General features: G+C 44.1%; 1 protein-coding gene across 8 annotated transcripts; it reads left to right on the top strand.

The window, feature by feature from the left end:
• The first annotated feature begins 22853 nt into the window (after window positions 1-22853).
• meis2a (Meis homeobox 2a) lies at window positions 22854-99692 on the top strand. Of its 8 annotated transcripts, none has more exons than XM_034525554.1 (13): window positions 22854-23641; window positions 24156-24382; window positions 25947-26088; window positions 26395-26445; window positions 26826-26876; window positions 27390-27539; window positions 35825-35939; window positions 56156-56301; window positions 76753-76829; window positions 93825-93883; window positions 95560-95649; window positions 96133-96231; window positions 99310-99692. In XM_034525554.1, exons 1-12 carry the CDS (start codon window positions 23630-23632, stop codon window positions 96189-96191), a joined length of 1179 nt encoding a protein of 392 aa, XP_034381445.1. In that variant the 5' UTR covers window positions 22854-23629; the 3' UTR covers window positions 96192-96231; window positions 99310-99692. The 8 variants fall into 8 exon arrangements, with proteins under 8 accessions (XP_034381445.1, XP_034381443.1, XP_034381438.1 ...); XM_034525552.1 differs by having other exon boundaries at window positions 23020-23641; window positions 95539-95649; XM_034525553.1 differs by lacking the exon at window positions 22854-23641 and adding an exon at window positions 23863-23934 and having other exon boundaries at window positions 95539-95649.
• Window positions 99693-115499: the final 15807 nt, after the last annotated feature.

Below are 115499 nucleotides of genomic sequence, written 5' to 3' on the forward strand. Positions count from 1 at the left end.
GTTAACGCATTTTGGACCAGAAAGGAAGCACTCAGGGGTTATCTGCCAGACCTAAACTGTTTAAATAAAGGCAGCAAAAGAAGAGGTGGAGAGAGGGATTACGGTGGCAAGTGAGAGAATGAAAAAGAGATGGAGGGAGGGGATGCGGGGGCAAGCGGCAGCTAGAGGAGTGATCTGAAGAAGAATGCCGTTGAAGAGAAGTAGGGAGAAAGAAAGGCTCAGCTCTCAGTTGACAGAATGGATGTTGCGCGGCCGTGGTGGAACAGGAATGGAGAACGAGAGAGGGAAGGGAGGCACGTGACTAAATGTATTCTGATAACTGAACAGCAGATGTCTCGCATGGAGCTCCTTTGTTGCCTGAACAGCAGGACCCTGCACTTCAGTGGGCTCACTTCACACCGCATTCATTTGCCTGCCAGCTGCCAATTTAGGGTAGGGAGAGTGAAAAAGAAGGAGAAAGAGAGGGAGAGAGAGAGAGACAGAGAAGGGAGGGAGACTCACACCGGTCCGTCCCTCCCCTCCCTCGGCATGTCTTACAGAGAGGCTGCCATTCCGTTCCCTCTTTACCCCGGTGGCCTGTACAATTAGTGATCTGCATAACCACCCACACCTCCACGCACTGCTCTCACAGAGCAGAGGGGGAGCTGCCTTTGTCTTTTGGCTGCTGTACAATGAGACGCTTTAGACTTGGCTGGAAGCCAGGAGCTGTGGCACAAAACTGCATGTTCTTGATGGATGACGAATGCTCCCGGAGTCTTGTTTCCTCATGTAGCTGATTTGGCAGGTCAGAGATGAACTGCAGCGGAGGCCATCAACGGCCCCTTTTTGTTCAAACGCCTCCTAAACTGTGGAAAGGGAGACGTTTTTGAATCGTGAACTCCTATTATCCTCCCAGGTACCTTTTTGCTCAATAGAAGCACACTCTCATTAAGCCCACAAAGCCCACAGTTCATTAACGCCTGGGCGAAAAAAACAAATTCACACCCCTCTGCTAAGTGATGCGGTCCGAGGCGTGATGGCATCGAGGCTGGCTGTGTGAGGCTAAACTCGGGTGTCATAACCACAACTCCACAGCTCACCCGATGCTTGTGACTTCACTGAGAAACCAATCACATCTCACATCATGCTACACTTCCTTCCACCTTGTGAGCAAGAGGTAGGAGAAGAGTGTAAAGTTCCTTTATAATTCATATAATTGGTAATGCACACATTTCTTACATAATATTGGAAGTATAAAGGCTTTATTTTTCTCTAAACTTTTTCACTGCGTTCTCCCTCATTGCGCAGCAGCACTATGAACTTCCGCTCTGTTTTACTTACACCATGTTATTATCGTAATTGTGAAGGCCAGTCAGTTATGTGGGCGCTATGGAGGTTTGTAGAGATTGCAAACGTATTATTAAGGCGTGTGTGGTGCAGCATATTGGAGATAATGCACATATTGATTCACGGCCACCAGCTCATCTAATATTGTGCTCACTTGTTAGAGTACAAAAGACGGCGAGAAAAAGATCCCTCTCATCACCCTCCCCAATGTCAATTCACAGGACGAGCAATGGAACGAGCATCATCCCCACTTCCTGAGTTGGAGAGGGGGGGAGATGATAAAAAACTTTTTGATTAAGGGAAGGGAATGTTCTATTTCATTCTGATTCGGGAAGCAGGAGAAAGAGCGGAGGATTAATCTTAAGGCCGTCGTTTTACTGCCTATCCCCACTCCTGTCTCAGAGCTGAAGAAGCGCGAGTGAATAATGGGGTGTCCATCAGCCGTGGGCTCAAGCCCAGATTGGGATTTTCTCTGGGGATAATACAAAGCAGGGCGACAATTGATGATTCATAATGTACAGTTTTAGCCTGCCGATAGCGCCAGCTATTGTGGCCGGGTTGGCATTAGTATTACAGTATCTCCCAATGAGGTGTTCCCGGCTGACAGCAATCTTTCGAAGTGTTCTTTTGCCGAGGAATGGGAGAATCACGGGTTTAAAAATATGGACACAGAACATCATGTTTTCTCTAATTCAGATATGTGACAAATTGCACTTTCAAGTCGTCTGAAGGGACATTCTCATTCAGTCATACATGCACAATATTTAAGTATCCTCTGAAAGGAAGGGAGGATCCAGCCATGGCAGGAACCAGCGAGGAATAATGGCGCCTTGTTGCGTTCACTTACTCGACTCCCTCATTTTGTACACCGCAGCTTTACATTGAACTGAGAACAATCCTGCTAACAAAGTTGTCTGGCTCTCCAGTCATGTGAGCAGCACCTGTCGTGTCAGGGAGTGGAGGCTGGGGAACCATGGTGGGGACGCTATCCATCAGTGGTTCCATTTGATATTTAATTTAGACTTTTATGAGCCTTAGAGGATGGGCCATGTCATTTCTCTCTCAGGCTCTCTCTCAATAAGGATTGAGGATAAATTCCTTCCATCCGTGCAGCAGCCTAACCAAGGATGCCTTAGATTTATAACTGTATGTGATAGTGGTGATGCTGGTGGTGGATGTGGACTGGGCCACATACAAGACACACGGGTCTCTGTCCGGGTCATACCTGCTCTTCACTTGCTCCAACTTGGATACAAGTAAAATGATTCAAAAGCTGATTCATTAGAGATTTGATTGGTGGCCTTAAAAGGTGACTCTGGACATTGCTACATTGGCATTATATTAGTGAGGAAGAACTGTTATGATGATGTCATATCTGGCGACGCATTTAAAAGCAGCAGAACAAAATCAATTAATTGGACATTAATCAACAGAGTGTGATATTATGCATACATGTTTTTTATTTGCATGAGTTATGGACAGAGTAAAATACGCAATATTCTGAGAGGGTAATTTTAAGGAGCAGCAACGACTTTTATAAACTAATCCTCTCCTAATGGTCTGTTTTAATGTAATTTATAGCTTTATTCATTACCCTTTTTGTATCAGTAATTATTTCTAAAATACCAAAGAGCCATCTTTTCTTTCCTGGTTCTTCTCAGGCTCTGATTTATCGCCCCGACTCTGGCCTGATGCTGTCTTCCCAAGGTGTGACATTTCAAAATATTTATAGCTCTGGCACATTAAAGGCCTTCCTTTGAAGGTGACCGACCGCTCTTCCACACCAGTGTAATTAATGGAATCTCAGCTTGTTCGTCTTGTGTTATTTATCCACTGCATTCTGCCGAAAGACTATGGAAAACAGCAAGGTGTTGTTGGCTTAGCTACCGCAGCTCATAAACAGCCATTTTATACCCTCCAGTAACAGGATGCTCTGCACCGGGGGTAACAGGGAGACCATTCCACGGCAAAGCCCCAAAAGTTTAATATTTTATTGATTAGATCTAAACCTTCTGTCCAAAGTGGCAATTAAAATTCAATTAAACTGACTGAAAGCATCATATTAAACTTCATTTCTTTATGAGCTTCAAGATAATGCTGGAGGACAAGACTTGAATGTAATCACACCCTTTTTAGATTATATTATCCTGTTCCTTCACTATAAAAGTGACACTTTTAGGTATACTTTCAATATTTCTTATCTACCACATCCTAATGAACACATTTTATAGCCGTTAAATCAACTATTATTGGGCATTGTAATAAAGAGAGATGGTAACTTTTTTTCTCTTCACTCCACATTAAAAAATAATTAGTTGCACCAAATTTTCTCACGCAGGTAAATGAAATGTCAACGAACCAGTAAAATATAAACAGATTGATTTAGCATACTTAATAAAACCTCCATAATCCTAACTAACAGTATGCACAATGGTGATAAAATATGTGCATAATGAGCCAGCCTCAAACTTTTTTTATTGAAAATGCATACATTAGTGTTATGAACAATGTGCTTTGTCTGTTCAACAAGAAACAAGGCTCCGAGTCTTGAGCCAGCTGTAGTTAGACCGAGTAGTGCATGCTAACATGTGCCCACAAAGACATGTTTGCATGTTGATGTTTAGCAGGTATACGGCTTACCATGCTCATCATAATTCAGCGTGTTAGCAAGCTAATATTAGCTCGTTGGCGTACACATATTGTGGGCTACGGGTGGAGTCTGATAGAAATGGCGTTAGTTTCGCAGAGCAAAGTATAATGTTGACCTCATGGTGGCACAAGACAAAGAGGGACATGAACATTATTTAAATTCATTGTGAGGGGCTCATTAATATTTGTAATTTAATGGTAAACCATCTAATAGTTCACTACCAACCAAAAATGTCAACCTCATGGTGGCGCTAGAGAGAAAGTCTAGGCGATCAACAAAGTAATTTGGCCTCATCCTCTGAGAACCATGAATGTCTGGAGATAATTGTGTGCCAATCTATCTGGTAGATGTTGACTTATTTCACAGAATAAGTGAACATTTTGTGGTGCTTCTTGATATCCATGACAATCCATGTATTAGTTGTTGAACTATTTCATTAAAATACATGTCAACCTTATAGCGGTGTTAAAGTAAAAGGATCACCAACGTTGGTCGATTTGATCTTCTGAGGAACATATATATATCCATTCAATAATTACTGTTATATTTCGGTCTGGACCAAAGTGGTGGACAGACAGCCCGTTATTGCAGGTAGCAATCAGGGCTTTAGGGATGGCAATGTGCCCACTTGTCTCAATTGTAACAGACTTTTACACGTACTGTATGTTCCATTTACTGATCCAAAATAGTGTCAGGACTTCACCGTGTCCTATCATTTCTTTGCCTTCTAGCTCATCAAAGGTCGAAGGTCAGCGCTAAGCCACAGCAAGGCCATTGATCCCTCCGAATCCAGCGCAGTAAGCAGGCTATTTAGATGTACACAGAGAGCAGTGTGGGAGACTGAGAGAGAGGTTGTTATTACTGAGAGCCTCTCTGTTTCCCCAAGACTGTTTGCTCTGTGTGATTATTCTCTCCAGCTCCCTGAGCATCCAGGCTCCTGCCCCTGTGATAAAGATATTCATTTACCTGATATGAAAATCTTGTTCATGCCGATCCCAAATGACTCTAAATAGAAGAGGGAGAGCGCGGGGAGGTGAGGGAGGCGACGGAGGAGAGGGGAGGTGATATTATCGAGAGTGACTGGAAAGAATGACATGAAATATTAATACGATCTGAGCAACTGTGACACCTTAAGTTTGCATGATAACAAAATAAGGTTTTTGTATCAAATGGAGGGGGGAGGGGTCAAGGATTGTTTTTTATCGATTTGCAAAGAAACGATTACCAAGACATACAAGTCAGTTGAAGTGGAGAGTGTACACTTCCCATAGGTTTGAATGTGTTTGGCTGATAGTGTTTCTGGGAAATGAATAACTGGATGGGGGCTGTGCATGACGGACTTTGTGTGTGTGCACAAGATTACATTGTAGATGTGAACGTTTGCATGCTTTTTTGTGCATTTGTCAAGGAGTATTCAACAGTACACATCCTTCTCTTTGCTAATGATGAGATTCATATAATTTTAACTGCCTCTGAATGAGGAGGCTTTATTTGTGTGAAATGCTGGCATCCATCCACTAACTCTATGAAGTAGAGAGATGGATATAATGGAAGGGGGGGGGGGGGGGCTAAATATGCCCTCTCAAATGCATCCTCATGGTTAAAAGGATAACATGAGATGCAGGGGTACGATAGTCACTCCCCCTCATCACACAGCCAGCCCATCTTCTCTTCCTTTATTTAGTTTGAGTATATGGCTCACTCATCTCAGGTTTTATTGTCTCTATCTCAGGGAGCGCTGCTTTTCCCTATAACACGGTCACCATGCGCAGCACATCAGGCAAGTTCTTGATTCTGTACCCAGTAATTTAAAGCCTTTATGGAATTGCAATTTCAGGGCTCAGTGCTTGTTTTTCTAAAATGTACTCAAGGAATTAGCTACTCCAGCCACAAATCAGTTGAATTTATGCACAGTTGTAATACACTTTATGGGCTCATGGTACATTGCTTCAAAAACAGCAGATGTGAAATTATGATAAATATAATGAGGGTTTTTTTTCCCTCCGCGCTCGCCTCTTTCTGTCCCTCACCCTCCTTCCCTCACTTGACTGTGAGAGAGAAGGATGTGAAGCGTGTTTACTTACCCCATACAATGCATTTAATGTCTTAGTAAGGGTCGCCAACAAAACCTGATTAATGTCCTCATCTCTTTTATTAAAGATAAGAGTGGCACTGCAGTCAGGAGATAGAGAGAGTGCCATAAATCTCAGGCAAAATGAGCAGTCAAATAATCACTCATCAGAAATGAAATCTACATACATTAACACTCGCAGACATTCTGCTGTGAATATAAACACAGGGCTATGGGCGATGAAGCCAGCTCCATTTATCCACATATTCACTGTTAAGGGGAGGTAAAGGTGTCTGGAGAGGGTAAGCTCTCATCTGGTGATGATGTTTAAGGGGGTCCTGTCCCGCTAAGCTACTGTCCACCAGACTAACTATGTGTCCGGGGAAGCAGACGCACGATCATTACGGCAATGGATGAGTTGGATGGCGGAGGCAATTAAGCATCACCCTGAATAGGACATAATGTTGATCCATCCCTACGATTAATCAAGGCATGCATTTGACAGTGATGAGCGACCCTGTGCCTTTGTGACAAAATGATTCTTCATCCCGTGTTTGGGGATTGGGCTCCTGAGGTCCCTAATGCGCCTTAGAGGCGCCCCAATGAAACCCTGTAATTTATTCTGTTTCTGTCCCTGACAGCTATCAACCTGTCTTCTGCCAGCCAAGGAACATTATCTGAACTCCCAAGGCGGTTAGCGACAGGGACTTATGAGTGGTGGTAGCAGACAGGCAGATATGTAAAGCAAAGATAATGCTACCTTGCTTTTGTATTATCGGGATAAGTAACCCAGGTACATGTACACTCAGTTTATTAGCTACACCCAGCTAAAAGTAATGCGGTCGATTACAACAGTCCTGCAATATAACCTCCCTTTAGTTTTTGTTGAAGCTGTTCATGAGGGGTGTTCAGTCAACTGTGGGGTTATTTTGGAGGATTTAGTTTGTACTGAGTAATGATGTTGCATTATACAGAAAGGTTTTCAGCTATTGTGGACAAAATAATGTCTGTCAGTTTAACACAGTACAATTCATCAGAACCACAATCTGCAGCCTCCAAAGTGACCATGCAGTTGAATCAACACCTCTCAACAACAGTTACAACTAATCATTAAAACCTTCATGAAGGCTTTATTAAAGCATTATTGCATAACTTTTTGTTAGATGTACCTAATAAAGGTATGCATGCATATATGTTCCAATATGTACCTTAAACTCAACAAAATAAAATGTATGCATACAAGCATCTATGTACAGTATACATGTGCACACAGTCATATATGCACGCATGCATGAAGCCATATATAAACATACTATTATGCATACACCACAAATAGAGCCACATGTGCTTTTTCCATCTCACTCACATCACAGGCTTGCCTGTGAAAGATGTCATATGTTGTGATTAAAACTTGACTGCTCTTTGTTTTGGTGTCAATCATATCTTGATAATCAAAATTATATTTTTCTTCTGTCGCTTATTCGCGACTGCCGTGGCATCTGGAAGGGTACAGGCTGACAAAGTGTCTTTACAGCGGAAATTACAAGAAATGGATTTTCCACGCTTGATCGGAGTGCCAAATGACTTCATATAGAGTTGTGCAAAGTGCTGCAGCTCCACTCAAAATATTGACAGGGATGCGCCGCATCTTGTGATAACCGCTACCAGCCGATACTGTGCATGTGCCTAATAAAGATTAATGCTAAAACACATGGATGGGAGCTGAAGGAGCTCTAGTTAACATTCTGAACATTAATATAGCAGCAAACAACAATTTGCTTTGTAAAGACACAGTGGCGTAATGTCTACCTGAGCAGAGAATAATGCCGCTCTCCCTCTGTGTGTCTTGTTATCCGAGCTGCTCCTTGCTAGCCGGGCGGACCACGCATGCTTTCAGTACATGTGAGCAGTGGCCCGCTGCCCGCTGCCCGGCACTGCTCTGGTATGGCGGTTACAGCTCCAGCGGGACTGCCATCCTCCGGTTCCCCCCTCAGGTAAACACTGTGGGCTTTGTCAGCTCTTTTTGACGCACTATTAGCAAAGTTAGCCACGAGGCTCCGGCTAGCCGCCGACATATTGAAAGCCGTTGAGAGGCAATCGAAATGCTCTCGGATCTCGCACCTTTTTAATGTTTCAGAATTAGTCGCTGATGATCTTAAATACCATGTCTTGTTTTGAAAAATAAATTATTTTACTCTATGGTTGTCTGTGCATTCACCCTGTGACCTTTTTTAAAAATGTGAAAGAGGTAGAGAATATGCGATACAAATCCGTCATCAACTACTGTGATTTAGGATTATATTGCCCCCATTATTTCTAATCACAATGTCATTTTACACATTATTTAAAAGTATAGATGTCCAGTTGTTCTGCTCCACAGTTTTCTGCCTATCTGTCGTCTCCCTCTGTCCATATGGTTGCCTATTCACCTGTATTGCTGGATCATGAGGATGTCATTACCTCCATCATTGAGCCCGGGCATCAAAGAGCCTGTTAACTTGGAACAGACGTGGCGGTGCAGCCCTGTGCTGATGGTACAATATGCTCCTTGTTATTCTAGGATCATTGACGATAAAACCCTGGCAATCAAGTCAGTTTTGTCGAAGCTCATTGGCTCAGTGGTGTCTCATCTCATCTGCAAGCTTGGAATGAGGAAAAGAACGTTCGGGTTAGTTGGGTCGTTAGGTAGAAATTCTTTGATAATGGTGCACGTTACATTAGAGCCTGACAAACCAAGGATAAGGGTTTCAGAGTCCGTATAATGTAATTTACAGAACGGTTATGGTAGATAAGAAATTCTCTTGAGATGTGAAGTATGGAGATGAATAGTTCCTTATTAATCTAGACCCATCACATGCTATACAGCCACACTATAGTTACAACATGAATAGATTCATACAAATCCAAGACCCTCCTACTGCAGATGATGTATCGCGAAATGTGTTTTTCAAAGTGCCGACCAATTGCAGTTGGTAGAGGAGTTTTGATTGTCCAAACGGCAGCTAATTTCATGTAGCATTAACAAGACATTTATAAACGCCCTGTAGTTGTGACTAATCTCTCAGCATCAACAGAAGCCTGATGAAATGTACACCCATGATGAAATGGAAACGCAAGAACAGCTGCAGCCGGAGGTGTGACCCGCAGCCACCAGGCTTCCCTCACATAAAACAATGTGTGGTGGGACACTTTTTCATTGGTCCCCTGTGAGATCAAAATCCCACAAGAAACTCTACTCATGCAGCTTGGTTTGCACCGACACAGTTGGCGTTCAAAAACACAACACCAGAGCTGATGAATTCGATCAAAAGTAAGAATTTTTTTTTTATACAGATGAACCACAAGTTTTCTAGCAAAACTGCTGTGGAAGTATGCCAACAATCACCTATATTGTCTATGGAAATAATGTTTTTTTTTAATTTAATTAATTAAATGTGTAAAGTATGAACTTTATCAAAAGATTATTAGATATAAATATATATATATATACATATATTTATATATATATACATATATTATTTTCTTTCATTTTTTTTCATTTTCCTATTTTTGTTAACTGTAACTTTGTCTTTAGTTAGGAATGCAAAATTGGCCACACTTTATGAAACCTCCATAATCAGGCTACAGGTACAGCTGCTAACTTTTACGCTTTATTGATGCAGCCATATCACACATTTAATGAATGTAAAATAAGGCTAACATGTTCCCACTATGGTCCTGTTCAGTGTTGAGTTGTGTTGAAGTCCTCAGCAGCATCTCCACTTTATCCCTGTCCCTGTGGGATGTCAGCCTCCCAGAGGAAGAGGGGGCCATCTTTGAGGAGGTGGCGTCACACAGCTGCCATAGCCCAGCAAAGCTCCTCGAGGAAAGACGTGTTGTCAGTGCGCATTAATCATCGGGCCCGCCATCGGAAACAGATTCCCCTCATAAGCAATTTCACTCATTAGAGTTGCGGTGCTGATTTGCTGATTGGAGTTTCGCTGAGGCTACTACACTGTGAGGAAAAGAGAGGAGAGCAGAAGTGAGAGGAGGGGGGAGAGAGGGTGTGACACATTTGCAGTGATGTGAAAGCTGAGATGTTGATTAATGGGCATTGTTCCTGTCACATAAACTGAATAAATAAATATCAAACAAAAGCAGAGGGAGAGACTCATTTGCAAACCAGGAAATGAAAGTTCCATTTAGTTTGTGAGTAAGACGGACTGGGATGACACGACTGTCGACATAAATCCCCACAGTGTAAGTCAAGGCCGTGTGGCCGTATGCACAAAGAACATAGTGTGGCGGCTTCAACTGCATTCCTTAAATTGACTCGGTTCAATTCTTGTGTCATAGACAAAACATTAAGAGGAGAACCCCACTGCCCTGCCAGCTCGTCTGAAGTCCGCCACTGTGATAAGTGGCCTTCCTGGTTAGCATGCCATCGTGCAATCAGCAATTGAAAGCCCTCGGGCTGTGATTGGTTTCCAAACAATCTTGCAACTCACAATTCAAGCCGTGCATAAAATAAATTATTTTATATTTTATACAGAATTTAAAAGCCATATTTTGCATGTGATGCATGGTGATAAACAGAATATCCCACACCTCTTTAGGTCATATTTAGGATGGGCTGTTTGTATTGATTTTCAAATCCCATTCACAAACACCCTTGTTTACATAAATAAACAATATTCTGTTTGCTGCCATGGAAACAGAGTTTACACAGGCCGCAAAAATCACCATTTAATGGAGTAAGATGTTTACATGCTCGTGAATGTTTGCTAATAATGGCATATCTCAGCTGTCACACTCTGGTTTCTCATAACTGGGGTGTGTGTTTATTCAGGCTATTGGGAAATGGAAGATGGTGTTTACGAGCTACAACTCTTAAATGTAACACTGGTGAAGTAATAATTTCATAATATTAATGTGAACGGTGCTTCTGTGATAATCCTCTAACAGTAATAGATATGGATTTAAAAAAAAAAAAAAAGTTCTTGGCATTATTTCATATTATATTTCCATTTATTTGAACACGTTCTGGCATGAAATCTAAGCAGTTATGTTCATGCAGTAGCAGAAGTTTCTGAACACACTGAAGCCATTGTGTAACAGTGCCAACTTTGCGGCGTGTTTAGGTTTGATCCTATCCATTACATCCTCTCAGTCGGGTCCCTGCGTGACCCCCCTACCAGTCATTAGATCATTACTCCGCTTTAGGGAGCAGCAAACATCCAAGGCCATCTGAACTTTCCCTATGGAGTGGAGCCAACAACCGCATGACTTAATAAATGGTGACAAACATAAGCCAGCACTCGCATCAGCAGCATTACATACGAACAGAGACGTGCAGCAAGTTCAACCAAATAAATGGTCACTACAGGTTTTGTGTGTTTATGTATACATATATGTGTGTGTGTGTGTGTGTGTGTGTGTAGACTCTCCGGCTGTCATGCCACCATCATTTCTGTACTTTGATCATTTTCAAATGATCCTTGGCATGTGATTCTTCACTGGCTATGTACAGAGACACCGCCTGCGCTAATTAGGCAGGGTTTTTTGTCAGGTGAACGATGGCTACCGATACACCCCTCTCTGTCACTTTCTTCAAGAGAAAACGCACTGGTGCGGGAATTCCTCTGTCTGCTTCCCTCAGCTCCTTTTTCCTCCCTGCTTTTGCAGATTCCTCCGTCTGCCCGGGAGAAGTCGTTTTACAGTTCAATCAGGAATTCTAATAAACTGACCTGTGCTTTAATGACTAATTCATTGTCTCCTTTACTACCTTCATGGGTATAAAGCGGATTAATGACTTGAGCAAGGTTAAAAACAGTACCACTGTGCTTTTCCTTCAACTATTATCAATCATCCTTTAGATTCTTAGGAGAGCAACGGAAATTGAAGGAAAATTAGTAATCCTTTTGATGGATGATACTAGCATAGGTAGGAGTGTATGTGTAAGCTATAAGTGTGGCTATAGCATTAAATGTAAATTGCCTGATAAGTAGTATCGTATGAGGAGCTTGCATTTTAAGACGTGCCACATATATGGAACAAACTGTAATGCTGTATGACAGGAGTATTATTATTCTGTGACAACAGAGCCACCGCTATACAACCCGAGTGAGGAAAAGAAGTCATCTTTTTGATTATCCCCTCAACAGTGGACTCGTAAATACCTCTTATCAAAATGGCCCAGAGACATAATCTCATATATTGCCCAGCACACTTATTTACTGTGTGTTTACAGCAAAGCTTTTAGGAAAAACTCTGCCGCAGTTTAGAGAATAGAGGTTAAGAATGTCTCGATAGTTGTTCAACTTCTTTGGCAGTTTCTTTACTTTTCCTCACACCGTACTTCTTTCTTGTTGTTCAGAAATCCCATGGAAGAGGAGAGGAATAAAAATAAAAAAAACCCAGAGGGGAGGCAAAGGGGAACAGCGAGGAAGAGGTAAGAGCGGGTATAAGGCTTTTTTGTTTACCATTCTATATTCCCAATCAGACGTACGTATGTACGCCGCTGCTGCATCTCTGGGCTCTTCCCGTTCTTGGCCTAGTCATTTCTGACAATGTTAATGATTTAGTGGAGAGCCCTCCACAGCGGATGATTTGTGACATGTAGGAAGGCTGGAAACGGGGGAGGACTAGGCAGGTTTCTGTGGGGAGTGTTTGGGATCCAGGGATGCCTTGAAGATAGTGATTCATTATATTTAAGACAAGTGTGACATCCTACTTCAAGGAAGCAGCACACATATGTATGGAGGGGGAGATTTTTCGGGTGGCCAAAGTGGGGAGGGGTAGGTAAGTACAAAGGAATGCTGCAGTGTTTTTTGAGATGACATAGGAATAGGAGGCAGGCATATGGAGACGGCAGACTGGAAAATAATGGGTAATGGAGGAATTTAGCCTCGGGCTATATGCCTGCTTTGCCTACTTCTGTATAACTAGTATATTTATAATTCAAATACATACCTTTAATAATTAACAACCAGTGAATATTAAAGGAGAATGCAGGATATCTTTCCAACAGATGGAGTCAGGTGAAAAATTGTATTGCATTTCAAATCTGACAACAACACAGAACAAAGGACCGCAGAGCAAAAACAAAAAGTTGGCTGCCATTTTGGGCCATATTAAAAAATATATTATCTTGGGCTCATGCAATAAACACAAAGTCTTGTATGAGTGTGACTGTAAAAAAGGAGAAAAAAAAAAGTTTAATGTCACTGGATTTTTAAAAGCATGTGAAATATATGTGTACTTATGTTTAAATGAAGAGACATCCAATAGCTGGCTGCTCTCACAGTAAGCTTCTTGTTTGTTGGTTTCCGTTACTCAATCATTCTCAAAGTCAGACGAGGGCAACTCCCCAGAAACTTAAGTGTGCAGTTACACAAGCAAACGTCTCACAGATTTTCCTGGAGTGTCTCATTCAGTATGCGACTGTTGTCTGGAGTCATAGAGAGCGAGTGTTGACACTCTTTTGTCTGGCCAAATTGTAAAGCTGCGGTGTGACATGCACATCACATGGAGTATGACATTCATGTGACTGAGTGATAATGATCCACACTTATTAAACACACCCCATTCTACACCGAATTATGTAACTTCAGACACATTTAGGCTGCAGCGATCTGGAAATAAGAACTGTGGAACCGGATGCATTGAATTCCATGTGTGTTTATGCAGAGCGTGCCTTTTAAAGTAAAATATCCCAAAGGACAGTGTGTTTTGTAGTCTGTACACAAGTGGCACAGAAAAGCTCTCATAGACTGTGTCAACCGATGTTATGCAAACACAAGAGTTCAACAAAAACCAACACATTTGCATTTTCTGGATCTGAAATGTGTTCCGCTTTTGTGCAGGCCTCATTTCTATCTCTACACTTTGATGTACCTCATACATATTGACGACTCGCCGAAGAAACCAACCATGTTAACTAAAGCATGAGCTCAATTTGTGCATCCCCTGTAAAAAAAGAAAATGGTGCATTAGTTTGTCCCATTTATATTTCCAGGGTTAATTAGCAAGTGAGAGATTGGACAATTAGTTCATCCGTGCTAATTGATTATAATATTACAACTGGGTGATGATAGGATGAACGTAGACTCCTCGTTCCATATTCCTCTAAGGGATTCGGTAATATATACAATGCTTCTGTGTAATGAGGGTTTTAAAAGACCAAATCAGCTAGGGAAATTGTTAATTCAATTCCACTCGGATGATACTGAGTTTTTCAGGCCGCAAATGAATTGGATTGAATTGCAGGGATCTGACGGAATGGCGGTGTCCTCTTCGATTCTGACTCATGTCAACACAGATGATGTAGATCACTGGTTGGTTTCTGTCACTGGCACAATAGGATGTGAACCCTCAAAGACCTGATCGTATCTGGGTCATTTTCTCTTCCGCGTATAATTGAAAAGCCCGTTCCGTTTCATATCGGCGGTATTCAGAGACGCATGCAGCTTTGTGAGCAGAGATACGGGGAAAGACTGAAGGAAATGAACACGTATGTGTTTTCCTCCCAGGCGAACGTGGTGTCTTTAAACACAAATCCTCTCCAGCGCAACACTGTCAGTGTCCATATTAAATTACACTTTATCTCACAATTGGCTGGACCCCCCCCATATCTAACTTTACAGTCACGCATAGGACCACCTCTCTCCTCAGTTGTCAGATGTGTGGAATGTGAAGCTCAGGTATGGACCTCCAACCACCTCTCGCTGGTGGCCCCCACTCGAGCTCCATCACACTGTGACAGTCTGTAGTGAGGCGCAGCTGCAGGAATGAGTGCTGATGTAGTTCACCTGGAAAGTTACACAGGAAGTGCTCAAACTCCCACTTAAAGTGTGACGAATCAAAGGAAATGTAAAAAGTTCTTGCAGTTACACCTCTATTGTTTTACTTTAAAAGACAAACATATTTATTGCTCTGCTGTGATCAGTTGAACTTACTTCAGATATTAATTATGTATACGCTCACTCGTTGCCCATGTTCCATTTGAGAATTATTACTCTTTATGGTATTCATTCTCTTGCCCTTCCTCGTCTTTTCTGCGAGAACCAAATGTCTCAAAACGTTCATCCTAAGGTGTAGCAAATAAAAAAAAAAGATTCATGTGTTAAATGCCGAAAGTATTACACTTCTTTACTGTGCTTAATAATTAATAGCCCATCCCCATCACCCTATGAATATTTACACGCAAAGTGTCCCTGGGAGCCTTCCATATGCCAGAGGGAGGGAAGTGTGTGTGTTTATAGCATTAAACACTCAAACATTGTCACCGACCCTATTTCGCCTCCAACCATGAAAAACAGTCACGAAAGCATTGTGAGCATTTTATTTGTTGTTTCACAATGTAACCTATTCAACTTCCATTTAGACGTGGCAAGTCAAATTACAGGTACTCTCTCTGTGCTCAACGGAAATCCCAGGACGCCGCTTGTCTAGTTCCGACGTGAAGGGAGCAGAAATGAGGTTTCGTAGGGGTTGTTTCCAGAGCGATGACATTGCTCATTGAGATCACCTTCCACTTACTGTGTCAACGTGTCAAAGGTCTTGTTGTCAGCAGAAGACATCACGTAGTACATTAGATTAGGTTGCAAGAACAATGAGAAAAAACGAGGGCATGCTGATTTTAAAAAAGAAAAAAAAGAAAAGAAGTTAATTTGGAGCCTGTGCAACTTTCAGGAAGAGGGGAATACAATGCAAAACTCTGCAAGCGATGAATGTTCGCTGCAGTTATCTCAGTTAATTACGAGGAGGACTTAAGACGTTCGCAATGCCAGACATTTAACGTCCTGTACCAGTCTAGTCCCTGAGACCAGTTTCTCTGCATTCCTCCCTTTTGTATCGGATCCAAAAGTACAGAATGAATGCTGTGACATGAGAGAGAGAGAGAGAGCGAAAGACTGAGAGCGAGAGACTCAGAGAGAGAGAGAGAGAGAGAGAGAGACATACGAAGGCCCAGGAATACAGCAGAAGCCCTCTTGTGCACTGCGGCCACTGTAAAGCATACCACGAGCTAAACACGACGAGTAGGATATGTAATACAAATAAATCCGCTGTTGCTAGTGATCCTGGGCATGTTTGGCTCTGTTGCTTCCATTGGTGATATTTATCTAGCGAGGGGAGGCTGAGTGTTGTTGTTGCCTCTCTGCAGGTCCCCGAGCTCTCAGATCTCCTCTCTCTTCCTCCTGTGTGGATAAGTAGTGGCTGCAAAGGCAATGCCGCTCTTTGATATTTCACTCCTCATTTGAATCAGTGGTCGCTTTATTTGACAACGCCGGGTAATTACCTGGGTACCTTGCTTGATCATGTGAACTCCTGCAGAACCAGAGTGGAGGGGAGGGAAGTGTAGGGAGAGCCGGGCTGTGCACGGGTATCGGGAGAGGGGATGAAAATGGGAACACACAATAACAAAACAAACGCAAACTGACAAACCTTCTGCATTTGTTTACCTGCATTGTTTTCTGCAAGCGTTTGAGTAATGGGTAAGACTGTGTGGTGTTAATAAGCAAGTTGTGTGTGTTTTTTAAACGTTCAGCAGTGTTTTCTTTCTGCTGGGACTGTCCCATGCTGTGAAGGGAGGTCAGGACATGGAGGGGTTACTCCATAAATGCATTAAGAAGAGAGGAGAACACCAAGCGCAAGTTTATTATAACTCAAATGAATAGTTTTCGTCTCTTGGGTTCAGTCATTTGATTAGCTTATAGTCTCTGTGGTGTGTGTGTGTGTGTGTGTGTGTGAGAGAGAGATGATTCAGTGAAACCTACTCATGAGCTTGTGTGTGTTTCACATCTGCACACATTTTGAAAAAAAAAGAGAGAGAGAAAATAACGAGAGGAGCGAATCGAAAGACAGTTTAATTAAAAAATGTTTTAATGCCATTACATGAAAGTTACACAATGCACAATAGGTTTTCAGAGAACAAAGCATAATGTGTTACAACATGTACATGATACAACTTGTTTAAACAAACAGAAATGACTTAATAATTGTCATTTTTAAATTAAGAATTAGAAATAGCTGATACTCAATGAGGGTTAAGCTCTGTATTTCAAATGGCTGGATGTGGAACCCTGTCAATGATGTTTATTGAATAGGAGAGCAGTGTTTACTCTGTTGTGTGACTAGAATATCAAAATCCGTCACTCGGTATGAATGCAGCTGCGTTCAGGCTGACTGACTGAGCTCTCCTTGGAGGACAGCAGAAGACAATTTGGGCTCGGCCCTGAAGTTTAAATGAAATACTGGGGCAGCATTTCAGAAAGAAAATACTATATATCTCTCCTGTACTCAAATATTTTTTATTTGAGCATTAAAAGCATTCTCTATAAACCATTTTTTTTTTTAAAATGTATTTTTATTACAAAATGAAGTTAAGACTAAGCAGCTGTTTTAATGGCCTCCCTATGAAAGACATGCAATTATTTAATGCTATAAATAAAGGAGACAGAAGTCACAGAACACATGCTAAAAATACAACCAACTTTTCACCAAGATGTTTTTCTCACCTTTTAATAATTAATTATATGAATAAAGCAGCGATGTGAAGATATAGTTTTGTGTGTCTGGTATCTTCGGCGTGAGTTGGATGAGATATTGAAACCTCCTTCACAGCCTCGGTGGATGTCCTGACACGCGGGGTTACAGCGCCGCGTGCACGTTTAACAGTTTGCATGCACAGACATGAACAGCTTTATTCAACCTTCTTGCTTACACACACACACCGGACAGCCAACGCAAGAGCGGAGTTTCTATTCATTTCAAAGTGGAGAGGGGAATTAAGACAATTTAATAAAGGCTTAAACCGCTGGGTTGTCTCTGCGGCGCCTAAAGCCATATTTCCTCTGATCAGCGGAGGAGGGCGACTTTATTGGACATGTTTCTATTTCCAAATCCGCATAATAGGCAACGATGCATGTATTTCCTATAATGTAGATAAGGGAGAGAGGGTTTGATATGTAATAAAAGGTGGGTCTGTGCTGCCTGTTTAAGCCCCTTAAGCCTGATAAATGATGAGCGACAGAGGCACAGCAAGAGGGTCACCGCTATTAACTCCTCGGTTTCCCGGCCTCCACTTAAACTTCTCTCAATTACATCTGGTAATGTGGCTGGATACGGGCCTTATAGGCTTCGACCTGTTCAATCAAAGTGAAATAAAAAGGAAAGAAATCATGCGCGAATCTCCACCGGCGCCTTTTGTGGATTTGGAGGTAGAGGCTGTCCCGAAAGCCACGTGTTAAAGGGGGGGGGGGGGGGGGGGGGGGGGGGGGGGGGGGGGGGGGGGAACACAGGGATTATGGTCTGCGGCGTAACTAACATGCACACCAGGTATTCTGGGACAAACAGCCAATGCAAGCTCATTAAATCAGCATTTGGTGTATCCGCACAGGCGTTAACGACGGGCTCTAATCTCGGCGGTGACCTGCTCCAAGTGTGTCACCGCCGAGCGGGGCTGAGGCTCTGCAGACATGGCGGAGAGCTGCACGAGACGCGCGTTATTCCAACATGTTCACAAAGAAAATGCACTCTGCTTCCAATGTCGTATTGGCGATAAAAAAAAATAAAAAATGTCAAAAAATAAATAAATCCGCAATGTCATTTCACATCTGAAATCAAGAAATTTAACACGAGGAAGATTTGTTGTCTTTTTTAGGACGTTATTGTTCCGCATTAATGAGTTGTTATAATAATGTTTATTACTTCGACGCGCTGTTTTTTAAAATTACAATATTCATTATTTGTGTTCCGGCTTCGCTTGATTGATTGTGTAACTTTTAACATGCAATAACACACGTATAGTAGTAGATGATAAATGTCCGGATTATATCAATATTGAAATAATAATATAGCCAACAACATCAGTGCTTTTTGGGGGTTTAGATATAATCCATTTTCGTATCAATCCTCTATCTAACTGATTTGGATGTATATGAAGACATATATATTCGGAATAATTTTTAAAATCCCATAAATTCTGAAATTCTAAATAATTATTTCACACATTATAAAACACAAACTAGGACTATAGAGGCCGTATGTTCTACTTTGTGTGACAGTCACTGAAGGATGCACACAGTTACACCGAATATATGGTCATTGAATTATCAGCAAATAAATTAAGAGTTAGGCTACAAGGAAATAAATGCATAGGACTCTCGATTTGGACACTAAAACAAAATGTGTATTTTACAACATTCATATTTTAGATGAACGTTTCCATGTTGTTAAAAAATAATAATTTGATTGCAATCCCTTTCATTTTAATTTTAAAACACGATTCTGTTTATTTTTCGAAGATTTCCTTTAGATATAGTCATTATTTCTGTTTTGTTTTTATTTTGTGGGCCTTCACACATTTGTTGCAAAGCTTTCGACATCTCGGCCTCCGCTGCCGCCGCCAGGTGTCGCTAGAAGGCCGCATAATGTCTTTTCAGTCTAAGGGGAAAGCCACAGTTACATTTGGTGTTGGCCTGCTCCCCCCCCCCCCACTCCCCCCCCCCCCCCCCCCCCCCCCCCCCCTCCCTTTACTAACCCTTTGACACCAGACTCTGAGAATCGGTGGAGGGGAAAATGAGGCTTTGGAGCTGAAGAATTTACAGTTAGTCGCGAAACTTTTACAAGTATTTGAGTTGCTCACTCTACTTTCTGAAACCCTATAGTCACATTTCACTGCGGGGGTCAAAAAGAGTTCATAGTCAGATGACCGAGGTAAGGCTTTCCGCAGGAGGAAAACATTGAGGTTATTATAAACAAATCAAAGATAAAATCATCGCCAAACATGTCCACAAGAGGAACATCAAATAGTTTGTGAGATGATTATTGGAACAACGCAAATCTGCAATCCTTTTTATTTAGTGCAGAAAGTGATTATTTAAATTAGTTATGCATCAGCAGCTGCATTTCTTCTCATCTTCCAACTTGTGCAAAAAGAAGAAATAGACAAGCTGCAAGGCTCTCGCCTCCCGAGCCTCTCTAGTCAGTCTATGATCCAGTCTTATCTCAGCGCCTCTATACATTAGCTCTGCTCATTTACATAATCTCAAATACTGAAGAGGGCCAAAAGAAGAACAAAGTTACAAACAAGATTAGGGCGATTTTATTTGTTCCTCCGGTTGAACGCCAATTGTTTCTCCAGGAGTGTTTAAGGTCACTAAGAGGATTTGAAGCTCGTTTCATATCAGTGATCTTTTTGAGGGAATTAAATCAACAATGCTTTTCTCTCCATATTTAGCAACAGGCTTGTGTGTGCGTGTTTGTGTGTGTGTGCGTGTTTGCGTGTGTGTGTGCGTGTGCGTGTGTGTGAACAACGAGCCCTGCAGGGCAGCAGATTTGGGGGGGGGGGGGGGGGGGGGGGGGGGGGAGAGGGATTGTAAATCCTGCAAAGAGTAAACAGAGGAGTGGAAGTTCAGTGCCGATGCTCGGTCGCATGCAGGCGGACCTGGTGCACCTTCAGGATGTGACATGCAGTGGATCTTTAGCCTGGTGATTGTCCCAGTAGTGTTTTCCTTGAAATGGATCCTCTCCCCCCTAATGAATCCAAACGCAGCTGGCCATGTCCCACACGGACACCGAGAGCTTTAACCCTAAACTGACCTCAATTTGACACCACCAGATGAAATTTTACCGCCTGTTAATGCCATCCACAGATTTTTATATTTTGTTCAATATACGTGTAAGAGTTGTGCGTGCACCTGAAAAACGATCACAACATGAAAGCCACTTGTAAGAAATGTAAAACTCCCTTAAACGGTGTAATTGTCTGTGATAGGTGTCCTCCTGGAATAATCTGGCTTGTAAACGCGGTCAGGTTATAAACCGGGGAGTTTAAATTGGCACAGGTCTTGTTTATGAGGAAAATTAATTTTAATTACCTATTGAGTGAATGATGATTAAAATAAAATTAGAAAATTAAACACCGACTTGTGTAATGTCGCATCAAAAGCTGTTATTAAGCGAAATGAACCCATTTCGCCACCTAAATGTTGTTAATGATGATGTCGTGTGTTTATGGCTTCCATTAATTACTCAAATAAATAGTTCACAAAAGAAGGAGTTCAGAATTTCCACGTCGTTAGGAGTCGTTGCTGGAAGTTTTATAGGCAAGGACGTGTTTCTGTGGAGCCGTACATTGGACACGCATAATTAGCCTCTGCTATTTTCACACGCTCTTCGGGTGTTTACATCACTCTCCTCGGGGGCAAATCACATATTTCCGCAATAAATGCGGTAAAGACCTGGAAGTATGTGTATAAAAATCTGGATTTGGGATTTTAAAATACACTATCGTTCGCGTGAACGGCATATTTAACATACATGTGAGAATATATTCAATTATTTTTTTTAATTTATTTTTCATAGTCCGATCTGAAAACTTTCCCCCTTACTGCGCCGTGAAAGGACGCGCGTTCACAACAAAGCGGCAGATACAGTGTAAGGGTTTTGCGCTACTTACCACGGTTGTCCAAAGAAGGAAGTTGAGAAAAGAAAAAAAAAAAAAATGCCAAGCGTTACTGCACAAATCAATGTGAACGATAGTATTTAGCTCATGAAAATATCAGTCTTCAATAGCAGAGTCTGCCGGGCTGGTTGTGTTTACAGAGTGGAGAGACTTGGAGACGGTGAATGCCTTGGCTCTCTGCGCACCGCTCTGCAGCTCCTTCCCGGGGTATTGCACGTTGAAATGTCCACACAGCCGTTTGTCAAACCCTGCAGTCCTACACTTCCCACCCCCCTTTATGCCAACAAACATAACCGTTGTCACGGTTTCATTTATTGAATCGTTTTCCTTTTTTTTTTTTTAAAACACCCCAGCTATTTCTAAAATCGACCTCAAGCAACTCTTGTTTGGTATTTTGTTTGTTGGGAGTTTATTGACCCTCCAACGGTAGCCACAGCCCATCTCCCTGAGCGTGTGTCTACCATAATCCTAACCTGTGAATAATTAATTTCCACCATCAAAAAATGTCACGGAGCCACAAATGGAGCCTTAATGTGAGAACCTATCAATACAGCCATGATGCCATATTAGCATTGATGGAGATACATATTAAAGGGGTTAGATGGCCTGCTTCTGTTTTGTGCGTAAAAGTGCTCAGGCTCCAAAAAGGGCTTCACTGCTATCGATGTCCGGAGCGTTGCTCCTCCTCTAAACTTCAATCTCCTCACATGATTGATGATCTCAGGGAGCTTTGATAATTGACTACTCTGAGGTAAGGCACGGATTTCTATTAAGAGAGGGGATTGGACGAAAGAAACACACAAAATTATTTTCTCCACAAAGCTTTTTTTCCCCCTTTTGGAAAAGTTCATTCCGGGCTTATAGGGGTGCTGCGTGTCGTTTAATTTGCAAAAACAAAAAAGAGCAGAGCAATAATTAGCTGTAAGATTAGGAGGTATTACGGAGATATTAGGCACACAATCTCACAACCACAAACAGATACAAAGTGAGCATTATGTCCATCTATTAAACTCTGCATTCATAAGATGTCCTGCTTCATAATATCACGTTTAAGTTATATCAATGAGGATGCATGGATGAAAGTTCAAAGGTTTACCTTTGGTTCATGTTACATTTCACCGTGCGTAAAAGTGTGCATGCATCCTGCGTAAATCTGCTTTAAACCCAACTTATTCATCATGATTCATGTGGTTAAACTCAGTCAGGGTTGTGTTTGATGTAACTCCCGAGTATCTGCAGCCGAAGTGTCCGCGCTGGTAAACCTTCCTCATTCAGCCTTCTCTCTGCTTTTTTTCTTTAGGACTCTTCACGGCGAAAATGAATTGGGTGGGAGCTGTGTTGGTTTGGCTCGTACCCCCAGTGTGCAGTTGAAGCCGTCCCCGTGCCTCGCATATACTCTGCATATCACACGATTTGGTCTCTCCTCTCTCTTTTCTGGAGCTGCTGTAGGACTGGCTATGGCCACCGCTACTTCCGGGATCCGTCATTTCATTCGCCCACCGCTCAGCGCTGCGAACTGACTCTGTTTCTATAAGCAAGCTAGCAGCCAACCTGCCAACACTCGCTGACACTCACTCATCTCAGTCTCGCCAGATAGACGAAATACCTACGGGGGGAAAGAAAGGAGAGATCTGAATCGCAATCTCTTAATTTCTACTGCTTTTTTCTTCTTCTTCTTCTTTTTTTTTTTACAGTGATAATAAAACAAGATAGCGATCTGGAGGCATTAAAGGAGACGCGGACTTGCGGGATGAAAACGGACTAAAAGATTCGTCCTTCTCTTGAACATCATCACCAACCGTCATTCATTCATTACCTTGACAACCTCTGGCTTTGATTGACAGCTGGAGTGGCAAAAAGCCATGAGACACGACAGTTTAGTTACATGCAGGTTGTTGATGGGCCGATTGTAACCTTCACTTTGGCGCATTTTTCCTTTTTTTTCCCGAGGAAAGAGGGAAAACCAGAAAAATTGCAAAACTCCCTGATGCTACGATTTCAACTGAACCACACTGGCGAATAGGAGAAGTCGCAAAGTTGGTTGAAAAAGGAATCTCGCCTCTAAATCACTTTCTAAACGGGACTGGGATATTAAATATACGACAGATTCAGGAGTTTATTGGAGCGCAGCCTGATGGCGCAAAGGGTAGGTTTTAAATCTCCTACACTTACCTGTTCAAATCCACTGTAGGGCGGCACTCGTATCGATAACCTCTTGTCGGGTGGTGGCAAACTCACAAAGTATTCATATCAAAGCTGCTATATTTGACGTTGTTCGCAGCGCCCCTGCTCTTCAAGCAAAGTGACAGCCCTCTCTCTGCCTTTACCGACGAGCCTCCGCGACACTCGTGGATCAGTTTCACAGGAGACTCCAAACTAATTCGCTCTTTTCACCCACCAAGCTCGCTTTCGGGGAGAAGCTCCGTTGTAATGTTTTTGGTAACGACAACCCGTTGATCAGATATAATATGTGCCACTTTTCCCCCTGCGCTGGCCGCGGCGCATTTTCAACGCTTATTCGATCTCCTTTGCGTGTGTTCGAGCTGAGACGTTGCATTGCTTTTTTTGTTGTTTTGTTTTCGTTTGTACTTTCTCACATTTGTTTTTATAAAAAGTAACCGGGCAGCCGCGCTGACTTTTTGCTCTGATTGTGTTCCCAGTACGATGAGCTGGCCCACTACGGGGGGATGGACGGAGTCTCGGCGTCGATGTACGGGGACCCGCATGCTCCCCGGCCGCTTCCCCAGGTCCACCACCTGAACCACGGACCGCCGCTGCACGCCAGCCAGCACTACGGAGCCCACGCTCCTCATCCAAACGTTATGCCCGCCAGCATGGGCTCTGCTGTCAACGACGTTTTAAAGAGGGATAAAGATCAAATTTATGGGTAAGGTTTGCATGAACCAAACATGCGTGCAATATATATATATATATATATATTTTTCCCCCCTAAGTTTTCAGCTTTTCTATTAGTGAGTTGTGTTGGAGTTTCTCTCGCACCACTAAATTCCAAAAGTGTTTTGTGCGGGTTCGACCGCAATTTTTGGAGCTCCATTGTTGGTCCGATGACTTTAGTCGAGGTGTAATTTTACACGCATTGTCGAAGGCATCATGAAGCCTGCAGTAAGTACGAGTAAGCCTCGAGCTTGACACACAAGCTATAAACTAATATGGAAGCTCTCGGTGTACATCCCAAGCTCTGAAGTCACAGACTACATGGAAATATAATAATAAAAAAAATTAAAAAAAACTATTTTTTAACATCAGAACAGTTGTTCCACGTTATAAAGTTTGCTTTAATATTACTGCCCAGTATTGTTTGTTGATCCTCAAAATAGCCGTGACTCATTTAAACGTTGTCATTACTGCCTGCAGAAAACTTCTTACATGTTTTCAGATATTGTCTGCAGTGACACACACACACACACACACACACGCAGCGCGCCGCGACGCACCGTGTGTGTCTTTATAATTGTACTTTCATCACATTATTCTCAAATAATGAAAGAAAACGTAATTTGACGTTGTTGCTAATGAATGCAAAACTTCCCCAACAAAAATGTTTCCAGACGTTGCTCACTAAACACACTTACCCTGAAAGTGCTATAATCCACAGTGTATCATTATAATCTGGGGTGTAGAGCAGAGTAAATCCTCTTCATCTCTTTTACTCACGGAATAGTTTACCTTCATGTTTTTTTATATACTGACACGGAATTAAATCACATTAATTGAGACACCGAAGGCAGTTTATTGAAGCTAAACGTTTGTTCTTGAAATAGCATTTTATTCTGAAATTATAATTTAGCGTTCGTTTATAATGCCTTTTGCTGACTGTTTGCCTCGCGATGTTGATGGAATAGTGGTTCACCTCTGCTTCACTTTTAAAGCCATAGTTATAACCGTAAAGCCCCCGGGTGCTCCAGTGCGTCTGTAGTATAACTCTGCAAAATTATTATTTCATTTCCCTGTATAATTTCTCTAAACTCCCACTGACTGCTGTAGAGTGTCAGTCTTGTTTTTTGTGTCCAGTTTTCTTGACTTCTCAAGCCGTTTCTATACTTTGCACTGCAAAAAATATCAATCGCAACATGTCGATTAATAACACATTGACTCTAAAATCCTTAAATATCCCAAAACGAGGAGTACAATATCCCAGATGCGTGCTTCTACCCACGCGTTGAAGTCAAAACAGATTCCGAAAACAACCTTGGATCCAGGTTTTATTGTTTTAGTTGTTGACAGTACAGTCCTGTTTTTATAACGCGGTCACGTGTTTTGAGAGAAGTGTGTAAAACACACACCGCGGTATAAAAGTAAAATGTGTTCAGTTTATACATGTATGAGGCGTTTGAGGTCAGATACGCAGGTTGATTGGGACATCTTTTGCAGTGGGCATTGTGGAGCCGGTGTGCTGCTTGTTCTCAGGCTGTGTTTCCCCCCTCTTGCAGTCACCCTTTATTCCCACTGCTCGCACTGGTTTTTGAGAAGTGCGAGTTGGCGACGTGTACTCCGAGGGAGCCCGGCGTCGCAGGCGGCGATGTCTGCTCCTCAGACTCCTTCAATGAGGACATTGCAGTCTTTGCCAAACAGGTCAATTTCGAAATATTAAAAAAAATATATATATATTTGTGGATGTTGTGGCTGCGTCACGGCCCATATAGTCTTCTGCCTGCTTCTTATTTTTTTAATTTTTTTTTATTATTAATATTATTATTTGTTGCAATATAAGATATTCCCTTGATAAGATGAGCCCAGTGAATAGTGTATGTTTTCCACCTAACACAAACTCATTAATGATAATTGTTGTATTATCAGGTTACATTTTATGATAGAAATATACACTAATTCCGCACATTTCATGCCAAACTAACTTTGACATTTGGTGTATTATTTTAGGTCCGAGCAGAAAAACCTTTATTTTCATCAAATCCAGAGTTGGACAATTTGGTAAGCGCACACTTTGACCTCTTGTCTCTCAATAATTGCCGCTTCGATGCGGTTCTACTGTGCCTCCTCATACTGATGCTGTGGGGTGTCCGCATGCAGCACACAGTCAACATGTGATTTAAACTTCCGCACAGATGTCAGATCAGTTTGGAAGTGAAGCTGTGTGACCACATTTGCCGCTGTCAGTGCCCAGTTCTGACCCAGCTGACCAGTGTGTGATGACCAGAAATATAGCTTCCTTGTAGAGTAAAAATAATATGCTGTAGTGCACTCCATAGTGTTATGACGGGCATATTATTATACTGTACAAGTGTAACAAAAAAACATGAATCCTGAATATTATGTTATATGAACTGTGTTTATGTTGCCCCCCTTTCCAGATGATACAAGCCATACAAGTATTACGATTTCACCTCTTGGAATTAGAAAAGGTAAATATTATATTGTTCTATATTTCAGACTTCTCTGATGGCAAACGCCATCTGCACACACACCCTGTGTAAATACAACTGACATTATTCAAATTGCTTCAACATAAAGCGCATGTGCTGTAGTTATTAGTAGATATAAAAAATAAAAAAACGGCATGTTTTGGGCAGAAAGTTTCAAGTTTTTTCATTTTCATAAAATATGCAAATATTTTTTTTTTTACCAACTGTCGTGTGGACATTGATACACCAGCAGTGTATTTGGTCACGTTGCACATTGCTATCGATCTGCAGATTTAGTTTCAACTACTCATTATCCCACCAGCTTACAGCAGGCTGTTTATTTGTTGCCGTTCAACTTGTTGCTCGGGTCTCAGGAGAATAATAAGCCCGGCAACAATTTCACTATTGCTTCCTCGACGCCGATAATGCCCCTTAATTGGACTTATTCTTGGACTGGCTGAAGCGTTTCCCCATCCTGACATTTTTTGTTGTTGCTTTCTTCCCTTTTTATAGGTGCACGAGCTCTGCGACAATTTTTGCCACCGGTACATCAGTTGTTTGAAAGGAAAAATGCCAATAGACCTAGTTATTGACGAACGGGATGGCAACTCAAAATCAGATCACGAAGAGCTCTCGGGATCGTCGACTAACCTTGCAGATCACGTAAGTTAACAGCATTACCTTCATAATATGTGCTGTGCGTTTTGTGTTTTGTCCGCGTCTGCATGCGTCTCCTCTGCTGATAGAAAGAAAAGAGGGAAAAAAAAACAGCGTGTATAATTTTTGTAAGACAATGCGTGTGTATAATCGGGTGTTTTTGAAATAATGTGATTTGTTTGATGTGTGTCCTAATGCCCTCTCTCGGGCTGCTTAGCCTGTGCTCAGCGTGTGACCCTGCTGTGCCATCAGTAAATAGAGCATGCTCTGTTCTGCAAGGAAAATCTGCCGATCGATGTTCTAAGGTCAAAAGCTAGATGTGATACAATAGACTGAGTTATTGTTTTAGTCTTTTGATTAGGGGCAGTCATGTGTGCATAATGCGTCCGTGCTCGTGTGCTCGAGGTTTGTGCGTGTGCGCTAGTGCATTAGGGGGTGCGTGTGCGCGTGTGCAAATCCCTGCCGTGCATTATAGAAGAGTTGGAAGAGAAAAAAAAACAAACGTGAAGCAATTATCTGTTACGCAGGTTTAATGTTAAAGCAGGGTATCAGCGGTAAGCTGTAGCTTTAGGCCAATATTTAAAAAGAAAAGGGCTTTATATTTGGGGCTGTGGGAGCTGGATATGGCCTGTGCGTAAAGCTGTGGATTTTGCTGCAGAGGTGGAGAAAGTGGTAGCCTATTGAAATAGATCTCAGAGCTAAAGGCTTACCATCAATGTCAAGTTCACAAGGCATCTGATGGTTCGTCTGGAGGCCTTCCATTGCTGTTGATGTTAATGTGTTTAATTGTTTCGTATTGATTGCCGTGCGGGTTTCGCTCTGCAGTGGCTTTCTCCTCTTCTCCCCCTTTTATTGCTGGAGGCTCCATAATGCTGAATTCAATTATATGCACCTGAAGTACAGTAGCTTTAAATTGGAAGATCGATTCCCATGGTTTGAATCGTGCATTTTCGGTGTAATAATCACAGGCTCCGCCCGCAATATGGATTGAGTTGACGCTTTGTTATTGAGTTCATATTTGTGAATGATTGCGTCTTGCGTGGCTGTGATGCAGCTAATGTTTTGGTGTCGAGAGAAAACAAAAAGGGAAAAAAAGAGCAGTGACTAGTTAATATCTGTGCAGCACAAGGCCAAGCCTATTAGGAATTAAAGCAGATTTAAGTGTTATGCAAAGTCACCGCGCTGCATCTGTTGTGTCTGGCTACGGGCCGAATAACGGTGGATTCCCTCTGAAAGCCCGTCGCGTGCACACGGCCACGCAGCGCCGCGCAGCGTCGCGCGCAAGCGGCATTAAAACGTGATTAGACCGGAGATGCCGATGTTGGTTTGAGAAGCGGTCAACACGGCAATATTGTGGTCCTCCAACACAAGTGTAGAAATGAGGCATGCTGTTGTTTATATTGTAGAGATTAGATAAACTAGCCTGTTTAGTTTCATGGCAGATGGTTGATACTCTAGCCAATTTCCAATGGTGCCTCCAGTGCTCAGACACCAGCTTTGTCATCAGTCCACTTGTGAGAAATATTTTGATAATTAGAAAATTAGATATGCCAATAAAGCAAATCAGGAACAGCAATAAACAAAGAAGGTTGCATGACAAGCCATTTATCTTGGAGCCATTGGACTGACCACCTCATTAGGTATTTAACTTTTGAGAGATTTATTTAACTTCTGGGGCACCAGTGAACTTTTTATTATACTGCTGGCCTGAAGTTGACAAAAGCAGAATCATTTTTTTCTTCTTCATCTTTTTTGCTTTTAGAGCTCTGTCTGAGCTTAGACTGATTTTAATCATGGCTGAGTACATGTTATGGAAACATATACACTCTCCAGCTAATAGTTAATGTGTTCATGAACAAGAATACAGTGCCTTATCTTGTACACATTGTGAGAGCATGCATTCAGTCATGAGGTATAGTGGAAATAGTTGCAAGAAGAACTGTTGAGGTGTAAATGTGCACAGTGCCAGTTATAATCCAAACACGTTTTAGTAAATAGTTAACTTCCTCAGCAGTAATTTCCATATCTGATTGAAAGGGGTCCAGCTTTATCATGTCTAAAATGTGTTTTGAAAATTGGAAACAATGCACACAAATGCAGTTGGCTGCAAAACTGGGCCATTGGATGGAAAGCAATGTCTATCCTTCTTGGCTTTATTTATTTATTCATTTGTATTTGGCTCTATTTTATTATTCATTTTTGTCCTCGCTTCTCATTGAGGAGAAAAAGGCGGGTTGATAGTTAGATATGCTAATTTATTTAGTGAGACTCTCTCACGTCCATTTTCTTTGCTTTGATATGCATTTTTAATATATAGCCCTGGGCTACATCTCATTTGGTGAAAGTTGGTTTTTCTGGAGATGATGAGGAGGCTCTTCACTGTGAAGGAGGCGCATGTTGAGCTTGTTTGTTCGCATGTGAGTGTAGGTGTGTGCGTGTTTACTTCCTTTTTTAAAAAAAGGTTTTTTTTATTTTTTTTTATTACTTCTTGCTGTTTCCCTCCTCTCCTCCTCATACCTGACAGCAGAGCATAATAAGCACCGCTTTATTCACACTTGAATGCAGCATTGTCTTAGAGATGATTGGATTATGGTACAGTGAGAGCGGATGAGGCCTTGCTGACACCGTTGATTTCCTCATTCGCTCGCGGTGACTATCTCACCATGTAGCCCACCCAAGGCTTCCCAAACTCATCGCCCCTCCTCAGATCACCCATCCCAATTAAAAGAAAGATAAAAAAGATATTGTATTACACATGAAGGGTGATGGGGAAGAGAAAAAAGAAGAAGCACAGAGCAGTGTAGATTTGTAAACGGTTGATACAGTGTGTGTGCGCGCTTGTCAATGGTTCGCTCTCTTGTCTTTTAATTAATGAATAACATTTCTGTCTCTTCTGTGCTACATCCAATTAGGGAGGCAAATAGAATTAACAGTGTCTGAATATTATCTGTTCTAATGAATTAGCCTTTGTGTCTTCTCGTGCTATTGTAAGTAAAGCTTACATTTTAGCAGAAGGCTTTTCATTTCCTCCATGCATATGCATTACGCTTTTGAAACTCTCTTTGATTTTCTGCAGAGTTTCGGATTTGTTCTAGAGGAACTGTGTAGGATTTGCAGGTCTCTGCGCTTTGTTTTGGAGAGCCTTCTTCGGGGAGTGATTGTAGTTCCCATAGAGGTTATGGCGAAGCTTATCTTCACCCTGCATGCCTGGAAAGGGAGAAAAAAAAGAAGCTTTCTCCGTTTACATTTGATTTTCTGGTACAGACTCTGAGCGCTGTACACCATTGGATCAGACATGGTGATGTCACAGGTTTGGTCAAGTAATAACAATAGTTCATCTTGATTACTGTGTATATCAGCGGAGATGGGTGCTCAGTAATGTCCTGTTCCTGAATGTCACTATGCATGGTGCAGCGCATACACAGCCCCTCCGCCTGTGGACAGAGAGCCCTCGGGCCGAGCCGACCTGCTGAACCGTGGAATTTCTCAGTTTTGGAGGTGTACTAATTCAACTAGCTTTGTTCTCCTCGGGGACCGACCGCGTTTGGATCTCTCCCTCCCCTTCTCATGAAAACAGTGCAGCGTTGACTTGGACCGCTCTGTCTGTTCCACACAATTGTTTTGTGATGGTGGGATGTCTAGCCTTACATTTCCTATTTGATTAGTGTTCAGGGGCCGGGCCCCGTTGGCAGGCATATCTAATCATCGCTACCGCGGCTGGAGAGAGAGGCTCGGCTCACTTGTTGAATCTCCCACACTCCCCTTCCTTCAACTGCATGCATGCTGTAAATGACTGCAATAAAAAGGTGATGCTGCGCAGTCATTTTAGAAAAATTTTAGGATAGAGATGCCTGCATGTTGTCTTGAATTGCAACATGCAGTTGATGTACACACAGCAATTCACTAGAATAGTTCTGCCATATTGTCTCTATTTAAAAGGTAATAATTAACAAAGGTAATAATATTCAGGTCAACAAATCAAACCGAGAGTTATTGGCATCATAATGCCAGATGTTATGGCAGAAGAGTTGTATTATATTGCATTAGATTCTACAGGTTGTACAGAGTGTATATTTACATGCTCACATTTTAGGGTTATTTGTTACAAGGATTAACTGAAAGTGGAACTATCCACAATGACTTGTGTGTTTTATATTTATGCCATTTCACATTTTGGAATTGCCACTTGCATGTGCCGTTCACGCCGGTGAAAAGGTTGTTTTTGCGTCAGAGAAAGTTTTGAGGCATAAATACAATCACTTAATCCCAGGTGTCTGTTAAAACATGTTGAATTATTGGCTGCTAAATGAAGGACTCTTATATCATGGATAATTGAGGGTGTTGTAAATACTCAGTGTTTCAATAGAGGTGCACCTACACTTTTCCAAAAGAGGCTGTGTATAATTATGTGCTCAGAAATGTGTGCTTTACTGTGTTTATGCTGTGTAGCAAGATGTGTCTTGAATGTCAGCTGGCTTTGAGATTTACAGCCTTGTACGTTTCTGGCGTGTCAGCGATTCTGTACATATTCAGCACAGGATCCCTGTAGCTGCCCTTTGCAAGTGGCATTGCAACACGCACACTATAACACACACGAGGCGAGGCGTTCTCAGCTCACCTCGCGCTGCTACTGCTACACCAACAGATTTCTTCCCCTTTCCGGCGGGTTCCAGGGAATTTGAGGGAAATTCAATGATTCCGCTAAAATCAATTTTATTTGAAATTCCTAGGGATGTAGGCAGAGTGCAGGCAGGGAAGTGAGATTGCGCCAGGCAGGTGTTTGTAAATGAGAAACAGGGGACAGGAGCAGAGGAGACGGCAGCATTCTCCAGCTCTCCTGTGGCCTGGCTCACTACAAGCCTTCCTCCCCATATTGTCTCCTGCTTTATATTAATTACAACTTGTATTATCAGCTGCCAGTTGCTAACCCCGGCAAATAGAAAAGGCTGTCCCTAGAGACCACGCTTCCTTTGTATCTTATTCTCTATCTAGTCTTATTGTGTGTGTGTGTGAGGGTGTGTGTGTGTGGGTTTGTGTGTGTTCCCGGCAGCACATGTATGTGCGTTTGCTTGCTGGCGTCCTCCTCCTGGTAACACTGCTCTTTAACACAATTAGTGAAGAGCATGGAGTGAACCATGTTTGACTCCTAATTATGCCCAGCTTCAGGGAATATTCACATGGGCTAGAGGCCTTCTTTTCTTTTTGCTTCTTCCTCTATTTTCTTTTTTTTTTCCAGAGGACTTCTTGTGTAGGTTGAAGGAGACTGTTTGGGTGACATGATTTTTTTCTTTTTTCTTTTCAACTTGTTTGAACTTTATCAGACCCATGAGGGTTGTGACAAAATGGTTGTGTGTGTTTGTGTTGCGCGGTGCGGTGTCTGTTGATGCACCCTCCTTAGCTCACAGAGGCCCACTAAATTATTCATGGAGAGGAAAGGCTGTTGCTTTTGTCGCCTTGTTGAGCATGGAAAGTTAACGCTTTTGTTGTGATATTTGTTGTCTTGTTTTGCAGATAGGGTTATACATGAGAGGTGACTTCCAGGTATTAAAAGAGGAGCGTGTGCTTCATTAAAGATATCTACTGCTACTAGGCGTAGTATCCACTGTATTATTATTATTAGGTCATACAAAGTGCTGAGCTCTGCTTTTTGCCCAATAAGAAAGAAACTAACAAAGCATTATCTCCATCCCTGAATACAGGCCCATTAAACCCACAGGGTAGCAAATCACAGCAAAATATCATTCCCTTTTACACCATTAGCTGACGTGTCTTTGAATTTAATTTAGTGCTAGCACCATTAAAATGACATATTACTCTGCAATGATAGCTAAATTAAGTCCTATCGATTCAGCTGTTGCATTAAAACCGTGCTGTGGCCATAGCTGGCAAGTGTTTGAGAGAGAGAGAGAGAACAAGAGAGCAAGAGTGTCTGAGAGCAGCAAGCATAGTTTTTCCAGGTCTGTTTCGTATCTCGCTGGCAGTGTGTCTCATTGTGAGGAAGTAGAACCAGTCATTTTCTTCTCTTGGAACAACAACAGCCCGCTCGGAGACCACGGAGCCCATGCTCTACCTAAATATATTATAGACTCTGGGAGTCTGGGACTTTTACCTCCTTTCTACACACACTTATACAGAGGGTTGATGGGCTTTTCCCACATTAGTGATTTTACTCAGCATATGCTGAGTTGAGACTAACAGACAACGGCCCTCGTTATATATGAAGTACACCATGTGTTGATCATGTGTCCCCGAGAGTGAACACATGACAATCATCCACCCCCCTCAGAGCGGGGACACTTTTTCTCCGCTCACTCTGGAGGTCTAAAACCCACGCATGGGCTATTGTTCACCCTTTCTTCGTGCCCCTCTTCTGAGCAATCCTCCAAGCTCTTTATCTGATTGCCATCCGGCGAACAGCTGACGCTGAGAGCGCCTTGAGTGGGGCGGAGGGGTCTGAAGGGCCTTGTGTGTTTCTGTCTGCTGTTTTCAGCTCCGAGCTGTTTGAGAAAACAGCCCTCCTTCCCCAAAAAACTTAGCAGATAAAAGGGCCTTGCTCACAGGCGTAGCAGAAGCCTCGCCTCCGCGGCAGAACAAGCAGCAGCACATCAGGACTGCACACCCAAGGGAGCTCGGCAGCCGCTTGTCTTATATCCTGTGTTTCCCTGCAAACCTCCACTAGTCTCCAGGCACTATTCTGTCTGTCCTCCACCAGTACAGCTCACTCTGACTGGGGCACCAAAGCAGGCGGGCAGGCTCCTCTCTGGCGGGAGCTGAGGGAAAAGAAGTTCATCAGGAACTGAAGTTAGACAAAATGGTAAAAAACGGTTTCTTTCTTGGAATATTCTGTGGCGTGTGCATTTTTTTTTCTTCTCCCTCTGCTTTTGTATGTATGTATATGTGTTGATGTGTGTTTGAGAGAGGAATAGAAAAAAACCCAGCGGGAACTGAGAAGTGGGTTGAGGTTTGTGGGAAGCCTTGGTGCAGGCCTGTGTTTGTTTGCCTTGGGCTCTGCTCAAGGGGCGCTTCTCTCGGGGCCCCAGACGACGTTGGGCTTACGTTCGCCAACCTTTTGTCATCATGCTTAGGTGACAGATTAAATTTGGAAAGACGAGCTTGGGTTGTGCTAGCTGCATCAACTCTGTATGAGAGACTGTTTGGAGTGTGTATTTGACTGAGCCTGTGTGCTCCAGTGTAGTAAATGACGTGATCAGTCTGTCCCTCTGTTGCCTGAATGGCAGAGGAAATTCCACCTCCAGCCGGCCTTCATGTGGCACTGATAAAGCCTTTCCTGTACAGTAGAAAATCCTGTTTCCCTGTGTGCACCGACAGGGCAGTGGGAATGACCAGGAAAGAGAGGAGGAGAAGGAGAGAAAATGAGCTGTGGATAGTGGGATGGAAAAAAGAAAGACTCCTTTTTAAAGCTATGCATTTGTTATGGACATTTCTTGAAGTTAGCCAGCAGAGATTTAAGACTATTTTTTTTTTCAGCCATGTGTTTGTATATATAAAAGTGAGTGTGTGTGCATGTGTGTTTATACTTCTCGCTCTATTATGTCATTAGCATGTGTTCGTAAGTGTATTTCTGCGAGCCTCTGTGGGCGTGCGTGTACCTCGGTGTGGGCGTGTGCACATTTTTGGCAGATTAGCAAGAGAATCACTGTCATATCTTATTTTCATTTCTGACAGTGGTAATGATTAATGGCGGCTGTGGTGTGTTTGGACTTTTTACCTCTATATTTCTCACTTGACACGGAAGTCTCAATTGGTTATGGTATAAACGAACTCCACTGGGCTCTGCCATATGTGTTTGGACAATTACTCACAAGTGCTCCACTTGCAACGTTCAAAATCAAACGCCACATTAACAGGGCTTCGTTTTTGCTCTCATGCATTAATGACACACTTTGATTACAGTGTTTTGACTTATTGCCAGCTGCTTTAGTGCATTGGTTTTTTCTATTCATCTATGATTTTAGTGGCATCATTGATTGTCTGCTAGCATGGACATAGGCAATGGGGCTCTTTGCCTTGCCAGGAGAATGTAAGCAGGCCAAGGACCTTCACAGTGCCTGTAGACTCTTACAGATGTCACTCACCTTTCCAGCATACTCATATGGCCTCTCTCTCTCTCTCTCTCCCTTTCTTTCTGTGTCGCTCCCTCTATTCCTCCTCCCCCTCTCCCCTCTTCTTGCTCTCTCTGCTCCTGGTTTGCGGTTTGGACCGGGAATGTGGATGGATGCACGGATGGATGGATGGATCCCACGCTCCCTTTCTCTCTTCTCAAACCTCAGAACCCAGCTTCCTGGAGAGACCACGATGACGCCACCTCCACACACTCAGCCGGCACACCGGGGCCCTCCAGCGGGGGACACGCTTCACAGAGCGGTGACAACAGCAGCGAACAAGGTGAGCCAGCACAGAAATGGACATGCGCATGCACACTCACACACACACTCACACACACTCACACGGATTTATACATGCATGAACTTGTGCACTAACGCATAAGCATACATAAATACGTGCACAGGTCCATGCGGTTCATATTAATCATCATGCAAGGGTTGCCAACACTTCACTTTAACCCTGTCTAGTGTGAGATCTATAGTGAATAGATGGCACATTTCTCTGTACACATATGTCCCAGTCCCTCCTTTTGCACATTGGATTATCCTGCTTTTTGACTGGCGTCCATGTAAACACATAGTCACACCTAAAAATGAACACGCTTATCCACTGTTACACTCACGCGCGCGCAAGTGCAAGCCACAGCCACTGTAATACACCAACCTAGTCAAGGGCTTTCCAAAATGTTGCTATTTAGAGGGCTGAACAAAAGCTGGTGATTAATACTATATTTCTGCCAGTTCTTGCTTGCATTTAAATCATATTAACTTTGCTCACACAACAGCCCCTAATTATGTCTCAGTGAGCCTTCTGTTATCTAGTACACGACCTGCCAAACAGTAATAATGCATTTCAAAACAAATGTATTTGAAATCATTACAGATAGCTTGTGCAAGTCACAGCAATCTGCCTTGTATTTCCGTCACGGTCTATATCAAATTTGACATGTAAATTATCAAAAAGCGCATGCTGTTAGTTGAATTTAGAGGTGAGGACGAGCATCAATACATCTTGAGGTTAAAATTGTTTATAAAATGCAACTGCTGCCTGAACTAAGAGAACAGATGATGAGCTCTTGGCCTCTTCCTTTTTTTGCCTTCTCCCTGTTTTGAATGCACCAAGGTCTCTTTTCACTGCCGGCAGAGTGTGTGTGTGTGTGCGTGTGCGTGTGTGTGTGTGTGTTTATGTATGATATTTTGGGTCTCTTTCTTTATCCGTGTGTGCCCTCTGGCAGTGTCCACGGTTTTGCATGAAATTTCATCACACCCTCGACACACACAAACATGCTCAAACACTGCGATGCACAGCTCGCTCGAACAGTGAAGCTGCTTGTCGTGTCCCGTTCGAGGCTATCGTTTTGTCGATTAACGATCAAATGTATCGATGTGATTTGTGTCTGTGGTGGGGCCGTTTAAAGCATTTTCTCCTCTTCAGACAGAAGTAGCAGTTGGACCATTACTGACCACAGACAGAGGGCTGCAACAGACCTCTGTGGCGGGCTGTGTCAGGACTGGTTGGATCACAGGCTAGTTGATGATAGCGATGCCTCGGCTAAGCAACAGGATATGCCTGTTTGACAGTATAACCATAATGAAAAAATTATACGATAGTATGACACTTAATTAATCCTGATAATGATGATTCTCGCTTTGCTTGCCCCCTTCCGTGGCGAGCAGAGCAAAATGAACATTTACAGAGAGAAGAGAGGAATTGCAGCAAATCAGGTGTTGGATTTTCTGATATGGAAGTAATAGTATTACCGAGAAACACTGCATGATTGCAAGTCAGAGGACAGAGCACAAGTGGAGTTTTTGCACTCATCTTTGCAATTGCAAGTAGCTTGGGAAATGAAGACTGCAGGAACAACAGAGAGTGGCGGGGGAGGAGGGCTGGGGGTGTGGGGGGTGTGAGAGAGAAAGAAATGCACTGCCTATTGATTATCTTACACACATAAGTACAAGTGACCTGTAATCCACAGAGCACTTATCGACTCCTCTCCCCACCGTATCCAGTAACAGCGGATCAATACGGGCCAAAGACAGTTACGGTACAGCATCGCATGCAGGGCCAAGTAGACCTGGACTAGATCAGAGCTGCAGCCTGACCCACACTAAAGAGTGCTAAATGCTAGGTTCTTTCGTAGTGAAAACAAAGTGAGCAGTGTACAACAGACACACGCAGAGATAAAAAAATAAAATAAAATGTTAAAGTTAAGATTTGAAAGAGTAGAGAAGGTGAAAAAGTATGCAGAGCGAGAAAAAGGAGAATGAGAAAAAAGTGTGAGAGAGGGAGGGAGGGCAGCTGATTTAATGGTCTAATGAGGCCGTCCTCCAGCCAGTTGTTTTGTGTGAGGCATGGTCTGACCTTTCGCTCCGCTCGGGAGCCCCGCCGCCTCATTTTTCACATTCTTGCAATTACGTTAACGCTTGAAGCGCTCGCTGACTCCCGACTCTGGCCCTTCCATTCTGACACCGCCTTCCCTACATAACCTCTCCACCTTTTCCCCTCCTCTCCCCACGCCACTCCACTCCACGCATGAACTCGCCTCCTATCTCAATACATTTCCCTATAAAATGTTGTAGTCCACACTCTCATGTCCTCAGAGAAAATGTGAAATGTGTGCTTCACTTCAGTAATGGGGTCTTTAACAGCTTGGCCCCTGTTAAAAGGGGTGAAGATGTGGATCAGTTGAGGAAGACAGAATAAGATGGGAGCCCGTGAGATAGAGGAGGAGGGGGAGAAAGAGCGTGTGAGACCCACAGTGCTTTTTTGTTTCAGCTGCCAAGAAAAACAACAACTTTCTTCCGCCATCTTCCATCTTGAAAGGTGTGTTGTATGTGTGCCTGTGGCGTGGAAAGATTTAAGCATCCGTGTGTCGAATATGTGACTCCATTCCATTTCTTCCAAAAATGGTCAAGTGTTTTGGAAAAGTTTGGAAGAGTAGAAGGTTTTAACTTCTTTCGTCCTTTCCTTCGGCTGATGTTAGGGGATGTACAGAAAACATAAAGATCAGCATCACTCACACAACTTTTTGTAGTGCAGTATATCTGTGCATACAGGGATGAGTTGCTGTAAACAAAGTTAACTTCCACAAATCTCCGTCTTGTATCTTAGCATTGAGCATTGCTCTGAACCTGTGCCAAAAAACAATTTAACAAGTGCGCAATATGTATCGCCCCTCTAGTGGAATAATTATTGTCAAGAGCCGTAAACCAAAGTGAAGCATACTCATAGATGTGAGTAAAGATTGCCAGTTAAGGTTCTGACATGTGAAAAAGGTTTCGGTGCCAGACTCAGATCTGTAACCTCTCCCCACCCCCTGCTCTTAACAGACTTTTACCGCCCTTTTTCTCAGAATTTCCCTCCAAAAAAGAAAATATGAATGATCACCCTCAGGCCAAATTCTGCACTCTCACTCACTCACTCTTAGAGAGTGACTCCCTATGTTCTAGCTAGATAAACAAATACCCGCGGTTTATAGGAGACGGTTAGGAAGGTAACACACAATAACTTCATTGGCTGTGCTTGCACATCATTTTGATTAACAGTCCTTTGGAACTCCTCCACGTTTATCTTGAAACATCAGTTGCAGGGAGTTAAACTTGATAAATGTGCGCGCCTTAATATCGCATTAGTTTCCAAGCAGGTGCCCGTAACATGTTGAAACGCCCAAAGTGTGATGCAGCAGCTGATGAAATACTCTGCATGTTTGCCCAGGCCAAACACAGTAGAGTGAAATGCACTAAGTCATGAACTTTATATCCCCAACACTGATTCAGTACGGTAGGTAATGTTTTTCCCTGTGTGTGTGTGCGTGCCTCTGCTCCAGTCCACACTTGCAATTATTAGCTATGCATGAAGACTAAAATCCACGGTGACATCTTGAGTGGTGAGCAAAGGGGCTTTCTGTACAATTCTACTGTAGATGGAAAAGGCTCACCAGCAGAGAGGAGAAAGCATTTTGTACATTTTCTCAGCAATTTAACAATCCCCACGCTCTGTGGATAGACGGACTCCCCAGAGAGGTTGAGAGAGGCAGAGATGGAGAGAAAGGGAGGAAGAGAGGGAGAGCTTGAGTGTTCGGCTCCAAGGGAGCATGCTGCGCTTGATGGTATTGTGGTACATTTGTGTGTGTGTGTGTGTGGGTGTGGATGCGTGTGTACACGTGGGGAGTGTGGTGAGCTCCCTTGGCCCTGGCCAGGGGCCCCACTCAGCAAGGTCTTTGTGGTTGAGCTCACCAGAGGGGGGTCATTCCTGGTGGGGACACGACTCCTCGTGTCTGCCCAGAGAGTCCCAGCTTGAAGAAGGCCTGTTGAATCTTGCATTTTCCAAACCTTTTTTATTTATTTTTTTACTTGGGCCCAAGAAAACCCAATCGGCAGACTCAGTGATAAACGCGAGATGGAGGCCTTGCTGTGTTTTAGTAGCTTATACTGATCAGCGAGGTGTATCAAAAATATGTATAGTTTGTGTGTGTGCATGTGCGTGTGTTAGCTACTTCCCTCTAAGTGCCTGTTAGAGTTTAATTTAGTGTAGTAATTAAAGCTGAACACTGGCCCATAAACAACAGATAAACAATAAAGCAGACCCAAGCCCTGCTGTTTCATGGCTCTCACTCCCAGCTGCTGGAGCACTGATAATTTTTACACAGTGCCCCCACCTCACCACAACACAATGCTGAAGCAACAAGGGAGTGTATGTGTTGTAAATGTGTGCTTGGGTATATTTTAAGTGTGTGATCGCAGAGGCTGAACTAAGGCCAAAGGAACACATAAACACACAGGATGTGTCCACTTCCCCTCCCTGAAAACACACAGAACCACAGTGAAGCAGAAAGTGTCGGCCTCGGTAGCCACTTAAAAATCCAGCTCAATGGCGACAGCGATCACATAAACATTACACCAAGTGCAGCCATTCAACCTAGAACTCGCAGCGTCTCGCCATTAGTGGCAGCAAGTAAACTTCACTCAAACAGAAAACAATCTAAAAGATATACCTGCCTAATGAGGGGTAACAATGCCACAGTGTTGTGCAACGTTAGCCTTGTCACTACATGTCAGCCCCATGTTAGTCAGGTGTCTGTTGTGAAAACAGTGCAGTGTGTCTGTCTGATGGTTTGTTGGGAAGGGGCAGGGCCATTGTTGAAAGCCGAGAAGAGTTGCTGCGGAGGGGGAGAAAACACGGTACGGAGGGGATACTTTCATGATACCATTAGCATAAGAGAGGCTAAATTATTCATGTGGAGTGCTTAATCTATGGGGAAAAGTATAGTTAATGCACATAGTTTTAAAATGGATCTCTCCCTGCCTCTGCCCTAACACCAGATTCTTGCTGGATTCAGCATTCAGAGGCATTTACGGGAACGGCTGTCACTTTCCCCTGCGTACACACACATAGACATAGTATGTGTGGGCATATGTGCACTCTTGCTTAAGCGCTGCTGCACTTCAAGCTGCTTCAAGGGGTTCTGCTCTCAGACTCATCCCCTCTCTCCCTCTCTCCATAAGTCCCTTCCTCATCCTCTCCCTCCCTCTCTTTCCATTTGTTCCTCCATCTCTCTCTACCTTTCTTTCTCCCCCCCCCCCCCACACCCCCTCCCTCTCTTGCCGTTTCCCCTCACACTCCTTTCCTCTCTCATCCCTCTCTGTCTCGCTCTCAGTACCGCAGACTACCTGGCCCTGATCCAAAATGTGATTAAAGAGAATGATCAGCTCCCTCAGCTCCCTCCTTCCTTCCTCCTTTCCGCTCTCTTCTATCCCTTTTTTTTATGTCTCTGTGTTTCTCCTGACCCTGTGTTGCATTCTTAGAGTCTACAGATCATGAGGAAAAAAAACAACAACACATGAAAAGAGCAAAAGCGAAGGAACTGTTAAAGGATGCGGGCTGCCACTAGAGTCAGCTCCACTTCCAGTAACATAGTCTTCAACCCACAACATCACCACCACTCCATCCTCACTGTAGCTCAAGCTTTCTCCTCTTTTCTTCTCCTTCCTTCCACTCGTCTCTTTCCCGCTCGCTCCTCTCCCTCAGCTCTGGTTCGGGTCTGGTCCCCCTGGTCCATAATCATAAACAGGCCCCCGGCGTGACCCGGCCCAACCCAGGCAGGCCGGGAACTGGGTCCTACACAGCAGGAAAGGCGCATTAACTGGGTCAGCTTAATGTGCAAACTAATGTTTGGAGAACATAGGGAAAAAATTACCCAGATTATTCTGACAGCAGCTGAGGAGAATGTCTGTCTGTTTTGCACCATTAAGGGAACGCTTGGGGGAGACTTTTCTTCTCTCTCTCTTTCTTTTCTTCTCTTTTCTCAGAGAAGCAGATGAAGACCAGCTTATCTGAGATTGAGTTGAGCATAATTAAAAAGCAGAAAGAGAAATGTGTTGCGCGGAAGCAATCATGATTGAATGCACTACAGTGAAAGGAGGGGAGTCACTTTCCTTCTCTTTTATCCAAAGGCGGAGGCATAAAACAAAGATCGACTGCCGTGCTGTTGTATCAGTTCATTATACAGTGGGTTTACACACCCATGTTCCTATGCTGATTACTCCAGTGTACGTGGTGATGATGAGGTGTGCACAGGGGTCTGATGTAATATGGCTAAAAGGGATTTGAGCGCATGCCCCAAAGGGCATTTCCATGTCCATTAATGCTGCTGCCGCTGTATTTTCACAAGGATGAAGGTGCTTCAGTTCTTTAAAGGGAGAGTGTTTTCCCAGGAAATGTTCTGTCTTGTTTCAGCAGGCTAGCCTGAAGGGGGTCAGCCAAGAAGTCACCCTTAAGAGGTGATAATCCAATTGCTCTAGTCCTCACCAGATTTGTTTTCCCCTTGTCTGGCAGTGTTTGTGTGTGTGTTTACAGAGAGTGTAAGCATGCGTGTGTGAATGTATTAGACATAGAATAGGAGGCAGAGGCAGCTAGATGCCACCAGTTTCTTCTGTGTCCAACCCCGGGCCCCATTCTAGATCAGAGAGAGGTTATGCAGGCCAAGTCTGTCAAAGGCACACCTGCAGGGAAAGTCCAAAAAACCCTGGCTGCCAGCTTACACAGGCCCGTTTAAGGTGTGCTTATTTGGAGTTTAACCCTGACTTCAAATGTCCTTTCCCTCTCTCCCCCTTTGTGTTTGACCAATGGGCCTTGTGCTCTTTTACTTTCTTGTCTTTCTTCTGCCTCCCTTGGCTCTTTAATCTCCTCCACCACCCCCACCCTCCCAGTTCTCCTCCCCCTAATATCCAAACCCCACATCACAGCAAAGGTCCCCTCCCAAAAGACAGCAAGCGGTTGAATCCAGTGGCTTAGCGAGGCCAGCTATAGCTTGTTCACTTGCTGTGTGGTTTTCTCTTGTGTGTAAACCGGGGTTTACACACTGAAGCATATTTGGAACTGAGCAGAGCCGTTATACCCTACAGGTAGTGCTTTAACCATGCTGCCACCGTCCAAGAGAGTGGGAGGATGATAAAGGAAGTGTGTTACAATCCGAGTTCTTCCTCTCCGCTGCTGATTTTCACGCGCACATCTTTCACATTTATGCAAAGCTTTTGAGGGCATTATGCAAGATAAGCTCATTTTCTAGTCTGATTCCCACTCTAGTACATGCTTTAATGACTCTTAAAGCCAAGGGCTGCTTTTTTAGGTATAATAGAAGTCCTGCGGTCTCTCAGTTTCCACGTAGCCAGAGTGCTTTTTTCACACCTGATCACTTTTGTTCACCCATTTTATGGCTATTGGGGAGCGGGTGGAGGTGAGCGATTTGACAGTAGTTAGTGGCATAAGCCCTAATGTTTATTGGAAGCAAGCATCTAATAATTTTTGATTACCCCAGAGGAGGTATTAGCCATGTTAGTCAGCAAGGATAATTTCTTATTTACATGCCCCAAGCAGTGAACACTCTGAAGGAACACTGGGGCTAAATGCGCAACAAAACGCATCAAACATGCCAAACGAGATGCTCCATCCTGGCTGGCTGCAGGGCTGAAGCTGAGAAAACCTTCATTATGCATTTACCATAATTCATTTAGAGGGTTATCAATTTGCAGAATACAGAGAAGATGTTTGGAGGGGGAAGCAAGCAAACATCATATCAAACGAAGGAAGAGAAAAAGGAACAAGGGAAAGCAAGATGAAAAGGAGTAAGATATTCAGGGAGAGCTCGGTGCCGGGATTTTTTAAATGTTGTTCCAATTACACACTTTTCCATGTTCTGAGGCAGAACTTGCATGTTAAATGCTGCAATCTCCTCTCTTTTACCAGTGTCACGCTCCGCCCCCTAAAAAAGCAGAAGCTGATTTATTTTTAATGAAAGCCATTTGGCACAGGAATTCTCTTCTTTACATTTTTTGTTGAGATTGAGGCTACGCAGAGATGTTCTAGTTCAAATATTGTCTTTCTGTTCATTTAGGGTCGCTCTTTGTTTGGCCTCTGCCCTGCTTACTCAAGGGCTTCTTGTATCTGTCTCAGTGTGGATTTCAGAACAGTTACTACATGTTTTCATTTTTTCTCTCCTGGCAACACACACTGAGAGAAGAAAAAGAGCTTTTAAAGCATCTTTCCCTTCGCCATCAGGCAAGGATGACTAAGGCCCCATTAGAACAATTGCAGGAAACTTAGGGAGACGGGGAGTGTTTGAAAGAATGAAAGCAGTCAGAAAACACCACTATCTTGTGATAACCAGTGCTTGCGTTCATTATCTAAAAAAAACTCCACCTTGGAAAAATTGCACTCATTCTATTGCTTCACTCAATTCAATAAAAACAATGAAACAGAGAGGTTGGAAAAAAAAAGCAAGACAAAAAAAAAGCCAGAAAAAAAAACATTTAACATTTTCCAAAGTGAGGGGGGAAAGCTGCATTGTTTTGTACGAATGCTTACTCCCAGGGATGCAGTCCTTAGACAACTGAGTGTCTGCAGGAGACATCTGTGAAGCCTGACCTTGTGACCCCGGAAAGAATGCTCTTAAGGTGGGGGTAAAACAGCCTTTACCATTGCATCATGGCCTACAGGACAGCCCAGCAGCAGCACAACAAACACAACCGCTACAGAAAATAACAACACAACAGTCGATGGGAAAAAAATATTAGGTGGAGAAACAAGAAAAAAAGGGAGTTAGAGGGAGACAAGCAATAGAGAGAAAGAAAGAAGAAAGATATACTGTAAATATAAAGAGTGAGAAAGAAAAGAAGAAGAAAAAAGCAACAGAGATGAAGGATGGACAAAAAGGCTGATAACATGCACAGAAAACACAGACAGACTTGATACGAATTGTGCCTCACAGGCCTGGCTGTCTCATACTCCTTCCTCCCCCCCCCGCCCCCCACCCCATGAGATCATTTTCATCCTTTATGAGTCAAAAGGAAGCCTGGTTGAAAATGAAAGGTTACACAAGCCAGAGCCCAAGCCCTCGGAGTGAGAGAGGAGAAGAACCCTGCTGCAAGGGTCCTGCTGTTATTCAAAGCACCTGCCATTGTGTGGGCGCCCATCCAGGGCTATTGTTGTGCAGAAATTAGTCGTGCTCCCTTTGGCTCCCTTCGGCTCCAGAGGCATGCGGCAGACCCCCTTGTTGTTTTGGGTTCAGATACGTGGTCGGATAGATGCGTGGCCCTGGCTACCATCACCACTGGCTGTGGCCCTTTGCCCTTTCTCCCAAAACACAGTATCATTCTGGTTTTTTTTTCTTCCTCATCCACCCCTCTGTTGTGCACTTCTCAAGAACACTTTCAGGCCAACATTCCTATAGTTTTCTTCTTCTTTCTTTTGTCCTCCTACTCTCCTTTCTCCTTTGGTGTATATGCTTATTGTTCTTTGGAGCACCCTCATTATACCCATGGTTATATTTTAAGGGCCTCTCTCTTTGATTTTGGTCTCATGGGGAGTGAGTGGTGGGCTGGTGGGAGCTGTAGGGCTGGCCCGGCTCTCCGGGCTCCCCAGCCAGCGTCTCGGAGAGTGGGCTTGGGGGTATTGTTGGGCTGGGTACCACTGCAGAAGCGCTGGTGCTAAAGCTAGTGCAAGGGGGTGGATGTGAGGGGAAAATTGAAAAGTCAATAACGAAGGCCGCACAAAAAAAAGAAAGAAAAGAGGGTGAAACAAAAGGAGATGGAGAGCTTCAAAAAGCTGAGAGCTATAGCGCACTGCTAATTAATGGCACAGAGGAACAGCCTTTTTTTCCTTCCTTCTGGAACTTTTAATGCTGCATATCTGCTTGCAAGGCGAGGCGATTAGAAGCTTGCAGTGTGAGTCAGGTCCATCTCACTTCCAGACCAGCCTCCAGTGACCATGTTATATGAAGATGTCTCTTTGAGAAAATGAAAAACAAACACAAAATTGCATTGAGTAGCCAGGAAAGCCAAACACTATTTTGTAATGCAACCATAACTTTGTGAAACTATTGAACAATTAGTAATTGTGGTACAGAGGTGATGAATCAAGTATGTGCTCATTTTTGTTTTATTTTATTTATGTGAATGAGATAGATGGAGTATTAAAAGAAACCTCTGAATATAATGTTCAATACCACACCAGCACAAAGTATAGCTTCAGTTCACAATAGAACTGTATTAAATAAAGTATGTATTGGCTATAAAGGCTTTTGCATTTGACTTCCTAATATGTTGGTCACTCAGTATATAATGAATGTGCTTTATTGTCAGTAAGCATGTGTATATTCACATGCATTTGTTTTTCTGCATTTGTTATATTGCATCCTTATTCCAAAATAGATTGATGTAGATTCCTACTACCCCTTGTCTTGCAGATAACCTAAAGGTGAAGTCCAAGAAAGTGACAAAATACACATTTTGGACAGTTAGCGAGGCAGTGTGGCAGTAATTAGAACCACGGCTTTGCAATTTGTATTTTTTTCACAGCAGTAATAGGCTCCTCTCCCACTTTTCCTGCCATAGCAATTTCCACTGCCAACAGCTGTCAAGCCCCTAAAATCAAAATTAGTGCCATGGAATTGGGCCTTAATGAAATGACCTGCTGGATTTACCTCCAGGAGCAAGGCGGACAGTCAATACTAGCCTCGTCAAAAACCCTCTCTGCATGCCTCGGCCCCATTAACCAAAGGAAATAGTCTCAAGTAAGTGTATTAAGCACTACTTCAACCTTCTAATTATATTTTTCCCTTCTCTCTTCATAATTCATTCACGCTTTCATTTGTTCTTAATATTGAAAAAGGCTCTTAACTGGCTTTTCTGTCCTCATGGGGTCACCAATTATATGTCACAATGTATCAGAGGAATGTCAAATGAGTCCATGTTGAATATTGGGGATAAATAGTAGTGTCCCAGCCCGCTAGGATGTGTAACTATATTCCCTTATGTTCATAGCAGAAATACAACATTTATTTTCATAATATCCTACAGAACAATGTGGCATGAAGGGTAACACCATGGAATCCAGAACAGTGGGCTCGCCCCGCCTCTGTTTCCTATAGAAAGACGTGAATGTGTGCCACGGCCCAGTGGAGGACACTTGGCCCTGGTTATTGACTTGTAAAGGAGCCGGTAGGTGAGGGGTCTTGACAAGACATGAGCGTCTGACTCTCTTGTAAAGCTGTATCTGATTTCTCTGCTAGTTGGCTCCCCGGAGAGACCCGCTCTACCCTCTGTTGATCAGTCTCCCACTCATAGCTGTATGGAAAAAACGTAGCCATAAAAAGAATGAAAGAGTAGTTTTGTGAAAGGAGACGCTCTCGTTGTGTATGCCATGATTCCCTGTTAGGGTGAAAATGAGAGCAGGGGGGGTGTGGGGAGGGGAGAAGAAAGCAAAAGAATCAGCTGCTAGGTGAAAGAGCTGTATCCAAGAGTGCATGTGTATCTCAGTAGGTATGTCCGGAAAAAAAAGACCTCTTCAGATTAATGTTTTGGTGAGTTGGGTTACATATATTTGTCAATAAGGGCATCTGCATTTGTGTATTGTATGAAAGTAACATAATTGCGTCAGTGAGACGGCAGACAAACCAAGTATTCGCTAAGCGCCTCACTCCTCATAGATCTGACTAATTTATGAGGGTAAACTGCGCTAACGGACAGAGAGAGAGAGAGAGATGCAGGTGGAGGGAGGAAGTTTTCATTGACTCTCCAGAGTCGGGCAAGCCAAAGCCCTGGAGGGATCTCTCTCGGTTTGAACTTTATCAGGGGCTACGCTTAATCAATACACTATCGGAAAAAGAATTAATTACTAAAGCAGAATAAAACAGCTGCATTTTAAACCAAGGATTCATCAATTCTGTAATCTCTTGGTTACAGCTCAGGTGTCAGGAGGATCATTTTAGCTCCATGTAATGAGGAACTGTGGGAGTTTATCCGAACCCTTTGCCGTCCTCCTCCTCCACCTCTCCGTTTCTGACCTCCCCTCCCAGTTTCTATCTTCTACCTCATCAACATTTTCTTCCTTTTTTTCTTTTCCATTCCATTTCCTACCTTCTCAGCTGTTTGTCATTTAACTTCAATATTCTTCTCTTTTTTACACGTTCCCTCTTCCCTTGCCCCATCCTTAATAGACCTACTGTATTCTACTCTCTCATCCACCCCCACCCCCACCCCCCATCCTGCTACATTCCCTTCCCACCAAATTCCTGTCTTTGCGGGGATGGGACGAAGGGGTATTATACTTGAAATCTCTGGTGCGAATGCTGACTGGAACGGGACATTCCCGCTGCTGCAGCCGTCAAGCCGGACATTCCTCTACTCAGACTGGGACACCGCTGGTGTTACGCAAAGAGGGGGCATTGGGGACGGGGGAGGATGGCGTAGTGTGTAGAAAAACAACACACGATGCTCAAATAGTATAAATGTATACATATATATGTTGTGTATAAACTCAATGGAGGGTGACAATCAAAGGAGAGGATCGGTTGGATGGAAATGAATGACGTACAGTGAACATATTGGGGGATATTGGGGGACAGTCAAGCCGCATGGGGAGTATCCCTTGTGTCACAATAACCTTGGCCACGCTGTTGCCACGAACAGTGCCATCCACCCCTCACAGCCCTTGACCCCAGCCCAAAGCCTGTCAACGGACTGTGCTTGACTCCCTCATAATGGGGGATTTCAAGGCAGGCTGAGAAGGGGTTATGGGTGATGAATTGGGTTTTTAGTGAGCTCATTAGGAAGCCAAACAGAGTTTAGACTGGCGAAGCGGGGCAGCAGCACAGTAATCAGTTCTGCTCGCTTTGTTCCTTGCCTCCAGGACATTTGTGTGGAAGAAAAAAAAAGAGAGGGAGGAGAAAAAGACTTCATGGCATTTGGCTGATGAGAGGACTGCTGAGCAGAGGCTACAATCTGATGGTTGACTTGTTGATTCATAAACCTTTTAATCCGTTTACTCTACCAACCCCCCCCCCCCCCAACTCTGTGTAGAAACCACCATCTCTCCTAAACTCTACTCTGATGCCACTGTCCATCAGGTGTGGCAAAGATGTCTGCAGTAAATCAAAGTCGTACTCCTCTCTCGGTATAAAAACAGGGAGTTTGTTTGTTTGGTTTCGGATTCTAATTGAGGGTAGAGAATCACTACTGATGCTGTCATACTTTGCCTCAAACAGTGTAAGCTGTTCTGAATCACAAAACCACACACTCTGTTTAAACTGGCAACCAGCACACCGCTGCTCTTTCTGGTGGTTTAGGTAGGAGACTTTGATATGCAATAGTTCCTAGCGGGGATTGCAAAGCCATTTCTTCACTAGCAGATGGATCCATATGATGCGTTTGCGTGCTCTCCAGCTCTTTGTCGTCTTTTGCTCTGTCTTGTCTCTTTATTCCCTGCTTTTACTACATTAGCATTCCAAAGTCGAGCAACTTAGTCGTTTTTTACAAAGCAAAAAGTGTGGAAGCGGCTTGTTTCACTAATGATGCTTGTTTCAATTCAAAACAGCCCTGCTTGCTTTTGGGAAATACCTATTCTTTAATATTTGATGCAGCATCAAACCTGAGGATTAAAGTATGCTTCTCTGTGGGCACATAGCCCTGTTTTACTATCGTAACAATCGTAAATTATAGAGGGAGAAGCTTCAATACGTACAATTTTAACCAATAAGATAAATAGCTCCATTGTACCATATCAAGTTGAGGATAAAATAAGGAAAAATGTCTGTAGATGAAGAAGTAGAAGCTTGGACAGGTGCATTGGCAGGTTTGTACATTTGTTTATTAAGAAACATGGGGTGAACCGCAATTACCTGTGAGACCAATTAGCCCCATTCGATTTGGAATTTAAGGGAAGAGCAGTGCTAGTGTTGGAGTACAGGGGGAAGCGGGGTGGAGTTGTCAGGGAGGGAGGCAGAGTGTGAAATGTCTGGTGGAGACCCAAAGCCCTTCATTAGCCACTGATCCCTGTCTGCTGAGTGAGGAGCAGTCATGGGCATCACAGCTCCCTTTTAGTTCCCCCAAAAAGAGTGGGGTGAGGGGGTGGAGGGTAGCTGCCCCATCCCCTGCAATTTAGCCCTTTGCCATTCATGCAAATTGGGTCCTGACATCTGCAACAGCCTGCCTCCTTTCTTTTATACATCTTTATTCCATCTCTTTTCTTTGGGTCTTTTTTTCCTTTCAAATGAAGCCCCCTTTAGATGGCAGACCCTTATCTTAACTGTCATACAACCTCCACATCTGTGTAAAAGTAGCACTTTCCTGTGTTTTCATATACCCATATTCAAATATGTAGATCCCAGAAGGCATAAGCAGTCATTGTGCAACCCTAAAAGTACCAACTTCTGATGTATTAAGAACATTGTTGTTGGAGGTATCACACCAATAATTGGTTCAGTATAAAGCCTTGGATAATGTGCATACTTTGTAAGTCCCAGATACATTTGTTAGGGTTTTGGCAGATGATAATCTTATGAAAAGATCAAGTAAGTTTTAGGCAGGGACTCTGGAGAAAAGGCAGTAACCAGGCAGCCGGCCCCCTTCCTCCCTCTCCCTTCTGGGCGAACCACTCTTCTTTGACTCCAGGGGAGAAGCTGAAAGGGGAAGGTGGCTTTGCTCCAGCCCTTATTTTGGATTAAAAGGTAAAATAGCCTAACTGGCTGTTAAAAAAACAGTTTTACCTCCAACCCTCCACCCCTCCCCTCTCTTCCTTTCTGCTGTGTCCACTTCAACCTTGCCCTCCGTGGTAGGGATGTGCACAGTGGGGTCAACACTGTGCCTGTGAGAGGAGAGAGGCCTTGTATCGGTGGAGAGGTGATAGTTATCTCCAGCATTCCAGGGATGACAGAGAGATATCTGCATGATGGCAGGGTTAGGGGGCTTAGAGAAGGGGCGGAGAAGGGAGGTACAGGAGTTGTTGAGCAACTACCCCCCACCACCTCCCTCCTTCCTTCCCTCGCTGCCTTTCTTACTGCCTGACTGCCTCGCTTCCCCACACGTAGAAAAAAACATCTAATTAGAAGCTCTTATTCCACTTCATTTAAGGGAACACTTAATGATGTGTTTTTGGGGGGAGACAACTACGCATTACTTCTCATGCAAAAGGAACCACTCAGTCGTTGCACTCAGGATGCAGATACAGCTGTGTTTGAGAAGGAGGTTTGTCCTCATTTCTGCTGGGTGTTATGGCTATTGAAGGACAGAGGAAAATGTGGTAGTCCACTCTCCTTCACCTTCAGCCGGTGTCCGGGTGGTAAGAGGGGGCAGTAAAGTGGAGGCGGGTAGTGACATCTGAGTTTGGCAGGGAGGAGAGAGTTTGTTGTAATTGCTCTGACAGGTTTTAGGGCTGTTAATGACTCCGGCCTGAGCGCTACCAATTTGTCAGCATGCTTGCTGTTTACTAAGCTGTTGTTTTATGGTCCAGTGCAAGGGGCTGCTGCTTGTTTAAGCACAGATCAGGAAATAATCAGCGTAAAACACTGGCTGCAGTGGTGCAGCCGCACTAAAACAGTTCCGTCTCGAGCCCTCATCTACTGTATGGATCTGAATGAGCGCAGTAAGCCATATGGCGTGTGGTCACACGAGGACACACAAACACACATGATGGGTGACTTGCCGTTAGAAATTGGACGTTCAAGTGTGTGTTTTATCATTAAAGGGATTACGTTCTACTCGTTAGCACTTGCCTGTGTTGTATGTTAAGGAGTGCGAAACATATTGCTAGCATGCCGTTATAGCCAGAAGACCTGTAATCCCCAGTCGGCACAGAGCAAAAGGGGGCCGGCCATTCCACTAGTGTGAATAGAGCCTCAACGTGTTTGTGTATGTGTGTGTATGTGAGAGAGGTTGTGTGTGCGTCAAGAGCATGTGGTCCCAGAGCCGGCAAAGACCCCTTCGTAAATCCATAGTAAATAAAAGGGGTAACCAGACGGACAAAAGAGGAGCCCCCACTGCTCCTCTCATTCGCGGCCATTTGGGGGACTGAATGTGCTAAACGCCGCTTATGTTGGCTGAAAAGTTGAGGAGAAAAAGAGGGGAAAGGGAGGCTCTAAATCCCCCTCTTCTTTTCTCTTCATTCTCTACGGCCAAGCCTGCAGGGCTGGAGGTGGTTTAATAGAAGGGTGTTGGAGGGAGATTTAGAGGGTCACTATGGTGTGCTAAGGTAGGCAAAAGGAGCTCCTGCTACAGCTTCTGTTCTGTCTACTTGTCTTTACTTCTGACTCCCCTCACGGGCTTCTCTCTTCTCCTCATTTGGTTGAGCTCGGGTGAACATGCCTGACTAGTTTGGGCTGACAGGGGTTGTGGGGGGTCTGTTGTAATTAGTCACTTTAACCACAGCCTCCATAAGCCACTGCCTCTACAGTCTTTGCTTCATTACCCTGAAACAAATGCCGGGGCCTCCCAGTGCAAAATCACTGCCTTTAGAATAATTCACACAACATCTAAAGCTTGTCTGGAGGCTTTTCAGTAGGTGTATTAATAGTACGCGGGACCAATAAGTCTGGAGTGTTATTTGATAACTAACCATGACTGGGTTTGAATGTTTTCCAACTATTGACAAGTCATTATTCATTCATGCTCGTGTATATCGGAATGGTGGAGCAGCATAGGGATACGGAGAGTGCTACGAGATGTGTTTCCATAATGCTTCCAGGGCTGACTGGACCCCAGTGGCTCCCTTAGGGGCAGGGTGCCTCCTAGACATGAAGCATGATCTCTAGAGTCATTAGGACTCTCAGCAGACACTGTAGGACACTTTGTGCTAAACCAGTTCTTTGTGCAGGAAATCCTGAAGCGACCCTGAATGTGCCAACATTAGATAAGCAGAGTTTCAATGTGTTTACAGTCCTTTCCCAACCCCTTAATGAGCTCAGCCCGGAGACCAATTTACTCTGAGGGAGATATATCTGAATGCATTTTTAATAACCACCACTGGTGATTAGAGAGGGAATGTATGTAAGCGAAATGTGCTCTTGGACTTCTGCTTGTTTGTTTGTCTGTGTTTCCACTCTCTCGCCCTCATTGCATCTGGTCATTGTCTTCCATCTCGCCTGATTACACCTTCTTGGTTTCTATGCGTATGAAAATAGGCACAAACTTTCATTGCAAGCACTTTAGCTCAAGATATTGATAGAGTGGGTTAGGGAGAAGGGGAGAGGAGGAAAGAGCGAGGGAAGACAGACAGACTAAGGAGAGAGGGCGTGGGTGGAGGGATGGTGGTGTGGGGGTGGTGGTGGTGGAGGGCTGTCTTTTTTCCGTCTCCAAGGGCGCTGCTTTTCCAAAAGTGCCTGGGGCTACACTCCAGCACCTCGGCTCCCCTAGGCCTTTCGGCTGCCTCCTAATAGCCAACCCCCATCTGTGTCACATGGCCAGATGATGGGACGCTTCCCCCTGCTCTGCCCTGCACTTTTTTTTTTTTGCTTTCCCTATTTTTTTTCAGAGTGCACATCCACACAGGTTAGAATGGCAGAGTTGCCAGGGAACAGTCAGAAGCCATTAGCGTTTGGGACAATTTGCCCTGCAGCGTTCCTTCTCTTGCTCATAAGAAAAGAGTGGGGGTGGATGCAAAGCACCAGCTCTCCTTTAGATGTAATGAGGTTGTGCAAGTTGGGTCTTCTTTATTCTTTTTCTACTCCTTCTTTTCTTTCCCCTGCTCCTTCTTGTTCCTCTTCTTTCTTTCCTTCTTTCTTTGTTTCCATCTTTACGCCTTCTGTTCACATTTGATTTCCCTATATGGTCTATTTAGAAATCACATGTTTCTGCACATGTGTGTGTATATATATATATATATATATATATATATATATATATATATGCATATATACAACTTAAAAACAACTATAAACACTGAACATAAAATGTGTGCTTAAATGCCACATGTCTGGTCTGTGCACTCATGACAGTAGCCATGTGCATGTGCGAGAAAGACCGAGGGAGAGAGGAGCTGAAAGCCTTGGAGTCTGGTTTCACCCTTGCGGGCTAGGGGCAGGAGGCAGCGAGCATGCTGGGTAATGAAGTGACAGGTCAGTCTGTAAATACGCACGGGTCGCTCTGGCCCTGGCCAGGGGGGAGGCTATCGCATTGCAATGAAAATGGAAACGTCAATAAAATTAATCTGCCAGCCTTTTGGCCACTGTGTGGTTCCATTGGATGAGCCTGACTGCTCACAGCAGGAGAGGGATTTGGAGACTCGCTTGAAAATCAACACAAAACCTAGCGGCACACAAACAAACAAACAAACAACTAAACTGTGTATCAACATTATTCAGTGAAGCTCAAAAGCACAGAAACAAGGGGAGGGTGGTTACAATTCACAGCTCACTAGTTGTTGTTATAGAAGTTTGGAAGCAAACTGGGGGAGTTAGACTTGACTTCCGCCTGGGTCGCATTTCTCAGGAAGCCCCTCACAGTCAGGATAGGGCTATGGCCAGACCAACGTTTATTGTTTTAGGCTTTCCTGAACAAGGATTCGTACTTAGCCTGGGATTTACGGCATTTGCCACTAATGAATGCCCATTCTACAATTACAACACCCCTCGTCTGTGTCCCCATTCCCATATGTCCTTCAGAGGGGCCGTTGCTTCTTTAACTTCAATACAGGGAGCGCAAAGTCGGCACTTCTCTGTTTTCCTGTTTCGTGTAGCTCTGCGCTAATGATGTGGAAGGAAAACACCGTGCACAGAAAGAAAAGAGAGAGACAGAGAGAGAAGAAAAAAGGAAGGGAAAAACAAGGGGGAGGAAAAGGAAAGTAGGCAAAGTAGGTAGAAGCGAGGGCCCCTGCTGTCCTTGTAGTCTTCATTTATTTTGCATTTGATTACACTGTCGGATCCTTTTTCTTTCCCCCTTTTCAATGTTATTAGTTCAAATATTTATGCGAGATTAGGCTTGTATAGGTGCTTGTGATTGATGCCTCCCCAAAAACAGTAGGACATGCAAGTCTGAATTTTGAGAATGTCAGGGTCCTTCTCTGCCTTAGTGGAGGAGTTTTTCAGATACATAATTTAGATGCCCTCAAGGAAGGCTTTCAAGGCATTTGTGCCCGGGGGCAAGAAAAAATAACTATGACTGTTAAAAGTAAATCACTTTTGCTAATGCACAATTAATGCTGGGGAAGAGGAACAAGAAAAAGGCAAGGGACAAAGATGGAAACTTCGATTTAAAGGAGAAATCGTGCCTGGGTTATGTGCATGTTTTCCTCTTGAAATCAAACGCTGATGGACATTAATGCAGGCGAAGCCGCCGCTGGCCTGTCATGCTAATCTTGTGGCGGAATGGGGAGGGGTTGCTGCAAGGGAAGGGAGTGGGAGAGGAGGACTAAGGGAGCCGGGCTCGGGGTGGGGTGGGGGAGGCAGACAAGTCCATTATGTGCATCGAAGTGCAACAATGAACCACCCCAAATCACATCCCTATTTTAATACTCGTGCGTCTCAACTGGATGCCGTGAATTATCAACTCCTCTGAGTTTTGTTTGTATGTGAGTGTGTGTCTGTGCACGCAACATGATTTAACAATGTACTGTATGTGCCCGCATAGCTCCTTCTTGTCCCCTTTGGCTCTCTTCAAAAGATGAAAAAAAGAAATGCACTACATTATGTCAAGCATGGAAATTTAATTGAATTAATGACATGAGTCCGAGCCTCTACTGTACTTGAAGGCTCCTCGTTCATTCTTTTTGTCATCTCGCTCCATTTTTTTCTTTCCTCTTCCTTCCTCTGTAGAATGAGGAACCTAGTGTTACAGCAGCCAACCATAATATTACAGTCATTAACCCCTATTCCCCTCTCCCGTGCTCTGGGGTATAGAACAACTCTGCTAGGCCTCTGCGTAAACCCCTCACTCGCTGTACAGGCCTTCCTCTAAGGCCATTTAAATCCCCCTACCTCCATATCTTCACTACACAACTCTGGCTTTGCTGCGGCGATTCTCTAGGCCTCAGTATGGTGCTTTTGAATTCCTTTGTATCTATGGTATTTGTCCTTTTATCCATTTTTCACAAGCCTTAAACTCAGCCTTGACTGCTTGTACTTCTGTTTCAGCTCAGAATTTTTTTTTAGATCGGATTGTATTGCATTGTATTCTGAGTCGTGTTGTTGTACGGGATGTTATTTAACCCCGGGTTTTGTTTCCGTCCAGGAGATGGCTTAGACAACAGCGTTGCATCGCCTGGCACAGGGGATGACGATGATCCTGACAAGGATAAGAAGAGGCAGAAAAAACGTGGCATTTTCCCCAAGGTGGCCACTAACATCATGAGGGCGTGGCTGTTCCAGCATCTCACGGTAAGCACAGCCATTACTTATGGAGATACACATGTATGAAAACAACCCAGATAGAAACACAGGCACGCACACACACACACACACACACACACACACACACACACACACACACACACCTGCCACATAGTCGTTACTGAGGAAGCAAGGGAGTGAGTGACGGCTGCACTGTGATGCTCACCTGTCAGCCACCTGTCAGGTGGACACAGTGACCAGGTCAATCTAATCAGTTTGGACTGTTTACTCTGCTCAGCACACTCTGAGAGGGAGACGGCCCAACAATCCATGACATTTACTCCAATATGAGATGCACTGTTTGTTTGGCCTGGAGAAGAATGTTTTCTTTTTTTCTGGGGCAGATTAAGAGGAGGAATGGTAGTTAGTGGAGAATGATTGTGAGTGTAAAGGTGTCTAAAAGATTTAGGTTGAGTACACATTATCTTGTTATCCTTTGCAGTGACTCCTGTGTAGGTGTAAAGATAGTTATGGGTACACATTTCTAGGCCGACAGCTATATTATGTCTTTAAAAATGCATCTTTTGTATTGAAGACTTAATCTCGCATTAAATAATGGTGACATATTAGTTTATGTTTCAGGTTGAGATGGTACATGCTAAAATATTTATATTCCAGAGCTGAGAAGAAATTGTTTGTTTGCCAAACAGTTCAGACAGACAGCTCTGACACTGGCTCATTCACTTCACTCAACACGGTGATGCCACATGGATTAAATATTCAAATGCTACAGTGATTCAAACCTACGAGGTAAAACAAACACTCTCTGCTTAGCTGTTTTCTGTATGTGTCAGTCCGCTTTTCTGTCTGTCTAACGGTGTGTGTCATGTATAAGGGGACAGATCACATGTCCCCCCCCCCACCTCGCTAATGTCAGGACATTATCAGAACATCAGGCTGTATTGATTTTGCAACACAGGTCAGATTTCAGGAGGAGGTGGCCGAGCCACGACACATAAGCTGCTCTCTGAGCATGCAGCTCCTTGTCCCAGAGATGGAGGGACAATGGAGGGCAAGGGAAAAGTAAAAGAAGAGAGAGAGAGAAAGTAGAGAAGACTTAGTTTAGCCTTATGGTTCATCCTCATATTTAAGCGGGTCAGGTGGCCCCTATGCACCCTTTACCCCTCCTCCCTCCTTACCAGTGCCAACCCCCCTGCCCAAAAGCCCCTGTACCCTGATTACCTAACCAAAAGCCCAAGTAATGTGTGGCCAGCAAATACGGCCTAATTGAAAGGGCTGTAAATCCATTACATATTGGTCAGGGATAATCAGGAGTGCTTTAATCACTTTTATCTATTCAGGAGCAGTGAAGCTGCAACAGCAAAGCCCTGAGCCTCGCAGGCCTTAGCGGCTCCACCACGCCAGTCTGCATGCTTATTATTCTCATCATTATCAAAATGACTTCACAGCTGTTCACAGCTCCATCGCTCCCTGACTGGAGACCTCTCACCAAATCGCGCAGATCAGGCTTCATTCGGAGGCAGAGGGCGGGAGGGAGGATACACTTCTTTTTTTTGCTTTGGGTCCTTTTCCTCCGCTGAGCTTGGAGTAGAATGTTCTGTTTGTGTATGATGCTGTCAAACAACGGAGGCAAAAGGTTTTATTTAAGTGGAATTTATTGTATTTAGGTTTGTACTGTATGTATGCGTTCATATTGCCATGCACAAATTACAAGAGCGCATGTTATGTAAGTTAAGACGTACATCTGTCATCTTTTTTTTAAAGAAAGCTTCACACAGCTTCAGCGCTCCATCTGCAAAAAAAAAAGAAAGACAGAATGACGCACACAGAGCTTTTGGAAGAGCCGACAATTTTCTTTAGAATTGTTTTAAAATTGAATTGAAAGAGTGGAAAGGAAAGATGGGGGTGGCGGTTTCATTTTTCAAAGAGCTGGTTAAGCTTTCAGGGCCCTCTTTTTCTCTGTCCCTCTCTCCTTTATCACATCCCCTGCTTGTAGATGTTCTCTCCAATCTTTATTTGTTTCTTTTGTGTAAAGCCCTGGCCAGACTTGTACAAATAATAATCCCTCCCTTTTAACCTGCCTTCATTTCTCTACTGAGGAGGAGGACTAATTGAATTATCCCCCTTCTCACCATCCAATTCTCCCACCCATAAACTCTCTCTCTCTCACACACACACACACACATTAGCCATTCTCCTTTCTTTTAATTTGTTAAGCAAATGTATTTGCCATTGCTGGATGCGTTTGTGCAAGGGTGAATTCTTGGGGACTTTGGCCCCTGAATGGCCTATAGCGGCATTCTGCTATTCATGCATTCATTAACTGAGGGGTGAGGAGTGAAAGGAGCGGCCTTGTATTTTCCTCAAACTGCGGGGCCAGCATGGAGCTCCTCTTCTATGAGCCACAGGGGTCTCTCTACATATGTTCTCAACATCCAGCTATTGTCACATCTTCTGAAAAGCTCAAAAGGACAGGACCCCCCCCCCCCCTTCACACACAGAAAAACAACACAGGCCAATAGTAACAACTGTTGGCTTTTGGATTCAGTATAACAAAATTGCCCTCTCCCCTCCCACCCTCCCTCGCTTCACTCTGACCTCACACTCTCTTGGGAGAAATCACAAGATGGTCTTCTTCATGACAGTCACTTATAGAAAGTAACCATCAAGCATACCGTGCCAACATTCCAGCTGAGGGGAAAATACCATTTTTGGCTCCATCGAGATCTCACAAAAATATGCAAAGATTCCACAATTACTCTGTGGAGAATGTTGATCCCATATGCACATGCACTAAAGAGCACGCAAGCTGGCAACCTTAAATGCCTCATATGTAATTGGCAAATGGCAGGACAGATCAGCTGGTCTCCACTCCCTCTTTCTATCCGCCCTCCCTCTCTTTCTCTCTCTAATACCCCCCTCCCTCCCCAGGACTTTCTGGATGTCTTCCAGCCACATTAGTGGAAGGTAAATCCCAGACTGTTGGTGTAAGCTTTTCAATACTACGGGGAGATTATGTTATCAAAAAGGTAAACTTGACTGTGAGGGGTACAAATTCTACTGCACTTTAAAAGCATGGACCACAAAAGGCAGGAGAGCAGGAGGATAGGTCGATGGAGGGAATGTAAGATAGAATAAGAGAAGTGAAAAGAGTGTGTGTGTGTGTGTGTGTGTGTGTGGCAGGCCAAGGAATAGAGAGGCAGGGATGTTTTGTCTTACTCTTACACAAGGTGATGCCCTTTTTTGGGGGGCAAAGCAAACTCTGAAACCTACAATTAGCTCCTTTGCGCCCCTGGCCTTCCTCCCCTCTCACCCCCTGCTAGCACCCTGCTAGCCCTGACTCACCCCCGTAAAGACAAGGGTCGGCCACGCAATGAAAACAGGAAGCACTCAGATACAAAGATACCACTCTGGGCTCTGGCCTTGTCTTTTGACTAGTGTAAACCCTCAAACACCTATGAAAATAAATAGGGGACCTGAGGAGCAAGCCAGGCCAGTTGAGGGCTGGCACACGTGTGTATGTGTTAGCTAGAAAAGAGGGAGGGAGGGAGAGGAGGGAGAGGGGGTGAGTGGTCAGTCAGATGAGTAAGAAGGTAGCCCTCTCAAGCATCAAGCGTCTCAGGTTTTGTGCCGGGCCACCCTTTGGCCTGGGTGTTTGGGGAAATTCTGTTAAGCTGCTAAGCCAGGTGTATTGGTCCCCTGGGTTCCTTGAAAGGAAGTGATATATCCCTTGGTCATTTGGGAAGTCCTTGGACTGTGAGCAGTAGAACTATATTCAGATGAGAAGTGTTTATGATTAGATGGGATTTAGAAATAGTTATTAGCACAATACATCATTTTATTTTATCCTAGACAGTGTGTCAATAAGTATTGACTCACACAAAAATATATTATCACAATTATAATAAGGGAATGTGTGTATATATATATATATATATATATATATATATATATATATATATACTGTATATATATACATGGATATACATGGAAGAACACTCACAGCAGCTCAAAAGATGCCATGTTAATACAGGCGTTAACCAGAGAGAGGACACATCACACTTTGTGAGGAGATGAGTGCATTGTGCCGCAAACATCATTAGACACTAGTGACAGTGGCTACCCCCCCCCCCCATCCACCCCCCTCCACCCCCTCCAATCCAAGCCCAACATAGCATTAGTCTCCATGCCAACAGGGTGTCATCGTCAGGTCGAGCCCTCCTAGCCGCTCTCTCGACTGTCCTTTATAGATGCACATAAAAGAGCCAGCTAGGGTCATTCACAAGACATGAGCGCAGGCAAGGCCAAACCCTGGCAACGGATGTTTGTCCCACAGGATAAACAAGTGTACAAGTCCATCCCTCAAAAAGAGAGGGCATGTTGTTGGAGTAGACTAAACAGTCAGCTCTGTTGGATCCCCAGTTCTGTTGAAGTTCTAGTCCTTCTAATCCCTGTGTGTTGTTCCAGTACGAGTAGCATTTAACTGGTGGAGACACACATCTGCAAACAGTTTGGAATACCCTCTTTCTCCTTTTACACTGAACTGCTGAAAGCTGTTTTTGCCATAGTTGTCGGTTCCCTCTTTTCAGTGTACATGGCCAAATAATTGTCTTTTTTTTAAAACAAACAAGTTCAATTTGTTAGTGCACTTCCATCAGTTTTGAAAAATAAAAGTCATAAATATTATAATGAGCCAACTGTGTGTCAGTGGTGTACACTGTTTGCTTTTCAGCGTCTTAGTTTGTTGTGAGTTTGATGAAGAGAGGGTGGAGACAAAGCCGAAGGAGGGAGGGGGTAAGAGCAAGGGTGAGGAGGGGGTAAAGAGGGGGCTCCTAAGGGTCACAGAGGTGGGAGCCTGGAGGAGGCCCACACACTAATCTGTCATGTGCTCGTTTGCCTCGGAGCCCAAAAGTCAGCTCTCCAGTCACCCGTAGCAACCCAGGCGACAGTTTGGTTCACTACCGCTGCCCGACTGTGTGATTATCAGTGGGAGACGCAGGAAAAAGAGTCATCACATTACTTTTGTGACAACACCGATTGCTTTGTGCGCGTGTTTACAAAACAGGCGTTAGTGACAACATGACAGGGTAGTTTGGGGATGTTTAGCTCGGGACACATTGAAAGTCATTGATAATGACTCTGAAGGAGATCTTTGGCGGAGGGGGGGGGGGGGGTGTTTGGTGCTAGCTATTGTCTAGTCACTGTGTTCTAATGTCGCTGCTCAGCGACCCTGGAAAACAGAGACAACAAGCCACCTCAGCCTACCATCTGTTCGTCCCCAGCCGGGCCGTCACAGAAGGGCTCCCACAGCATGGAGACCTCACAGGGGATGACGCTCACACCCAGACACTCCCGACACGACAGTGAGAAGATTCTGAGGAAATTCTTTTATCTTACACAAGAAACTCACTTTCCTTCTCAGAACTCACAAACAAATTACCCGCACCCCTTCTTTTTTTTTGAGAGAGAGAGAGGGAGACCAAAAAAAACTGAAGGAAAGCTTAGAAGGGGGATACAGTGACTGCCAATTTTCACAGGCTGTATAATTATATGACGGGCCGCATCGACTTTGCCATCGTGCCGTGATTTCCCAGTGTTAGTGTGTCACAGCTCTGTGGCTGACTAAAGCCTTGTTTACAGTGTGCTTTGGCATCGTAGGTAGCCGTTCCAGATGTTTAGTGTTATTCGTAGCCCTAATTCGTTTCATGCTCCGACATCAGACCTTTACACTTTGCCCCCTAATCCAGATCTGTCATAGTTCCACTTCAAAGCCAACTAACCCCACGTGGAATCCACTGACATATAAAGCATGGCACATTAACCTTGCATACTATACAGTCTGTGTGCGCTTGTTAAAAGAGCAGACATGTTTGCTGTTTCATTGCCAAAGGCTTGTTTATCCACAAGATTAGCATCGTGCTAATGTGCGCGTGGAAATGCAGTGATACCTGCACAACCCCAACACTTCTCCTCCCTCTATCTCAAATTTCATGGCCACCCCACCCCCCATCCCCGTTAATTTGCATTCCTGGTGTTTGCATCTTAATGCAGGTTGTTTAATGAAGTAGCAGAAATGAGTGCTTTCGCTAAGGGGCTGTTTACATCACATTCCCACTGCATGGAGGTGATTAACGCTGTGTGAATCTCCACAGTGTTTGCCAAAGAAAAAAAGAGTAACCTGCAACATGTCCTCCAGTAAGACAGCAGTAAGGGAAAACCAAGCAGGAGAGTGTATGTGCATTTAAAAAAAAAAAAAAACTTAAATAAAACGTGAACAACAGCGGTGTTCTCATGGACGACCGGGAGCGCAGCACGAGTTTGACCGACCCCTGCAGAGGTGTGGAGGGCAGTGAGATTTATAAACACACAACTCTGAACATTGAGAGACTCCCCCCCCCCCCCAAGAAACACATGCGCCAAGCTGAGTAGACCTCTTTAAGGCCCTATGCTCCGCTAAGAATAAGCCCCCAGCCCGGCAACGTTTGCCTGCCTTCAGCACAGCAGCGCAATCCACTGCAGCTGTAGTCATAACACTGATCCGTCGGCTAGGACCCGGCTGAGCTCACTCTATGGGAATTAAGGCTGAATGATGTCATGTGTAATAAGGAACCCGCGAGGTAGTCTGCGATAGTGTATGCGCACCCGGTGGAAAACCAAGGTTATTAAGATGGTGGTGGCTGATTCTCAGCCGTTTCCCTTTTCTACACTTTTGGGGTTATCTTACTCATAAAAAAATGTATAAGAGGATTTTGGTTTCACATCTTACAGCTAGTTTCCTTAAATTACCCCTTAGCCTTCCAGGGGTACCGCCCTGCAGGCGAGCCTCATCCCCCCACGGTTGATTGCGGGGTTGTGGCAAGCGCTGCTAGAACGGTGGCTGCTGCATGCTGGGGACCATTGAGGCCAATGAGATTCTGCTGCAGGCCTCCAAGCTGCCCCAGCGTTGCTTTGATATTCATCACACACCAAGAGAAGAATAATGCAAAAGGGAAAAGGAGCAGCACGCGTGGAAACGGCAAACCAGGCTAAGGGAGGGAGGGAGGCTCGCAAACGGAAAAGGAATGGGGATGGAGGCATTGAATAGAAATCAAAAACAGACCTTATGTTTTTCTGTTTGGTTTTTATCATGGGACCCTGGTTGCACCAAAACCCACTCCTGCCATTTTGTGTGATTTGTTTCCCCTTCCCTTCTACCCCTCTCAAATGCATGCTTTTGTTTTGCCCATCCAGTCCAGGGGCAGTAGTGGGATTCCTGCACAGTGGGGTCCTTATAACTGGGAGCCATGTCTCTTGTTCTCACCTTTTCCCCCTACTTCCTCACCTTTTCATTTTCCTCCCCATTGATATCCTCTCTCCTTCCCTCTCTGAACATATGGACTGTTTTTTAAAGAGCCCAGTCCACATCAAAGACTGAAGCTGAGCGGGTCAATTTGTTGCTCCTTTCCCCGACTCTTCCCCCCTCCACTAGCCTCAGTGGACCCTCCCTGCACCGCAGCGATTTACCCAGAATGCTCCATTGCTCAAGCAGTTTCCTCGCATATATTGAGCCGTGTGTTGTTAGTGTCTGTTCTCCACGTAGAGCCGACCTCATTCACTTCAAACCTCTGAATTTCTCTGCAGCCACAACCCCCTAAGATCATGTAAGGCTATACACATGAGCATGTGTGATATATAGCAAAAAATAGCTACACCACATGCTGATAAGAAAAAGCAGATGGGTAGAGGAAGAAGAGAACCAACGAAATATATATATATATATATATATATATATATATATATATATATATATATATATATGAATCCAAATCTTAGCAGAGCAGGCCTTGGCTCCAGATGTGAATCTCTCTGAATATTGATCATGGAGAAAGCTAGTCCCCTCTATCCCCAGGCCTGACACACAAAGCACCTCTCTAAAGCCCATAAACCAGCTTGTACAATTATTTAGATATAGAGGGCGACAACAGCAGTGTATGCCTCCCAACCCAAACCTCCTCCTTGGCTCTCATCCTCCTACTACTGCTCCTCCTTTCGCTCTTTCTCATCCAGCATGAAGATGAGGAAATGAAAAAGGGGGATAAATGTGTAATTAGCCACACATTTGTGAATCCTCCTTAATGTTCATTACTGAAACCAGGGACAATTACAAGTTCAAAGGGGTTTAGGGCACCAGCAGCTCGCATAATCAGTCGCATATTAAGCACAGCTCATTTGTCACAGCACGCACACTTGTATGTGCACGCAGAAACACACATGCATCCTGTCAGACTTGAGTCATAGACAGGCTGACAGGCATCAATTTCTTTGCAGGCACACATCTCAGCCAGCCCAAGGCAAGGAGTTAGCCCGCCCAATCCTCTTATGCTTTGATTCTTTGTTTTCACTAGACAACCGCAACCAGCGCCAACACCTTCACCTTCACCTTCACAGTAACTTGCTCCACATTACACTGTATCCTACTTGCATTCATCCTCTTATAGGTGTCCTGTTTGCTCATACAATCCCTGCCACCACCTATCCTGCCAGGTCTCCATTTTACAGCTTATGTTTTTAACCTCGATCTTCCTCTGTGTCTTGCTCTTCCCACCTGGCCGTGTCCCTGCAACACGTGACACAGTGTGTGTTTCATGTCTGTCCCCGGAGGTGTATCTCGGTTACCTCACGGGCCGGGTCACAATGGCTAATCCTGTCTTCAGGTGGCTGTTTAGCACACTGAGAGGAGAGCTCGCAGAACCGGAGGTGAGATCCTGTTACAGGACTCCCTGACCAGGGGTCACCTCCGACACTGTCAGAATACACACACGTAACACACACAGACACATGTACAAATGTCCTGGCAAATAGGCAAGAATGCTTGTACATGCACCCACATGCATACGATCTGGTACACACGGCAACGTTTTCACACAAAAAACACCGTCACTCAAACACATTGGGCCTGCTTATCTATCCCAGGTGGCTCAGCCTTCATCTCTACCCTCCCTTGTTCTTTATCTGCCTACTGTACTACTAACCTCCTAGTCTTTCTCTGGCTTCTCTCATTCCCAGATCAGTCAGCCTCTTGTTCACATTAGGATTGCCTGATATGATCTCCATGAAGACTTGCTCTAGTGGCCATGCGTTGCCTGTCCTGCCTGGCACCCTCATTGTTTAAGCTGCTCTCACAGGGGGACACAGTCAGGTCTCCGGTGAATTGAATGGGGCCCTATCATGTGTGGCTCAGCGTAGTGGGAGAGAGAACTCATTTTTCACTGGGGGAACGACATCCATCCCAGCAGCCAAACGCTGGCTGTTTCATTAAGTAGCCCATCCAAGCAGACAGATGTGTTCACCACACAGCCATGTTTGCCTATGCAAGAGCGTGTATTAACCCACAATCCTTTGGGGGAGATTAATAGGCTACTAGCCCCCTTCCATTGATTATCTCTATGCTATTTTCCCCTCCGTTCCTCGGCTAGATATTAAAAACTAATGAAGCCTATTGAAAACGAGAACCGCAAGGCTCTTCACGCATCATTTTAGGTTATTTGGATTCAAACAGAGAGAGATCTCTTTAAGGCACAGTTTGAGTCGAATTAAGAAAATAAATGTGGAGAGCAGTGTTGAAGAAATGAGAGGAAAAAAGAGGAGAGAGAGGGGAGAGTGTGACTGTAAAAAGATGTGTGTTTAAGAAAAGACAACTCTGCTCTGACACATTGAGCGGAGACACGGCAGATGTTAGCAATTCCAGAGCATAGCACAGCATTCCTAGTGTTGGAACCACGACCTAATTGCCATAATGGAGGTGGTAAGCGCTGACAGTAATAGAGTCGTGGGGATCCATCCCCAGCAACCTGAATTAGGGGCCACTTGGCAGATCCACTTCAAGATGGCCTGTGTTTTTTTGCCAACATACCCTTGTTTTCACTGCTCTGCAAACCAACTCTCTCATCCTCAGAAGTAGGGGGCTCAGGGACTGTGTCGATCATAGGGGGCACTGTGGAGGGAGAAGGGTGGCGTGGGGATGAAGCTGCGTGAGATAGATGGATCAAAGAGACCAGGGCGGCGAGTGAGCAAAGAGTTAAAAGCGTCCATGTGATGGACTCACCTCTGCACCAGGCCTGGTGAAAGGCGGTGGGGTGCTGTCGGGGAAAATGACTTCCTGAGACATTACCATCAATCACCAGACAGGTCAGGCCCCCCAATCCTGCCATCAGGATGAAGGAGAGGCGAGGGGGGATGGGGATGGGGATGGAGGATTAGACTAGAGGGGACGAAAACAGAAAGAAAGACTGGGTTAAGGCTTGTTGGGGAACAGTCTATTAACAATCTCTTTTTCGCACTGTCTAACTGTTTTATGACTTTACATTCCTCTGCCTATTTATCTCGCCGTGTCTTTCTCTCTTTCTATTTTCCGGTCTTCCATAAAACGACTATCCAGGCATTCAGGAATGGCCCCTGCTGGTCAGAGTCCTCTTCTCTTCTCAATTGCATCATTAATTATTCCACAGGCAGTTGGCTAGAAGCAAATCTAAAGAGAGGAAGAGAAATAGAGAGGGAGCAAGAGTTAGATGGGGAGATGGGGGACAGCTGTCTCGCACCCACAGTCGGTCTTGCTTTCACTCTCTTTCTCTCTCTGTCTCTTTTCCTTTCTGTAAATGAAGGATGGGAGAGGGGAGGGGCTTGGGTTACCTCAGTGAGCGGTTGTGTTACATTCCTGAGAAGGGACGGGGTAGGGGGGGTGGTTCAACGAGTTGCTGAAAAGAACACAGACGCTTGTCAACAGCCTCCGAGCAGGGGAGCCATCATGCCTTGCTCTAGGCCCGGAGGTCAATGACCTTGTGTTGCACCAAGATAGAGACCCAGGTAAAAAGAGAGGGAGGGAGGGAGAGAGAAATCCCCATACCGTACGTGTCACTGCTTGTCCGTGGCAGAGGTCAGTCAAAAGCCTAAAAAATCTCTAAACCCTCCTCTTTCTTTCTTCATCCATAAAACACTGTACGTGAGCAGTGGCTTAGTGACTGTAGATTAGCTTTCTCCAGGAGAATAGAAAGAAGGAGATGCAGAAAGAGAGAGACAGAGAGAAAACGACAAGCGCCTGGCAGTCACGGCAAAATGGCCCATTAGATTTAAGGAGTAAAAGTTCATCAGCTTTATTAATGGGAAGGTATATAAATGAAGTATGAATTACCTGACTTTTATGGAGTGGCGAGAGTGAAAATGGAGTGTCTTATGATATAATGTTTTAGTGAGCTGTTCTGAGCGCTCTGATGAACAGGCTGCAGAGAGAGAGAGAGAGAGAGAGAGAGAGAGAGAGAGACTGAAGTGTGCTGGGGTCCCCTGAGTCCAGTGGCTGGAAGGTTGCCTGATTGTTGCTAACATGCGTAGCTGATCGGGTTAGCTTGGAGACGGGGACGTCCGTAGCTTCCAGGCTTAGTCTTTGCGTGTCATTAGCTAGCATAGTAGAAATTGCTGGCATGAAAATCAAAAAGGTCAGCCACATCTCTGATTTTGTCTTTCGGCTGCACGTGCATGCAAAACACAAGCGTGCAGCTACAGGCGAACATGCATGCAGTTGCAAGTATTTTTATAAACAAGCATGCATGCAGGCATACAGTGAATTCAAGTGCACATGCAAGCACTAGGGCACACACGCCGGTGCACACACAGACAAACACACATGCGCCCCACCATCCTGTAATAAGCGGTAAGCTGAGCTAGCTGATGGTCATCCTCCCATGGGGCTGCTGGGTGGCTGCCAACTTCCTGCCTGCTTTGTCAGTGGATAAAGCCCCTAACAAACGAGAGGGCTGTAGCTAGGCAGGCCAGCCAGGTCAAAGGTCACCTCAGCCCCCGGCCAGGATTGAGCCTAAGAGCACTACAAGGAGAGAGAGGGAGAGGATGGAAGAATGCACTTAAAGATCGGCTGTTATTAACCAAGCCTAAAAGCTATAACCCGGCCTTACCACTCATTCTCTTCTTCTCTCTTCCCTTCTCTTCTCTTCTCTTTTTTCGCGGCACTTCACAAAGGCATTTTAACTCCACGTCACATGTCGACTCTGCTTTGAGGAACATTAGGAAAGTGAAAGATCCTGAGGGCATTTGTCAGTCCACACAGCACAGGGCAGCCAGCCGCCCCTGGGTGTTGAGCAATGACAGGAGATATCTCCTTGACTCATGCACCCTGAGATGAAAGGAGGGCTCAGAAGACGAGCACATCTGAACGGCAAAAACGGTATTCAATAAAAGAGAACAGACACAACAGGTAGGGGACGAGGTGGTGACTGATCAGGGCTTGGCTGGCTTTGTTCCATGGAAGTACTTGTGATCTCAGATGAATGCACCTATGGTTACCATCAGCTATGCTCCGCCGTCTCACTGACAGGGACATGATCTGAGGTGCCTGTCTGTCACAGGCCTAAGAGCTTCTCTCACTCGAAGAGGATAGAGGAAAAGGGAGACAGTGGACAAGAGAAGAGAAAATCTTTCCAACCCCAGCTGTCCATTCAGAGGGAGAGAAAATTTGACATGGTTGACTTGAACACATTTTGCACCATTAGCAAACAGGAAGTGTCCCCTGCAGCTGTTTTGGCAGGGGAGGGGGTGTTCCTGCCTGCACTGTAATGGACAAATGTTACCCACCATGTTTGCCTTTGATTTTTGACCTGAAAACAAAAATTGACATTACAAATGTCCTATGATATCTTCCAAATTGGCCTGACATTCCGTAGCTGGCCCGGGGGGGGGTTCTTGTTTTTCCTCTGTAAGTGGTTGTGCTCTTGTTGCTGTGTCCTAAGGCTCGCCATTAGAATGTACTGGCCTTTCTCTCGAGAATGTAGAGTCTTAGAGAGAGACGGCAGGGAGACTAGAAAGAGAGAGAGGGAGATCTAAAAGAGGTCCTGGTTGCGTATTTGAATACTTATGCTCATTAAGTTAATGCACAATGAAAGGGAGAACCGTCAAGTGGAAACTCTCAGAAGCTTCTATTTGAAGAGCGAACACCCCCCCACCTTTCTCTCCCTCAGTCTATCCATCTCTCCACAAATTACTCTGTTTCTATTTCAATTGAAGATCAGCACCACTTTACTTTGACTTAAGAAGTTAAACAAAGTCTACAGAACACAATAGAGGAAGAGGATAAACTTAAAGAGACCCTGTATGTTAATATTAAGTCCTTTTCCCAACATACTTCATCAACAGGATCTAGGTTATAAGTGCTTTACTGTCTTGCAGTGGCCTGTAAGCTTCCATATGACTGAATAGTGTCTAGTAGCCAATACCAATTTGATGCAGAACATTCATTATATAGGAGAAGTACAAATAAAGCCATATTTGTCATGAGGTAGTTATGGTTATTTTGGAGTCTCAGAAACAGAAATATATTTTCATCCCCATTGGAAATGATAAAAGTTACAAACATTTCTTTGTTTGTAAAATTATTTGTTGGCGTCCTTTGTTATTCCCCATGCCAGAGGTTTTCTCAGGCCAACTGTCAGTATAGACAATTATTGCTTTTTTACAATGTGTACATACGTCATTAAACCAGTGCCAATGTTTATTCAGTGGCTTAGTTTGGTCACTACGCTTTAGCCATAGCATGCGCTCCCAGTGACTTTATGACCGGCAACTGTTACAAGTGCTGTGGATATGAGGTTGTCCAATTCAGTCAAAGTAGGTGGCTCTTCTGCTTTGACAGGCCCACCAGGCCTCTATTGATTAGCTTATAGGCCCCTAAAAGTCCCTCAAAAAGGCAAAAGACCAATTACCTCAAGCTCCCAACAATCATAGTGGATAAAAGAACAGGAGGTTCACTTTTAGAGAATTACAATTAATTAATATAATTAATTAAAATAAATCTCCGAAAAACATGAAAATGTAAAGTTCTAGAAATGTATTGATAGCAAAACCCTTTTGTAGGAGCATGATCCTGTGGCTCAGCTGTAGTCATTACAACAAGATGTTTTAAAGATTTCTCGGGAGCAAGTAGTGAGCTCGGCTGTGTGTTGACATCAGGCGAGCATGGAGGGCAGAGCAGAACAGAGCTGGGTGCCCCTGAGCAGGCAGTTACCACAACAAAGCCAACAGACTGGTCTGAAAAACCAGGCCAAATTCCTGCCCTCTAGGACCTGGCTTAAAGCTTGAGCGGAAACTTTGAAAGAGGGGGACGAGTTGAGAGGAGAGGAGAAGAGAAAGAGGTGGAGTGAGGAGGATACGAGACGAGGCCAGACGGGTTAGCGTGTAGCGAGAAAGGGATAGCTGCTGGGGCCTATGGAGTACGGCAGAAGGAGGAGAGAGCGGCGGAAATGAGAGAAAGGGAGAGACTGAGAGGAGACCAGGCCCCCGCTGTAAGTATGGAGGGATCGTATTCCTCCTCTTGAAAGCGGAGGGGCAGCCGTGTGGTGGAAAAAGAAGCCATGAACTTGATCTGACGATTAAATAGGCGCATCTCTATGGCTGCAGGCCACGAATGAGACGAGGACCACAACGGAGCGCACACACAGTTTGCGTATATAACTGTTGGCAAACTCCAATAGATCTATGGGTTGAGTTCAGTTGATCCTTGTTTCGGAGTCTTGGGCAGATTTCTGCATAGATAACGAAAGCAGTTTTATTTTCTTTATTGGATAAAAGTAACACCACATTATCATTTTCCAAGATAGCATTTGGAAACATTCCCCTTAAAACATCTCTCTGTTCCATGGTCGATCCACTAAGTCTGGAGGTGCATTGGGATTGTGTGGGAGTGATTGCTATTTAGCCTCATGGAGCTTGGTACAATCAGATGCCTATATCTCGCATATCCTCCAGGGCTCCTTTCTCACCCGCATCGCTCCACTCATTCCTCGCTCCTTCTGACTCCCCTCACTCAATTCACCGTTACTGTAGCTTGGCAGGCGAGCAGGGCAGTTATGCTGTAGAGCTTCTCAACCTTGCGCCATCTCCAGTGAACATAAATTAATGGTGTAGAGCAAATAGGCTGCTGGCTTTGGTCCAGACGCTGGCTACAGGAGCCCAGCCAGCGATTGTTGTGGCGGGCCATGGCAGCAACAGCGGTAGTAGTACTGATGCACTGCCAACCAACCAGCCAGCCAGTCAGAGAGGCAGACAGACAGACTGGGGGCCCTTTTGCTCTATAATAGATGCCGCGGGCCTCGCCAGTCCGCCTTGTATTTGCAAACATCACTATTTTACTGTCAGAGGGCAGTTCGCTGAGAGCCCTTACACTCATTGTGGAAGCGCTGGAGTCTGGAGTGGGAGAGGCAGAAGTGTAGTGGTATGTTCTGAATGCAGATGGTGTGAGATGTAGATATGGATGTATTTTCATATGCCGTTATCGGAGGTTGGCATGCAGTGTGTGCAGTTTTGTATGTTGGCATCATGTGAGTTCTGTTTATAAGTTGGCTGTGTCTGCGAGTGTGTGCAATCAAGAAAGGGAGAGAGAAAGAGAGAGCAGCCGGGTTGAGTCATTGAGTCATGTGGCATTCTTGCCTGTTTTCAGACTGTTGTCAGGAAGCAGTGTAGTTCCCAGTAAAATAAAACAAACACCCAAAAAACCTCTCCTTCCACCTCCAGCCGCCTAAAACACACAAAGAGAGGGAATGAGAGAAAGAGGGGGCATGGTTAAGCACGGAGATGGATATGGAAAGAGAAATACATTTTTATGTAACACATTGCAATCCTAGTTTGGGCTCACCTAGTATGAGAATAAACCAGACATTAGTTCATAATGGATTAATTAAACCAAATTGATCTTTGCAATTACAAAGTGTCATTACTTATAGTTGTATAATTAATTATAATTCAGTATTCATTATAATTGAATTTTGATACAAATAATTATTTGCTAATACTTTTGAAATATTATTGTCATAGAATTATGAATCTCTTCTTTTTTTAATTGTCACTTGTCAATCTATTCAACGTAAACAGACAGAAGTAATTAACTGTTTCCTTCAATTTAAACCACAAATCTGTCAGAAGACTGCAGCTAAAATGCCAGATATTGCTCTGTGCATATAAACACGCTTGATGGATTCAAAAACTCCAACTGGATTTATTTGTCATATCTGTTTGATCTCCCGGTAATGCCGATATGCATTCAATCTCATTGTCATTTGTCAAAGAAGCCAATTGTAGCATTATTAACAACGTCAACTTGATATTTAAAATGTGCCAATCTTACCCAAGCTCAATGCAGAATCCATATTAAAATGTCATTCCTTTATTTGATTGCGTTTATTTCTGACAGTGAATACTATTCTCATCCACCAGTCGCTTTGATTAAAAACAAATAAGATTCCAATCAATGTGAGGAAGGCATATATGAAAGGAAGTACTGGGATACAATATTACTGTAAAACTAGACACAAACTCACAATGAAGCCCATCAAATACTGCCAAACACATAAAACCATTATTATGCAACATCTAGTAATATTATATTATATAGACCTATATCTGTATAGGATTTGACACTTCTTTTAATCAAATCTAATACTTTAAAATGAATAAACACTTTTTTGTAAAATGAAAAATATATAGGCAGATTATCTAATAACCCCATCTCATTGACAAAGTAGCTGGGGATAAATCACACAAATCATCAGCAAACATGGTAAACAGCCAGTGGCCCGTGATTTCCTGAGAGTCATTAGCATGGAATAGGTTTGCAAACCGATGCGACCTTGTGACCCGGCCCTATAACTCATGTCACACACTGATGATGTCATTCATCAATAGGGTCCACCAGCGGCTCAGGCAATGGGCTGCAGGTACAGAGAGCAGAGGAGAAGAGGCAGAGTGGGAAAAGCAGTCGGGGTAATGATCGGGCTGTGGGGTTTGACGATGGCAGAAAATAGGTGTCAGGGGAGTACGAATCTGATATATAGCAAGCTGGACGTTGAATGAGTCGAGTTAGTGTGGGCAAAAAGGTGAGGTGTGAAGTCGGAGTGATCCAGCAGTAGATGTGGTTGTTGTATTTGGTGAGCCAAGCTGGGGCTCTGAGGGGGGTGTAAGTACCGTACACAGCAGATGATGGAGCCACCTCAGCTTGTAATGTTTAGCAACCACAGGGGCCATTACATCCAGCACTATCAGAGAGCACAGAACACATCACACCCTGTAATTTAGCTATCACACACACACACACACGCACACACACACACACACACACACACATGCAGCTCGATTCTCAATGACAGGCAGAATGTGATCCACCTGCACATGCTATGCGCCTGTGTTTATGTGTTTGCGTGTTTGTTGATGTTTGGCTGTGCTTTTTCAGGTCAGATTGTGGTAGGTTGAGCAACACGTGTGCATCAGGATAGTGCACGCTTGTGCCATTAACAGGCTTTAGCATAATTATCTGGCGCTGCCCAAACTACAAATTGAAGCCGCTCATTTATGGCTCTAATTATTTATAGACCAACTGTTTTTTACGTTTTGCGGTCAATCCTCCTTTAAGGATATTGGCCTTGGTGTTTGTAACTGAACATATTGAGCGGATCCAAAGCTAGTGGGGGAGATTATCAATACCATCTTTGATCTTGCTCCATGTTTGTGTTTCATCCATTAAATAACCATGTCATACTGTCTCCTGAGGGTAGGGTAGGACATCCCAAGGAAGAAACACTTTAAACAGATTTAGTACTCTGACTCTATTTAATATTTATTCACCAATTCATCTCACGTTTACTCTTTTCATATATGAGTTTTTTTGTACTCATTGGGTGATTTACTAACATATATTTTTTTTACTGGGGCAATTAACATTAAGAGGTTACTCCGAGGTCTAAATATCCGTTCTCCAATTTCACGGCTGCTGCAGCTCTGTAACCACTGGACCCACCATGTCGGCTTATTTCTCACGTCTGTGATGTGTGTGTGTGTGTGTGTGTGTGTGTATGTGTCGCCATTACGGCCACATCATTTTCTGTTTCTGATATTTTATGCTTTAAGGAAAGCTGCCCCAAGTGTGGGTGGCCTGCAGTCACAGCCATAAAAAGTATGTGTCTGTGTTAAGGAGGGGGGGTTGTCAGCAAGAAAGACGAGCGAGAGAGAGAGAGTTGAGGAAAGGTTGCATACAGACATGTTGTGTGTGTGTGTGTGTGTTTGCTTCTCTATGTCTTGGGGTTACAGGGAAGCGATCTAGTCTGACAAAGGGAGTGAAGGAGAGGGGAATGAGCGAGGGCTGGGTGAGGTATGAGATGAACGAAATAGGATTTTATTTTTTTGTCTTGTGTCTACGTGGTCGGAGTAAATCTCCTTACTCAGGGGTTTTGTGTGCGAGGGGGGCTTTAACGTCCCCACTCTCCTTGATGAGACATCTTTCTTGTTTGTTCAAACCATTCATTACGTGGTGCATGCTGGACGAGCTATGCCGCTGGCCGGCGTATTTATCACCGAGCTAAAGCGCGCTCTGGCTGACAGTCGGCGATTGATGACCAGGTCTGGGCTTGAGAGGCTGAGGAAGCCTTAATACAATGTAAATGACCCACTCCCATTTCCAATCTAGGCTGCTCCTCTCCCCACACCTCCGTACCATATCATCTTTAGCTATGTCTCAATTTGTGTATATGTTTGTGTACTGTGTGTACATAAAAAACGGAGTGGGAGGCAGTGTGTGTCCTGTTATATTTGCGAGCGTGTTTTGATGGTGACTGGGGTCATAGCTAATGTGAAAAAATGCCTCGGAAGCCCAGGAGTGTAAGGGGGAGAGAAAGAGAGGCTGTGCTCTTATTACATGTTGTTGTCCAGAGCGGACACACACAAATACACACAGACACACACACACACACAAGGATGTAGATATGTATATCTGTTGCATTCTACTGAGCTCGTTAATACACACACACACACACACACACACACACACACACACACACACAGATGCACGCAGTTACTAAAACAGACATTGCTCTGTCTTCCCTAGCCAAGGATATGTCAGCACCTGGCAATCCAAAAATGTATTCCTATGCAAGCATTATCATCTCTTCTTTGTTAATAATTTTAGCATATTAAAAGGGACTACGTACACAAGTACAAATCAGAGTAATCCCTCTATGCAGCCGGGACTCATTATTTGACCAATCTCAGCCTTGTTTGTTATTAATTGAGCACATTCCTCAAACCATTTTTTTCATCTCTCTTTTAATTAAAACAGACTACGTTTCGACAGGCAGCACTGCCTGAAAGGAGAAGTCGTCCTCTCCGCTGATATGAAACCTCACTTACATCAATTATTTTTGCAATAAATGAGAAAATTGTTCTTGAGCAACTGTTATCATTTCAAGTTAAAATTGAATTCAATTAACGTGAGCCAGGCACACATTACTAGCTTAATGAAATTTGCTTTCTCAGTGAGTGTGGCGCTGAAAAATAAAAAGGGTATACGTCGTGAGGCCAAAGGTATTTTTCTTCTGAATGTGTGTTTATGGAGCTTAAAACCAAACAAAAATAGAAGAGGATTTAAATGTCACCTTTTAAAAAGGTTTTTGTGTTGTTGATTGCAGGTGTCATGTCTATGGGTATTTATTTGTGTGCATTTCTGTTTACAGAAATGTGCGCTTGTGAACGTGAAACTCTGTGTGCATGCATGTTCCCAGTCTACGGTGGCTGAATGAAACACATAGTGTCTCATTTGTTTCGTTTGCGTGCGCCCCGACTCCTAATCTGGCCCTTAAAGACATCTGTCACCAGCGATCACTGTTGTTTTGTCATGCTTCATAGCAAGCCCAGGGGGAGCAAGGCAGCCCAAGGTCTGCCATTTATATCAGCCCATGTTCTCTAGATTGGACCTGACACAAATAGTATCTTTGCAGCCCTGGTTCCAGAATTACATTTTCAGGTAAAAAATCTTGGCGAGGCTGTGGACGAGATTTCACAGCATTCTGTTCTTTTAGCATTAGTCTGTATTCTGCTGCTCTCTATGAAAGAGCCACCACCAGGATGCATGTCAGACATTCAAGGAAAGATAAATGTATTCATTGCAAATCTGCACCCACTCATTCTGTTGCTTGGTATTATGGAAGGTTGTCAGCGTGTGTGCCTGTAAAGTGTGTTTATTTTTTACTCTGCGTGTGGTGCATACACTATGTGTTGCTTTTGTGTGGGCGGGGTGGGGATAGCAAAGGGGGTTATCACAGTTGACAGTTTTGACAAACTTGTTCGGCCAGCTCTGACAGGTTTAACGTCGACTCTGCTTCCGTATGTTGATGTGTGGGTGGACGAGTGTGAGCTGCGAATGCCTATACAGTGCAAGGGAGGGGCAGGTTTGGTTAGAGGTCATGAGAAGGTGCGGTCTTGGCTTGCACAATGCAACGAACACAGGCACATATTAAATATATACACTAATATGCAACAGTCAGGAACTTGACTCATAGCATGTGTGTGTTCCCTTCCAGCGCTTCTCTTTATGAGTGCTTGCATAAGTGAATATTTATGTAAATGTGTGTGTCAAAGAGGCTCATTTGTGTGTGTTTTTCTCTCTGTTTGCTCCTGCAGCACCCATACCCTTCTGAAGAGCAGAAGAAGCAGCTAGCCCAAGACACAGGCCTCACCATCTTACAAGTAAACAACTGGTGAGTCAAGATTTTCGCTTGCTCTATATCTCCACCAGCAGCATCGCTCTGCCTTTCATTTTCAAAATGCCTTTCGCCTCCCTCTCCCTGCCAAGTGTGAAAACCATTTATGTACGGCCCTCCCCATCGCATATAGACACACACGCGAGGTGCACACGCTGATATACACACAGACAACCTTTGTAACATTATTACATGTAAGCTACCAGGATGTTCCGGTGTTATCGCCGAAGTGTTCTGCGGCTAAGTCAGTGGTCTTTGTGGTTTGATGCACATGCATTCAGTGGGATATATTTAAGGAGAAAGGCAGAGATCATAAGCTACCCCTACAGCCCCCACACCCACCCCACCCCTTCATCCAAAAACCATACCTAGAACTGCCACTGGTGCCCCCACAAAAAGGCAAAACTGCCTTCCACCCCCTCCCTATTTTACACAAGCTATATGGTGGATTAAGGTTTTGGTGGCCTGGCCAGCAGGGCCTTTGTAGATGGCTTAGCACATAACTGGGGGTGGTGGATTAAATAAAATGATCACAGAAGCAAAGAAATGATACAGGAATTACTTATCAAAATACTAGCCCAGGTTTTATCTGCAGCTTAATTTTGTTCAGTACATTCTCAGGGTGATGTTCAGATTAATTGAACTGACAGCTTCCTTTCAAATTTCCGGGAAGGTATTTGCACGGATTTCAGGTCTTACACAAACTTAATTATATGGAACCCCATTTTATCATTCTAATTCCATGTAGCGGGGGTTCTATTTACAAATGACAAGTCTGTGCCTTTTATTCACAGCTTTCCTTAATATATTTATCAAAGCGGGTTCATTTACAAAGTGCTCTATCTGTTGGGTACAGGCAGGCCGACATTAACGAAGCTTTTAGGTTTATCAGACTCGCAGCCTGACAAGCCACCCGAGGGTCAATTGATTTTTTGGTTCTGAGATACATTTTCTTCTCATTTTTCCTGGATCACAATGAGAAACATGCCTAGAGAATTAGCCTGGTTTGTCGGCCTTATCTATCAGCCCCCTCCCTCGTCCTCCCCCCTCCATCCTGACATACTCTCTCTCTCTTTCTGTCTCTCTCTCTCTCTCACCCGTTTCTTTATTCCCTTCTAGCCAAGGGAAGTCAAGCTACTTAAATTGGCCACAGGAACCGCTGTTATCAGACTTTAATGCACCCTACAGTGTGGATAGCATTTCAATTACACCAGTAACCAAAGATTAGCCCCCGCTCGCCTGTTTCATGCCTCGTGCCACCGTTTCGGGACGCCACGCACCTTACCTACAGGAGCAGAAAATTGAGTTGCCTTGCCTGTGTCATGGTGATTAATGCAGAAATAGTCTGCAAACCTGCGAGAAGAGAGAGAGAGAGAGAGAGAGAAATAGACGGATACATCGACAGAGATAGATATAGGAAGAGTCCCTGCCTTCTCAGAGGCCATGAAATCCAAGCCTGGCACGGAAATGCCTCAGATCCATTTATAAAGAGGTCTGAAAGAATCTCCTGCTGGGAAACATCCTCATGAACCCTGTTTCCATACGCACATACAGATAGGTGGTCATGGAGCTTGGTATTAATGTCACACCAGTCGTGTTAACAAAAACACACCAGGAATCAATTTTCACAAATAAAGTCATTAGAGAGGCTTAATGTCTGCTGGTCTATCTCTGGTACATTCTGGTTGTTGTCTGGAATGTCTATTTTATGGTGAGGAAACGTCTTCGTTCCCCCTCGAAGTGCTAAACCAGGCAGGTCAGTGAGTTACAGTTAAATAATACAAAGAAAATTTCCCCCTGGGGAAGTATATCAGAATCAGAATAACGCTTTGTTTGGGTTGTGCCTTGTTTTTTTCCTCTTTGGTTGGCTGCTGGGATGGTCCACCCAGGATATGACAGACCTGCCATATGAAATTCCTTTTTTTTTTTTTTTTTTTAAAGCTCCTCAAATTCCTGGCTGGCCCATTGCATTGTTCTTTAGTTCCCTTTGATGCATAGCTGCTGCCACGTTACTGACCAACAAGAGAGGGAGAGGGAGATAGAGACAGAGGGAAAGAGAGACAGAAGCAGAGGATGAGTGGGGGGGAAAGGGAGGGGATGGCCGCCGTCTTCGGTTTCCAGAGCTCTCCCCCGGGGAAAGGATGTGCTGAATCAGGGCTTTGTCCGCAGGCACAATCGTAGCCCAGCGAGGGCACAAGGGTGCTCTGTGTGATAGTCAATAGAGAGTCCATCTCGCTCTCTCCCCACTTGCCCCATCAAACCTCCCCAAACCATACCCTCCTACTGGCACCTCCATACACGTCCATACCCCACGCAGCTTACCTGTACACACAGAAAACAAAACCCATAGTAAATCCCTTCCAGCGGGTTTGAAACCTTTTTCTGTACCTAGTCTATATCATTAGCTTGCAGCCTCACCTGTTTGTAACCCACAACCCATTCGCTGTCTGATGTTAAGAAGGAACAAAGGAAAAGGTGAAAGTCCAAGATCTCGCTGCAGATGAGAAGGAGGACTTGATTATCCAGTTAAAAGTATAGTCTGTGTGTGTGCACGTAATGCACATTGTTACTAATGGGCCACTATGCTCTCTCAGTATGCTCAGAGATGCCATGTGTGTACAGTGTGTCGGGACACCATTAGTTGACCATTAGTTAGTGTGTTTGCTCTGGCCACGTTTGAGACAACTGGCGTCATGCTAACAGAACCGGGGAGTGGTCTGACGTGTAATTGCATTTGTTTAAGATTGCGGGAAAAGGTGAGGGACGTGTCACACATGGCATTATTGGATAGCGAAGTAGGTGAAACGGCAGAATTGGGTGTCTATGCGTTGGAGAAGCGTTCACAGTTTACAGTATCTAGCGGTATATTTGCCTGCCTCAGCAGCTCCTGCTGTCCTGCTATCAGTCTGGGCTAAATGGGGCCTGACCGAATCCTTTCATGTCTCAGCGTCAGGCCCAGCATGATGTGCCCTCACTCACTGCCATAAACGCACACGCCAACAATACTGCCGTTATTTACCACTGCCCCAATGCACACACACGCACAAGCATGCAGTACATGCACGCAGGGTTATTACATTGGCCTGAGAGATGATGACGGATGACTGGGAGAAACGGCATCTAAAAAAAGGAAGGAAATCGTCCCCTCATTATTCCCTCATCTCACAGGCAGCCAGTTGGTCATTTTCACAGCAGAGAGAGAGAGAGAGAGAGAGAGAGAGAGAGAGAGAGAGAGAGAGAGAGAAAATGTCAGTTCTTGGCATCTATGATGACTGACTGCTGTGCCACTGGAGCACTAATAACAATAAAGAGGGCACTAAGCCACACTCTATTTTTACTTCTCGCTACAGCCCAGGAGGGAATACATGTATAGACACACACACACACACACACAGGGGAGAGGCTCTAATTAGCGGCAGAAAGGAATACAATGAGTGAGTTATTAAGACACAGGGGCGGATCGTGGCCAACCTTTGCCCCTTGTCGGAGCACAGGTCACATGATAAGGGAAGGATATCCGCCAGACGACGGCGCCAAGCAGCCTGTGCCCACTGAGGAGATGAAATAGGCTCAATCTCTCCAGTCACTCGGGGCAGGGCACGGTGCACTGATTGTTTTTTTGGGGGGGTTTTCTTGAGAATCCAGCCTCACCAGAAAGATACACTCCCATTTAGCATCATTTTACTCGCTGTACATTAACTGTATGTTTACATAAATATTTTGATATTTAATTCCATTGTATTGAGACAAGTGTAAAATATGCTCATGAGCTTAGACTACCAAAAGTTTATACATGTCTGTGAGCAGTAAATGTTAGAATAAGACAGATGTTCAGCTGACATATATAAAATAAAAGCTTAACAGAGAGGTCTAAAGCATAATACAGATACAAAATGTCAACCCAGCCATATGCCTTACCAATAATGTTCTTTATCAACATAGAATCCTGATTATCTTCCAAGATTTCAATCCGCTGTACGTAGCACAGCATGCAGATAAATTGAGTTTAGCTGGCTCTAGTCTAAACTCACTGCCCGAAAGCTCCCTTCACAGCATGCACCCCATTCCCATTCAGATCTTTATTTTCTCACTTTCTCTCCAGACTTTTCAAAGTTGAACTCACCCACTGGAGATACAAAGAAGCTGTACTGCAGGTTCACATGCAAACTGTTATGAGCACATTTGTTTGTAGAATCTGAGAACAAGAAAGCCAAATGTGTTCCTCCACTTAGCTTAGCATTTTCCGTCCTCTATCCCCCAGTCCAATGAGACACTGGTTTTTATGATTTTTTATGATCCTCTGGTTTGGCGGGCAATCCCATAATGAAATGCAAAATAATAACTAATATTTTCCAAATGTAACATAAAGCTATGAAACTGCACCAGCCGCCTCTTTTTTCCATATTCTTTATACGTTTTTAAGTCTTGTGAATCTCACACAGATGCTTTTGAGGTCCCTTTTCCCTCTCCTTCCTCTTTGCTATATCACTGCCTCATCCTTACTTTTCTGTCTCCTCCTCTCTGCCACACTGGTGGGCCAGTTGACTGAAGTTGCTGGTTATCCGTCTAACTTTGACCCAGATGGAAATGTCAGGCCTTTTTTTGGATGCAACCAGGGACCCCCGGCAGTGGCCATCTTATGCCCCTGGCCTTCTAAATATACAGCTGGAGTGTGGAGAGGTTGCGGCTGTGTGTGTTTGTGTGTATATCACTCTGGTGTATATGTGAGTCTGAGAGAGAGAGACTATCGGGGCGCTGCCAACACAGGCATCATGATCCCTCTCATTTAGGGACCGCTAATTGGCAGTTAATTAGCAGAATTGACTCTGTTGTCAGATCCCAAGTGCCAGCCCCCCTACCAACACCCCCTACCCGCTAAGTTCATTTGATCCGGCTGCTTTCTTGATGCTGTAATAATAATCCCATTTGATCTGTTTTGGAAGGAGAACCACATTTGGAAAACCATATTTTCATTATTGGCAGGGTAAATATAACGGCTCCCTGTTGGAAGAGGTTTCATTTTGTTTTTCATTTTGTTCCGCAGTTGTTACAGTTCCAAATATCTGTTCGCGGGGCAATCTAGACACATGCCGTACATACAGGATAAGCCACGGCAGCCTTGAACAGCTGATGCTAATGTGCGCCACCGTATTTATGTGTGCACTCACAGTATATGTGCTGTGTGTGAATACATGAGCGCATGCCACTGTTGAAACGCTCGGAGTGATTAACAAGCCCCACTTCCACTTTATCAGGCACTGGGGGCACATTGGGTCATAGCATGGCATGGACACCCACCGTGACCATGGAGCAGCCCGGTGCCCACCTTGCCGTGAGTCTAGAGTTATGAAAAACAGGTGGTGCTTTATTAAAGATTGGCACTGTTGGTGCGCTCATGCACAAATATGTATGCTTTTTTTTAACTTGTTTTTCCATTACATGCTCAGGACTCTCCAAGGCTGTGGAATTCTCCCAGCAAAGACGGCGGCATGTAAGGAGAACGAAGCCAGACGAGGCAAGCTAGAGAGGCGAAGAGCTGAAAGAGGCATTACAGTGAAAGCATTAGCGAGAGAGATGGGAGGAGGGAGGTCTTTGTACTACTCTGCTCCTTTTGGCTCTTTTATTCCTCAATGGCTTGGTTTTATTGGTGGGTCGTTTAATAACAAGGGCTCTGCGTTTGAAATAAAGTAGAGCTGCGTTTGCGTGGGCGAGCATTCTTTTTTTATTTTTAAGATGGTAATTTCTGTACTAGGGGTGAGAACTGGAGAAAGAGAGAGAGAGAGAGAGAGAGAGAAGGAGAGATAATACACTAGAAAGAGAAGACGGGAGGCAAGAGAGGAACTCTGAAAGGAGAGCAAGAAGGATGAGAGTGTGGGATAGAGAATATTCAAGGAGAATACAAGGGAGGAAAGTAGGTTAATTTATTTCATTTGCAGGAAGAGAAAGAACTTAAAAAGAAGAAAAAAAAGGTTAGTGAGAAAGAAAGTGTAGGATGCAGCTTAATGCACACGGGCAGCCACAGTAAGCCTGCCAGAATCTCCCTGTGCCTGAGGCCATCTGTGAGCAGAATAGCAATTTTATTACTTTGTCATTAAACCAATTTCACAGCAGTATTGTTTGTTAATGAGCAGCCGCAAACGAGGGAAGATGTCACGTACTAGAATAGCAACAAGATTTGCGACCCCAGTTCCCCTCTGTTTCATTCTGCCAACCTGTACCCTCATTCTTATTCTTCTGCTCTTTCCGCCAACGTCTTCTTTCTTAACATCCTTACTGTCACCCTTCCTCTCTCCCTGCCATCCTCCCATCTTGCTCATCCCTCCCCTCCTCCCCCTGTTATAGGGGTCCTTGGCCCATAAAAGGGGAAACTGCTGAAAGATAAAATGCAAAGTCTATACAGTCAAGTCTCTGTTTATGAGCTTCCATTTGCCTTAAGAGCTCATTGGGACGAAGGGTTTCTCCATGGGCTTTCAGCGTGCAGCTGGAAACCCTGGGATATTGGCCTGTTATTTAGCTCTAAAGCCTGACATTGGTGCCAACGGCAAGTGCCAACAGAGGGACTAGGCATCTGAATAGGTGCATAAGTCCTTTGGGTTATATGCTAGATGATGTCATGCATTTATTCTGATCTTTCAAAGTTGTTTATAGTATGAGGCTTGCTCGCTGTTTTTTTTGTTGTTAAAGGACTTGATTAGTGTTGGATTGGTGATTTTAAAGAAAAATCCAAGTTCAGGTCAGTTTGTTTGGAATGGTCTGTTTTCACAAAGAAAGCCATGCGCTTCAACTGCTATGGTGCTATATGTGTCTTTATGGCTAGTCACTGTGTTTATGCTTTTACTCTGGAGGTCATTTGGCACAGATTTGGGGTCTTTTTGTGGCTTATGACTGAGAGAGAGAGAGAGAGATTTAAACTGAGGCCCCAGAGGATCAGACAACCTGACAGAGTAGATTTGGAATAATTAGTTTTATCTGCTGAGGGAGATAGCCAGAGGAGCTGTGTGTTAGCCAAAGGGTGCTGCTATGTGTTTCTATGTGGCGATGTGTTCCGGGTTGCTGAACGTTGTCTATGTGTTTGTGTGTATGTGTTTGGAGGGAGGGGTGGTGGTGTGGGGGACTAAAAAGGATAAAGGTGACCAGGTGTAACAGAATGGCCTTGAGGGAGGGTGGGTGGTGGTGTGTTTGTGTGTGTGTTGGAGCCAGAGAGGACAGGATCTCCTTCTTTGGCTGAGCTCTTTAAACTCCGTGAACCTTTACAAGGTATTTTCTCTTTGTCCAGGCATGCTCGTTCCGTCACTCTTTCTCTTTCTCTCTGTTTCTCTTTACCTCCCTCTTTCACACTTTGCGTTCCCTCCATCATACAGTAACGGCATGTAAATAAGCATTTGTGTTTGCGTGCTGTCACATTAAAAATAGCCCCCACTGACCTCCCTCCCCCTCTTTTAAGACACAATGAGAGTGAGTGTTTTTGAATATGAAAGGGAGATAGAGTTGTAATGACATCCTTAACAATGGCCCAATGTGTTATTCTTACCTGTTGTGTGTTTTCTGAAGCTGTGATTCATGGCCTAGTGCCCGTTTGGCTTTGAGGTGCAGGCCAATAAGCCCATCATGGAAGACCCTATAAATCAATAAAGCCCTTTGTTTGTTTAAGCCATGCTCTACCCCAGTTCAGGCCTGTTATGGATGAGATATCAGTGGAGTCAGTGCCAAGCAGAAAAGAGGAGGGGAAGTCAAAGGGGGAGGGAGTCACGGGGCCTCTCCACAAAAACAATCCAATCTTAATTGGACCGTGGCCTAAAATCTTGGAGATATCTAACCCGGTAATTAGCAATTTGGGAGAGGTGAGGAATAAACGGTGCATCTTGCAGCCACATTCTCTCCGCGCACGCACAAACAGACGTGCTCTGACGAAGTTACCAGAGTGAGCTGGAGGAATTAGCCACTATTATCCAACAGTATTACATGCATAACAAGATGCAGAGATACAGAGCCGGATAAAGGAAGGGGGGAGAACAATGAAGACTACATTACCCTAATCTAGGGTTTTTCTCTTCCCAGCCTTATGAATATTTATTCCTCCCATTATCGACAATGATGTTTCAATCGGGAGTTTCTGTGAACATGTGCGGCGAGGAGGGAGGGCGGCGGAAATATATTTTCCCTAGTGGGGGTTGATGGAGTCTGCCTGTAACCCCCCACCCCCCCAAAACACCCCCAAGACATATCAGCTCTATCATCTTCTTGTTATACTGAGACTTTCTGCCGCTTTCTCACAGGTATGAGGCAAAGAAATAGCAAGTCTCCAAAATGATCTATCTGCCCTTTGTTAGAAAGTTACACCTTTTCTAAAATAATAGACCAATCATGGTCAAACTCACCCCTTAGATATTTTATTCTTAACCGCCAAGATGAACGCATTTTTGAGAAAGGGATTGCTTTAATTTGGAAGATTGAGTCGTGACAGTTTACAGGCTTGCATTCAAGGCCCATATTCTGCAGTGTCGGCTGAATTGAAGAGATTGTTGTATTTGTTTCAGGCTGTCACATATGAAGGAGGCCAGTCAAAGCTCTACACAGTCAGTGGTAGAGCTGATCTGAGAGGCCGAGGGCTCGCTGCAGGCCACCAGGCACATCAGAGTCCCTGTGGTCCACTCCAGAGTGTCAGTGCTGCTTCTGCCAGCAGTCCTCTCCACAAACAACAGCTATTTATATCACTTGCCTGCTGCTGGACTTTTTAGCCCTAAACTCTGCTTCTGAACGTGCCTGCACATGTGTGTGTTCGTGTGCCTGTGTCGACGCGTATGTGTGTCAAAGCGATTACGTGCAATTGAAACTGAAGATCAATTATTCAGTAGGGAAGTCAGAGGCAAGCTGACAACATTTGACCAGTGAGTCTCGTCACTGATATGTGCAAACGCACTTACTCAGACACATCATGGAAACGTGCTTGGTCAAAACAGTCACTCACACGCCACAGACACAATGGTGAGAAGATGATGACTTCTCTAAACACACACACAAAGACAGACACACACTCTGAATCCTTTACTCCCCAGTAGACTGGCTCTTAAAGATTCAAAGTGCACCGGCACATAAACCCAGGCATTAGAGAATCCCGACAGTCTAGGTCTAGGTATCATTTTTTAATTGCCCAAACTGCTGTGCATTTTCACTGCCCTATATTCATGCTTGATAGTATAGCAGTGTGAGGAGAAAAAAAGTGAAAGCCAAGCGGAGAGAGAGCCTGTGCTTGCGTATATAAGTTTGGGGTGGGGTGTTAAAATGGGGGCACCCAGCGTGTGCAACCACCCATTGGCTCTACTTTCTGACTTCTGCTAATGCATTTGAGATTCAGTGTGTGTGTGTGTGTGTGTGTGTGTGTGTGTGTGTGTGTGTACATGCATGCTCACAAGTGTACCCAGGCATGTATATGTGTTGCGTAAGGACGTAACTGCTGAAGCCCCTCTTGGCAGGCCCCCTCTTCTTCTCTTTGAGCTGAACCCATTATAGTCTTATAAAGGAGGGAGAAGTAGAGACGTTTGATATGAAGCAAAGGAAATAGATTGGCCTTATTTCCTGCCTGGCTGCTGCAGCACAGACACTTGTGTTGCCTAGACGATGCAGGCAATTGACACTCAATTTTGTTTGAAATATCACGCCTCTGTCATGCCATTATCAGCTTCCCCTGGTAATCCACAAAGCCGCCCTGTTTGATATCTGACAATAAGGGGGAGTCACAGAGTCGCAGAATCTCTCACTCGATTACCAGGCAGAGAGGAGAAAAAAGGGTTGAGAATGAAAGGGAGCAGAAGACGACGGAGCAAAAGACAAGGCAATGCAAGAGAGGGTGAAATAAATGGAGATGGAAAGATAGTGCAGGAGGGAGACGGGGACGCTGAAAAAGTCACACATTTGTATGATAGCATTGAGAAGTGGGTGTTAGCGGGGATTACACCTGCCGCCCCATAGAGACATCCAAAGGAGCCCAACAGGCCTGGCATTGTGGGAAGATGAGACATCTGGGCAATAGTGGTGGCACGCTTCACAACTGAGAAAATGGGGCGATCTTGTAAGCACATGCTCTCATCTCAGGAGGGCTGATGGGTAGGCCGGGGTAATCATAGTGCTGGATTCATTCTTTCTCCCCCCCCCCCCCCCCCCCCCCCCCCCCCCCAATCCTCTGTGTGTGTGTCTGAGCATCATCTGTGTGTGTCTGAGCGTCTTTGTGTGTGTGTGTGTGTGCCAGCACATTTATGTTCTATTTCCCGCTGGCACTGCATAAAAGCAGGAAGCCCTCACCCACCCAAAAGGTGAGAAACTGGCTTATGAAGTGTGAGTACCTTCCAGTGCTGACGACCTCTGTCACGCGCGATGTGCTGGAACCTTTGACGGGGGCTAATATTGACATATGCTGAAGGTTTTCAGATGCTCTTCAAACAACGCAAAACACAGCTGTTAGTCCCTCAGCTCCTGGTCAGGCAGAGAATACCTTTTGTGCACCTATGCACATTAATAAGGTGTTGTCTTAAGGGAGGGAGCCCACAAGTAAGAGTAGGGAGAGGCCTCGCTATCAAGGGAGATGTGGATCAACTCTTTCCTTAATCCCGCTGTCTGGTGGTGATATTCAAAAATTACAGCGTTTGTAAAAACATTCCAGGGCAGGGGTGCCAGCCTCGGAGGAAAGGGAGGTTAATGACGGGAAATATTAGGGGACCGTCTGGGAGAGAGAGGAAGAAAGAGAAAGACTAGGTGATTCCACCCTTCCTCCTGAAAACTGTGGGAGCTATGGCAGGTTAGCCATGCTGGGTTACTACAATAAGGTCTCTTTCATACAGGTGTGTTGACGCCTGAGGCAGGCTTGGCCTCGGTCCATTCCATTCACCCTGCCTGATTTGAACAATAACTATCATATCTCTTTAAAGAGAAGGGAGGGTGGAGCGTCAAGAAGGAGATGCCTGAGAGCTGTGTCGGGGCCAAGAAAAACCCCCGCTGCCGTTGTCAGAGCTTGTTGATGTTGTCGGAAGGAAAAAAATGGGCTAGTTTTTTTTGTTTAAACCCACCCCCCCGCCTCCTTCCATAACCCCCACATTTTTTTTTCCCTCTTCTCTCCCTCCACTTTTGCACTGGATTCTGTGTTTTTTGTGCCGTAGGACAGAGTGTGGGGAAGAGACAGAGGAACAAAGTGCTGCTGTGTGGAGCAGCAGCTGCTGCTTGCCGGATCAAAAGGGCAACAAGCGTGGTCTTCCTGGCCCAACGCTGCTCTTGAGGTGTTTGACGGACAGTCAGCAGCTGGGGCCGCACAGCCCGCCATGCAGGGGTCAGGCTGCTGGACTGCAAGGCCCAGGGGTGACATGCCCTCACTGGACAGGGGGAAGAGGGGAGAAGGTGTTAGAGGGAGGGTAAATAGAGGGAGAGATGTTTATGTTTAGTTTCCTTTGTTGTGTGTCTTGCTGTTGTAGTTTAGAGTGTTACCTCTGGGACTATTACTGTATATTATTGCATTGGACCGTAAGATATTTCTTTTGTGAAAAGTTCTCACTCATCATATTGCAAGGCGGTATAGTTGAAGCCTACTTTTAAAGGTAAGAGCATCACTAGAATAGCATTGCACTCCACACTGCAGTATTCCACCTCTTTGGTGCTGACAGAAAATCAGAGCGAGAAAAAGAGAGACAGACAGGGAGCGAGCATGCCGCAGTGCTATTGATTTATTTTAATTAGCTGCTCGTTAAATCGTGTCAGTTTGCAACACAAATATATAATTCTTTGTCTGATTTTCCACTCGAGTCTTAATGACTTGCACTCCCCGGGTTTCAGAGAGCAATGACTTCTGCAGCTAGACTGACGGAGCAATGCAAATGTTACTCATATTGGACTGAGGAGGGGGAGAGAGGGGGACGCCACAAAAGGGCAATGAGTGGAGTAATAAAAAGGGAAAGAAAAACAGGTCAGTGAAAGTCCATGGAATAGAGGTGAAACAGTCCCCCTTTGAGAGGCCGACAAAAGAGTGTGGAGGGGGGGTATGGAGGCACAGTGGATGGGAGAGAGAGGGAGAGAGACAGAGGTACAACTATGTAAACACAGTGGCTGCCCTAAACGTGGGCCCTCTCTGACGTTCCTAAAAAACGATCTTGCCTCGCTCCACTTCACATCTGCACTAAATCAAACACAAGGGTGAGGTAATGTTCGCCCGGCTTATGTCTCTTGACTCCTGTTTTAAATTAAAGAAGGGATAGAAAAGGGGAAACTGCCTCTGATAGGATGAGCTTGAGGACGCTTCCCTGTTCCTACCCTATCTCTTTGTCCATTATCTCCATCCAAGCCTTTGAAACGCTCCTTTGTGATAGTTTATGATAAATCCATAGATACTGTAGGTTCATTCTGGTGGCAAGATGTGAGCCTGATTCAATCAGGGTTGTTGACACTACAGTAGATCAGTGTTGGAGGTTCAGTAGCCCCAGACTTCCCCACTGTCTGACTGGACGGTAATTAGGGTTTGCTTATACTAAACACACCCTCCTCATGGGGTTAATGTGCATACACTTCCTGGTAAAAAAGACACTGAGTGTTTTTTCTTGCTTTTTTTCTTTTGGAGAGGGTGGGCTCAAACTAAAGCCTTCCTCCTTTGATTCCAGTGAGTTGTGACTTGATCGCTGGGGGATTGGAATCTTTACTTTAAGTCTGAAGCAGAAGTATGGAAGCAATGAGCTCTAATAGGAACCAGAGGATAGTCATGTTTGCAAGCAGTGATCAGGCATCGAGTTCAGCACGTTCTTGTTCAGGTTGTGTTGTTGCATCGAATTTCCCTGCAAAGACAGACAGGGGCCCAAGAATTTGACTGACAAACAGGAAACTTGCCCCCATGTCCCTGGCATAGGAGCTCTCCAAATGGGCATTTGCCAGTTAGCTGTGAAGGCAAGAAACTGTCAACGATTTCTCCGTCACAATTTCAAAGCTGCCTCCTCCGTTCACACGCCGGGCTCCATTTGGAGCAGTCCGCGGCCTTATCTTTGGAGAATACATGTTCAGTATTTCTCTGTTTCTCTCTGCTGTCTCACTCTGGCTCTGTCTCGGTTTCTTTCTTTCATCACAAACTCGTCAAACGAGTGACCCTACTCCTGATTGGCCGGGTTCCCTCCGATCTCCACAGCAATTGGCCAGAAGCAGCAAGGCTCTCTCCCTCTCACACTCTCTCTCTCTATATATCTCTCTTGGCTGTGCTCCAGGCTAGGGTGGTTTGGCATGACGATTTCTCAGGGAAGGAATGCTGACAACAGGAGCGAGTTACCAGGTGTGGCTGCAAGTCAGTAAACCAGAAACAAGACCTTTCTGACGGATTGAGATGAGGAAGCAAGAAAATGTTCATAAAGAAATAAGCACAAGCATCTTCAAACTACCAGCACTTTAAATAGTATTTGTCAACTTTATTTTATGATGATGATGAGGATGCATCAAAGGGTCATTAAGTTGAAGGTCTTTACTTTATGAAATGGTACATTTTAGGATGAAGTAACTTCCTTATACTCCTCTTTTCCTAGCTCTGACCAGCCCTTACCTTCACCCACTCCGCACTCACACATACACTAGGTATAGCATAACATTGTGTGCTAGCCACGGTATTTAACACCTAAGCAGATACTCTCTGAAGAGTGTGTGAGCAGTTATTAGTAACCGGTGATGCCGCGTTGATCCAGCCTAGCAGAGACCACCGTTACGAGGGGACTCCTGCTGCCCTGGCTCCATCATTCACATCTGCCTGTTTTTTTCCTCTGCAACCTGCACAGCCACAACACTCAGGGCGCTAGTAAACTTAACACCCTATATCGTCGGGGAGCAAGGTTCTCAGTCTTGCCGTCGTCATATTGTATCTGCGTGTACACATGTTGTTTGTACACATGTGTCACTCACCGCTTTTCAGGTTATGTCAGTGTGAAGTGCTACTGTAGGCCAATTGGCAGGAGTGTGTGAGGAATGCACCAACGTGGACATACACACATATTGACTGACGTGCATACATAATTCACATTCACGCTCCAACGCATTCTTAGCACTGCAAGAGCAGTTTTTGATGTGCAACGTAAAAGTGTGTTGCAGGCTTATTGGCTTGAAGAGACCAGTTGCCCATGTTAAACAGCAGTGGGCCGCTGCCCCCACTAGCCCACTTTCTCCCGGGGTAATGTACACATTCTGAGCTGTATCCCGAGGAATGACCTCCACACGACCCTCTACCCTTGCCTTTAATTATTTGTTTGAAGACAGCATGGAGTTGCCATGCTGAGAGGATTTGTGTGTTTTTGTGTGTGTGTGTGTGTGTGTTTCTGTGCTCTAACATTGAGCAGAGGCAGGCCATAATAAGCTAGACCACCAGATGTAGATAATAAAACATGGCCTTTGAGTTGGAGGTTTCTTAGCTAGTGTCCCCTGTGAGCCTCCTGTGTTCTGGTTACTCTACAGACACACTGGCGGTGGTTGTGGTCATGTCCATGGTGTGGATGTGTAGATTTACAGCACGTACACATATGTTTTAGCGAGTGGTTGGGAATTCTGAGTCCCTGTGGTCAACCTCTGTCTCTCTCTCAGGGCCTTAGTTCCTCAGATCCGTCCATCCGTCCGTCCATCCCAGTTTGACCGGCCTTCATCTCTGGAGTATTCCTGGTTGTGTTGTTCTAAGCACACACCATTAGCAGCTCACGGGTTGAGGGAAAACAGTGTTATCAGGCCTGGCTCTGATAATCTCAATTGGCTTTACTCAGACTGATAAAAGGTGCTCTAAGGCCACGAGAAGGGCCCTTGGTCCACCCCCCACTCCCTCCAGTGCACGGCATCGCCTCTTGCTTTACTATGGCAACTTGTTTAGCGTACAAAACAGAGCCTGTGTGTGTGTGTGTGTGTGTGTGTGTCTGTGTGTGTGCGAGAGATATGGTGGTGGTTGGCCAACAGGGAATGTTGACAAGAAGCAGGTCCATCTTTGAAACAGCTTGGAGGGAACATATTTGAATATCCATATGTTTGTGTTCACAGCAACGAGCTGTTTCGATAATTAAATAATACTATTTCAATGGTGGCAAAACCTATTCCTGTGTACTCTGTCATACATTTCCTGGACAAACACAAGAGGAATAACACTACTAAAGAATTACAGCATACTCTCCAGTACATTGAGTATTTCCTCTGCAGCCACTGCAAACCGAATGGGCAAATTTAGCACCTGGGAAGAACATTCTTGATATTATGTGTTTATGGTTATGTCCCAGAATAGGTAAGAATGCACATGGTTGAGGCCCTTGGTGTGTCTTGGAAGGTAGAAAGCAGGACATACATTTGTCAGGCCTTGCTTAAAGAAGGGAGTGTCATACTGTTTACTTGCTGAGCTGGTTTTGATGGTGTTTCCGACAGCATAGCTAACTTATAATGCTTTGTCCTCTTTGTTCTTTGGATAAATACTTTCACACTTAATAAACCGTAATCCTCATTCCTCTCCTAAATCACAAGTTATGCATTACAATCATATAATTTCTACTCCAACTTTCATTGGCGCACCCCCACCTCCCCTTCGATCCTTCTCATTCTCATATAGATGCGTTTCATCTTTTTCTCTCAGGGGCCCGCGGCACCCCTGCGTACCTGCACTCTGAATGCCCCCTGGCAAATGAGCACCGCGTCTCTCTTCTCCCAACCGTGCATTTTGTACGTTTAACCATGTCACTTTGAGCCGGGCAGATTACAGGCGTTTAAGTTCATTGGAGAAGGTAAGGGCAGGTATCAGGGCTTCATGGGGGATTAGGAGCCCAAATTGGTTCCAGCTCTCCCTTCCTTCTAATGACCAGTTCTTTACCGTACTGATGTTGCCGTGGCCCGTACGTTAGAGGAGGGCGGTGGCCTGTGGGGCTTTTTTTTTTTTTCTCTCCTGTGCTTTTTTGGAACCAGCAAAGGACTCCATGCTGGACAGCTCCAATGTGATTTGAAACCCCTCTTTAATATCAACCACATGGTGGTACCTGTAGTGCTAAGTCCATGCTGCGGCTTTATTATCTGAAGGTGAATGAGACAAAGACAGAGAGAGTGCAAAGAGGGCAAAAGAAGAAGAAAGATAGAAAGTTGAAGAACTTGCTTGGCCCGAGTGGCCAGCTTGTGTTTGACACAGCCCAAGGCATCTCCATTCTAAGTTAAAAAGGTTGCCCCTGGCTGGCATTCACCTCCGGATGACCTCCGGCTCGACACTGGAAAAGCCACAGGAGCAAGGCCGGCTGGGGAGGCTTTGTGGAGCTGCACTTATTCGCTGCTGTGGTGGTGATAAAACTTCAGACAGCCTAATTGATGGGCTCGCTGACATAACAATACCTTGTGAAAGCACGGAGTGGCCCATGCCTGGTCCTCATTTCTAGACAGCTGGAAGGGGAGCAGAACCCCCTACAATGAAGCCAGAGTGGGGGTCCCACAGAGGGAAAGGGTGGCGGTGGGGGTGGAATGGTGGGGAGTAATGAAAGGAACCATTTGTATCCTGCACTTTGCTAACTTAAAGCTTACTTTGAAATTCCAATGGCTGATAACACCCCAGAAACAACGTTGTTTTGGAACCGTAGACAGGATACTGTACTCTGTGTGTGGAGTTTCGGTGTGCAAGTGGCTGCAGGAAAGGAAGGGAAGTGCCACGGTGAGGGTTCTTCTGTGCCCAGGCTGCACTTAATACTTGAGGAATGTGTCCCTGGTGCCCAGAGCAACCAAACGTAATCAAAAGCTTTATTAAAAGAAGGGGGAATAGATCATAAGGAACATTAAAGGTATCTCTCGCTGGGTTCCCAAGTCTGCACACAATTGTCCTTTTGTTTGTTGCAGTTTTGTTGTGAGCGGCTCTCTCAAGGACTCGGTGGCTAATGTTGCCATTAAGTCATGCAAAACTGTTTTGTCTTTGTGGAGGCTTGTGATGAATCTCTCTGTGTGTGAATGCGGGGTGATTTAACGTTTGTTTTTCTCTTCTCTTCTCTCTGCCAGGTTCATTAACGCCAGGAGAAGAATAGTACAGCCCATGATTGACCAGTCAAATCGAGCAGGTAAAAAAAAAAAGAAAAAAAAAGTTGACTTCTCTCTCTCTCTTTCTTTCCTCAGCATTTACACACCCTTTCCAAATCCTTTGCTGGCATGTACATTATGCCTGGAGCCCATCTTTTTTTAAAGGGGAAAAAAATAGAAATCCCTTCTCCTACTCCCTCATCTTTCTGTATGAAAGTGGGTGCGGGCCGTTTGCTGATTGACTCTGATTGGAGATTTCCCAGTCTGAGTGGAGAGAGAGAGGTATATTAGCACTCTCTCTGTGAATTACTAATTGGACACAAGAGGAGTGCCAGAAATGCTAGCAGCAATTTATGAGTTATCTCCTCGTTTTTTTGGGGGGTGTTGGGGGGGGGGGGGGGGGGGGGGGGGATTGGAGGGTTAGGGGGATTCCCCTCACTTTTTCTGCTGCGCTTTTATTTTATTCCCTCAAGAATTTTGATATTTATTAGTCATTGAGCACATTTCAAATATCAAAACTGCTACATAGCTGCTTAGACATATTTGTAGCATAACAGTATCAGTCATGAAAACTGCCGTTAGGAGGAAGAATGAGTTAAATACTATATGCCTTGATGAAATCAGATCTGATGTTTTGATTTAACGCCAACGCAGGGAGAGATTTTCATTTCTTAAAACAGATCATGGAAAGCTTCATATTGTTAACTGATTACACATTTATTTCCCATATCTTTTGTGGTCAGATTACAAAAAGCACCAACCGAGTAGTAAACACGGCACTCTGTGATCCCGTGGAATGATTCAGTCACCCTAAGCTTCATTGACTTTGGCATTACCAAAAAGAAGCCAAGTAATTTGTCTCAGGGAGGGAAAAGCTGTTATTGTTGATTAGCAAGCTCCCCATCTTAAAGGTCCCCACACACCGGGGTGGAGATTGTTCAAAACGAACATGAGCCGTGATTAAAATGAGATGCACTTAATAATGTGGGTGACTCTTTCCACAATTACAGCACTCTTGTGTGGAATATTTGTTTGCGTGCGACCTATGTGTGCCAATTTACAATCTCCACAAAAACAGCATTACTAACAGCTACCCCTAATCTTTACGAATTACAGATTATCCAAGATTATACTGCTATAGTCCTAGAATACACAGTTTTCTACAGTCTCCAAAGAGCATTGGTTCATTAGGGCTAATAGTAGGCAAAACAAGATACAACTGGGGAAATTGATTGCCACTGATTCTTCTGTATTATAACAGATAATCAGGTAAATCATTCAGAATATTCAATAATGTTCAATCAGAGTCATGTTATGTCGAAGAGTAGATGACTATTGACTTGCGTACTGACTGGGTGATCTGCCCCATGGCAGACATTCCTCTCATCCTGTCAAACTGCATGCTTTCTTCTAAGAGAACAATGTAAATGTGGTTTCGAATGACACTGGTTGGTGTGTGTGTGGCTGTGTGTGTGCGTGTGCGTGTGTGTGTGTGTGTATGTGAGTGCTTGCATGCATTGGGACCTACTGTATGCGTGTCCGCATGCCACGTGTCAGTCAGTGCGGTCCACAAACATGAGCACAATGTCTTTCAGTATGTTTGGGCTGGAGCTAGGACAATTGCTGATTGTCTGGTGTGTTTTCTCTTCTTCTTCCCCCCCTCCCTTTTTCATGTCCACGTTTTGACTACAATCAGGTTTTCTTCTTGATCCTTCAGTGAGCCAAGGAGCAGCATACAGTCCAGAGGGCCAGCCAATGGGCAGCTTCGTGCTGGATGGTCAGCAACACATGGGGATCCGACCAGCCGGTAAGTCCGTCCACCTCTCTTCCTGCGTCCATGTTCCCTCCTGCCTTCTTTACCAGTCACCAGTTTCACCCCCAGTTATCGCACAGCTGATCAACACTGATCCTCTTGTCTGTAGCATGAGATTAAGTCACCTCAGCACGGAGCAAGTCCCGGAGTCAGCCACGTAACCCTAATACTAACAACTGCTACACAAGCACAATAACACCTCTCTTTAAAAGTCTCCTCACCGTTCCCCGGACTGTCTGCTGCCTGTCTTGCTTGTTGTTTTTTCTCTAATCAAACACATCTAGCAAAGCCCCTTGTAAATTATCATAACAAAGGGATTTGTGGGATGGCATGCAAAACACTTACCTCTTCTTTACATCTTTCACCTCCCTAATAATTTCCCATCTAACGCTAACCACTCTCTATCTCTATCCTCTGACCTCTTTGTGATTCAAACTCCTTCTGACCCTTTTTCTGGCGTTTATCTTCTCTTTCTAGGGCCTATGAGTGGAATGGGGATGAATATGGGCATGGATGGGCAATGGCACTACATGTAACCTTCATCTTGTAAAGCAAAACGCAAAGAAAAAGGGGGAAGTAAGTAATGGGCTCTTTTCCTTGTTTTTTCTGTTTTTTTTACACTTTTGGGCTGTGGTTTTTATTTTTTTCACCCTCAATTCCCTTTCATTTCACCAACGTTAGACCTTCTCATGGGCATCATTTTGCAGCAAGCTCTGACTCTTTTTGGGGTAAAGGGATGGGGGGGGGTCACTAGCCAAGGATGAATTTAAGACTTGGGAAAAAGGGGGAAACCATCCTGGGACAGAGAGGACCCGTCAACTTGTGGCGCCAGACAACAGGAACAACAACAAGAAGAAGGAGGGGAAGAAACAACCTGCCATGGCATGCGCAAATTTATTTATCACAACAGCACCATCGCTCTCCCCATCCCGGACAGCCAATGCAAATGTTGGACATTTAGGGAAAAAATAACATCTCCTGGGGAAGGGGCTGACGGGGAGAAATTAAGCAGGCTCCAGTGAAGCGATAAAGAAGGAGAAGTGAAACTGTCCTCAGAGTGACATAAATCTGTCTGGGGAAGGATTGATGCCCAAATTATCTTATATGCAAAGACGGCAACACCGCAGTACATTACGGTCCCTGAGCGAGATATACGGGCCGTGGGTGACACGGCCGATCCTTCACTGGGGGTTTGGTTTGAGCTGTGTAAAGGGAATGAGTCTGTGTGTTTTGATTATTTTTTACTGGAGGGAGACGATTTAAGGGGGGGCGGGGGCCAGTGACTAGCCTGACCTGAGACTCACAGACGAGAGCAGGGAGACATTGAGATGAATGTACAAGGTTGTAGACACAGGCATGACTGCATCTAAAAGGAGGGGATCTCTTTCACACATACATTTTCAGTCTCTCTGTGTCGGTGTAATTCTGAATGTCCGTCTCTCTCTCTCTCTGTCTCTCACACACACACACACACACACAATCCCTATTCAGCTAAATGGCGGCAGTCTGATTAAGCTGGCCATTCCACCTCCCGCTTGTGCCACAGTGCTGACATTTGAAAAATCAAGACATATCACATCCCAAAGGCGGCAGGGCAGAAGAGATTTTATTTTAACACCTAAACTCCCTTGCCCAATGAGGCACAATATAATAACACTTACCTTGATTAAAAGAACCCTTTATATGTAAATGGAGACTGGATTTTCCAAAGGGTCACAGTGGCAATTCTGCCGACAGAGATCATTTCACCCCTCTAGTCCTTGCTTCATCTCTGTCTTTCTCTCGCTCTCTCTCTCTCCCTCTGTTTCTCTCCGTCTCTCGCTCGTTTTCTCTCATGCCTTCCTGTCTTTGCTAATGGCAGCAGAAAAAAAAAGATCAGGAAGCAATGTTCCCTAAAACAGCCACACAGAGACAACATTTGCTCAGGTTGGCTAATTCTTAATACACGGCCGTATCATTTTGAGACTATTTAATTACGTAACATACTTTATGCTTCATGACCAATTACATTAATAGCTTAATACAGAGGAATATTATCCTCTCTTGATTTGATTACACAGCCACACAATATGGTATATTTGGTACTTAATTATGACCAGCCATTGAGCAGGACCGCTGTGCCATAACAGAAGTGTACAGCCAGCCAGAGAGGGAGAGGCCCAGTCTGTCCCCAGTTATTGTCTTCAGATGGTTTTACCACTCTTGTTAATAAAGGAGGGGGTCTCAGATCTACTTAACAGAATGACTGCAGCTTACAAGACTGGAGATTACCAGCTTACAGTGTCAAAAACATCTGCTGGGCCTTTTAACAGGAGCTGCTCTAGGTTATATGGAGGTGAGGGCACCCATCATACCCCAACACCCTGAATGATTTATTTATTTTATGACCCCAGTAGTGAGGTTTTAAGAGACCTGCTCTGACAAACATGTGCATTTCAAATGAACTGACATGGAAAGGGAGTATTAGAAATAGCACTGCTTTCAACCAATGAGACCATTAATCTTGGCTTTTGCTGTCCTTTTTTTCCTCTCTCTTTTCTGTCCTCCGCCTCCTCTTCCCCTCACCGGGGCCCTCCAGTGTAATTTCTTAATTGCAGTGTACTAAGGTGGAGGAATGCAGAGAGTGAGCATGCCTAGTGACCTTGCAGCGACCTCTCCCCTCCTATTACAGCTTCTAATCCCCCAGGGGTTCACATTACAAAGCAGGTCGGCCCAGACCCAATCCCAGACCCAGGCCCCCTGGCTCCAGCGGGACCCCCTGCTCTCACTTGCCTCTCCCCAAGGTCCAGGCCTTTAGACCAGCCATGTTCCCATACTACAGTCCCAGGCTCCAGGAGCAACCCCCCACATCTTACTTTTTTCTTTCTGATTTCAACAAACAGCCGTGTGAAAAGCCAAACAGTGGCACTGCTGAGCCAGCTCTGTGTCCTGGGTCCTGTCACAGTATGAGAGATGCCAGCATGCTGAGGCCTCTGCACATAGGCAATGAAGTACATCTTAGGGGACATCAGTATACCACCCCTGCATTTCCTTTCTTCTCTCTTTTAACTTCCTTCCTTTTATCTTTGCTGCTCTTTTTCTACTTGCAAAACCCACACTTTTTCTTTAAAATGCTTTCATCCAGTGGAACTGAGATCTTTATGCTCTCTGTCTTGTTGTTACAGCTAACTGAGTCCTAAATTATTTAATGACTTTTTTAAGGCATCCTAAATCAAATATGTTCACAGAGGCTCGTCCCCATGAGAGAATGCCTGTTCGGTTTGTCACTTAAGTCAGCCGGGGAATTGACTGTTCCACTTGTAAAAGTATTAGCACTTCTCCACATCAATATGGCTGCTTGGTTTTCCTCACATCCTCCTGGACTGCAGTGTCTGTGGATGACTGAGGATCACTTTCCAACCTGAGACCTGACCACAACACTAGTGGGCATTGTAAACCACTCGCCATAGCCCAAAATAGCCCAGTGCAATAATATCTGTCTTTATTTATCGAAGCTAAACACTCTGTAGTCACAGGCGCAGTGTCATAAAATGTGTTTGTTGTTGCAGTTGCGCTTGAATTCAGTTAAGCCCTGTTAATGGAGAAGGAACATGTCAAAGAAAAAGGTTCTATTGGGTGTGTAAATTAATTTCCCTCTTTCTGTCTCTCTCTCAGGTCTGCCAGGCATGCCAGGGGAGTACGTACCTCAGAGCGGTCCTATGGGCATGAGCATGGCCCCACCAACTTACACCAACCCTCATCAGATGACCTCTCACCCTTCCCAGCTCCGACACGGACCACCTCTCCATGCGTACCTGCCCGACCACCCCCACGCCCACCACCCTCATCACCATCCCCACCACGCCATGCTGATGCATGGAGGACCCTCATCGCACCCAGGAATGACCATGTCTGCACAGAGACCCCCTTTGCTCACTCCCATTGACCCCAGTACTGGAGGACAAGGCCTGGACATCCATGCCCAATAGTATAAGGGAACTTTGCTACCATGACAGCAGCAGCTACTACAAGAAAAGAGTTACAAAAAAAAAAAAAAAGCAGCAGCCCACAATAAATCCTATTTGGAGACTATTTTTAAGAATAAAAAGCGAACCCTTTTGTCCAGAATTTGACACTAAAGAAACAGAATTCCAGATGAGCTGTGATAATACTTTTTTTTTTTTATTTTTTTTTTTTAGACTTGTCAATTTTGTTACTTTCATCCAAACGGAGGACCAAGCTGACAAGAACACTTTGTAAAGTCTTGGGCTTTTGGTAAAGATCAACAGAGGATGTTTTGACGTACACGTGTGCAAAGAACGGACAGATGCACACACTCAAAAACACACTTTTTCGCACACTCACTCACACACACCATCATAAACATGTTCAGTACACTTTCATGTGACACGCTCAAGCTTCGAAAATAAAATCACTCTGGAAAGATTTAAAAAAGAAACAACAGAAGGACTCCAAGAGTTATAACTACTGTAGTATAAAAAGTATAGATAAATAAGTTAAAACTTGTGCATTTTTTCGTTGATCACATGGTTTATGTTTCCTGAGCTAGTTTTAGAATTAAAGGTTAACCTTTTCTCTCTCACACTGTGTGTGCTCCTTCCTGGAGGAGAAACTGTCTCGCAACACAGCACTATAAAAGAAAAAAACAACAAGAAGATGGAACATCTCAAACCACAGAGGGCAATCAGGTCCTGTCCCCCATAAGAACAGGGCAAGATCGGAGAAGGCTGCTCAAGGACACCGGATCTCTCCAGAAGATTCAGTTTGACCATTTGTCATGCCCCTCTTTTTTTGGTTCATGAATGAATGTTGCCCTGTAGGTTTTAAAGGAAAAAAGTTCTTTGTTTGAAATGCCCAAGCACTGGATTGTGTTGGTTTTATACATTTTTATTTTAATATTATTTTATTTTTTTGTACCCTGGACTCTCATTGGTAAGAGCCTCTTGAAGGAAGCTTAATAGTGGAAAAGCAACATCCTCCGGCGCTTCTCTATCTGCGGATCAACATTCTTGCCATAAGGACAATACTGACACAAACGTTGATTCTGCGGCACTGGAGAAGCATTTGATGGTTGATGCACCAAAAAACCTAAAACAACAAAAAAAAATGGAAAAAAAAAACTTAAATTATGAACTCAATGCTTTTTTGGGGGGGAGGGGGGAAGCTGAGAGAATATTGTAACAAACTTCGTACAGAGTTCAGTCTATTAATTGTTTCATGTTAGATATTCTATGTGTTTACCTCAATTGAAAAAGAATGTTTTTGCTAGTTTCAGATCTGCTGTGGCATTGATATTGTATGTCCATGAATTCCTTCCTTTTTCAGCACGTGTTCCTCACTAGATGATAAGATGCCGTCTCCCTTAAGCTTTGTCAAAAATACATTAAATACTTGTATGAGGACTGTGACGTAATGTTTAAAAGGTGTTCAGTCACAAATGCTGTAATAAATATTTCATTTTTGATTTTTGTTAGATTTCTGTGTGTTTAACTGTTACAAACAGAGTTGTTATCCACATAATATTAATAATACTGATTGGTTTATTATTATTAGCATTACTAATATTATTATTTGTATTGTTATTGTTAAGAGAACGTGTTATGGATGAGTTGATGCTGGTCAACAAGGCCTCGAGTTTTATTTATTTTTTAGCAGTTGAGTTCTCACCTTTTCCAGCCATCTATTTGCAGCAGGTTGTTTTAACCAGACTGCCCATTTAGTTATTGAATGCCTTGTCATAATGACAATAACAAATTATAGAAAAAATGTATCTTGCCTTGGCAATTTATTTAGGCACACAAATATGTCATCTAAATGATAAATTAATGTAAAATGCAAATTCACCACCAACACATCTAAGTTTTAGACCAAAAGATAAACTGTCAGTGATGTGGTGGTAAATAAAAAAGGCTCAATGGCGGCCTGCAGCACCTAAATATATAGGGACAAAATTGGCACCATCAATTTAATTACATTTTCCAAAGAGCACATTTGTAATACTAAGAAATCCCAATTTGCTATTAAATGCAAATTAATAAATAGTATTTGAGTTGTTTTTTTTTTAATACTATTGCTTATGTAAAAAGGTGGGGTTGACGTGCATTTTGAATTTAAAAATAAGTACATTTAGTTTAGGTGGATTCACAGTTCTTTCCCTGGTGTTCAAACCACAGCGCGAGGATTCTTCCCCAGCGTCACTGCTCCGACAGTGAGAACCACGGCTGGCCCTCTCGGTGTGCTCTGCTCCTTTCTGCCGCTTTGCAGCGCCGCCTGTCGGCCGAATGTGGCCCTACCGTCACAGTACACAGATGGGCTTTGATGGGCTATCTCCTCTCTCTTCTCTATCTCTTTGCCCGCGGCCATCCAAGCCATAGCCTAAAACCAGAAATGACAACATCTCTTCGGCTGAAATATGTGCTGCCTTTCACATAGAAGTTTAAACTTCTGTCCAAATCAATGCTTCAAATATATATTTTTAAGTTTTCTTTTCTTTACTTTTTGGAAAAATACTAACACTGCTTATCTGCTGACTTTGTTTTATGTGTGTATCAACACATATAATACATGGCACGAACTATAATAATAATAATAATAATAATAATAATAATAATAATAATACAATTAATATAATGTATGCATTTGTTATTATGTATTCAATACTGAAACCTTTCGTTTCTAAATTCAGGTGTTTATTCCTGTTATTCTCATGTGGCCTTCTCAAAGTTTTTTTTTATTCCCCCAAACAATTTGTTCAGAATACAACAACGTTGGCCCTGATCCGTAAATAACTATTAATATATGTTTACCCAAAAGATATTTTTTATAACTGTTGGATTGTGTACTGTTAAATTGTGGAAAGTCACAATGACTTCACTTTTGTGATTTAAATCACTTTCATACACTAAATATTTTCAGAACCATTTCCCGCATGGAAAGCTATTTTAAAATTGTAAATATAATATCAGTATATTTTATGTTTATTTACAATTCTCTGTTTAGCTAACTCACAGTCCGCCTACAGCATTATTTCCTTTTAAGTTATATTTAGCATTTGGTTTCAATGTTACTCGCGAGTTGTTTTTATAAAAATTCCGGACATAATCCCTGCACAGTTATGTTTGTTAAACAATTTTTTTCTGAACACATGGACGCACACGCGGAGGGATCTTAAGGCCTTAACCAGATTGGGGGGAAACGTGTATTTATTGTTTTTACACCAGAGTCTAGTTAACGATGCATCTTCTTCCCTCAACCATATACAACATAAAAGTATTTTTGCTTTTTTTGCGCTCTATTATTCTTTGGATAAAACGGAAGGAAGGAGCCCTCCGTTTTGTGCGGAGATTATCAGATGAAAAAGGGAGAAAACGTGAGGATTACTGTGGCTGGAGAGGATTTTAATATTAATAGTTTTTTTCCCTCCCCCTCCTCCTCCTTCCCCTCCTCCCCCCCCCCACCCCCCCACCCCCACCCCGATGAGACAGAAGGTAGATTGCCTCTGCTGCTTTCCTTTTGCCGATTCGGTGTGACAGGGATGATGGATGATCCAGCCGAGCTAAACAACTCCTCCCCTTCATCTCCTCCCTGTCAAAGCCAGTCCGGGCTGCTGCTGCAGGAATAAAATAAGGAATATATTCCCCGTGCACTGCTGCACAATGCAGTCTGGTCCTCAGGAAGACGCCCGTGCAACAATATTAAAAGTCCACACAGTTGAGTCGCTAGAAACACTATGTGCGTGTGTGCGTGCGTTCCAGACGCAACATGTTAATAATGCTTATGTTATTGGCTCTGTGCTCTTCTCTGCAGAGCTTCTGGTAAAGTGTATGATCTGAGAGACACGACCGCAACTGTGTATTTTTAGATACACGAGTGCATCTGCTGGCCTTTAAAAAACAAAGTTTTGTTTCTGGTTTGTTTTAACTTTTAAATTGCTGAATTGGATCGTGGACATAGAAATGGACGTGCACGAGGGGCTGAGTGTCCTTCGCTTTGCAGCTGGCTCTTCTCGAAATGACTTGCTCAGGGGGACAGTTTTTAGTTTGTGTGTATGTAGGCCTGTCTGTCTCTCTCTCTTTCTCCCTCTGTGTGTGTGTGTGTGTGTGTGTGTGTGTGTGTGTGTGTGTGTGTGTGTTGCCCTCCTTTTTAAAAAAACATTTCAGCAGTTTTCTCTCCTCTTGCCATAAGGTGTTTCTATGACTACGTTATGTAGGCCTGTGAGCGGGTCAGAGGGGGAGGGCCCTGGGAGAAAAGGGCCGCATTTGGCTGATCATTTATCAATGTCAACCGCATAATGATTCTCCCTGCAGTCCCCCTATTGATGAGGATAATTACATTAGCTCAGAGTGACTGATCAATAAAGCCCAGGGAAAATGGTTTATTATAGCACCACCGAAAGGGCTTTCTTTAAAAGGGGGACTGGCGGCTTCTTTTTTTCCTTCTTTTCTTTGTTTTTAAATAAATAAATAAAAGGCAGGGTTGATCTGTGCAGTCTAAACTCCGGAAAAGATAATCGAGTTTGATGCAAAACTTCATCTGCGCGCAGATTTCATGACTGAATGTTTTCTTTTTTCGTGATTGTGTTGTGTTTCCTTATTTGTCCTTCTCTTTTGTTGTGTGATTTAAAAACAAAATCACAGTTTATTTTTTCTTCATGGGACGGAATCCAAAAATACACTTTTAACTCCCGTCTTTATCACAGAGAGATAAAGAGTGCAGCTTTGCATCCAGCTGCTAAAGTCAATTACACTGAAGGCACGCGAAGCCACATCCATTCACGTGTTGGGTGATTTTTTAGAATGAATCAAAAGTCAAACTGGAAGTCACACGAGACACAAAGGCTATACCAACCACGTGAGTCCTTTAGGGCGTGATTTGGATACACATAATATATTTTTGGTAGCACAAAAAAACGTTCGAAAGGCAGCAACACCTGATGCAGACTCCACAAATCCAATCGGTCTTGAAGAGACAGGGTACAATTCAGAGTAAACACAAGCAGTGTTGGTTTGTTGGTCAACAAGCAAAGATAGGCTAGTACACTGGAATAAACAAAATAGTCCCAAAAGACGGCCAGTAGATACATCTCTCTCTTTCTCTCTCTCTCTCTCTCTCTCCCTCTCCGTGTGTGTGTTCTTTAATTGTCAACAACTTATCCCCTGCAGGAATGTTGCAAACTCTTTCGCCTTAATTCTCCGCGGTGCTGCGCGCCAGCTCCCATTTACCGCTGATGAACGTGTCTGCAGGAGACAGCTCCATTATGTATTTATCATTTATGATAGTATTTTCTCTCACAATGGAGGAAGAAACGCGCCTTACAGATAGTCCCACTGAAGGCTCTCCACTGCCCTTTCACAAACAGCGCACTTCCTTATTTATTCGATGGCCTTTTGATAAATATAAAATGAGGATTTTTATCTTCAAAACTAAAGCCTTCACATATTGGAATATTATATAATTATGCGGGATGAAGGATTCAAATTCAAGATATATATATTTTTTTTATTTAAAAAAAAAAAAGATATACAGCGTTATTAAAAAAAGACAAGTTCTGAAGGAAAAAAAACGATCAAATAGAGAAAACGTGCATTAATAATCTGCATGTCAGACTGAATGGGTCAAATTAAAGTGTGGTTTTAGGGGCACTATTGAAGATAAATCTTTCAGATGGGTGATATCGGGACTTTTTGCGCATGGCCGCGACTACTTGAATTAGGGGCGATTTTGTTCACACTTCAACGGTGCTTGTCTTCTTAAAAATGAGTGACAATCAGCCCAACACCCCCCCTCACCAACACACACTCACCCCACGAAAATAAATCTTAATGATGGGGAAATTATAATTAGTCAAATAATGTAGCTATAGGGGTTTGGAAGGAGCAAGGATTGGACGTGTGCAGTTGGCCTGTTGCGAAGAAGCATAACAAGAGGACATGTGAGTGCAGAATAAACAAAGCGCAATAAAAAGGGAAATAGCCGGAGTTTAGTCAAGCCTTGAGGTACTCAAACCTTTATTTCAATCAGTTAAGATTTAATTAGGCAAGCCTCGGGCCCGGCCGTCTCCTTTTTTTCTCATTACGTTGCCTTATCCAGCGCTGTGGTACATTGCCCTTAAGGTTGTCAACATTTGACCGTTTTTTCCCAGTGAAATAATCACGCGTTATAACCATAAGATTCGCACATACATCTGGCATTGTTCCATTGGGACAGTGAACGGCGAACACAAAAATAATCCATTCCTTTAATTCGTGGGTCCTACGTTTTTATTCTTAATTCCGTCTGTTGAGAGCTTTAAAAAAAAGGTTAGAAATATCTTGCGGGTAGCCGAGGGCGTCAAAGTGAGACATTTCACAAGAACTGTAAATAACAGAGAGAGAGAGAGAGAGAGAGAGAGAGAGAGAGAGAGAGAGAGAGAGAGAGAGAGAGAGAAAGAGAGGAAGGGTTCATTCTAAAATATTAAATTCCTCCGGGCTATTGGTCAATGTGCACATGTATATATAGGCACAGTGCACGTCTCAAACCAATTAGTTAAAAAACTCCAATATAATAGATGTTCGTTGCTTTTTGAGGAGACAGAGCTCGAGACCCCCTCCCCACCACACCCTTGGGCGCACTGTTATTACATGATGGCGACCCCTTCTGGAGGCCAAAGTAAATGTGTTTATAGCGGCCTAGAGTGACACCAGCTCCTAAAAAAACGCTGATCATCCTGCATTCAGAAAGGTTTCCAGACAATGTGCGCCCATTGCATCCTTTAAGATGATAAGACCCGGAACCGGCTGCAGTATATGTGACCTCCGAAGACTCTCATCTCATATTTACTCACAGGTATAACGCTCCTTTGCATGTTATTAGGCGGCCACGTTGATGGTAAAATCAATAAAGATGGATTGCAGGGTCAATATTTTGCGTCGCACCTGGGGACTTGTTGCCCGGCTCCCCTTCCTGAGAGAGAGAGAGAGAAATATGCAATTCATAGCATGCGACTGCAACATCTCTGCAAGAGGTGCATGTGCACGGTCGAGACTATCTGTGTGTTTAAGAGAGAGAGAGAGAGAGAGAGAGAGAGAGAGAGAGAGAGAGAGAGAGAGAGAGAGAGAGAGAGAGAGAGAGCAAGGCTGAAGTCATCCAGCCAGGGGCCTGAAGGACCCGGCTAACACTGACATCATTAATCACGGTCCACTTGAAGATTGTGACTGAAAGTATAGAATCGGTAACCATTATCGTCTCGGATGGCAGTTAAAACCTCTTCTTATTTTTCAAAACAATGAAATGGCACAGAAGTCTATACGGAGAAAAAGGGCCCAAGAAAAGGGAGGGAGGACGAGGAGAGGGAGACTGGTGGCACTGGGATGGAGTTACAGACGAGGAGCGTTTCCTCTGGAGGAAATATCAAGGAGACACAGAGGTGGTCCACTTCATTGTGTAGCCGAGACTGCTTCAATACTGATTAGATAACAATCAACAATCGAATAAATGCTTTAAATTATGATCTTAAACATATAGGACCATAATGATAATATTAATAGTAATAATGTGTGGGCTATTATTATGTATCGTTTCATTGTTATTACCAATAATGTATCATCTATATTTTTTATAACATCGTGAAATAAAATAAAAACGAATTACAATGATTTCGTATAGTAAACTAAAATAAACGCGTTTTTACATTATCATTAAAGTACAAAGTAAAAGACTGTCGACTTCTTGAAATAGATTTTTCTCACAATGGAAGAACATTATTTTGATTATTTATTTATTTGTCTAAAAGTGGAAACGGCTATGTCAACATTTCGACAACATTTATTTCCGTAGGGGCTTCGGGGGATTATCATCACCTTAAATCGATTGATCCTAAAGCAAAAAGTAGCCGTCTAAAATTATTGTTTATAAAAATACAGCCCTATTTTATTTATTTACGTATTCATTTTGGAGACTGACATCGTGACATTTTTCTTGACATCAACTTATATCAAAAGGGCAAACAATCAATTTATGAACCGTTAAAGATGTTGCTACGACTGAAAATGAAGGAACTGAATTTTCCTCTGGCTATAAATTGTCTCAAAGACAGTAACCGCATTCACGTCGCATTAAAAACAATTTAAAATCAGCGTGATGCAGCATCCCATTTTTCTTTTTTTTGTTTGTTCAGTATGTCCGTTTTATAGGTTACAGGCATTTCCGGTGTTTTATGCATACAACATCGACTCATGCTGAGAGGATCTGTAAGAAATACATTTCATATATATTACAATTTCTCTGTGATATATTTGATGTGTGTGTGTTTGTAATTTCACATGTGAGTGTTTACTCACTGTAGGCAGGAACAGCTACCACGTTCCCTGTTAGCAGTCGGAAGCTGCAGTGATGAAAAGCAATAGCTGGTGTCAAGAACTTTTTTAGCACATCACAGCTGGTGGGAATAAATAGTAGCCAACTGAAGAGGAGCTGGAGAGGGGGGAGGAGGAGGAGGGGGGGGGGGGGCAGGCTGTGACATAAGGCTATTTGGGTGGGTGTGTGACCACAGGGAACCTGGGCTTTCATATCTCCTCTACACAATGCAAGCTCTGTGTGTCACTGTCTCACAAGTCCAACTGTGTTTCTCAACAAGGAGTGTAAACTGTTGTCAATATTCAGATAGCCTTCATCTGCCAATAATGACAGGCAGCCGGCTCGCTATCTTATCTGCGGGCCAGGTAGCGCCGCACCTGGGGGGAATAACTGCTGCGATAAAGAGCGTCTGGGCCAATAGAAAGGCGCTTGTCTGTCTGTGAGGAGTTAATGGAGAACGCCACTGGAGACAGGAAGTCCTCAGAAAGTGAAAAGCACTTTATTGCGCACCTGAATGGCCGGGCGTAGGGTTTCTCTCAAACCCAATGGGAAAACCACATTACAGGGTCATTACAACAGGGCAATGGAGTTCAAGTGATCCATTGCATTTGAATGACAACATCACATCGCTCCATTCATTCTTCTCTCTTGTGTGACCCGACGATGAGCCCTGTGGGACTGGGACGTTGTCAGTGGAGTGATGTGCTGAAGTTACAGTCGAGAGTATGCAAGATACGGTTCACTCGAGTTTTTCTTCAAAGTGTGCTTGAAAAAAATTGCCTCATGCGCTCCTCAGTGACTCTGAGTCAAGGCGGTTGTGGGGATTGTTTCTTTCTCGCAGCAACAGGTTCATGGACCCATAACCCCACAGTACACCGCAACATGACATCATCAAGCCTCTAAAAATGAACTGCAACATCGATCCCTCGCAGGCTGACCTCCCATAAGTCAAATATAGACGATGTGGGACATGTGTTTGGATGGAAGTGTATATTTACCTGTCACCAGGAACTCAAGGACATGGCAGCAGCGAGGTTGTATCCAGCCCGAGAGGGGAGTGGTTTGTGGGTGAAAATGAGTTGTAAAAGTGATAAATGGCCCACAATTCTCGAGCTGAGAACCACCGAAGCTGGCACTGTACTTCCAGCCAAACAGTTAATTGCACAGCGCAGTGAAGGCCCAACAAAATACTCATAAAGCATCACGCAAAAAAAAAGAAAAAGCTTTAGTCCAGTCTTCCTCTCTTCCCCCCTCTCCTTCACCCTTTTCCCGACTCCTTCGGCTAAGCGGCTGCTTCCATTCCTGCTCTTCACAAATCCCCAGCACCAAAATATTGTGTTGCCAGTGGCAACATTTTAATGAATTTACCAATCACATCTGCTCTTTCAAATATTTCAAAAAATTAAGCTGACTGTACATAATGGAAGTCGTTTCATCTGTGCGTCAGGATTTTAAGCCAGGATTTATTGTTTGTGGCCTGTTTTGACAAATGCTTCGGTACTTCTGAAGGAGTGTGGGGCCGGCTCGGTGTGCAGAGCCACATCAACTGGATTAGAGGCTCTGATTGTGCTCTGGATTCAAGCCTTGCTCTCAGCACCAATCTAAACCTTTGGTCGATTCATCCCATAATAGCTATGCTTGTCTTCCATCGTCACCCCGCCGCCTGTGTACAGTAGGCCAACCTCCTCCTAACTGCACTTATTTCACAATAACAAGCTTGCAACAGCTCTCATCAGGCAATCGCGCTCACAAATAAAGGACGAGGGAAAGGGTGAGCCAGGGTTTGTTTTGACTCAATCACATTCTGTCTCCAGCTTCTTGCAGCCACCCCCCCCCCCCCACTACCTCCACAGTCATATTTTCCTACCACACAGCACTAATCTTTCAGAATGTCACTGGTCCTCATACGTCTACTGCTGCCTCTTCCTCGTCTACCTCCCCTCTACCCTGCTGTTCTCCTCACCCCCGCCCATTCCTGCCCAATGCTGGCCTGTACCTGTACCTTTGGATGTTACTAGGCCTCTTTTAGACCCCGTGCTGAGAACAGGAGATGACACAGTTTCTGGGTCACTTCTGTCACAGTCCAAATGCCACTTGGGGGGGGCTGACCTTTCCGGTGGCCGATGCTAGAGCAGGCAGCCTCCATGCAGGCTGTCACCCCTGTGGTTCCAACCCCAAAATGTACGCTTCCTCCATTTCACCGACAGACCTTTTTTTCCCATCCAAACTCCCCAAGCTCTTCTGAGGTATTCCCCTCCTCCTTTTGATGCGTGACAATACATGTTAAAATAATGGGTACAAATAAAAGCTGACAAGCAAAAATAGACACTGTAAAATGTGGCTGCTGTATGACATCTTGGCTAAACTCAGGACAGTAACAGGCCTCGGCAATGGCTGCATGGTGTATCAGGTCTCACTGGAAGGAACTCTAAATATGCTTCCTGGATTTATTTGAGGGCGTGGGTTACACGACGAGCGCCACCGGTTTTACAAATGGGAGCTTGGCTCTTAATGGGAATAGCTCAATTAGCAAGATGCCCAGTCAACACCTCTCAGTTTAACATATTATACCATCAACGATATCTAGGTTTCAACTGCCAAGCTGTTCCTTCTCACAGGAAGTGACTTGAGTTGCTCTTTTTTGGCTGTCAGAAATGTAATATTTCAATGGCCTGGCCCTGGGTGCGTATGCTCCCATGTCACATCAGTGTCAGGAGTGATTTTTGCAGGGTGTTCAGAGCTCTGAATTTGTGTTTTATTGTTTTGAAGCTCTCGGCCGTGTCTCTACTTGTCCTGCACTACCAGTGACTCATACTAAACAAGTCCCCCCACCCCCCCACCCACCCCTCTGAGTGGATTAATGTGTCATAGTTGTTCAGTTTCCCTCAAACATACTGTCTGCCCTCCATCCTGTCAATCAAACATCCACTGCTTTGCCATTTAAAATCACACAGAACATTTTTCTCATGATCCATTGTTGTTTTTAAATAACAGCCTCTGATTAGCAGGCAGAGCTTCCTAAAAATAAATATGAAATCTCCTTCAGCTCAGGGCAGAGTGGCTGCTTTTTTCTCCCAGTGCTGTTATTCAAGCCCTTTTAAATAACTATTTTTTTTTTCAAACTGGCTGCTCTGACTCTTCTAGGATAACTTTTATTTCTTTCCACCCTGTTATGTCTTGCTGGCTGAGAGGATCCCGACTAAAAGCACCATGCTGCCTCGGGCAGAAACAGGCTAGAGCTCTCTCCACATAAATAACACAGGAGCATGGAGGAAGTCCGTTTGGTGGTCTGCTGGAGGGATAGAACCCACCCTTCAGTCGGTCTCTGGTTCTGTACTTCTTTTTCATTCCGTGTCTCAGTGGTCTATCTAGCAGCTTGGCTGAAGAGGCATAAAACAGCAGGATCGGGAAGAGATTGGTCTGAGTGGATAGTGGACTTCCAATAGCCTGCAGGCCCAGACAGAGTGGATGCTGGTAACTGCATCAAACTAATCTGACACATGGGAGTCACAGATTTAAGTATCGTACCCAATAGTATACTGAATAAAACGTGTAACTAAATAGTTGTGCATGTATTTTCTTGGCAATATTGTAACAGGAATCACGTGATTTATAGTATGTCTTCAATTGTTTCTCCTTCACATAAAATGTATTATCATAATACTCATATTTTCCTGATATGTTTGTTTTTCTACAATGAGAAGATACTGTATATTGAGTCGTGTTGTTACTGGATGCCGCTTGAGGATCACATTTCTCCACAACACTAGTGTTCCTGTCCCCAGGAAACGACCTCTCCAAACTTGCCTTATTTGGAGAGCACTCGAGTGCCCCATTGTTGTGACAAGAACAATGAATCTAAATAGAGGTGGGAGACGAGGGCAAGGAAAACACAAAATAAAGATGTCTGGCTCTTAAAAAAATCCTCAGATGGAAGTTTATTTTCTATATTTACACCCACATCATGAAAATACTGTCAGCTGACGCCAATGTCGGCCCTCGCCTTTGAAGTAGATAAAAAAAAAAAAAAAAAGCAAGGGAAAAAATAAGCTGTATTTAGTGCGCATTGTGTGCAGAACCTAATTTATTGGAGTTGACCCTGGCTCCTCTTTTGTGCGACAGCCATCTTGGAAAACAATGGCAGGAAGGCTTGAAACTTGAGAGGAACTGAATCTGCTGTTTTCCATTTTTTTTCTTCTGTTCTTACTCAATAGAGAATTTTCCCTCCCTGTGTAAAATAGCCCTGTTTTTGTATCCAACAGGAGCCATAAACTGATGTCTAAGCATTCCACGGGCAGGCAATAGGCCCGAGTTTAACTGGACACATGGGGACAGTTGTTTTGTACCACATGGACCAGGGGGGGGCCTGACAGAGGAAGCCATGGCCGCCTGGTGACCCCGCGGTGACCCACTGGCCTCCTCATGGAGGGATCAAGGCCTAGATGGGAGCCAGCTGAGGGTTAGAGGTTTAAGGGTAACAAATCAAGCAACACTTTAGTGGTATTTAACCCCCACATACCATATCTATCTCTCCAACTGCGTGAGTGGTGCATGACTGTGCAGAACAAACATAGAAGCACTTATTTGTATTCTATATGTGGGAGTTCTCCTCAATAACAGAAATGCGTGGGTCAGGATTGAGACAGATTACACTATAGTAAGACGGAGAAAACATCATTTTATTCATTTGTCACTATACCTTTCACCCGAGGTATGCTTTGATTCATCTATCTGCAAGCGAGCGGTGATGGACAGCTACAAAGATCTGTGTGTTAGGAAACAAATGATCTTCTTTACTCAGTTTCAATACTGCAACCGTTACCTGCCTCTTATTATAAGATGCATTCTCTGAGAAGGTGTTATGTTCGTCAGCCTTTCACTTTCTTCCCTCTTATCGTTTTGTGTGCCATAAAGAAGAGGACTGCACAGCGACACCCTATCGGCAGTGCATATCTGCCTCTAAAAGCATCACTCAATTTTATGTCCACTTCTGGTTCTCCCAACCTGGCTGTGTTCCTTCCATTGGTATCTGCTCATAAAAGGTAGTCAGGTTGTGAAGAAGTGCAACAGGCAACGGCTGGATACACACCTTTACACGAGAATCAGGTGTTTCTACTGCTAACTTAACTTCTCAGCGTTCCTGTAAAATTCACGAAAAACGGCTATCCAGACGTACCCAAAGTAAATTGAAAGCTGTAGGAGAACCATTTGGAGTAAATGCATGGGTTTGCTCTCTTTTGAAAGGTAACACTCTGAAGTCCCCCCCCCCCACCCAACAGTCAGAATCACTTTAAGTTAATGTGTATATACATTTATGCTTTTAATATTCAAGACAAGAACACATTTTCTTCAAAGATTATCACAGCGTGAAATATGGGATAGACACATAATATAATCCTTATCCTTTGACATATAGACCGAATTACTTAGCATTTCGTTAGACTGTGAGCCTCAACAGACAGTTTCTAGGGGGACAATGTGATGCTTTTCAGCTCTCTGATTGGTGCGTCACTATACATTTGACCAATCATATCTTCGCTCCTAATGGGACGGCTCTGTTATTGTTTGACAAGTTCCGACAGGAGAGGTGGACATCGTTGAACATTTGATATCCGCGGCACGCCGTATTCAAAATTCTTGGAACATGTTATGAATTTTGGAGAATCTATTTTCTAGTTAAAATGTGACTTTTGGACTTTACAATGCTCTGGAGGCATCATGGCAGCCATCACTGGAAGCTAATTATACAAACAGTATAATACCAATAATATTAGTGGAGCACAATGGAAATCTGCAACTGTGCAGAAATACAGAGGACAAACACAATGAATAGGCATACAAAAATAAGTTAGCGATTAGTGATTCACCCTGGAAAAAATAATAATAAATACTTGTGATAGTATGAGGGAATACCCACTCATAAGACAAATTCACTTGTTAATATTAAAGAAAAATAATAAGGTGTATATTTTATTCATGGGAGATCTATAAATTGTTGCTTCCATATAATAATAGCCATGTCACTCTCCCAGGTTATTGATGACACTGTCCAATGCGCCGATGGATACATCGCCCGGCTTGCCAGCTTCAACTTCTGCTTTTGGTTGAAAACCTTTCAGGCCATCTTGTACTCAGATTGTCTTTGAAATTCTCCAAAAAGCAAGATTTGGAGCTACACAAGATGAGCTACACAGAATAACGGAAAAGGAGAGAGAGAAGTTTGACAGGGTCTACGAAGACGTGGGTCTCAAGGAGCTCTAATGTAGCGTAGTCGACAGCCCCCTAAACCAGATTGCCAGACGCTTTAGTGACCACAAAAAGCTGCCGTTCCTGGCCCTTCTAGACCCACAGCAGTCCGGGCCTTACAGTGACCCAATGCTGCCTCTTCAAGTTTAATGGACAGCTATGGTGCATATTTCGACCAGCCTGGACTCTACCCTGAACTCACTGTCATGTACAAGCGTGTCTGACTTTGAGCCCAGCCAACATTCATCAAGAAATAACTGAAAGAGAGACGGCACAAGCGTACACTCTCACACGTCTGACAATCCCTGTGTCCACTTGCCTCTGTGGAGAGGTCTTTCACGAGGAACACATCTGGGCCCAACTGTTAGACGTGGCCTTAATTACTGATGGATGATGCCATCAACCACTTCATCCTAAAAGGACAGAGGGCTGGGCTTCCTATTCAAGTAATGTGATCATCAAAGGGTAAGTTATTCAAAATCTAAAAGGGCTGCAGTGACAACTGATTTTATTCTGGCTGTTGATGCCATTGTTTTGTATATGTTGAGGTTTATTTGGAAAACTGTCATAAGAAATTACTGGCCAATTTGTAAATTTACCAACATTTAGGCTATCGATCGTTAGTCAGTGTTCACTGCATATGGTTCTGAATAGTCTGTTGCAGTATTGCTTCTGTTTAAGAAATAAGCAGTTTTTCTTGTTTTGGGGACTACGCTCACGTTCTGCGTGCCGTTTACAAGGTGCACAGTTGAGCCATCTTTGTTTTTGTTTCAGAGCTGGATTACATTTGCAGTGCAATAAGAGAGGACATAGTAGGATGGTAGTTTTATTTTATTCAGAGATGAGGGCAGGAGGGCTCAACACTATTTATCAGCTCTGAAAACGAAAATGTATAATGTTTATGTCATTAATTATATTTTGAGTAATTATTATACTATTTATGAGTCAGTTTAACAATAAAAATGTGACAGGTTTGGCTGTCATGCTCATGTTGTAAATGTTTCCCTCCAGCTCAAAGATGGATACTTCACATCCCTTGACTTAATACATTTCCTTTTTTAATTTTGTTCAGGTTCATCTGGGTCTTGCTAAGTTGAATAATTTTCCAAATTTGTTTGTGATGTTGACGGGGTTTGACAAACTTTTTACCCCACATTCAAACAACTTAATTTCCTTTCGACAATGTCTATAAAACAGCTGTGAGCATGCGAGTACACACAGTATTGTCTGGTTAAAAGGGGCACATTGTGCTGTTTGCTTTCGCC

The sequence above is a fragment of the Cyclopterus lumpus genome, chromosome 22 (genome assembly GCF_009769545.1).
Source record: "Cyclopterus lumpus isolate fCycLum1 chromosome 22, fCycLum1.pri, whole genome shotgun sequence".
Taxonomy (NCBI): domain Eukaryota; kingdom Metazoa; phylum Chordata; class Actinopteri; order Perciformes; family Cyclopteridae; genus Cyclopterus; species Cyclopterus lumpus.

Bases quoted from the DNA above. Each gene is read 5' to 3' on its own strand.
- meis2a (XM_034525547.1), top strand. The intron at 35,940-56,155 runs GTGAGCCAGCAC...GTTTCCGTCCAG, and splicing joins TGACAACAGCAGCGAACAAG to GAGATGGCTTAGACAACAGC. The intron at 56,302-76,752 runs GTAAGCACAGCC...TTGCTCCTGCAG, and splicing joins GGCTGTTCCAGCATCTCACG to CACCCATACCCTTCTGAAGA.